At 43.0% G+C, this 144,179-nt stretch overlaps 3 protein-coding genes across 3 annotated transcripts; 2 read left to right on the forward strand and 1 right to left on the reverse strand.

Annotated features, from left to right (window-relative positions):
• Positions 1 to 10,880: 10,880 nt before the first annotated feature.
• LOC106587480 (transcription factor PU.1) lies at positions 10,881 to 20,207 on the forward strand. The gene is made up of 5 exons (XM_014175897.3): positions 10,881 to 11,235; positions 11,800 to 11,890; positions 13,108 to 13,295; positions 17,202 to 17,361; positions 17,522 to 20,207. The coding sequence occupies exons 1-5, from the start codon at positions 11,188 to 11,190 to the stop codon at positions 17,842 to 17,844; spliced, it is 810 nt and encodes a 269-aa protein (XP_014031372.3). The 5' UTR covers positions 10,881 to 11,187; the 3' UTR covers positions 17,845 to 20,207.
• A 5,642-nt stretch (positions 20,208 to 25,849) lies between these two features.
• LOC106587482 (myosin-binding protein C, cardiac-type) lies at positions 25,850 to 61,509 on the forward strand. The gene is made up of 31 exons (XM_082969939.1): positions 25,850 to 26,034; positions 29,552 to 29,884; positions 32,424 to 32,597; positions 32,913 to 32,990; positions 33,168 to 33,316; positions 33,521 to 33,638; positions 33,823 to 33,871; positions 35,970 to 36,029; positions 37,070 to 37,342; positions 37,622 to 37,791; positions 38,235 to 38,367; positions 38,591 to 38,593; positions 38,945 to 39,069; positions 39,300 to 39,405; positions 40,534 to 40,700; positions 43,723 to 43,888; positions 43,980 to 44,086; positions 44,180 to 44,209; positions 44,335 to 44,474; positions 45,950 to 46,109; positions 46,519 to 46,623; positions 46,923 to 47,111; positions 52,184 to 52,318; positions 52,875 to 53,042; positions 55,341 to 55,429; positions 56,273 to 56,468; positions 56,780 to 56,919; positions 57,947 to 58,106; positions 58,316 to 58,452; positions 58,729 to 58,915; positions 61,064 to 61,509. Exons 1-31 carry the CDS (start codon positions 26,010 to 26,012, stop codon positions 61,111 to 61,113), a joined length of 4,122 nt encoding a protein of 1,373 aa, XP_082826065.1. The 5' UTR covers positions 25,850 to 26,009; the 3' UTR covers positions 61,114 to 61,509.
• On the reverse strand, positions 61,279 to 94,846 carry LOC106587483 (leucine-rich repeat-containing G-protein coupled receptor 4). Its single transcript, XM_014175906.3, has 18 exons — positions 94,038 to 94,846; positions 84,366 to 84,437; positions 81,013 to 81,084; positions 76,591 to 76,662; positions 74,611 to 74,826; positions 73,181 to 73,252; positions 72,481 to 72,549; positions 71,361 to 71,432; positions 69,275 to 69,346; positions 68,950 to 69,018; positions 68,698 to 68,769; positions 68,524 to 68,589; positions 68,324 to 68,395; positions 68,046 to 68,117; positions 66,256 to 66,381; positions 65,991 to 66,088; positions 65,820 to 65,873; positions 61,279 to 65,722 (listed from the first exon to the last, which is right to left on the reverse strand). Exons 1-18 carry the CDS (start codon positions 94,298 to 94,300, stop codon positions 64,374 to 64,376), a joined length of 2,958 nt encoding a protein of 985 aa, XP_014031381.2. The 5' UTR covers positions 94,301 to 94,846; the 3' UTR covers positions 61,279 to 64,373.
• Positions 94,847 to 144,179: the final 49,333 nt, after the last annotated feature.

Raw genomic sequence — 144,179 nt, forward strand, 5'->3', positions numbered from 1 at the left:
TTACTGGAACAACGCGCTAACCACTAGACTACCTGCCACCCCACGCTGTAATGATCACACCCCAGATTTGGCATTTGCCTGCAATGTAATGCTTCTGTTTCATGTGAATGTTTGTGGAAAGAGTACTTAAATGAAAGTTCACTATAGTAGAAGTACAATTAATGACTTTGAAAAATACTCAAAAAAGTACAAGTACAGTAACGAGAGTATATTTGTAATTAGTTACTTTACACCTCTGCTTTAAGTAGTAGCCTATATGGTCATCTCAAAATATTTTATTTTTTTATTTAACTAGGCAAGTCAGTTAAGAACAAATTATGATTTATAATGACAGCCTACCCCGGGCCAAACTCAGACGATGTTGGGCGCCGCCATATGGGACTCCCAATCATGGCCGGATGTGATACAGCCTGGATTCAACCAGGGTGTCTGTAGTGACACCTCAAGCACTGAGATGCAGTGCCTTCGACCGCTACAGTACTCTTTTATTCTATTATTTGGTGGGGGTAGATAATTCCACCAGGGCAATGAAACAATGTTGATAAAGAAATCATAGCGAATATGATTATAAATCCATATTGTGCTTTCAAAATAGGAGAGCATATTTAAATGCAGCCTAAATGGAACAGAAACGGTGCCTTCAGGGCATCAAGGCATCAAAAAATGTTCAAGGCTTGTCTTGTTGTATTCACTGGAAGGTGATGAATGGTGAAAGAAATATTGGGAACCCAGGCATTATGATTCATGATGCAGTTAACGCCATGATCAATGGAATACAAATTCACTCCCGACGAATTTGTCAGGCGGCCTACACTGTATCATCATGCCTTTCTAGTTCGACCACCAGATGGTGCATTTGACAGATACAGTACAGAAAGTTCTAGATATTCTAAGGTATGGCACTCAGTAATCTCGTCCACCAGCCGGCACTCTCCCTTGAGCCTGGGGATGAGGTTGGATTCCCATAAATACTCTGTTGATACAGACGATTTCCTCTATAATGATAACTCTTCCTTAAGATTATTTGTGAGATCCATACTGATTGACACACCAATGAAGTGCGTGCGTGCATGTGTGGGCACAGGTTTCGGTGTGATTTGGCGCCTCTGTTCTTTGACCATTAGGTGCTGCTGTAAACCTGACTCTGGTCACTCCAGAGAAGGCCATCGAACTAGCTGCCAATGGCTTCTTTAGACAGCACCTGTCCAAGGATGGGTGAGTAGTGCTCAGAGGCCTCTTTCAAATACCTGCCTGAGTGTGTGTTCAGAATAAAACATTGTATCAAGAAAAAGTATGACATTAATCACTGTTTCTACTCTTTTATTCTATTATTTTTTATGATGCAGACATGTTTTTAGGGGGTAGATCAGCTTTGATATTGCAGATAGATTGTGGCTTCTATCAATGTAATTGACTGCATCATTTCCAATTCCCCATATTTTTGTGGTAAATATACTGTATATTAAAAAATCTTGCTTATCTTAATTTATTTCCACAAAATTACAAATAATATGAGTAATAATTTTGGCAGTTCATACAAAGGATTGTTAACTATAACCAGGATTGGCATTACAAAAATATCATTTTTGGCAAGTATTTATTATTTTGACAAACAATTATTGTGATTCATCCTGTATTGTCCCTAACATCATTGCAACAGACATGGGAGACACACACACACACACACACACACACACACACACACACACACACACATATACAATTGTAGCTGTTTGGGAAGGCATGCAAAATTGAGCAAGAATGGGGAGATATGATTCACCAATATCAAGTCCTAGCTGATGGCGCTCAGATACACCCCCCTTCCCTGAAACACACAAACACTGGTCCCCCGTTGTGAACATTTTCCCAAGCATCTCTGTGCAGTCAGACCTTTTCATTATTTTGTGCCACACGGGCCACAATAATTTGTCCTGATTGCTCTGATTGTCCAAGTATGACCCCCTCCCCATGGGTTACTGCAGCTAGTGTTGCCAGCACTGCCACTACCTGGGTGGGAGCACTCCACCGTAATCCCCACCGACTAGGTACAAGGTCATCAAGGTTCTCATTAGCAGCTTTGAGAAATTCCTTGTATATTATGCTCAGCCATCCGGGGGCTTTGGCTTTATTGGACCAACCCTGCTAGGCAGGCTCAGACACTTGAGGGGGCAGTGCTGCTTTAGTGGGTCACTGACCACCTTTATTTTTCTGTCTTGGCTGCATATAGGCTACTTGCAGTACGCTTATAAAACAGATAAGGATTTCTCCTTACTGTGTGGGTCGCGCAGGTGGGTGTCTAGGGTACAGGGTTGGGGACCGCTTCATCATGATCAGACAATATTTATAATTTATTTTAAAATGTATATCCCATATCTGCACAAAATTGATAACTCTCTCTGTCATAACTCCTGCTTGCAGACACACATGGGCTCTGGCATTTGCAACCATTTCCCTTTTTTACTCAGTTAACTCGACTTTTCCAAACACAAACATACACACCCCACCTTCCACCACAATACACCCGCACATACCCATATACTGTGCCTTCTATGTCCTCTGTTCGCTGCTTTTATCCCTACCATCTTGCAACACAATGGACACACGAGGGCCTTGAGAACACATGCAGATTGTTTGTGAGAGGTTAAGATAACAGAAAACATGAATAATGTCCGCACTATGAGTCATCCCTGGCTGACTTGAGCAATGCATATAGAAAGAGGAACTTATGGTTGGTGGGACAAGGGCCCATGAAGCAGAGTTTATGGAAAACATAGTGTGTGCGTATGCGTGCACACGCGTGTGTGTGTGCTTGTCAATGGGCCATGTGATTTAACTTTGTCTTCTATCCAAGCCTTGTCTGATGGTTGGATCTTGTAAAGCTGAGTGCATTGGGGAAAATGAGGAATCGGGAATAAGAAGTGAGAAATCTGGATGTCCCCTTGCACGCCTGTCAGGGGCGGCTCCATGTCATTGTGAAAGAGATGACGGCCAACGAAACTGCTGGTGTCAGTCAGGCAGGAAACCAGGGTCAGGGTCCTCTCTGCAGCCTGTCTATCCAGGCCATGCCCTCAAAACCATAATTTTCCTGACAGTTGCTCGCTTTTTTTGAGAATGTTTTTTGGGGATCTGATATTCTGATTATCCTCCAACACATATGCATACAACCAGTTCTTTATTATCTGGGTAGACAGTAGACAAAACAAATAACTACGACTTACATTTGAATAACCCACACCCATAGCAGTGTGTGTCCACTCCGTTCAATTATTGTCACACCCTGATCTGTTTCACCTGTCCTTGTGATTGTCTCCACCCCCTCCAGGTGTCACCCATCTTCCCCATTATCCCCTGTATATTTATACCTGTGTTCTCTGTTTGTCCGTTGCCTGTTTGTCAAGTCAACCAGCGGTTTTGTTTGCATCGCCTGCTTTTCCCAGTCGATCTTTTTCTCGCCCTCCTGGTTTTGACCCTTGCCTGTCCTGACTCTGAGCCCGCTTGCCTTACCACTCTGCCTGAGCCTGCCTGCCGACCTGTACCTTTGCCCCACCTCTGGATTGTTTGACCTCTGCCTGCCTGATGTTCGGTACCGTTGCCCCACCTCTGGTTTACTGACCCCTGCCTGCCTTGACCTGTCTATTGCCTGCCCCTGTTGGATTATTAAACCATTGTTAATTCGATGTGTCTGCATCTGGGTCTTACCTTGATTCGTGATAATTATAAACAACTCTCTGATATACATCCAAATCAATAAGGGCCCGTGGTGTTCAGGTCATCATATGGTAATCTAATGGAGTCTATGGCATACTACTGAATTGCACCTGCAGTATAAGGCCTGGAAGGAGCAAGTGGCTCCACAGAGGGAGCAGAAATCAGATCACAGATGACTACCTCGACCACTACCTCTAATCAAGCTTTGCTTTGTGACAAGCTGTTTATTTACCATCTGGTTTAAGGAAGAAGGAGAAGGAGAAGAAAATCTTTTGAGTTCCAGGTTAAATTGGTAAAATTTAAGGAAGTTTTTAGTTCCCTAGTTAAGTTATAGAAATCTCAGATTTCTTGCTCTCTGTGGCAATTTGCTTTAACCGACTCAGTGAGATTCTCCTACATTCACAGAGAGCGTACTACTATCCATGCTGCTCCTGGAAGACTTATGAGAGGGACGGTAAGAGTGAGGCTGGCTGGACTGAGAGAGATGAGGCGTTTCTTCCCATGAGCATCCTTTCATACAGATTGTAATGTTATGAAATATGTTTTTCTGCTGGTTTCAGCTCAGAGATATATCTGTATTATTTGTATTGGTATTCTTGCTACTTTTTATTGAACGAAGTAAAGAGACAATTTGACCTTTGTAGATCACTAGGTTATAGTTTGCATTATATCCTTATCCATTATTTGATTTGATAGTCTTGCATTATAAGTTGTTGAAAAATAAATGCTAATTTACCCTTGTTGATCGTTAATAGTATATTTTATCTTTGACTGAGAGTCAATGGGTTACATCAAGAATAAAAATGTACCTTTAAAAGTTATCTTTAGCTAACATCTAGGCAGTAGACCTATGAACATCACTGGCAGCTAATACTTTGTATCCACATTGGTTTTAATTTGGTTCTTCTAAATGTAATTACTTGTTTTAGAATATGTTGTCAGCACATCAAAACTAATAACAGTACTCTTTAAATAATAACTAGAATGAAGAATGTTTGGTAACACTATTTGGGTAGTCCATCTGTAGATGCTTTACAGACACTATCAGTAACATTTCAACTAACTATTTACTAACCTTAGCTCTAATTCTAACCATTTTCCTAACCCTAACCATAACCTTAGCAAGCAGTTGCTTATCAACATAGTCCGGATTTTCCAACTCACTATCCAAATTAAGTGTTATCGAATGTTTTACTGGGCTATAACATGTTTCCAACTATTCAAGCTAAATTACACTAGTTGTTCAAGAGAGTTTGTCAGAGGATGATTACATAAATGCTGTCAAAACCAGCACAGTGTGGTCATTGATCTGGAGAAATGTTGGTCAAACAATAGACAAAGAGTGCAACATTTCCTGTTGCGACGGTCTCTGTATCCTGTTTTCCACAGTCAGTGGTCTTGCATGTCATCTCCTTGTGAGAGGGTCTGTGGGTACGTTCTCGTGACCCGAAAGTGTGAGGCCACAGAGGTCTAGTAGAGGCTCTCTGTCTGTCCGAATTAAACTAACAGATTATGACATGAGTAATCAAAGGTATCAGTTTAAAGCCAGATATAGTCCTGACTAGAAATGTAGTCCTGCATTGTGACGATTTTGCAATCCTTAAGAATAGTCTTTTGCCACTTATAGCCTGTAAAAATGTTTTTTTACTCAAATTGGTTTAAACCACCTTTGATGGAGATGGGGGCCACAAAAAAATCTGAACTCGGTCTGCATATCCATATCCACATCCATACCCACATATGCAGTCAGTTGCAAAAGACTCTAGGCTTTTGGGGGCACTAAGCAAAAACATTTTGTGGTGGGGGGGTGCCACCTTACAGAGAAAAAAAAATGTAAGCTGCAATATGTTGCAACTTTTTGGGCAACCAGACCAAATGTACATAGAAATGTGAGTTATAGATATGTCAGTCTTGTGCGCTATTTCTATGCTTCCAGTTCTTACGTTTTGTTTTTGCGACTTTTACCTTTGGTTTTGTACACCAGCTTCAAACAGCTAAAAATACAATATTTTTGGTTATTGAAAATACTGCTTGTTTTGTCACATAAACTGAAATTTGGCCAACTATTAGAATTTTAGCAACCAGGAAATGGCGGAGCAATTTCTGCATATTGCATTTTTACATTTTCGAGTACATTGTACACATTTTGCCATGGGGCATAAAGAAAATACTGCAGTTTTAAAGAAAGTTTTTTTCAATTTTACACATTTTGCCATGAGGGGGAAAGAAGGTTTTGCAGTTTTAACAGCTAATTTCCTGCAATTCTAAAAAAAAGTTGCCATTGGGTGGAGAGTAATGTTTGCAATTTTATAAGTAATTTCATGCAATTCTACTAATTTTGCCATAGGGTGGAGATAAATGTTTGCAGTTTTTAATATGATATTTGAGTGAGAGTGACAATAAAATCAATGGTGCTCCCCGGTTGGTAATTGGACAATGATTACTAGAAGTTTAGATACAGTAGCTAGACTAACTTAACAATCCAAAAAATATTTAGCTGACAGGGGCTAATTGACTGGCAGTCAGTAACTGATATAACAAGAGAAAAACTGCTGATGCACAACCACATTTCGAAATTGCACCTTGTGTTTTCTACTGTTCTAACTCAAAACAGTAAGTTGAGACCCTGACTGAGTCCCCCTCCAGTGTATTTTCTGTATTGCTAAATGAGTACTAATGTCACACTGTGGCCCTGAGAACTCAGGGTATTAAAGACATAGGGGTCTGTGAAGTAAGAGGTGTCAATGTGACTGCTTGCTTATAAGGATGCTTTAGCCATCTGAGATATGCATCTTGTGAACATAACTGCATTCAGACATCTCAAGTTGTCGAGTACTCAGTCACTCGCTTTCGTAGCCTAAAACCAAAGCGTCCACGGGTGCAAGTGATACAGTAAACACAACAGCATCCGTGTGCCTGTAGCATAGTTACACACTGAACTTCTGGGCTGGTTTCCCAGACCTAGTCTTGTATTAAAAAGCATGTTTTATGAAGTATTGCCATTAATTAAGTATTTATATTCCAGTAAAAGGCTTTGTGTCCAGGAGCTTTGTCCACAAGTCATTGCTGGAAACCAAACACAGTAGACATTTTATCTACTATGTTTTACCAAAGAAAGAAGCTGGTCTGATCTAGCAGGGACTGATAAGATACGATACGTATTATGTTTCCTTACTGTATGAAAAGGCCCAACGTGATCAGACAAGACAATCACTGAAATACCCTTATAGATTTATATTTTAAGTTTTGCGGCCTAGATCATACTGAAGTTTAGACACACAAATGGAGTCATTCATAGCAACCCCCCCCATAAGGAACTGAATCTAAAAGAGAATTTCCCAGTTCCTCTTTTACATAGTGCGTGTGTGGGGGGGGGTGTGAGTGTGTGTGTGCATGTGTGATGCTGAAAATGATGATGGTCAAGACTGAAGTTGACTAACAGTAGAAATGTAAAACCAAATTATAGGCCTGATTCTGTTGGAATGTTATCTGCCTATTTCCTGTAGATTTTTACATTGTAAGAAACACACATTTACTGTATTGAGCCATTCATTCAAACACAGAACTGAAAGTGTGTTCTTGTCTTTCCCAAAATGGGATGAGCACAATGACGCCTGTTTAACTTTCATCTTGTTTCTTAGCTGTCGAAGGCCTAGTAATCTGAAGCCTTATGTAGTATGTAGTAGACCTGTATGTGGATGTACTCTGTAAAGCAAAGTACAGGGGAACAGAAATTACAGTATATCATACTCATCAAACTAACTATAGTGCTGTCCATGAGGCTGAGGGTCTGACCTCTTACGGAGATGTCCACCAATCTCCACCTAATAGTTCATTTTAAACAGATCTGGGAAACCTGAATGATTTATGACAAAACAGCATATTTTTGTGTTTGAGAAAAAACGATATATTCAAAAAGAGAGTCGTTTGTGTGCTCTGAAAATAGCCGTGGTGAAAATAGCGTGCTGGGCTTGCTGTAACGTACATAGTGTATTAATACTAAATGTCATCAGTTTTGCTCAGACAGCTGTGATTAACATGGGGGCCATGGACAGGCTGTGTGGTTTCAGCAGACCTACAAGTGGTAGAAGGATGCAGGGGACTCAAATTATAACCCCAGACCATGCAAGCAAGGCAAACTGAAAAGCCACGTAAACCAAAATCCAACAAAGTCCACCAACATCAAATGTACAGGCCTACCAAATGAAGATAGTTATACCGCACCCAGCAAGTCAAACTGATTGTTTGCCTTTGTTAATGTTGATTATTAAACAAAGAACGCACTGTATTTGGTGCTACTTAGCACATACACATATTATCAGATAAGGTTATAACAATTCACAGAAAATTCAACATAGTCTTTGATAGAGATGAAGTAGAGGAAAAACAATAGAATACATGGACATCCATAATAGAGCAAATCTGACTACAGGGTTTTTGGTTGTGTGTTATATTAAGCTTTGAACAACCAAGGGAATATAATAATCATTCCGAAGTTATCCTCAGTGCGATTTGGATCTTACTGTCTACAGTATTTCAAGTATCTGGTCATTATCAGACTGATGCACTCTTCCTCTGTCCAAATCTACACAAGCCTGTCAGTTGGAGGCTAGGCTTGTGACCTCACTTCTCTTCAAGTTAAAACAGAGATGTTGTGTCAGTGAGAGATACCTGAGACAGATAGGGCTGGTTTCCCAGACACTGCCTAGTCCTGGATAAAAAAGCATACTCATACTGTGTCCTGTAAACCAGACCATATTGTCAGGAGAGAGGGTCATCTGAGTCTAGTAGCAGAGCTACTGTACACTGTATTCATTGTGAGGAAGAATGGTGAATGGTGAGAAAAACACATTTGGTCAGAAAATAGAATAAAACATTTGTGATTTCTCAAGAATCCCCCCACCAACACTACTATTGTCTCAGGAGGTATTTTATCTCCTCTCCCTTAATCTCCACAGCTGTTGCAGGATTGCAAAAAGGAAGTGGCATGATTTTATCTGTCCAGCTAATCTACACACAGATGAAACCATTGTCTGGATAGAAAGATAGCAGAATTCATCGATGTATGTGAGTCATTATTTCATTGATACGGCTAGAACTCAAGCTACTGGTTTGTTTTTTAATTGACATATTTACACCACTAAGTTTATTTGAAGGGATAGCATAATATAGGGAATAACAGGGGTCCAAGTGCCGAACCTTGCTGAACACCAAATGCAATGTACACACTGATACTGGTCTGATAAGTAGGAATTAAACCAGTTTAAAATGTGAGATGACAATGTTTAGGTATCTGGCATTGAAACATGGTAAAAAAAATTCATATTAGATTTGTAATATTCATATAGATTTCAATAGTGTATGCAAGGTATATGAATATGGATACCTGTACTTTAGCCAGGGGTGGAAATCCCGGGGGGGACGGGGGGACACGACCCCCCCATCCTGGGAAAAATATGATTTGTCCCCCCCAATATATCACTGAAACATAACTATGTAATTTAAATAATATTAATAATACGCAATGAAAGCAATTGTGCTGATTATAGACACTTAATAGCACGTTTTTAAGTTTCAAAAGATTGCGACCCCCCCACCCTTTGCCTCACAATGGTTTGATCCACTGCCAGTTCCTTAGTTGGCAAGGTAACAGAGGGGTCGTGTCTACTGTCTGAAAGGCACTCAATGAACGTAACTGACGTGAGGTTAATCCAGTCAATCGCGCCCACACACTAGCTGAATATGCAGAGCTAGCGCGCAAATATTAACTATTAAGCTAGCTAGTACCTATTCCATTTATGTGGCCTCGTCAAAGATGGAATCTTTGTTATCGTCAATTTATTCCAAGATCAGCATGCAGATGATGTAAATTAGTGCTTCAAAGTCCCTGTGATAAGGTTAGCGATAAACTGAAGTCCAAACTGAACAGAACTACACTCTCTTCTACCATTGTCTTAAATATATTTAATGGTCTCGGTACAAAAGCTAAATTGTCGCAAGGGAACTTTTATTTATTTATTTTATTTCACCTTTATTTAACCCGGGTAGCAAAGATTATAGCAAACACCACTGAAACGGAATTGGTGCTCGCTAGCTTTGCAAATTCAGCTATTGTTGGAAGCCAGCCAATATGAAACAAACTATTAAAATTACAAAAGGTTGCAGCATATGTTGTGTAAATGGTGAACTCATACAGCTGTCAACTCTTGTCATTTTAATCCGTTTCACATTTGCTAGCTACCTTTTAGATCGAAGCCCAAATAGAATGATAAAAGATAAGATGATAGAAGCCCATCTCCTACTGTAAATAACCTACACACTGTGTGTGTGTGTGTGTAGCCAGCCAGCCAGGTAGAAAAATGGCAGAAAAATAAAAGACAGACATCAGAGCATTTTTCAGTACACCAAAACACAAAGTAAGAACCCTAGTAGCCTAATATCTGAAAGACTAGTTGATAAAATGTTCATAAGAAAGAAATGAAATTTTAATGGAAATGTTTCACAATGATGTCATTAGGCAGAGCAGGCAACAGATGGCACACAGACAGCAGAGTTGGGGACAGATATGCAGGGACAGACTGGCAGAGACAGGGAGTCTCAGGTAAGTTTGTTGAGTCTTTGTTTGGCAACATTATGAAAAGTTCTCCATTTTTTTAACTTGTAAAATAGGAACATAATTGGAAAATGCCATGGATACCCCCACTCTCAACTTAAACTGGTGACTGAACTAAGATTTGTTAAAGGCAATGGTATTGCTGTTGTGATTAGTTGTGTAGTTTTGGGTACCGGTAGTTAGGAGTACGGCAAACACCTTATTTCTTTGGTTCCTCAATATACATTTACCATATTACAATGTAGGCTATGTGTTACAGCACTACTTTTGGTGTCCCCCTCAGGAATTGCTCTTGAGAAAATTTCATGTAATTGTCCCCTCCAAAGTTGATATCAGATTTTCGCCCCTGACTTTAGCCACACAAAAAAAAACATTTAATTTGGTTGGCAAAATGGTCACAATGACATGCAAAGATACTATCCACTGACAGATGATGCTATGCTAGAAGACTGACAGTTAAGACAGGCCTTGAAATGATTGGCTGGTTTGGGAGGCGACGCAATTGAGCCTTAATAAATGTGAGATGTTAGAATCTCCCCCTGACAAATCACCAATGACCAGGAACCACACTGAGATGTGTACACCTACAAAGATATACAGAAGTCAAAATAACAGGTTCCCTTTTAATTTTCGGTCACTGAGTAGGGCTAATTTCTTTTATTTTCTTAGACAAAATTTGAGTCCCAGAGAATAGCTTGGCTTACAAGTGGATAAAGTTGTGTAGGCAGAAGGAGACATTTTGGGTTTCGTTTGGTGAGAGGAAATTTGGTAAACATTGTGCAATGGTGCGGGAAAAGTTTTGAAAGAGTGTGAGAAACAATTGCAAACTAAGTGCCTGAAGTAGGTCAGTTCAAGAAGAAGCCTTCATGTTGCATCCATACAGAATGGAGGGGTACCTCATCTCACCTGGTCCTGTAAGTACACAATGAGTCAAACAATTTGTGTTAATTCAGTTATAGGCCCAAGTATATACAGGTATGTGGTTATTTGTTGAGTTTATGTACTTGTTTATATACCACAGGATGTACTTATACAGAAAATGCATCTCAAGCATCGTAAACTCACTGAATTCAAGTTTGAAATTCATATTAACATTTCATTTTTCAAATTATGATAATTAATTAAAATATGTTAATAGATTACTGTAACATTATTCATTTCCAAACTCTTAAACTGGTACACAATGTTGGTACTTTTGTGGTCTACATTTTCTGACATAATAGTTTGTTTCACAACAATCAATTTTGTAAGGTTATGACCAACCATGAAAAAAACCCAGCAAAAGAATTATAGTAAATGTCAATGAAGTTTAAAAAGCTCAAAATGTTGTTCAGCAATGTCCTTATCAATAAACATTATCAAGGGCAGAAAGCAATTTGTATATAGATGTTGAGTGTCAGTTCCTTGGAAACAATAGTAAAACTTTATGTGAAGTTTTGTTATGATTTCAGTTGAGGATATTCTTTTTGTTTTGACAGGCGTCAGAAGACATGTACGAACCTGACATCTATAGACAACAGATGTCAGAATATTCATATCCGTATGTCATCGATGCAGAGAGTCAAGGAGGTGAGCTTTAAAACACTACAACATTTTCCCTAGTATTAATACCTCATGTATTATCTATTGATAATCTTGATAACTATGATACAATGATATACATTTCAAATTAATTTCCCTTTCTCTGATGAACTTACCATCACATAATTGTAGACGAAATAAACAATTTGAAAATCACTTATACGGAAGTGAATAGTGCCGGCCCAACTAGATATGTGTTTGACCAGGCCTGAGGAAATCACACACAGTAGCTATATTAAAGGCAATACTGTACATAAAAAGTATCAAGACACTGCAGCTGGAGCCAACCATGTTGCCCCCATGGAGTACAGGAAACAGATGCCATTTCTGTCAGGCACAACTTTCCCCCCTGGGGTTTATTGAAATGGAGAGGTTCGGTTGTATTTTCTCCTGTAATCAACTGATCCTACTGCAAGTATAAACTGGTATTTACTAGTAGGAGCTGTAGAATTATATATGCTCTGCTCCATTTAACAAACTAAATTATTACAGTATGCTTGATAAATATAAAATAATAAGAATGGCAAGTCTCTAAAACATGTTTACATGCGGAATGTTTTTAGAGTTTCTACACGTTTTAACACATTTGTGACATTCAGGCTAAAAAGAAAGAAAAAGACAACTGCCAAAGCAAAGATGTGTGAACAGGAAACTGCCTAAAACATTTTGCTGAACACTTTAAATGAATAGCAGTGTCATGTCCGTGTATGTAGGGGGCAGGGAAGTCAGGCGCAGCAGAAACCAAGTTGGTTAATATGGAGTATTTAATTAAAAAAACAACTCCAAAACCAAAGTACAAAATAAATGGGTAAAGTATACCCGTCGCACACCGATACACAAACCCACGTAACATAATATCACAAACAATCACCGACAAGGACATGAGGGGAAACAGAGGGTTAAATACACAACATGATTAATTGGATTGGAAACAGGTGTGTAGGAAGACAAGACAAAGCCAATGGAAAATGAAAAACTGATCGATGATGGCTAGAAGACCGGTGACGTCGACCGCCGAGCACCACCCGAGCAAGGAGGGGCATCAACTTCGGCAGAAGTCGTGACAAGCAGACATTGTGTATTTGGAATCTGTAGTCAAATAGGTTTTCTCTATTCTATGCCATCTGAACATTGCCATTTAGTGTACACTTCCTTCAGACCTACCTCTTACTCTATAAACAATTAAAATGTTTCTCTCTGTTCAGATCACTGGGACTATCACGCTACTCATCATGCTCATCCTCTGGACTTTGACAACCTCCCAGAGGGCCACTTCACTGAGCTCCAGAGTGTCCAGCAACTACATCTACCCAGTATGGCTCGTTACAGCGATATTGACACTCTCTCTCTGGACCCTGGCCTTGGGGGACACAACCATGCCCTACCCCCACCGGTGAGCCCACCCCCTGACCTCTGACCTCTCTTTTCCTCGAACACAGTCAGAGCGTTGGAGTTGATCATTCTTTTCAAGCAGATGTAGTGTACATGACTAATAGAGAATGTTCTGAATGTTCAGGACTAAAGCAAGTAGCAGAATTCCTTTACATGTCCCCTCTAGTGGTGTAACCGATGTGAAATGGCTAGCTAGTTAGCGGGGTGCGAGCTAATAGCGTTTCAATCGGTGACATTACTCGCTCTGAGACCTTGAAGTAGTTGTTCCCCTTGCTCTGCAAGGGCTGCAGCTTTTGTGGCGTGATGGGTAACGATGCTTCATGGGTGTCAGTTGTTGATGTGTGCAGAGGGTCCCTGGTTCGAGCCCAGGTAGGGGCGAGGAGAGGGACGGAAGCAATACGGTTAGTGGCAATAGCAATGCTTCAGAAATGCTTAATAACAGATAAACATAAAATCAACCATCTGGCTTCAGATAAAGAAATGAGTATGAAAGCATATCTGGGCTACTATTTGTTACTGGTGAGCTATGTTGCGTGGAGGATGTAGGGTGCGCCTACACACAGATGGTTTGACATTGGGGCCTTTTCCTAACTGGGGCCTGCTGGTGTTGCTACAGAACTATAATCTGCCAACTCACTAACGGCTGATGAACAAATAATTCTTTTTTTAACCAGAAGTGGCCTCTCCAACATTATGACACACACACACACACACACACACACACACACACACACACACACCACACACACACACGCACACACACACACACACTCACACACACACACACACACACACACACACACACAGAGAGAGAACATTGTCTGTCTTCCTAGTGTAAAATCTTACATTTTAAATATTACACTTTAAACAGAGAGCATTAATTAATGAGCGTGGATGAGAATATCCTTAAAGATGCCTTTTCGATTTTTAAATGGAACTGACATACAGCCTCAGAGCAGAAACAGTGGGTTTTTAGAACTGTGTGCTGAATGTTTTGCCAGGATTTTGCACGGCCAAACAGTCAAACTGCAATAACAGCAACCACACATCACACCTCATGCAGCGGGGTGGTGCCCTATAATCTTTGCGACCGCTGGGCTAATTTGAGATGATTATATTGTCAAGAACAGGTCAATGGGCAGAGTTTAACAGATATACTACTCTTAAAAACATGGCGAATGTTTGAACTGAGAATCATGTAAATAGAATTTTGAGTTACAAGTTGTTATTTTGAGTAGTCAGACAAATGTGACGATACCTCTAAAATACAAATGGTCTCCTGACTTGAAACAGAGTCAAATGTAGCAAGCTAGCAGTGACATGCTAAGCTAATCAGAGCAAGCTAGTTAGCTAAGCATTTAGCAACCTCTTAGCTACTCATGTTGAATTAATAAATATAACTACTATAGCTAACTAGGTGTCAAATATACAAATAAGTCAGGTAACATTTGCTTTATTGAAATGTTAAGTTGAATAAGCTTTATGACAAAAACAACAGGGATGGAAAGTTATGCTGCTCCAGGGGCATCAATATAAAATGCTAAGCAAAACAGAACTAGTTGGCTAGCAGATAGCTATCTTTTACTAATGTTGAGTCAAAGAACAGAGCTAACTAGCTAGGTCTCAAATATGTCAGTAAATGTTCGTTTGGGTGAAGATAACCATAGCATTTAGAAAAGGGCAATTCCACGACTCAGATTTTTCACTTAAAATGTATGTCAAACAAAAAACTATTTATTTTAAAGTTTAACAAACCATACAGTGCACAAGGGCTACGTTTAACAATTTACACAGAAAATGTAACAAAACCACATTTACTGGTGGAACTGTGCAGATTCAAAGTTTGGTAACAGAATTTCTGTAAAATTTCAGAATTAGGATTCAACAATGTCTGCAGAAAGAATGGGGTGTCAGCTATGACATGATACCTTGACTTTGAAAAAAATCTATTTTGTTATGGAACTACAATCGGTGAAGTGGATTTACACTGGGTAAATTAATTGCGGTAACAGAATTTCATCATGGGTCCCTGATCTGTACTACACAGAAATGCATAATTATGGATATGAATGTTATTCTCTTCATGCGGATCTATCCTAAATAGGTACACAAAGGTATACGTATGCAATATCCTCCTTTGCATATTTTGGAGATTATTCTACACAACGGCTATTACTTTAATGAGCTCTGCCCCCAAACAAAACCAAATTTGATTGGTCCGAAACAAACTAAATCTGAACCAGTCATAGACGTCTATGTTTCATAAATTTGGACATCAAAGTACAGCACATTAGAGTTCAGTAGAGTACAGTACAGCAGAGCACAGAACAGTAGAGTACAATCGAGTACAGTAGAGTACAGTAAAGTAGAGCACAGTTCAGTACTTTACAATACAGTACTGCACTGTACTTTTCTTTACTGTACTGAACTCTACTCTACTTTTATTTACTGTACTGTATAGTACTGTGCTGTCCAAACTTGTGAACCCAACTGTGGTTTGTGACTACTATGATTTCCCGACGTAGCCAATTAAATTGCAGAAATTCCATTACCGATTTTTGGGAAATTCCGTTACCAATTTGGATACAGAATTTAGAGTTTTAATCATTTAATAATTTATTATCAAAATTGATATCAGTAAAAACACTATAATAATTGATAGGTGTACTTGTTACTTCTGTGAACTTTCATTATCCTCCCTCCTCATGAGGGAGAGAAATTAGAAAATATCTTAAAGATATGTGGGGTTTTGGTAACCCGGGGAAGCATTTAAACAATGCATTCCAGTTTGCTTAAAGTCTGCCCTTAGGGCACCAAGTGATCTTGACCCAAACTAACATTTCTGCCCCCAGGGTAGCATAAACAGTCTGTTCCATTTTTTTGTTGTTGATATCGCTTATTCAACTAAACTTTTAATAAAACAAATATTAACTGACCTATTGGCAGAATTGAGACCTAACTTGCTAGCTATTTTTATTTTATAATTCATCATTAGTAGGAGGTAGGTTTCTGCTCAGCTAAGCTACATTTAGCTTAGCATTTTACTTTTCTTCCCCCAGAAGTTTATATAGCTTATTTAACTAAATATTTTTGATAAAGTAAATGGGAGCCGATTTACAGGTATATTTGAGACCTAGCTAGTTCTATTCTATGACTCAATATTCTATTTATTAATTCCACATGAGTAGCTAAGAGGTTACTAAATGCTTAGCTAACTTTCTTGCTCTGATTAGCTTAGCATAAGGCTGCTAGTTTGCTACATTTTACTCTTTGATTCAAGTCAGGAGACCAGTTGTGTCTTAGAGATACTGCCACATTTGTTTGACTACTGTAACACAAAAATCATTTTAAAACATTACAACTTGTAACTCAATGTTATTTCCAAGATTCAGAGTTAGAAACCAATCGGATTGATTCTGCCCTAAACCAGTCAGATTATTTTTGCCCTTAGGACAAAGTTGACTACACTTTAAGTAAATCTGCGTTGAAGCTCTTTTTCTCCCACATAAGTATTCATTCAACTCTACTGTCACTTGATAAATTCAAGGGAGTGGGTATTCACAAGAGGGTGTTGAGGGGAGGACAGCTCATAATAATGGCTTGAATGGAGTGTTTGATACCATTCCATTTATTCCGTTCCAGCCATTACTATGTGCCAGTCCTCCCTAATTAAGGTGCTACCAGCCACCTGTGGTGGGGATAAATGATTGGGGGAGTAAAAACGGTTGCCTTCATTAATAACACTTGCGCCTCACTGTGTATATAACATGATCAGCATGGTATCTAATTTGTTTAGCTGTAATTTGTCAGTGAATACTGCTCCAAAATAATGTATTGTAATTGGTTGTAATTGTAATGGTTTTGTATTGTAATGACTACATGGTTATTGTTGTTTGTTGTGTCCAAGGTGCCATATTACCCTCGTGCCATGGGCTACTTGCACCCCTCTCCTCAGACAATGAGGAGCTCAGACGACGAGGAGCAAGGAGGCCGCAGCCCTCCACTAGAAGTGTCTGATGAAGAGTGTCTGAGGGACCACATTGCCCACGTAACAAGGGGAGAATTGGGTAGGGAATTCTTTCATAAATGCATACCTAACATCTCACATGTTTGATTTAGCTTTTGAGGTCACAATAATCCTACCCCATGTAGGTCATAGGTAGGGAACCTCCTCAACTGATTCATTGCATGTTTAACCATTTTGTCACTTTGTCAACATTAATATAGGCAACAAGAAGAAGATCCGTCTGTACCAGTTCCTGCTGGATCTGCTGAGGAATGGGGACATGAAGGACAGTATCTGGTGGGTGGACAGGGACAAGGGCACCTTCCAGTTCTCCTCGAAACACAAGGAGGCCCTGGCACATCGGTGGGGCGTACAGAAGGGCAACCGCAAGAAAATGACCTACCAGAAGATGGCACGGGCTCTTCGCAACTATGGCAAGACAGGCGAGGTCAAAAAGGTCAAGAAGAAGCTGACTTATCAGTTCAGTGGTGAAGTGCTAGGTGGGAGGTCTCACTTGGAGAGGAGGCCATATTCCCATTTGTAGAGGGAGAAACATAGTGGAAGTCCTGAAGAAGGGTAGAGTGAGAGAGAGAGAGAGAGAGATAGTTAACTGTATATAGTATGCAAGATGGTTATCAATGTAATAACTATTGATTGTGTTCAAATTAACAATAACTGTTTTTGCTGCTCTTGTAAAAAGCATTTATGTGAACGTCAAAGCCAATGTCTTAGTGGAATCTTGACAATTAGCAAGTTTTGCTCCAACAACTCAATGATTGCACAATCACATCTGGACCTTTTAGATTCTATAGCACGTAGAAACAGGACCGTTTCAAATGATACTGTCAATAATTATCACCAGAATGCTTGCAGGAGTGGTAATACAGATGACCACTAGAAGTCCTCAGAGATCTCCTTTCTTAAAGCTGGCTGTATTCACTGACTTCTACGCACTGTTGGACTCACTGACCATTGTGCACATTTGACATCGATTAGACTTGGATGCAGAATAAGCAAACAAAAAGACTGCGATAAAGAACTCTTTAGCATTAATGAAATTGATTTGACACTCTGAGATGCACTGACTTGGAATACGCAATTCCTGTTGCTTAACCTTTGGTGTAGCAGCACACAAACACAACATATTATACATTAGCTTTTGCTAATCAGAACTGAGTATTCAGCCAAGCCGTGGTATAAAGCTTGTATATTTGATTGATGGTATTACATGTGTATTACATACTAACTCATGTTAGCGCAAGACTTTTGGAAGTAAACCCTTCTGAACATTGGGAGGTTTAACCTGCAAACTTTTTGGACTGTCCCCTTGACCATTACTTCCCTGTCACAACCCACTGACTTGTTCCTGAAATGGGAGAGGGTGAAGAGGCTTGTCACCCAGCCCTTAACATCTGCTAGTGTTCTGAGATATAGCACAGACCCTTGCCTCCTCCGAGCTACAGTGCAATCTATTCCTAGCCTAGGAATACCAACACAGGGATATTTCTCCCATACTCTCAATCATAGACCCTTGTTTGATCTGTATAATAGTGTATATGACCATTTGTTTTTCCGTACTCTATGTGCTCTCTGTTGGCATGTTTGTATGTTGGCATGACTCAGTTACATATCTGCACGTGATGAACTCGAAAGCATTTCTATTTCTCACGCGTCATGTGGTTTTAGTCGACTCATCCTCACATTGTTCCAGCACATCACAGACTGGCTTTAGCAAATCCTCTGGGAATCACAGCCATGTACGCAGAACCCCAGTGGCTGAGCCAGAAAGTATATAGACATGTGGGCAGCTGTGGAAACATTACTGGGCCCACTGGCAGCATACAAAGCCACCCCATCCCCCACCATCCACCCACCCCCAGCCCAGTTATGTGGCAGCCGAAGCATCTAGGTGTAAATAATTCTGGGTGCTGACACAGCTCTATGATGGGAGCACAGGGCACAGTCTGCAGTGAAAAGTGATGCAAAGTGAGGTATCCAGGGAGGGCACCATCAAGAGACAGATAATAGTTTTAAGTGTATTTTCCCTCCAGCACCATAAAGCAATGAATAAATACAACTGAAAAGGAGACATAAAGGACAGGGATATAGTTAGAATAATTCAATTTAATAATGCAAAATCGTAGAAACAGTGAGGATTGAGTGGCCCGACTGCCAGAGTGGCCCGACTGCCCGGAGCTGCCAGAGTGGCCCGACTGCCCGGAGCTGCCAGAGTGGCCCAACTGCCCGGAGCTGCCAGAGTGGCCCGACTGCCCGGAGCTGCCAGAACCAGAGCCACCTCCAGATATAGGTGGGTTGGGGAGGGGGGGTGTAGCACAGTGCCGTCGTTGACGGCAGCCACCCTCCCTTCCCTCCCTTTAGTAGGGGGATTTTTTTTATTATTATATTTTATTTTTTATTTAAATTGTTTATTTTTTTGTGTGGGGTTGTTGTTTTCTTAAGGTGCTTCCGGGGTTAGCACCTTTAGGGGGAGGGGTACTGTCACGTCCTGGCCAGTATAAGGGTTAATTGGTATTGTAGTTTGGTCAGGACGTGGCAGAGAGTATTTGTTTTATGTGGTTCGGGGTGGTGTGTTAGTTAGGAGGTTGTTTGATTGATTATTTCCGGGTTTTGAGTTGTGGTCTATTTCTATGTTGAGTCTGGTTTATGTATGTCTATGTTTGGTTAATTGGGGTTGGGACTCTCAGTTGAAGGCAGGTGTTGTCTATTTGCCTTTGATTGAGAGTCCCATATATGTGGGTGTGTTTGTGTTTGTCGGTGGTGGGGAATTGTTCTTGCACTGCGTTTGCATAGCCTGTAAGACTGTCCATGTTGTGAGTATCATTTATTGTTTTGTTTTCCGGTGGATGCTTTGCCTTTTACCATTAAAAGAAATATGAGTATTCACAATCCCGCTGCGCCTTGGTCCTTCTCTCTCCCATGCGACATATTCGCCGAAGAGTACGACATATTCTGTGACAGAATTCCCCACCAAACCAGGACCAAGCAGCGGAAGAAGTCTGGCGAGGACTGGGGAACACGACGGGTAAGGGAGACCGAGAGGCACCCCCAAGATTTGTTTAGGGAGGGGCACAAGGGCTGTTTGACGGGGCAAGACTGGAGTGCCAGTCAACAGTTACCAGAGCTGTCCGCCAGTCAACAGTCACCAGAGCTGCCCGCCAGTCAACAGTCACCAGAGCTGCCCGCCAGTCAACAGTCGCCAGAGCTGCCCGCCAGTCAACAGTCGCCAGAGCTGCCCGCCAGTCAACAGTCGCCAGAGCTGCCCGCCAGTCAACAGTCGCCAGAGCTGCCCGCCAGTCAACAGTCGCCAGAGCTGCCCGCCAGTCGTAAGTCGCCAGAGCTGCCCGCCAGTCGTAAGTCGCCAGAGCTGCCCGCCAGTCGTAAGTCGCCAGAGCTGCCCGCCAGTCGTAAGTCGCCAGAGCTGCCCGCCAGTCGTAAGTCGCCAGAGCTGCCCGCCAGTCGTAAGTCGCCAGAGCTGCCCGCCAGTCGTAAGTCGCCAGAGCTGCCCGCCAGTCAGGAGTCGCCAGAGCCGCCTGCTAGTCAGGAGCCGCCAGAGCCGCTCGCTAGTCAGGAGCCGCCAGAGCCGCCTGCTAGTCAGGAGCCGCCAGAGCCGCCCGCTAGTCAGGAGCCGCCAGAGCCGCCCGCTAGTCAGGAGCCGCCAGAGTGGCCCGACTGCCAGGAGATGCCAGAGTGGCCCGAATGCCAGGAGATGCCAGAGTAGCCCGACTGCCAGGAGATGCCAGAGTGGCCCGACTGCCAGGAGATGCCAGAGTGGCCCGACTGCCAGGAGATGCCAGAGTGGCCCGACTGCCAGGAGATGCCAGAGTGGCCCGACTGCCCGGAACTGCCAGAGTGGCCCGACTGCCCGGAACTGCCAGAGTGGCCCGACTGCCCGGAACTGCCAGAGTGGCCCGACTGCCCGGAGCTGCCAGAGTGGCCCGACTGCCCGGAGCTGCCAGAACCGGAGCCACCTCGAGATATAGGTGGGTTGGGGAGGGGGGGGGGGTGTAGCACAGTGCCGTCGTTGACGGCAGCCACCCTCCCTTCCCTCCCTTTAGTAGGGGGATTTTTTTTATTTATTTTAAACATTTTAATTAAAAAAATTAAAAAATTGTGTGGGGTTGTTGTTTTCTTAAGGTGCTTCCGGGGTTAGCACCTTTAGGGGCGGGGTACTGTCACGTCCTGGCCAGTATAAGGGTTAATTGGTATTGTAGTTTGGTCAGGACGTGGCAGAGGGTATTTGTTTTGTGGTTCGGGGTGGTGTGTTAGTTAGGAGGTCGTTTGATTGATTATTTCCGGGTTTTGAGTTGTGGTCTATTTCTATGTTGAGTCTGGTTTATGTATGTCTATGTTTGGTTAATTGGGGTTGGGACTCTCAATTGAAGGCAGGTGTTGTCTATTTGCCTTTGATTGAGAGTCCCATATATGTGGGTGTGTTTGTGTTTGTCGGTGGTGGGAAATTGTTCTTGCACTGCGTTTGCATAGCCTGTAAGACTGTCCATGTTGTGAGTATCATTTATTGTTTTGTTTTCCGGTGGATGCTTTGCCTTTTACCATTAAAAGAAATATGAGTATTCACATACCTGCTGCGCCTTGGTCCATTTCTGAAGACAGCCGTTACAATGACACAATTCATATTTCCAACAATTGTTTACAGACAGATTATTTCACAATTCCAGTGGGTCAGAAGTTTACATACACTAAGTTGACTGTGCCTTTAAACAGCCTGGAAAATTCCAGAAAATGATGTCATGGCTTTAGAAGCTTCTGATAGGCTAATTGACATAATTTGAGTCAATTGGAGGTGTACCTGTGTGGATGTATTTCAAGGCCTACCTTCAAAATCAGTTTCTCTTTGCTTGACATCATGGGAAAATCAAAAGAAATCAGCCAAGACCTCAGAAAAAAAATTGTAGACCTCCATAAGTCTGGTTTATCCTTGGGAGCAATTTCCAAATGCCTGAAGGTACCACGTTCATCTTTACAAATAATAGAACGCAAGTATAAACACCATGGGACCACGCAGCCGTCATACCGCTCAGGAAAGAGACGCGTTCTGCCTCCTAGAGATGAACGTACTTTGGTGCGAAAAGTGCAAATCAATCCTAGAACAACAGCAAAGGACATTGTGAAGATGCTGGAGGAAACAGGTACAAAGGTATCAATATCCACAGTAAACGAGTCCTATATCGACATAACCTGAAAGGCCGCTCAGCAAGGAAGAAGCCACTGCTCTAAAACCACCATAAAAAAAGCCAGACTACAGTTTGCAACTGCACATGGGGACAAAGATCATACTTTTTTGGAGAAATGTCCTCTGGTCTGATGAAACAAAAATTGAACTGTTTGGCCATAATGACCATCGTTATGTGGTGAGGAACAAGGGGATGCTTGCAAGCCGAAGAACACCATGCCAACCATGAAGCACGGGGGTGGCAGCATTATGTTGTGGGGGTGATTTGCTGCAGGAGGGACTGGTGCACTTCACAAAATAGATGGTATCATGAGGCAGGAAAATTATGTGGATATATTGAAGCAACATCTCAAGACATTAGTCAGGAATTTAAAGCTTGGTCGCAAATGGGTCTTCCAAATGGACAATGACCCCAAGCATACTTCCAATGTTGTGGCAAAATGGATAACAAAGTCAAGGTGTTGGAGTGGCCATCACAAAGCCCGGACCCCAACCCTATAGAAAATGTGTGGACAGAACTGAAAAAGTGTGTGCGAGCAAGGAGGTCTACAAATCTGATTCAGTTACACCAGCACTGTCAGGAGGAAGGGGCCACAATTCCCCTAACTTATTGTGGAAAGCTGGTGGAAGGCTACCTGAAATGTTTGACCCAAGTTAAACAATTTAAAGGCAATGCTACCAAATACTAATTCAGTGTATGTAAACTTCTGACCCACTGGGAATGTGATGAAAGAAATAAAAGCTGAAATAAATCATTCTCTCTACTATTATTCTGACATTTCACATTCTTAAAATAAAGTGGTGATCCTATCTGACTTAAGACAGGGAATTTTTACTCTGATTAAATGTCAGGAATAGGGAAAAACTGAGTTTAGATGTATTTGGCTAAGGTGTATGTAAACTTCCGACTTCAACTGTATACAGTACCAGTAAAAAGTTTGGATACACCTACTCATTCAAGGGTTTTTCTTTATTTTTACTATTTCCTACATTGTAGAAACTATGAATCAACACATATGGAATCATTTAGTAACCCCCAAAAAGTTTAATAAATCTAAATATATTTTAGATTCTTCAAAGTAGCCACCCTTTCCCTTGATGACAGCTTTGCACACTCTTGGCATTCTCTCAACCTTCTTCACCTAGAATTATTTTCCAAAAGTCTTGAACGAGTTCCCACATATGCTGAGCACTTGTTGACTGCTTTTCCTTCACTCTGCGGTCCAACTCATCCCAAACCATCTCAGTTGGGTTGAGGTCAGGTGATTAAGGAGGCCAGGTCGTCTGATGCAGCACTCCATCAATCTCCTTCTTGGTCAAATATCCCTTACACAGCCTGGTGTGTTTTGGGTCATTGTCCTGTTGGAAAATAAATGATAGTCCCACTAAGCGCAAACCAGACGGGATGGCGTATCACTGAAGAATGCTGTGGTAGCCATGCTGGTTAAGTGTGCCTTGAATTCTAAATAAATCACTGACAGTATCACCAGCAAAGCACTCCCACACCATCACACCTCCTCCACCATGCTTCACGGTGGGAACCACACATGCGGAGATCATCCATTCACCTACTCTGCGTCTCACAAAGATACAGAGGTTATCAGACCAAAGGACAGATTTCCACTGGTCTAATGTCTTTTGCTCGTGTTTCTTGGCCCAAGCAAGTTTGTTCTTATTATTGGTGTCCTTAAATAGTGGTTTCTTTGCAGCAATTTGACCATGAAGGCCTGATTCACGCAGTCTCCTCTGAACAGTTGATTTTGAGATGTGTTTAGATCTTGAACTCTGAAGCCTTTATTTGGGCTGCAATATGAGGTGCAGTTAACTCTAATGAACTTATCCTCTGCAGCAGAGGTAACTCTGGATCTTCCTTTCCTGTGGCAGTCCTCATGAGAGCCAGTTTCATCATAGCGCTTGATGGTTTTTGTGACTGCACTTGAAGAAACTTTCAAAGTTCTTGATATTTTCCGAATTGACTGACCTTCATGTCTTAAAGTAATGATGGACTGTCATTTCTCTTTGCTTATTTGAGCTGTTCATGCTATAATATGGACTCGGTCTTTTACCAAATAGGGCTATCTTCTGTATAACACCCCTACCTTGTCACAACACAAGTGATTGGCTTAAACACATTAAGAAGGAAAGAAATTACACTATTTAACTTTTAACAAGGTACACCTGTTAATTGAAATGCATTCCAGGTGACTACCTCATGAAGCTGGTTGAGAGAATGCCAAGAGTGTGCAAAGCTGCCGTCAAGGCAAAGGGTGTCTACTTTGAAGACTCTCAAATGTAAAACATATTTCTATTTGTTTAACACTTTTTTGGTTACAACTGTTATTTCATAGTTTTGATGTCTTCACTATTATTCTACAATGTAGAAAATAGTAAAAATAAAGAAAAATCCTGGAATGAGTATGTGTGTCCAAAATTTTGACTGGTACTGTAGTTTACGATAATTACTGGGACACTTGAGAAAACTGGGCAGACACAAGGCCAAGGTAAAACACAAAAAGAAAAATGATAAAATCAGGATGTAGTGTTCAGGATCAGGGTCAGACATGCCTTATTATCCCAAAATGTTGTTCGCCCGCCTCCACACTCCATAATATTTTACTCCAGTCAGTCTGTCAGTCTGTCATGTCCTCGCTATGCCACCAAGCCGAGGCTTCAGACGGTAGGCCCCTACTAATAAGATGCTAAGCTCCAGTGTGTCAGGCAACATTGTATGATTCAACCAGAATAGGATTTCTTTAGAGAGGGTAAAGGTCCCACATATATGTGTATTACTTCCTTAGGAAATTAGGTTCTGATGTAAAATTGTCTGCCATTTGGAATGCTTGTTTTACATGAAAAAGTATTGTTACATTACGAACATAAGGAAAAATGTTTTGCTGTTTACAGTGCTGCCTGTTCAGAAAATGAATGTTAAATTAACCAGATGGATGATGGAAAGCTGTGCATATGGCCATGGAAGGATTCCTGGAAGTCCTTGTTCACCAGGGGAAAAGCACACACATTCCTGCCAACAGATAAAAGGATTGCTCTTGTCTCCTGTCTGCTGTTTTCTGAAGCGGCTACTACTTTTTACAAGGCCAGGCAGCGGCACAAATCTAGAAAGAGCAGGAGACCTCGCTGGACTCAGGTTCTATATTTAACCCTCCACCTCCCATTCCCTCCCTCCCTCCCTCGCTTTGCCTGTCATGCAGCTCAGGTGTTGGGAGAAGAGATGGTTGAAATAAGGTCTGCAGGAGGTCAGAGGGGTCTGGGGTTGTGTGAGTGTGGGGTGGAGGGATAGGGAGGGATGAGGTGCACGTCTATTATCTCATTGCCGGACAGAAAGGGGATTGGGTCTAGACATCGTGACAAAAGAGGGTGGGTTAGTACTGTTGTGAAGGGGGGTTGCTCAGGAGCCCCACTATTAAACGCAAGTGGTGAGCTAGGAAGGAGTGTGTTATTTATTGTTGATTACTTTCTGGAAGACACATTCAATCAGGATGCCAGAGCCGGTCAAAAAAACAGGTAAGTGTACCTGATCAGATTCCATCTCGTTTTACTTCAGCATCATTGTATCTCCAGTTGCTATCTTAAGACGTCGCTGGATTTTTTACCTCCTCTCCCCGTTTCCCTCTGTAATAACAAATCCCTCCCAACCTGTGGGACTGGTGGGACTTTTGATCACTGATCATCTCATGTCATAGTTTCTTGTCTTCACAGTTGCGTTTCAGAGAGGTTACGTTTGAAAGTTGTTGCTGTTACAAGGGGGAACTTTGCCAATGCCTGCCTCTTCAGCTTCATATTAGCTATGCATGTCTTCTGTGCAGTTTTTCTCTCTATTTGATCCATTGAAACTGTAAAGGGAGTGTACAGTGCATTCGGAAAATATTCAGACCCCTTCACTTTTTCCCATTTTGTTATGTTACAGCCGTCTTCTAAAATGGATCAAATTGTTTCCCCCCCCATCAATCTTCACACAATACCCCATAATTACAAAGCAAAAACAGGTTTTTAGAAAGATTTTCAGATATATAAAAAAATATCACATTTATATAAGTATTCAGACCCTTTACTCAGTACTTTGTTGAAGCACCTTTGGCAGCGATTACAGCCTCCAGTCTTCTTGGGTATGACGTTTCAAGCTTGGCACACCTGTATTTCGGGAGTTTCTCCCATTCTTCTCTGCAGATCCTCTCAAGCTCTGTCAGGTTGAATGGGGAGCATCACTGTACAGCAATTTTCAGGTCTCTCCAGAGATGTTAGATTGGATTCAAGACTGGGCTCTGGCTGGGCCACTCAAGGACATTCAGAGATTTTTCTTGAAGCCATCCACTGTGGAAAAAGCAACTCAACAGATCAGATGACAGTGCAGCCTCCTCCCAGTATCAGTTACTCAGATACAATATGTCTGCTAAGACATCTAGCGTTCAAGATCTCCTAAAGTATAACAGTCATGGGCTGTTTGAGTAATTTAGCATTAACATCAAGACCCTGCTATCAACAGATAATTATTCTGTAAATCTGTTTTTTGTTGAAGTGTCTTTTAAATGTAGAATGAGTCTCTCTACTGATACAAACATGCTTTGCACTGCATCTGCAAAGGGGTTTTGAATTCCCCAACTGATGAAGAAATAGTTTGTGGTGAACTATTTGGACTGAAATAAAACAAGAACTAGAAGATACAGGTGAACTATATAAGTTAATTGGGTAAACACTTACTGGTCCTAATGCTAGCTAACTGCTTTGTTTGCTTGTCAACAATAACGATTGTTAGTTCAAATTATGTTTCAACCCTCATATTATATTTTTTCTCATTTACTTTACTTTATATGGAGGAATTGAAGTGAAATGTAATATAAATAGGCCCAATAAATACACCGCTGAGGTTAAGGAAGAGATACCAGTCATCACTAGCCTGAAAAGGGAGCACACTTGGAAGCCCAGAACAGGCGTAACATTCTTTCTATGCTCGCTGCGCAACTAAAATAGTGTCTCACTAATCCCTCTACTGTGCTACCTGTGCCCCTGTCACTGGGGTTGCCTGCTGAGTGCATTTATTAGTGGGCCACATACGCATTCTATATTTAAACCCATAGGGTCGTCTTGCTCCATGTGGAGGTCATTTAATTTGTGATGTAATGAGCTGATTGGAAACCATTCCCTGGTTAGAGGGTAATAAACCACCTGATACGACTCACAGAGAGGAGAAATGTATTAGACAATAAAAACCTCTCATTAACAACACATTGGAGAGCTCTGATATCAACACACTGCAATGCAGATGATTGCAATGATAAGATCAGCCTTTTCAGCATTTATCAATTTCAATTGATTAATTCAACTGAATTCAAGATAGGGGTACAATTAAGGTCATATACAGTGCATTCGGAAAGTATTCAGACCCCTTGACTTTTTCCACATTTTGTTACATTACAGCCTTATTGCAAAATTGATAAAATAGTTTTTTTGCCCCTCATCAATCTATACACAATATCCCACAATGACAATGCAAAAACATGTTTTTTGAATTTTTTGTAAATTTATAAACATTTAAAACCGGAAATATCACATTTTCATAAGTATTCAGACCCTTTACTCAGTATTTTGTTGAAGCACCGTGGCAGTGATTACAGCCTTGAGTCTTCTTGGGTATGATGCTACAAGCTTGTATTTTGGGAGTTACTTCCATTCTTCTCTGCAGATCCTCTCAAGCTCTGTCATGTTGGATGGGGAGCGTCACTGCACAGCTATTTTCAGGTCTCTCCAGACATGTTCGATCGGGTTCAAGTCCGGGCTCTGGCAGGGCCACTCAACGACATTCAGAGACTTGTCCCGAAGTCACTCCTACATTTTCTTGGCTGTGTGCTTAGGGTTGTTTTCCTGTTAGAAGGTTAACCTTCGCCCCATTCTGAGGTCCTGAGTGCTCTGGAGCAGGTTTTCATCAAGGATCTCTCTGTACTTTACTCCATTCATCTGTCACTCAATCCTGACTAGTCTCCCAGTCCCTGCTGCTGAAAAACATTCCCACAGCATGATGCTGCCAGCCCCATGGTGCCAGTTTTCCTTCAGACGTGATTGTTGGCATTCAGGCCAAAGAGTTCAATCTTGGTTTCATCAGACCAGATAATCTTGTTTCTCATGGTCTGAGAGTCCTTTAGATGCCTTTTGGCAAACTCCAAATGGGTTGTCATGTGCCTTCCTGGAGTGGCCAGACGGAATGGCTTCCGTCTGGCCACTCTACTATAAAGGCCTGATTAGTGGATTGCTGCAGAGATGGTTGTCCTTCTGGAAGGTTCTTCCATCTCCACAGAGGAACTCTGGAGCTCTGTCAGAGTGAACATCGGGTTCTTGGCTACCTCCCTGACCAAGGCCCTTCTCCCCCAATTGCTCAGTTTGGACGGGTGGCCAGCTCTAAGAAGAGTCTTGGGGGTTCCAAACTTCTTCCATTTAAGAATGATAGAGGCCACTGTGTTCTTGGGGACCTTTAATGCTGCAGAAATGTTTTGGTATCCTTCCCCAGATCTGTGCCTTGACACAATCCTGTCTCGGAGCTCTACGGACAATTCCTTCGACCTCATGGCTTGGTTTTTGCTCTGACATATGCGGTCAACTGTGGGACTTTATATAGACAGGTGTGTGCCTTTCCAGACAATGTCCAATCAGTTAAATTATGTAAATAAGGTATTCCAGCTATTTAAAAAAAAAAAATGTGCAAACATTTCGAAAAACCTGTTTTTGCTTTGTCATTATGGGGTATTGTGTGTAGATTGATGAGGGAAACAATTTATTGAAACCATTTTAGAATAAGGCTGTAACGTAACAAAATGCGGAAAAAGGAAAGGGGTCTGAATACTTTCTGAATGCACTGCATAACCTTATTTGTTATTTTTCAGAAGTGCTTCCTTTTTGATAATATAACTACTATGGTGTATCATCATAGTGCACTTCAACGGTTTTACATCACAATTTACTGCAAAAATCCATGACAAACTGGGCATCTTAAAGGGAATAATTTCATTCTGACCCATCCTCCCCTCTCCAGTCTCAGCATTTGCCAAGAAACCAAAGACTCAGGTGGCAGAGGAGGGTGCAACAGTGGTTTTTGAGACAGAGACAGAGAAGCCTGATGCGAAGGTGAGATGGCAGTGCAACACAAAGGACCTTGTCTCTGACGACAAGTATGTGATCAAGGCAGATGGAAACAAGCACTCACTTACCATCCAAGCAGTCACCAAGGAGGACGGCACTGCCTATGCAGTGATTGCCGGAGGGTCAAAAGTCAAGTTTGACCTAAAGGTGAAGGAGAAAGAAGTCATGGAGGAAGTCAAATTGGAATTGAAGGAGAAAGTGAAGGAGGAAGTGAAGGAGAAGCAAGGTGAGAGTCTATTAGGCTGTAGACCTGTGTCCAGAGCCATACTCATCTATGAGCACAGTGTGAGGAGCACCGAGCACAGAGGCCACCAAACACCATAAACATGTTTGTTGAACACTGAGCACTGTTTGTTGCACTGCTGGCTGTTATCACCTCAATCACACTCTGTTTTAGACAATCATTCAGTATGTTTCATTTCATCAAGCACAGAGCACAGTGTGTACTGTAACATTACCTACATAGTTGATCACACAGCAACATGTCCTCTTTCAGCCTGGCAGTAGGTACTGTGTGTGGTTTGATAAGATGGAAACATGTCTGGGGTCAGAGAAAGAGAGTGGCTGTGGAGAGCTCAGACTTGGAGCAGCTCCAGCCTGTCCAGTGCTGCTGTGATTCACATCAAACCCTCCCTGATGACCTTCACCCTGGCCTGACACAAACAGATTGTTTCCTCATGAGTAACCACAGCAGCAAGTGCTCAGGATAGATAGTCACAAGAGGCATCTGACAGGAGATAACACAGTGCACATGGAAACTTGATCCGTTCAAAGTTGATAAATGGAAATATTTGCAAGATAAGCATAGACAAATGTGTAAAATAGGGACCTTGTAGCAGTGGTAAGGGCAGGAATGTTACAAGAGGCAGGCAGGTTCAGGTGCAGAAGTTGTGCTTTTATTTATGTCAATGGTGATCCAGACATTAAATTGACAATATTGACAAAGTAATAAAAAATAGTTATTTCCAAACTTCTAATAACACTTATCATGAAAAAGAAAATGCCTAGAGGCAGGCAAATCTGTCTACTCCAGACTCAGGTTGGGGTATAACAGGCTCACATCAGCCTCCTAAAAATGACCGAAACAGGCAATTATATTCTTTTAGCTCCCCCCTGGGACATACCTCTGTCAAAATGACAGTTAACCCATAACTGGTAATGTAAAATGCATATTCATTCCAAAATCCTTCATTACTCTTCAATGTGGAATACTAGTCTAAAGCAGACATAATAATCATCAGAACTTATTTAATTCACAATTCACAGTCGAGTCATTCATAATACTGGCACCCTCACAGTAAGGCCACCTACAACTATTAGAAAGCGCCTGCGCACGAATACATTACAGATAGGCCCACTCAGAGCCATCTAGCAAAAGATTGTCTATTATATTGACAAGATAGTCGATTGACCGCTCCAACAATGGAAATACATGTCCTTTAAAGATGGAAGGCAGGCAGGCAGGCAGGAACAGGTGAGATCAGGTGGGACCATTCTAGCTAATGAGAGGAAAGATACTTGTATGAACAACAGGCTATAGAGATATACTGTATATCTGTGCCATTATAGCATCTGTGACTACCTGGGCAGCGCCATTGAGGCTGTCTCCATTTTAAAGTAAGCAATTTTCTTCTTCTTCATTGGCTGATTGCTCCCAACTAATAGGAATTCCCACCCAGTTGACTACTTTAAAATGGTGGAATCCTCAATGGCAATGTCCATGTTAAAACGGGTTATATCCATGATGAGTCCTCTATCTATCTCTATGACAACAGGCACAACTCTGATATAAAGTAGTTTTTTTCAAAGTTGCCGAAATGCCACGTGTATTCACTTATATCAGTGCATTCGTAACAACCTAACCATTACGGAACTTCTATTCAATCAAATAAGCCTCACGTAGCAAATTAGCAATTCCATTTTTTGTTGACCAAATTCAACACTCTCTCATTGACTACTGCACATTTGAAACAGATGGGGAGCGCCATGGACAAACAGCAAACAAACAATATTTATGGAAATCTCTTGCCTTGTGAGTCTTGCAAAAGTCCATGTGCATTATAAACATTGTGCCCACTCAGAGGAGAGGAAATAGTCAATGAAATGCAACAACATATCATAGGCCTACCAAACATGAATAAAAATGTGTAGAATGTTGCAAAAAAACGGTAAGGGAATGACATTTTGTAAACCTAGCAATTACTGGACGTTCATATGTAACATAGATTTAACAAACATGTTGATCAATTTGAGAAAACAACATCAAACAATAGGCCTACAGAAACAAAGCACTCTCAAATGTTAAGACATTTTATGAGTTAAGAGAGAGCATGCGCATAGGCTAAGTTTCGCCACAAAATGTAACCCCTCGAGCATCCCATTGGTTCCTGCATGATGCCCCTCCTCGATCATCTCATTAGTTCCTGCATGAACCCCCCCCAAGCATGCAATCTTCCTGCTTGTGTGACACTTTTGATATTGTGGATTTCCCAGGATTGTCTATGCAATTAAAATGTGGGTCAAAAGGGAATTAAAGTATTATCTGAGTTTTTCTTTGGTCCACCACCAAAGAACATCCAGCCAACTTGTCACAACTGTGGGAAGCATTGGAGTCAACATGGGCCTGGGGGGTGTGCAACTCAATATTAGGAAGGTGTTCCTAACGTTCTGTAGACTCAGTGTATATGGCCTACAGTCCAAGGTACACTTAGTCTACTAACTAGAGAAACATTCAGTTCTATGAGTCTCTCATTGTTTGTTACCAGAGGAAGCCCAGAGTGGAGCAGGGGACCCAGCCGCTCCAGATCCAGCTGCTACATATACTGTAGCTCCAGCGGAGGCCCCAACCCCAGCAGAGACCCCTGCATCAGCGGACACTACACCAGCAGCACCTCAGCCAGGTGCCAATATACAGGCACATGACACTCCAGGATTTGATGGTTAGACCAATGTTTACAGATTGTTTCCACCGATCCTTTGAGCTACAGGATACACGCTTGTGGTGATGTTGTAGGGTCACAATGCATGACAATGGAGACATTATAATATACTTCACTGAAAAACTTGTGCACTGCGCTTACCAGTATCACAATTTAGCTTTGTATCAGCCTCACAATCTTCCACAGAGCTCTGAGCTTTCTGTGAAGAAAAAAACACACAAAAAAAACAGATGGTATAACAATCCTCGGTAGTTTACTTGCTCCCAGCTTCTCCCTAGCTCTGTCCTGTTTAACGTTTTCATGTTCCTTTCCCAGAAAGTCAAGCCCCTGACACGAAGACAGACCTCACTGGCCTGTTTACAGAGAAACCCCAGAGTGGGGAGGTCACTGTGGGTGAGTGACACCATTAAATTTTAGTCATTTAGCAGACTCTCCTCCAGAGCGACTTAGTTAGACACCAGACATGGTAGCATTAGGGAACAGCACCCCAGAGATCATAACCATTCATGCAAGCCATTCATAAAGATGTTATGGGCATGTCAAGGCATGTTTCTCTACTGTTGTGTCCAGGTGAGAACATCAATTTTGTGGCTAAAGTGAATGCTGCTTCACTGCTGAAGAAGCCCACCATCAAGTGGTTTAAGGGGAAGTGGATGGACCTGGCTAGCAAGTCTGGAAAGAACCTGCAGCTCAAGGAGCTTTATGATCGTAACTCTAAGGTTAGACTTTTTTCCCATCCATGGGCATGTTACATACTGTTGTCACCAATGTACAGTTCTGAACATCATGATAGGTTGGACACTGCAATGAGCTGTTAAAGTTGTTCAGGAAAGTCCTAGAGGTCACCTTGCAAAAGACTTCAGAGGTTTTATGGTTTTGGCTGACATTATTATTACCATGAATTTTTTGGCCTTTGATTTCAGGTCTACACCTTTGAGATGCAGATCATTGAAGCCAAGCCCAGCTTCGCTGGAGCTTACAGGTGTGAGGTGTCATCCCGGGACAAGTTTGACAGCTGCAACTTTGACCTAACTGTGCATGGTGGGTGCCCTCTCACACAGTACAATTACTAGGGGCAGATTAACAGAAATTACAATTGTTCTTATTTTCTACTTAGTGCCTTTCCTTGCTAAAGCATACAGTAAATATCAGTTATTTTTATAGTACTTATGGTATAAAAATCAATGATAGAGAAGAGATAACTGATTATTCTATCATGTTTCAGAGGCCCGGGCTGTGGAAGGGTTTGACATCAGGGCAGCTTTCAGGCGAACGTAAGCTCAAACATTTCTTTCTTTCTGTGTGTGTGTGTGTGTGTGTGTGTGTGTGTGTGTGTGTGTGTGTGTGCGTGCGTGTGTGTGTGTGTGTGTGCGTGTGTGTGTGTGTGTGTGTGTGTGTGTGTGTGTGTGTGTGTGTGTGTGTGTGTGTGTGTGTGTGCGTGTGTGTGTGTGTGTGTGTGTGTGTGTGTGTGTGTGTGTGTGTGTGTGTGTGTGTGTGTGTGTGTGTGTGTGTGTGTGTTTGTGTGTCACAGGAGGTTGGTGGCACCTTAATTGGGGAGAACGGGCTCAAGGTAATGGCTGGAGTGGAATAAATGGAATGGTATCAAATACATCAAACACATGGTTTGATGCCATTCCATTCTCTCCGTTCCAGCCATTATTATGAGCCATCCTCCCCTCAGCCTCTACTTGTGTGTGTGTGTGTGTGTGTGTGTGTGCAAAAGTTAAAAGTATATCAAGTTGTTATTTAGCAAGCTGTATCAACAAAACAACACAAATGAACTTTGTACAATGGTATTAACAAAAGCATTTTTCGACAGCCCCAACTAACAGTCTGCATATTGTTGGCCGGTTATTTGAATGCTTCTCTTTTTTTGTATACAGTATGTGCCAATACACAATAAGTAAATGGGGTGTAATAGTATCTATACAGTCCTTTGGATTTGTGAGAGAAATAACTATCTGGCAATGCCAACTTGTCAGGAGTGGAGCTGCTAAGAAGAGAAGTGGACCATCAGGAAGGTCGTGGCGGGAGGGGTGTTTGCTGCAACATTGGGGGTTCATATTCAAACACTGGGACCTCTGATTACCAAAAAGACTTCAGGGAAAGGTTTTCAGTCCCTCTTTTTCTCTGCTTTCCTTTTTGGTCAAACAGAGCCAGTTTCTGGGAATATTTAACTTCCTCGCTGGAATTTGAGAAGACAACCTTGGTGTGAAAGAGACAGGGTTTGACCTAACTAATCTTTTAAAGACACCACCTTAGATGTTAAATCCACTGGGTCATCCTTTAGCTTGATAGCTTGAACACTGTCAACTTTGACAGAACCAGCTTCTGGTCTGGAGGTGAGAGAGTACAATAGGCTGAGTTAACAAGCAGCTTAACAGCACACCAACTTTATATGTCACTCAAACTCTCTCTCTGATCTACCACGGGGTCTTTATCAAAACAGCGGAGCCAGCTGCACAAACAGTGAGCCGACGTAGTGAGTTTTGGTCTTGCCCCTGGTTCGATGGTATTGAAAGTGGCAGGACGTGTTAAGACACACAGGCTTTTCTGTGGCACTGGTTCTCCAGGGCTGTCGGATGAGAGATATCACTGGAGGAAGTCACCGCCGTGTGTTGTAATTCTACCACATAAACCACCAGGCCCTTGTTTAATCCTGATCGCTTCAGAGATCAGAGGGAGGAGATAAACACTTCCATCCACATTTAAAACTGCTGTTCTCTCCCTGAGATCCCTCATCACATTGATCAGTGTGGAATACAGATTCCATGGGGATTTTGACCAGGTGCTGGCATTCACTTTGTGTGGTTTGTTTTTTGTTTGGAAGATTGTTGCTTCTCATGGTTACGCTAGTACAGGGTAAGCATGCCAGAAAAGACAGTCTGTCTGTCTCTATCCCTCTATATTATACTATATTTACAGTGCGTCCCAAAGTTCTCTTTGTTTCTTACCCCTTCAAATATGTACCAGCTCCCTGCGTTCCACCTTGAAAAAATGTCAAGACCCTTTCTGCTACTGTCTGTAATTGTCCCCCATTATGAAATCGGGGAGGGGATGTGGATTTGTCTCTGTCCGTTCCTTCGTACGTTAGTCACACGCGATATCTCAGACAGTACTGGCCTGATTTTTTAAAAACGTGGGTGAATGATACATCTTGCCACAGAGATCCGGCATTTACAAAATTACACTGATTCGTCCAAGGCAGGAGCTATAGTAATTAACTGAACATCATTCGTGGGGGACGACATGTTTACTGTTGTTTTCTAGGGTGCTGCTCATCTCTTATGGTGATGATGATAACTACACTGTAAGAATACATTGCTTTGATAGGGTACTGACATTGTGTTATTGGCGCTGATATTTCTACAGCAGTATGGATGGAAGCGAGGAAGCAGGAGAGTTGGACTTCAGTGCCTTGTTGAAGAAAAGGTGAGTGTGAATTATCTCAGAACAAGAAGTTGAGTAACATCATTATTTTCCAAATCAGTAAGCTTCTTTCTCTTGGGCATGTTATCTCATTGTGTCCATCTCTCTTTGTCACCCCCCCCCCCCCCCCACCCCCTCCGTTTCTTCACTGGATTTCACTATACAGAGAGTAAGTGTCTACTAATAGTTTACCCAACAGATTGGATTAATGGACATGATTTCCCAGCTACTTTATCACTAACCTGACTTCAGGTCTGTCTTGCTGCCTACTCACAATGCATCTTGAGTCCTCCTGCTAATCTCATACTGGTCCCAGACTACTTCTGCCTAGCACACTCACACCCCTCATGCCCTGCAGAAGACTGTCACTTCTACCAAACAAGCTAGAACACATAGAGCAGTACACTATTAGAAAAAAAGGTTCCAAAACGGTTCTTTGGCTGTCCCCATAGGAGAACCCTTTTTGAGTCCAGGTAAAACCCTTTTGGATTCCATGTAGAACCCTCTGTGGAAAGGGTTATACACGGAACCCAAAAGGGTTCTCCCTGGAACCAAATAGGGTTCTTAAAACTGTTCTCTTATGGGGACAGCCAAAGGACCCTTTTAGGTTCTAGATAGCACTTTTTTTCTGAGAGTGCAGGAGATTTAGCACACTTCTGAATGCACTAGAAGCTTTCACAACACTTTGTGGTCTGCACCTGTTTCTTCCCTATGAGTGTCACTGCATCATCACAATGAGTCATCACTGACTCTCAAGACCTACCTTCCATATCAAGTCACGACTCCACCTGTTTTAAAAGCAATGGTTTATTTCCGCCCCCATCACACACAAACATTGTTCCATCTCACTCAATCCCTTTATGTCAAACCCATCTCCTAGTCTAGTGGATTTCATGCCCTGGCATTTACCTTGATGTCATGTATTGACCTATACGGGCAAACACATTGTTTTAGGATTTCTTGTTTGTTGAAAATGTGAATGTCTTTTTCAAAATTCATAATGCAGTAAAAATGATTCTGATTTGATGTTCTGTATAATTCAGATTAATCGGAATTCATTTTCAATATTTTACAATAGCTATGGCACTTTTCTGTATGTCTGCAGACCACTGCAGCAGAAATGATATTTGTTGTAGGTGTTGTGCTTGTTTGCGGTCTTCATGGGTGGGTTCTAGGGTCCTAGAATTCGATTTTGGGTACTGCAATGTATATTTGATGTGTGTATTAATCCGTTTGGTTTGTCTTGTCATGCATGTCGCTTGGGTTCTGCTTCGGAATGAGTGCAGCAGTTGTTTTAAAGGTTCACCAGGTCATCGGTAAGAAAGAATTGTTGTCCATGTAATAATATGTTATCTGATTGTTATGTGAAGACTGCAATGAGTTTTGAGTGAAACCTGAATGCAAATTTGACTTATAAAATTGTAATGGAAAATTGAAGAAAATGTATAATGAAGAAAATGTATAAGTAGGCCTACTGAGCATGAGTAGACCTAACTGTTACTGTGCATGGTCAGTAATGTAGCCTAATAATAATGCTAAGTGATGGCTTCAGACAGTGGCTTACCTTGTCCCCTTGTGTCATCTTTCTGTGCCAGTGCCTCTAAGTCCCAGGTCAAAAGTGAGCCTGATGAGGATGTATGGGAAATCCTCCAGAAGGCTAAAGCCAGTGAGTATGAGAAGATTGCCTTCCAGTATGGCATCACAGACCTGCGTGGGATGTTGAAGAGGCTGAAGAAGATGAAGAAGGAGGAAAAGAAGAGTGAAGGTTGGTATCTCTATCTTTGTGAAACCAACACTTATCCTTCAGCTACTACATTATGCATCCTGAGACTGAACCGACCTAAAATGGACACCGCAAACACCCATTTAGGTACTCATCCCTTCAGTCATCCCTCCATGGAAGCCTCCATTGTAGAAGCTAGCTACTGTATCTGTATTTACAGCTAAATGTTACCTCTGCAGCACAGGAGGCTGCTGAGGGGAGGACGGCTCATAATAATGGCCGGAACGGAGTGAATTGAATGGCATCAAGCATGGAAGCTATGTGTTAGATATAGTTGATACCATTCCACTCACTCCGCTCCAGCCATTACCACAAGCCCGTCCTCCCCAATTAAATCACCACCAACCTCCTGTGCTCTGCAGATCAGTATTGTTAACTATAGGAAAAGTAATTGCTCTCCATGTGTCTGTGTCTCCAAACTCCAGTTTTCCTAAAGAAGCTGGACCCTGCCTACCAGGTAGAAAAGGGGCATAAAATGAAACTATGCATTGAGGTGGCCAATGAAGACGTAGATGTAAAATGGTTGAAGAATGGGCAAGAGATTCAATCAACTGGAAGGTAGACATCAGCGGAAAGGGTTTTCTGAGCTGGCATTCAATTAGAATGAATTACTGATGTACCATCTCTTACAAATGTGTGTACAACACATGCTTATTCAGCAACTCAACAATACAATTAGCTATCTCTCAGATTGCTATATTATGTCAGGCTAACGTTTCTCTTCCTTCCCCCCACAACACATGGATGGACTGTGCTGATCTTGCTGACATTTCATGAACAGCAAGTAAGTGCTTTCGTCATTTCAAGCAGCACATCTGAAATTGTTTTGCTAGGTACCAACAGTACCAAAGGGCTGAAATAAGCTACACAGGAATACAACTTTGTCAACCATTGTAAATATGGAAGCTTTTTGGGGTCTCCACACTGCTGTCTACTCTGAAAACATGATGATGACTGATGTAAAACTGTTATGCTATCAACCAATTTACCAACTATCTATACAATGTATCATCAACAAGAATACAGTGTTACGCAGAAGGCTATTGTGGTTTGAATGTTGTCTATGTCTGTCAAAAAGAAAGGACAATTGAGTGAATCATTGAGTGGATAATGAAGGATCTTGTTCATCTACCAGGTACATCTTTGAGAGTGTTGGCAACAAGCGATACCTCACCATCAACCACTGCTCACTGTCAGACGATGCCACATACACTTGTGTGGTCGGAGATGAGAAGTGCACCACAGAGCTCTTTGTCAAAGGTACATGTGAGACAACTGAAAGTGTACAATCAACGGTCCAACATCAATGTTTCATTTGTACACTAGTTTGAATGCATTTCACACTGACATTTTATTTGTGCCTGCGTGATGTTTAACATGGCATCATGACATAACAAGGGAAACTCACAACAAGGGAAATAGGATTATTTGCTAAAGTACCTGGTGGTATAATGGTGGTTCTTATTGTTTCTTTCTCTGTGTGTCTGCAGAGCCTCCTGTCACTATTACAAGTAATCTGGAGGACCAGATGGTCATGAAGGGTGAGCGGGTGGAGTTAGAGTGTGAGGTGTCAGAAGAAGGGGCTACGGTCAAATGGTAAAACGTTTCCTCAACCCACAAATCAAACTCAAACACCATAACTTCCATACCATAGAAGGTGTGAGGAGGTCAACAATGGGTGCCATTCCAGACAGGGTCTTAAGATTTACAAAGTGCCAAGTCCCTGACCCAAGTCCCTGTTCACATTACGTCACTTCACAACAACTCAGACAGACACAACAGATGGCTGTAATAACTAATATGGTGACATAGTGGTACAGTAGGAAATAGCTATATTTTGTGTTTCCCTTGTTAGAAGTAATCCACATATCAGATCTTGGTTTGAGGATAACATTACTCTGGTTGTAAGGATTGAAACAGATGTAGTTTTAAAGTCTGCGCTGCATGGTGCACATTCCTCCCATGTCCGGTAGATGGCATTTGTGTCGCTCATGGCTTTAACGTGTTAGTCACCCCGAGGCTGTGACTTCTCTGATTGACAGATAGATGCTGACCTGCCTGCCACGGTGTCTCTGCCACGGTGTCTCTGCCACGGTGTCTCTGCCACGGTGTCTCTGCCACGGTGTCCCTGCCACGGTGTCTCTGCCACGGTGTCTCTGCCACAGTGTCTCTGCCACAGTGTCTCTGCCACAGGGCTAGGCTGGATATCATAACATGCAGTAAATTATCAGCCACATAAAAGGTCACACAGGGCTGTTAGCACCTCCCCTGTCCTTTAGCGGAACGAGAAAGTAATTGTGAATTCTGGTCACCCATCTAAAATACAACAGGGTGATGTTCCTGGAATTGGGCCTAACCATGGGCACAGAAATAAATATCTATCTGCCAGTTTGTTTCTTTGGGCAAACATACAGTATCAGATTGCCATGATACCACTGTTAATACCTGTGCAACAGTGCCTTCATTGGTGAAAATGAAATAGTTGTGGTAAAGTGATGACCATTCAGAAAAGCGACATGTTGAGAACATTTGTAATGCAAAATGGCTGACTGTGTTACATGGACAACTCCGTATCACATTCACTAGATACTGTCTAACAGAACCTCAAATCAAAGCTGTTATAGTGACACCTCTGACTGTTTTGTAGAAATGTAGATTCAATGAATCAGACAATAATGGAGAATTTGAGACTGCTGGTGCTCATGTGGTTCTCTGTCTATGCAGGGAGAAAGATGGTGTGGAGCTGACAAGGGATGAGTCCTTCAAGTACCGCTTCAAGAAAGATGGCCGCAAGCACGTCCTCATCATTAATGAGGCAACTAAGGAGGACTGTGGCCACTACACAGTTAAAACCAATGGCGGTGAATCTATGGCTGAACTCATGGTGTCGGGTAAGTGCTCACATCAGACAACAGAACAGAATGAAATACATCTCTGCTCAACAATGTTGAATATGATAGCTAGTATCCCGGGGTCCAACTACCTGCAGTCCATAAAGCATGTCCAGTTTAAAGACAGACAAAGTAATCTTTGAACTAGAGTACTGGGCTGAAGATACAAAAAACATTCTGAATCCTCTTCCTCACCCTTCACCGAGACCCAGCCTACTCTTGTGTTCCTGTCACTCCAAGCAAGCCCCTGTTCTGCCTAACCTTGAAACATGGCTGCCCATGCCATCAACCATGTCACTATGTCAAGGTTACAGCACAGACACAAGTCTGTTCAAATGCCAGCTAAAGTTAGAAGACATGGCCCATATATTTTATCTGAAGGGTACAGGCTGGCACAGGTGACCCTCAATTGTCTATCTGTGTCTTTGTCTGTCTCTCTCTCTCTCTCTCTCTCTGTCTCTCTCTATCTCTCTCTGTATGTGTTCTTTCTCTCTCTCTGTTCTCTCGCTCTGTGTTCTCTCTCTCTCTCTCTCTCTCTCTCTCTCTCTCTCTCTCTCTCTATTCTGTCCTGTCCTGTCCTGTTGTACTGCATGTTTAATTTGTTCTGTATATCTAATTTGTGCCAATAGGTGTATATTTATAGGGATATTCCAAAAAGGTATTCAGGGAACACAGCAAACTAAAAATGTTGTCCTATTCCAGCGAGTATAGAGAATCAAACCACAGGCGACGTGGTAGAGACGTTGGATGATGACCATTCAATGGAAACGAACGTAGGAGAAAATCGAAACGAACGTAGGACAAAAATTAAATAACATTCATTTTGATTGAACAACAACCATCAATTAACAACGTCACTTCAGCATTTTCAACTGTCACAGAACCTTAGGCGTGTCATTATGACATCTAAAAACACCCATTCTCCACCATCTCGTAACTAAACATCAGTTTATCACCGTTTTACAATCCTAACATGACCATAAGTGCCCTGTGATTGATACCAAGAGCTGCAGTATGAAGACATTGGTTTTGCTGTCTTTAAGTTAGACCTGCATTTTTTTGGGAACATTTTGGATGTAGATGTACAGTACCAGTCAAAAGTTTGGACACACCTACTCATTCATGGATTATTTATTTATTTATTTATTTTTACAATTGTAGAATAATAGTGAAGACATCAAAACTATGAAATAACACATATGGAATCATATGGAAATATATTTTATATTTGAGATTCTTCAAAGTAGCCACCCTTTGCCTTACCACACTCTTGGCATTCTCTCAACCAGCTTCACCTGGAATGCTTTTCCAACAGTCTTGAAGGAGTTCCCACATATGCTGAGCACTTGTTGGCTGCTTTTCCTTCACTCTGTGGTCCAACTCATCCCAAACCATCTCAATTGGGTTGAGGTCAGGTGATTGTGGAGGCCAGGTCATCTGATGCAGCACTCCATCACTCTCCTTCTTGGTCAAATAGCCTTTTTTGGCCACTACATAATTCCATATGCGTTATTTCATAGTTTTTATTTCTTCACTATTATTCTACAATGTAGAAAATAGTAAAAATAAAGAAAAACCCTTGAATGTGTAGGTGTGTCCAACTTTGGACTGGTACTGTATATAAACAGACATGTATGTTTGTATATATACAGTTATCAAACCAAATCAAAATCGAATCACATTTTATTTTTCACATGGGCCAAATACAAATACAACCTTATCATGAAATGCTTACTTACGAACCCTTAACCAACAATGCAGAGTTTAACAAAAATTAAGTAAGTAAGAATTTTTCTGCTAAATGGACTAAAGGAAAAATAGTAACACAATAAAATAACAATAATGAGGCTAAATACAAGGGGTACAGGTACTGAGTAAATGTGCAGGAGTACGGGTTAGTCGCGTAATTGAGGTAATATATACTGTACATGTAGGTAGGGGTAAAGTGACTACGCATAGATAATAAACAGAGAGTAGCAGCAGCGTATGTGAGGAGTGTGATGGAATATTAATGTATGTATGTGTGTGGCGTCAATATGAATCTGGTGTGTGTGTGTTTTGTGTGTGTCCGTGTGTGTATTGCAGTGTCAGTGTAGTATGTGCGAGTGTGTGGTTAGAGTCCAGTAAGTGTACATCGAACCTGTGCAAGAGAGTCAGTGCAACAAAAAAATAGGGGGGGCCAGTGCCCGTGACAACAATTTTGGACCCCCTTGTGGTCCCCCGAAATGTGGAGTATGAAATAATTTTTACATAACTAATTTTTGCTATCGTTCTTTTTTTACATCCGTTATTATTAGACAGTGGCAACGATGATGATTATGAACATGGTCTTTTGCCTGTTAATGCCTGCAATGCAGTCAAGAAAACGATATGACAACAATAACGTCTAATGTAACTGCTGCTAAATGACTTAAATGTAATGTAATGTAATGTAACTGGCCCCTCTAACAGTACAACTGGCCCCAGCTTGGCCCCCCCAGTTGAAATGGTCTAGAACCGCCACTGCTCAGCGGTTGTTGCTCGTAGTTGAATTTAAAGATGATATCTGGCCCAGCTCGCAACTATAGTTTATCTGGGCCTCTAATCAAATTTAGCCATTGCCAAGAATTACCAGCTGCCAATCCCATTATGCTCTCGGTAGCAGCTTCTCATTGCTCCTGTCAGCTAACTTCATTCTGCTGTAACCTTCACTAGGAGTGGAGTAGTTTACATTGATCATTGCGGACACTACCTGTCCACTACCCTTAACTGTCTCATACTCTCTCTTATGTTGATAGACTTTGAGCTTGCAGCCTCCATTGATGTCTAAAAGTATTTGTTTCCTGTGTGGATCAGATGCCCTATCCTCTATGCATCTGGTGTTGTCATATACTGTACAAGTTATACAGTATATCCATGTCACTTAGGATCCCCTAGTAAAAGTCCCCCAGAAAAACCTTGGATCATAATGAACACACCCATACTCTGAAATACTTCATATACAACATACATTGTGAATCATCTCTGACCTCTGATCCTTTAGAGAAGGAACTGGAGGTGTACCAGAACATTGCTGACCTCACGGTGAAGGCAAAGGACGAGGCTGTGTTTAAGTGTGAAGTCTCAGATGAGACTGTGAAGGGTATCTGGTACAAGAACGGAGTGGAAGTGAAGGCCGATGCCAGGACCCATATTACACACATTGGCAGGTGAGAATGGTATCCATACTGTTGTACTGGGTAGGGTCAGAATGTTTGTTGAGTAGTTGGACAAATATTTGTGAAAATTGTCTCACTGAAGGATCCACAAACTCACTATCGATGATGTCAAACCTGAGGACCAGGGTGACTACACCTTTGTTCCAGAGGGATACGCATTCAACCTCTCAGCCAAACTCAACTTCCTGGGTATTTTTACAATTACACCATGTCATGTGCCCCTGCATTTCATAATGATCCTTTTCATTTTATGAATTAATTGCGTGTTTGTCTGCTTTTCAGAGGTCAAGATCGATTATGTGCCTCGCCAAGGTATACCATGGTTTATTCTTCATCCTCGCAGCCTCTTATTCAATTGAAAATATTATATATCTTGGATTGCTGGATTAAGAATACATTTACATATGTTGCATGTCCATCACTCTTTATTCCTGAAGATCCTCCAAAGATCCACCTTGATTGCATGGGTCACACGGCCGACTCCACCATAATGGTGGTGGCTGGGAACAAGCTGCGACTGGACGTGCCCATCACTGGAGACCCAGCGCCTACTGTGGTCTGGACAAAGGGAGAAAAGGTAAAGTTGCTGGTTTTCCTTATTAGCCACGCAGGCTAGCATTTAGCCTCTATTCCAATCTTGGTAGGCCAGAACCAAATCTTGTGTGAACGCTGGCCTCTGGCCAGTTGATGTTAAGGAGAGACTACCTCAGTTCCAATGACTGTACAGATGATCAGGTAAGGCTTGCTGTGAGAAGACTGAACCATGTTGTTTTGTCTGCCCCATTAGTAAGTCAGAAGCTGTCTGATACTTTGTATGTTCACTCATACAATTAACTCTTCCACTACCAGTGGCCACGTACTGTTGACTAGCTTAATTATTAATGTTTCTTTCCTTGTTTATTTCACTATCAACTATGGTGTTTACTTTGTTTTCCACTTTCAACTATGTGGTTTCCCATGTTCTCAATTGTCAAACTTTTTAATTTATGTCTTAGCTAATTGTCCCACTTTCAAGGTGAGAGGGTCCCTTCCTCACCCATCCCAACAGGTAGGAGGTCTGCAGGCGATCACATGACCTAAATCCCAGCAGGTGACTGGTTGATTGCTGGGAACGGGAGGTTAGTTGGTGAGAAGGGGAGGACAAGAGGGGAATACCCTCTGGCCTCCTCTTCAGCACCCTTACTGCTTTACTCTGCTCATGTAGGCTGGCTCTGAGGTGGCGGCAGAAACATGGAGCATCAAGGATGGGGATGTGAGTGTGGCCCTAAACATCAACGCTGAGGCTTGTGCATGTCTCTTTTCAATCTCTGTTACTATTTCTCTCCATAACACCTGGGTTCCAAAAAATGCATCTCTTTCCCCTGTATATTTGTGTTTGTGCATTTGTGTCAGTCTCATGCTGTCCTTTCTCTTCTGGCATCCCTGTTACTTTTTATTCCTCATGCTCTCACACACTGTTCATTTCAAACATCAAGGATTTTATTTTGTCTGTGCCAATAGAGGCCTGGGTGGCAACGTGTTGCCTGATAACTTAACACAGCATTCAATGCTAATTAAACAATGCATGCAGTTTCATACTTCCATGACGATCAGGTAAGAGCATGTTCAAAATCTTCTGCTGAAATAAAAGACATCGAAGGGGTGACACCAGGGCAGAACTGTAAGTATTATAGCTGCTTTTGCATGGCCATTTCAGCTGAGTCTATGAGTAAACCTCCCAGTGTGGTTGGTTTTCATGCCAAAAAGCATGACCAGGTAAATCCTTTCCAGCCAATGTGTCTTGGAAAGTGTATTTCATCCTTTTTTGGCTTTGACTATAAACAGTATCATCAAGGGTGTGTTCACTACAACAGACCGGAAGCAAGCAAGCCGAAACAAGGAAGGACCTACCTGAATTTGTCCATTAAGAAACTCTCGTTTGCAATGGTGTGCACTAATGAATACACCCCAGATCAGATGATATAAAAGGTTGCATTACGAATTGGAATTGATCCCTGAAGTTCAGCTGAATGAGAATGACTCCACTAATGAACTGCTGTCCTAATGAGTCAGGTGATGACAGAGGGAGATGGAAGGCTCCACGTGGAGAGCACCAAGGGACACTGTATCTTCACTATTGAGGGAGCGGATAAACAGGACGAGGGCGTCTACTCTGTGATTGTGCGGAACCCTGCTGGGGAGGACAAAGCTGACATTAATGTCAAAGTTGTTGGTAAGATAAAACCACCGTCCACAAGGATTTTGGTTGATACATTTTTCATTCTGTCATTAGTCAAAGAGATGAGACAAATTAGTTTAATCAGGTTGTGCCTTGCTTATCCTGTATTTTACACTATATTTCGAGAGCTTGGGACAAAGGTTCTATCTACATTTTTGTCCAAATGTAGTTATTGTCATAGCCTTGTTCTGTTCAATGTTCTCTGCCTATGTGGTACTCTAAATACTCCAATTCATTTTGTTAAGTTCAAAAGAATACTAGATAAAAATTGCAGACACCATTCAAACCAATGAGGGTTTGAAACTTTAACGCCAATTATCTCAGAATCAACTTCTTGCAGATAGAACCTTATAGTCCCAAGTCATCTTATTTGTGTTTTTTTATGGCCTTTTCTTTTCCTCAGATGCGCCAGACCCTCCCTCGGCCCCAAGGATCCTCAGTGTTGGAGAGGACTCCTGCGTTGTCCAGTGGGACCCCCCTAAGTCAGATGGTGGCAACCCGATCATTGGTGAGGATATACAGTAGCGTGCATAATCTCTTACCAGATCTTTTGTTCAGGCATACACAGTGCTCACTTGTTTACAGCGAACATGTACAGAGAAAAATATGAGTAGTTTGATTGTAGTATACTGATAGGTACAGTCACGTCTATCAGTGGAGGCTACCATAATAATGGCTGGAACGGAACTGAACGAATGGCATCAGACACATGGAAGCCATGTGTTTGATGTATTTGACACCATTCCACTAATTCCGCTGCAGCCATTAAGGTGCCACCAACCTCAATGTTTGACTTTTTCTTCCCAGGCTATGTGCTGGAGAGGAAGAAGAAGAAGAGCTACAGGTGGATGAGGCTGAACTTTGACCCCTACACTGATACTACCTATGAGGCCAAGAGGATGATAGAGGGTGTGGAATATGAGATGCGTGTCTATGCAGTGAACGCCATTGGCATGTCATGTCACAGCGCTGCCTCACAACCTTTCATCCCAGTGGGTGAGTTCCCCTCCTTGTGATTTTCCTTTATATACGTCTATGAAATGTAACTTCCCTGTTTGAGGAATGGGGAAATACATTTTGTTCCATGTAGCGCCTCGTACAATCAGGTCATTCAAAATGCAAACAGATAGGTGTCAGCTTTCAAAACTTGTTGGTGTAAACTTTGGGCGGTGGAAAGTGATTAATGGGATGGATGGTCATCGTATAGGCATGTGCTCTCCCTTGGGCGGTCACACTGGACAGTCAGACTAAGGGTCAGGTCAGCTAAAGATATCAGTCACTCGCCAGTCATTTGATTATGTTTACATGCACACTAATAATTCGATATTTAAACTGATTATGGCAATAGGCAGATTATGCAATAGTCATGCAAACACCTTACTCTGATTATCTTAATCGGCGTAAGGTCAAAATCGAAGTAAACATGCAGCAATTAAAACATCAGGTTTTCTAAGCAATCTTTTAAATTATTCGGACATGTGTAAACGGCTTAATCGGAGTCCCAGCAGTGCATTTGATCTGCACTTGTGCCAGCACCAGCAGCGCAAGCCTCCCTCTTATGCACGAGGGAAGTTACCACAAGAGGGCACAGTGGTCTGAAAGTATGTATTTTTACAATGCAATCATGTATTATGCCAAATCAATTAAATTAAACCATTACTTATGAGAAGCAATTCACCACACATACTGTAACCTAACACGTCACATACTGTAACCTAACACCTCACATATGGTAACCCAACACCTCACATACTGTAACCTGCTGTAACACAGTGTGAGCTAGCCCATCTAGATGAATAATGCAGAGAAGTAATGACCTGTGTCTGTGGAAAAACTGAAATCTTAGAAATAGTTTTCACATACAAGCTGTATATGTCTGAACTCAGAATCAAGTAGGCTTCCCAAGAACATGGTCGCTGTGGTAGAACGTTTACTTTGATTGGTGATTTTCTGCATTCATCAAAGCCTCATCAGTTACCCTGATTTCAGATGTGTCCATGTAAACAGGATTATTAGGAAAATCATTATTTTTGCATTGCATGTAAACGTTTTCATCAAACTATTATATTCATCTGATCATTCACAATAATCTTATTGAGGGGTGCATGTATTGTCACACTGTCACATAAACACAACTTTTGTCCTGGCAGAGATGACTGATGTCTGATTTACACTCACACTGACCTGCTGTGAGCTGACCACGGAACATAAACAGAGCATAAAAACAGACGAAACAACCCCATTGTTCTGACTGCAGCTACATACCTGTATTCTCTGAAGATAATGTTGATGTTACTTCCTTAATAATACAGTTGCGCTAATATGTCACAAAATTCCCAATTTGATGTGTCAAATTGAATGCATTTTTTTTTACATGATTTTAATTGAAAATGTACAAAACTGTTTTCATCTTAAAGTATTTGGATTACCCATATACATATTTTCAGTGGCAGTGTGTTTGATTGATGTCAGTGCTGTCTATCACTACAGTGAATTGTCTTGGGGGTTTGGCTACTGAGAGTTAAGTTTACATATCCCCTAAGCCATGTAAGGTCTGCTATGCAATCACAACGGGCACCTGTAACCACTCAACAACAACACATGGTCATCTTGACATTTGATTCCCATGGCATGCAGACTTGTGCTTGTAGGGAAAACATGTTAGGGTAGACACTGTCTAAAATAAGACTGGAGGAGGTGTCTTCAAGACAGAAATCAAAGTCTGGTGGAATTAAGGGGCTCTCTTTGCTGTGTCTCTTATTCTTTTACCTTGGGTCCCCCTCTACCTTCTCCTCCTTCTCGGGGATGTGAGTGTGAACATCGAGGTATCCGGACGGACCCATCTCTTGTAAGACAGCTGATTAGGAAACTATCCGCGGCATCCCCCTCTATAAATAATGGCATGTAAGCGCGCAGCAGGGCTGGGACCAGCTGCTTAGAACACAGGGGCTAGCTGCTACTGTTGAGGCTGCTCTGGGAGGACATTGACCCAGCTGAACTGCTGCTGTCGAGTGCTATCACTGAGGCAGAACAGAGAGAGAGAGAGAGAGAGAGAGGAGCAGCAGCAGAGTAGATTGAGGCGTGTGGGAGACAAGGAACAGGAGGAGTACGACAAGCTCACTTCGAACAGCACTATCTTAACCTTATTCAAGGATGACCAAGCCAATGCTGCCAAAGACGGCTGAGAAGAAGCCGCCAGCGGAGGAGGTTCCAGTGGATGGTGCAGCAAAGGCACCGACAGAGGGGGAGGCCAAGCCAGAGGCAGCAGTAGTACCTCCTCCAGAGGAACAAGGCCCAGATCTAGCACCAGAGGCCCCTGTTGAGCCAGCAGCACCCGCAGTAGAGCCTGTGCTAGCAGAAGGAGCCCCAGCTCCGACAACCCCAGCTGAGGATGGGGCCTCTCCGGCAGAAGGAGACCCACCAGCCGATAGAGCTCCCCCTGCAGAGGGTGCCCCAGGAGAGCCTGCCCCGGCACCAGAGCCCGTACCAGAGTCGGAACCTCCTAAGAGTAGGCATTGATCTATTTTCGTCTAAGCTGGGTCAACTATTAGGGGCATGGTTTGTGCTGTAATAAATACTGGGATTTCTTTAATGATGATGATAATAAGATAGAAGGTAAACCCTGGCTGTGGTTTCTGAGGGTCTGTTCTCCTTTTTACTGTTATTGTAAGGGGCAGTGTAAGTAGGAATGAACAGCGCCACCTTCATTGGTAAATCAGAGATGTTTGTTGTATATTTTGTCTCTCTGTATTAAAACTCACAGGCGCAAAAGAGAAGAAAAGTTTTCTACTAACAGACTTTCCTGTGTTGTTGTTTGTGTGTTGGCTAGTAAAATGAAAAGGATGTTTATCAAGGTATTATGTTAGCTGTGTTCCTGTACTGCCTGTAGCCGCCAGTTGGTCTTTCCCATTCAGTCTGACCCTTTAAACACAGACTGACCTCTGACCTCTTGTACATGCCTACATGGCCCCCCTGTCTGGTTAACCTGTGACATGGGACCATGGGATCAGGGCCCGGGGGAAAGGCAACTCTGTAACTCAGCCTCTGATGGCTGTCAGCTTGAGCTTATTTTAGGCTGCTTTTGCAGGATATCTCTATGTGCTATTATGTTGTTACATGCAAACTGTTAATGTGGTACAAATCAGCTATGACAAGACAAATTACAAATGACCTCAGTTCTCTCTCTTGATATTTGGAGGATTATTCATGAAATACATCTTTAGACTGTTGGATGTAAACAAAAAATGAGTGAGATACTCTATTTGTTTCTCCATTGTTATTTACCCATTTTCTAAGAAAAATGGTGGCATGAACATGACATTAAGATTTATAGGGACTGAATGGTTTCCATAGTAGCATTGATGCAGCTAGCCCAGTATTGCAGCCTGGTCTCATAGACTAGATGTAACATAGTAAAGGTAAATCCAGAACACTGATATTAGTATGATATGTTACGTTTGGTATGGTTACCACAGGAGGTTGGTGGCACCTTAATTGGGGAGGACGGGCTCGTGGTAATGGCTGGAGCGGAATAATTGGAATGGTATCAAACACATCAAACACGTGGTTTCCATGTGTTTGATGCCATTCCATTCACTCTGTTCTGGCCATTATTATGAGCCGGCCTCCCCTCAGCAGCCTCCACTGATGGTTACATAAGACAGATGGTTACTTAAGGGAAAATTAAACTAGGGTGGTTGGTCAGGGTAGAGGGGTAGACATATAACGCAAATATCTAGCAACCCAAAGGTTGTGAGTTTGAATCTCATTATGGAAAACTTCAACATTTTAGCAACTTTTCAACTACTTACTACTTTTGATCTACTTTGCAACTACTTAGCAAGTTAGCATAACGCAAACGGCTAACAACCCAAAGGTTGCGAGTTCGAATCTCATCATGGATAACTTTTGCATTTTATCAACTTTTTAAACACTTACTACTTTTGAGCTACTTTGCAACTACTTAGCATATTAGATAACCCTAACCACAACCTTAACCCCTTTAGCTAACCCTTGTACTGATCTAAAGCTTTAACCAAACTCATAAACTTAATCTTAACCCTAACCCCAAACCATAATCCCTTGCCTAGCTAAATTTAGCCAGGTAGCTAACGTTAACCCCCCAGCCACCTAGCTAGAATTTCTAACATATCATACCTTTTGCAAATTCGTAATATATTGTACGTGTCGCAAATTCGGAACACATTGTTCGTTTTAGAAATTCGTAACATATAATACGAATTGTAATTCGTAAACATGTTATACGAAAAGGGTAATGGACATCCACAAAGGAATACATACCATCCTAAATGGAGTGGCTCGGATTTGCATACAGAATAATACAAAATGCTCTAAGAACAGGTTGAGTATTGATGAAAGCTCTGTCATGCATTTTTTATTTAACCAGGAAAGTCAGTTAAGAACAGATTCTTATTTACAATGACAGCCTACACCAGCCAAACCTGGACGATGCTGGGCCAATTGTGTGCCACCCTATGGGACTCCCAATCACAGCCGGTTGTGATACAGCCTGGATTCAAACCAGGGTGTCTGTAGTGACACCTCAAGCACTGAGATGCAGTGCCTTAGACCACTGCGCCACTCGGGAGCCTGCAAGGTCCATACTTAATCTCCAATGTGCTAGCTCCATGTCAGCTAGCCTGCAGGGGAGCTTAACACATGGGTTGTGGTAAGGTTGGAGATACTGTATTTCAGGAAGTGATGCTTTTATTGGAAGACCCTAGTTTACATGGCTGTTACATGTAGCAACACTACACTTTATCTGCAGCTAAGTTAAGCTGCCTTGATGCTGAGGCATCAGTGACAGGTAGCAGTAAATCCACAATAAAAATATCCTGCATTGACACCTGCTGACACTGAAATGTTTCCTTCTCTATTTTGCAATATGTCTTCTTTACAGTCACATACTGTGACATCTGTGACATAACATGTGAAAATATTGATGTATTTTTTCTTGACATTATTCTAGTCTAAATAAGAAATCAATGTTTCTGAAATCCCTCTCTCTTCCTTTCTTGTCTCTCTCTCTCTCTCTCTCTCTCTCTAAGCTCCAACCAGCGAGCCCGTAGGCCTGTGCGTGGATGACATCAGTGACACTACCATCTCACTGAAGTGGAGAACTCCGGAGCATCTGGGTTCGTCTGAGCTGGATGGCTATGGGGTCGAGTACTGCAAGGAGGGCTGTGAGTACTGCATTCAATATTTTGATCCCTGACACACACACACACACACACACACACAATATCTGGGTAGATAAGGAGGAGGATGGCATGAAAGCTGTTGAAGAGAGTATTTCAGTTAGGAACACACTATTTGAAAACCAACCTAACAAAATAGAAAAACTGTCAAATAAATCCAAACAAATCCAAATGCAGCAACATTTCAGAGAGCATTGCCTGTTTTTTAAAATCTTGACCCTCTTAAATAAAACGACATCCTCTATCATGCTAGCTGTATCACACTTTCCATGACGAGCCATTATCTAAAAAGCTTTGGTTTTAGTCTGACAACACCAAAGGCCTAAGTTGTCAAGAGTGGTTTGAGCCAGGGACCATTAGCACAACGCTTATGTAATTAAAGCAATCCCTTCAGGGCTGGCTATGCTGGCCAGCTGCACGTCAATGTTCTAACTCAATCCATGCAGGCAGCCCTAGTTGTGATGACATATAGGGATGGGGCACTGAGCCTTCTTCAGATGTTGCGTTTTGACACCTCTGTCTGGCCGTCTCTTGCCCACAGCTGATGAATGGGTGCCAGCTTTCGAGGGTCTGACAGAGAGGACATCTGTGATCATCCGGGACCTGCCGACCGGGGAGAAGATGCAGTTCCGTGTCAGAGCCTACAACACAGCAGGGCCCAGTGCACCTACCTCCCTAGCACAGGCCGTCACTATCCGCGAGATCATGCGTAAGCATTCCCCCATGATTGCCTAAAACGAATCCCAATTTTTCAATTTTACCCTCCCTCCCATACAATGAGCATAAAGTACAAACATGTACAAGACATAAATAGATTTTTTACCAGGGAAGTTCCTAAAACACTTGCACTGTAAGTGTAAGACATCATCAGTTTATTCAAAACCCAAAGGTTGTAATGGAACGTGAGGTGTCCTGCTGTTGTCTCCTCTCTCCTATTTCTCTACAGTTTGAGATATTTAGCTGATGAGGCTTGAAGTTAGCCTCCACTACCCTACATGGATCTCAGGGCTCACAGATCATGTTTGGGAACACACATACATTGCCAAGGTCATCAGCTATTTCGCTCTCAGCACCTAACAGATTAGTTGTGAGGTGTATTTTGAGGTCTCAGATGCATGCTGAAGCCCCCGGCCTTTCCGCTTGCTGACAGGATGATACTATCACTAAGTGCTGATTGGCAGTAAGGAAATTCCACGGTAACAGAGTGACACTGAGACTCAGATTTTTCACTTTAACATGTATGTAAAACAAAAACCAATGATTGCAAAGGTAAACAAACCATACAACTCTATGCATAATGACTACGTTTAACATTTTCCATTGAAAGTGTTACAAAAACACATTTACTTGTAGAACAGTGCAGATGCAAAGTTTGGCAACAGAATGGTGGCACAAACTCTCATTCTGTTACCAAACTTTGCATCTGCACTGTTATTCAAGTAAATGTTTGTTTGTAACATTTTCTGTGGAAATTATTCAAAGTAGTTCCTGTGCATAGAGTTGTATGGTTTGTTTAATTCTCCAATTATTGTTTTTTGTTTGACATACATGTTAAAGTGAAAGTCTGTGTCACTGTTACCATGGAATTGCACTGAAAAGCACTTGATGTTGTCAACTCAGCTTACTACTACCTCATGCGCGGCTTGTCAATGTACATGAACAGTAACTCATTGGATCAGTAATGGTGCCATCAAGCTAAACGTGATAGTTGAAATGTATTGTGGTACTCCCAGTCTCAGGGAAAAGTCTGAGCCATGAACCACCTTCTAGGGTTGGGCGGTATGCAGATTTTCATACCTTCATACCATTCCTGTACCATACCGGGGTATACGGTATTACTGGCAGTGGACACAATGGCCGGTATTTTTTTCCCCAAAAAAATTCCCATAGCGGACACTAGCTAAATGCTAACAAGCGAACATAAACAAATTGACAACCCAGCTCATGAAGTTATATAACTACAGTATCTGAAAAGGCTAATCAGCTTGCTGCAGCACAAAGAAATGTTTGGCAGCCAGGATTTTTATCCAGGAGGGGATTTGATTGTTTCTGCCATAACCAAGAAGCTTGATCTTGCGAGCTAGCCACTAAGTTAGCAAGTTAGCAAACCAAATGCATAGCTGGAGATAATTTATTTGGCACATCTACGATAGTGAAAACGTATAGTTATAAGCAGTGATATAGCACACACCCCCGCGAGGCGGGTAGGCGCCGAGCTTTAGGGGACTGATGGCATTGGCATCATTTCAGGTAAACCGAGGGTAGGCTATAGCAAAGTGACTTTATTTATTCTATTTTCTGCATTCCTACACAATTAAAAAAAAAATCAAATGCTGTTCGGAGAACAGCAAAAACAAGCAATTGACAACAATTGACTCCAGCCATTATCACCTTGGCTGCTGTACCTTTATTCACCTCAGTTGATAAGGGACATAAATAACATTCTTCAGCAACATGTCTTACAGCAATTGGCTGCCACGCACTAGCCCAAAACCGGAATTCAAAACTCGAGTTTAGTTTCAAGTCAAAAAGCTGTTACCTAGTCAATTACAGCCATCTTCCACCTCTGCACTGTTTTGAGAAGAACGTCGGGCTGTTCACCGCAGTCACGCAAACAGCCTTCCCGCCCACTCTGAGGTGTCTTCCCTATGGCTCAGTTGGTAGAGCATGGTGTTTGCAACGCCAGCATGGTGTGTGCAATGCCAGGGTTGTGGGTTTGATTCCCACGGGGGCCAGTACAAAAAAAAAAAAAAAAGAATGCATGAAATGAAAATGAAATGTATGTATTCACTACTGTAAAGTCGCTCTGGATAAGAGCGTCTGCTAAATGACTAAAATGTAAATGTGTCTGCATGGTCCTAAAGCCAGCCCAAATTGACACCCCTGATTGACAGTATTGAAAATATGGTATACCGCCCAAGCCTACTACTTTCCCTGCACACGCACACCACAAAACTGTACCCAAACACTTTTATTCATTGACATCTTATGATATTTTTGTTAACAGAGAAACCCAAAATCTGGATTCCTAGAAATCTCCGCCAGACCCTCACCAAGAAAGTGGAGGAGACAATCAACCTTGTGATCCCTTTCCAGGTATGGGGTAGAGTACACCCTTCACACTCTATAGGATGAATGTACTGTATATATGCCGGTGCCCTTGCCCATAAGATAAATATGTTAAATGACACAGGAACTAGAAATTGCTATTTCCTTTTCTTTGGTGCATGTTGAGTTATGGAATGATGCTACCCACATGAACAAATATTACAGTCTACTTTAGAATACTAGTCCTACCTATCTACAGGTTTTGGAAAATTTGCTATTTTAGTATTTGTCCAGTATGTTTCCTCAAGGAGAAAGCTCCCATTTGTATGTCAAAGATAATAAAACAAAATGACTGCAAAAACACAACAGTAAATACTACAGTATACTACAGTCTGCAAAAATACTACAGTAAATCACGCTATGTCTCTTTATTCCTTTCTGATTTTCCCTCAAGACTATAAATACATACAGCTTCAGTTTTAAAACTGTATCCTAGTAACACATGCAATTGACAGACTGATAACTGATACAGATTATCTTAAGCAGCTCAGAATGAGTAACTGCTAAAAACCACAAGCCAAGGAGTCTGGGCCACTGCCAAATTTACCACCATCTACTGTATCTATTAGGCACACATATCTAGGTTCAAATCTGCCATAAAAATATCTGAACAATATCATATTTCAAATGTCTTGGTCTGGAGATGTACTGAAATCATCATCACCCCTGGAACTATAATGATTATTTAGTAAACGTAGGTTACTGAGGAAAACCAATATTTCACACATACTAACTTACTTGTATTGTAGTCCTCCAGAATCTGGTTTAGTCTTTCTAAAAAATATTTGAATGTTTATGTTAATTTCCAATCTCAATTCTTTTTTATATTAGGGCAAGCCTAGGCCTGTGATCACCTGGAGTAAAGATGGGGAGCCTCTGAACCCGAAGCAGGTCAGCGTCCGGAACAGTGACACCGACACAATCCTATTCATCCGCAAGTCAGAGAGGAAGGACTCTGGGAAGTACGAAGTCAAGCTGCAGATTGAGAATGTTGAGGACACAGCCAGCATCTCAATTCAAATAGTCGGTGAGGAATCCTCACAACTCTAATGGTTTTGAATAGAAATGGTTTATGATTGATCAGTGGCACTATCAGTTCCCTCAGAATGGGTTTATGCAGTATCTGAGTTAACTATGAAACTGACACGTCCCGCAAGCTGGTCCCATGATCGTTGGATATTGAAACAAAACCACACCTGTCCCTAAAATACAACGTAAACAATATTCTACGTGTACCCACCGTGTGGTTTACATTTCTCTGTGATTGATTGAATTGGAGTTTAAGGTAAAGTTATGGTACAGTATGTTGACTCGATAAATATTATTTCTTATCTTTAGATTTGCCTGGGTCTCCAGAGAAACTGAAGATCATGGATGTTTGGGGCTTTAACGTGGCTCTGGACTGGAAGCCACCCAAGGACAATGGAAATTGTGAAATAACCGGCTACATGGTTCAGAAGGCTGACAAGAAGACCATGGTGAGAGTCAATGTGCTGGGCAGTGTCTAACATGAAAATGTTCTCCTCATTAATTTGTGCAAGAGGTTCATATATGACAGAAAACTAGCAATTAATATTGGTCAGACAATATTGAATGAGTAAGGTTATACACTGCCCCTCCCATGGCAGGTTCCCGGAAAGCATTATCTATATTCTAAATGATGATTAGGCTAATATTTATTTTCTAACTGACACACAGAGGTCATCCCAGTGTGTGTGAGAGAGGGCGAGCTGCCTGATAATTATCTGTTAGTTCTCTGGCTGGGCTCAGAGTGAACTATGCCAAGCTCTGAGTGTTAGAACGTTGGGTTTAAAAACCATGCCATTGCCAAGGCAAGGTAGCTAAGCTCTCTGACACACGGCCATAATTGACTCATGTATGTACACTATGTGAGGGGAAGAATGCTACATGGTCACCGAGGGGTATTTTACCCTCCCTTGTGACACACAGTCAGCCACAGCTAGGCAGAGAGCCTTTGTGAGCAAGGAGAATTGCATTCTGGGCCTGTTTGTTTGAGCTCCAACTGCCACCTTCCACCACCCCAGGCAGCCACCCAGAGCACAGCAAGCCAAGCACACCCTGTTTTTAGCCCCCAGCCTTGGCCTCATACTGGACATGGCTTGTCTGTGTAGTGATGGAAACCCATTGTACTTCTGAGCTGCAAGGTTAGTGGCTAAATAAAAAGCTCCCTGTTCAGGTTTCACACAAGTCATTATTAGACCCAATTAATTTCCTCCATCTCACAATGGCAGGCTGTGAGATATGAGATTATCATGTTACAAAGAACAATATCTCATTTGGATATTGGAGATGCCCCATTGCTAAATATAGCACAGTTGGGCCCCTTTGTTTGGCAAACATTCATAGGAGTTGGCATGCATTCTCATTCTCTCAAGACACGTTACCCTGACATTGTGGTTTAGTTGTTCTGTACTATTTTGGTAGCCCTAAAATATGGTCTCACTTAAAAATGAAGAGTTTGACTAAAATATGGTTGGTTTTCAGGAATGGTACACTGTCTATGAGCTATATAGGCGAACTAACTGTGTGGTGGCTGATCTCATCATGGGGAATGAATACATCTTCCGTATCTACGCTGTGAACATGGTAGGCCTCAGCCTAGAGCCCTGCTTCTCAGCAGACAGTGCCTACATCCAGAAAACAGGTGGGCTCCCATACCTGGCGCACCGTTCATGACAGTAATACCACCATGACATCATAACTATAAACCAACAATAGTTATACATTTATGTATGAAGGAGCAGCATTCATATGAAATTCATAAAAAAAAAACATCCCCTACTGCCACCTGTGTAAAACCCATAAACTTTCTGAACAAAAGTTGAGCACTGCACCTGTTCATCTGTTTATCAGGTTTCGAATACAAGCCTCCAACCTACAAGGAGCATGACTTTTCCGAGGCGCCTAAGTTCACACACCCTCTAGTGAGCCGTTCAGTCATAGCAGGCTACAACGCCACCCTCAGCTGCTCTGTCAGAGGCATCCCCAAGGTGAGGTGTCCCTATACAAGCAAGAACGACAGAGACAAAGGCTATGCTGCTAACCATGAATGATATAGTGATTTATCACCATCAGAATGACCATCAAATCAGCACGACTATTACATTATCATCATGTCTGCTACTAGTACTGTAGGGGGACGACAAGCATGTCCTGACCAGTAAGAACTATGAGCCTTAGTTATAGCAGATAGACACTATTTCATTTTTTTGCCACATGCATTACTGTAGGCACATCTAGTTCACATTGTAACCTCTCTCTCTCAGCCCAAAGTGACATGGTACAAAAATAAGATGGACATCTCCAACGAGGCCAAGTACCGTATGTTCAGTAAGCTGGGCATACTCACCCTGGAGATCCGCAAGCCCTGCTTATTTGATGGGGGAGTGTACATGTGCAAAGCAGTCAACGCCAGTGGAGAAGATGTGGTGGAGTGCAAGCTAGAGATTCGCCGTAAGTATCCCTAACACTACTCACTTTTTCTCTGCTGGTGAGCTCCTTAACACACCTGGCCTGCAAACCAACTGCCAAATCCATTGTCAATCTTGTATGCTCAGTGGCTAGTTTATTAGGTACACCAGCCTGTTCACGAAAATGGTTCGCTCCTACAGACAATGAATCATGTGGCCGTGGCTTGCTATTTAAAGCAGGCAGACAGGCATCAAGGCATCCAGTTACTGTTTGATTGAACATAAGAATGGGCAAAATGAGTGAGCTAAGTGACTTTGAGCGTGATATGATCGTCGGTGCCAGGTGCGTTCCAGTATCTCAGAAATGGCCGGCCTCCTGGGCTTTTAACGCACGACAGTGTCTACGGGTTACCAAGAATAGTGCGACAAACAAAAAACATCCAGGCAACGGCAGTCCTGTGGGTGAAAACAGCTCATTGATGAGAGGTCGAAGGAGAATGGCAAGAATGGTGCAACCTAACAGGCGGGCCACAAACAAGCAAATAACGACGCAGTGGTGTGCAGAATGGCATCTAGAAATGAACAACTCGTTGGTCCTTGACACGGATGGGCCATTGCAGCAGATGACCGGGTTCCACTCCCATCAGCTAAACACAAGAAGTGGCTCCAGTGGGCACGCGATTACCAACACTGAACAATTAAGGAGTGGAAAAACATTGTCTGGTCCGACGAATCCTGGTTCCTGTTGTGTCATGCTGATAGCAGAGTCAGGATTTGGCGTAAGCAGCTTGAGTTTATAGCCCCATCCTGCCTGGTGTCAATGGTACAGGCTGGTGGCAGTGGTGTAATGGTGTGGTGAATGTTTTCCTAGCACACGTTAGGGCCCTTGATACCAATTCAGCAATGTTTCCATATCCCGAAGAATTCAGGCAAAGGGGGGACTGACCCGGTACTAGATGGGTGTACCTAATAAACTGGCCATTGAGTGTACATGGTGATTTTTACAGTTATGACCACCATAAATAGGGATGTAATTGTCAAGGTTTCCAACTTCCTATGTACTTCACTCTGTTTCCTGTCTGGAACAGGTACCCTTAGTACATATGTGTCCATCAAATATGAAGTCATATATGAATGTCTGAAAATGTCATAATATATGAATGCTCCCCAACTCATATTTGAAACATGTTTTGGGGTTTCCTTATGAAATAATACATTTGGACATCAAATCTGAGATGGAAGAATTATACTTGTACGTGTTAAATGGCATGTTCAAATCTAGAACATGTATCATGGTAATCATAGTATGTTCTAGAGGGCAAATACAGTAAATCTATTCTTCCTATTTGAGATCTCATGTTAACATATACAGACATATCATTATGTCTTCATAAGGGTATATTAACTCCCTGACGGACCTTTGGAATGTACACTGGAATACATGTAAAGGTTCTAAATGGATCCTGCCACCATTACATGATCCATCTCCTCTGACGTGTCTCTCCTTCTGTCTGTAACCCCACCATGCTGTGTCCTGTCATGCTTCTACCCTTTTTATTCCCAGCACCTGGCACTTTCCCCCAAGGTAAGCCCCCACACTCAGTAATAACTGAGGTCAATCCCATTATTATAGAACTGTTTCATTTGTGTTAATTAGAGAAGAATAAAAGGTGTGCCAAAATACTTAACCCTAATTGCTTCTGGAAATCGCTCTGCATAAGACCGTCTGCTAAATGACTAAGATGTAAATGTACTATACATTGCAGTATGTAACAATGTGCATTGTCCATCTCACTTAATTTAAGGTTCCGAGAAGGTAAAATATGTTATATGTTACAAAATATTGGATAATGTGAAAGGATAAGACATGTTTTACCTCATCTGTACACTATAGATTTCTGGAAAAATCTATCTTGATATTAACAAATTGAACTGGAGATGTTATTCTAATCCCAATGTTATTGAAGTAAAAGTCATTTCCTCAGTGGTAAGAATGTATCAAATGGTACGGATATTATAAATAATATATTTATATAGTCTAGAAATAAAATGTAAAAAGACAATAATTAGATTGAATAGTCTAAAATAGTGAAGTATTATCAGTCCTACATTGATCACCAACTGTAAGTTCTAGTATGTTTGATTTTTGAATTGGAAATATGATTCACGAATTAGACTAATTGCCTTGCAGCTCAAATCACCAAAGAGGAGAAGGATAAGCAGATGAACAAGGCCGATTAGGTGTAAAGAAGCCGGTTGAAGATAGGGTGGATGTCCTGTCTCATCCTACACAGACCTCCACTGGGACCCTGGCCAGACTACAGCTCAATGTGACGAGACCAGAGATAATCCATTAGCTTTCATTTCCCTGTGTCCCACTACCACCCCGTTACGTGCACATGTCAATCTTCCCCGTTCCCTGTTGTGAAATCATCTAACATAGGTCATCCAAGACATTACATTCATCCACATTGGGTTATTGTACCTTTATTTATTCCATGGAATAATTTGAGTAGCAAAGGACTGCATTGTTTGATTCACTCTGGCATCCTTTGTAGAAAAAGGTAATTGAGTATTAGTGGCAAAGATAATTTGTTTTATGTATGATAAATAAATGCAAAGCTTTGTCAACGGGCAGTGGGCACCCCTTTTGTTCTCACTTATTCAAATGCATGTCTATCCCAGGTTTCTAGGGTGCCCAATCATACTCATATTCCCAGCTGTAAACTGGTTATAATGCAAATTCGGTAAACCACTACCCCTGGTGTGGCCTGTTCGCTAGTGGGGCCTTATAAAACCCCACCATTGTTTAACATGGGAAACAGACAGTGGACAGGGGTTAACACTGAGATGAATACACAGGTGGAGCAGCACTCGTGTGCCTCATGCTGCCCTACCCACAGAACATGATCACTATGAGGTCAACAAACAGTTGACGCTCTGGCGCTTGAATGCCAGTGGGAATGAACAAAAGCTGCTGGGTATTAATGTAACAAAGCCTAATTAAGGCCAAAAGAGGATACAGCAATATGCTTAATGTGTTTGGCCCAGTGGGAGGTGTGGGGAGGGTTGGAATCGCTGGAATGTCCCATTCCCCCTGTGGCTGCATCGCTGGGAGGTGAAATGTTTGGCCAAGCCAAGCCACGTCCATTGCCAAACAGGGTGTGAGAGGTAAGGCTGCTCCTGTTGGTTTCTGAGGTCCACTGCCAACCACCTACCTTCATCCACATGACACATTTTTTACCCATAATGCAGTCAAACCTTTCCACACACCGGTCAGAGGAGCCAATTGGGAGAGGTGCCAGTGCCCTGTGGACCATTTATAGCCCTGATGATTTCAACAGCACCCTTGAGTGGCACTATGGTCAGTCAGTCAGATAGAACCTAACACTGTAGGCAAAGAAAAACCCTCCTGATAAGTCCTGATGAGGTCAAAAATCAGGCCAACTCAACTGTGTGTCACTGTGGGGCAAATCAATTATACGAATGAGTGAGAATGTGTGTCAGAAATCTTGTACATAAAACATAGTTTTTTTTTAAGCAACTGGTTTTATATATTTTGGTTCACAAAAATCACAGTATACAGTACATACTGTACATTCCTCCCACAATTGGTATCAACTAAAGGCGTGACTTAAATTCAGTGATACTGTACAACCAGATGTATTTACAAACAAAGCCTACAGTTCAAACCAAAATAACAAAATATCAATAGCATAAGAACACACACCTTACAAAGCACCGCTGGTAGCCACTAAAGTTGAAGAGGTAGCTTCCGTGGTTAGACAATGCATCCCATTCTTGATTATTGGTTTTTCTATCAAAAATAATTGACATATGGATAAACAGACAGCAATACACACCGATTTGGAATTTGCACGTAAGGGCTTCATACATCTCCAATACAATCTGGACAGTTGGTTGATGTTAAAATTACACTCAGTCAAAACATTGACAAATCCATACAAAAATAAGAAACTTTGTGATATAATTTCAAAAGCCAATGAGCTTCATAATGTGGACACATTAACAAAATGTTGAGGGGAGTCTAGGCTTCCCTACATTGCCTAATTTCCTGAGCGCTCACATGAATTACACATGTGGATACAAGCTCCTAGGGCGTGGTGGGGTGTAGGCACCATACGAAGTCATGCTTGTGCACATCAAACAGATATTCCCCTACAGTCACACATGATCCAATAAAATGTTTCATAGTGAAACATTATATGTTGTTATTATATCATAATATATACCATGATATCCATTACACCTGCTACACTGCTGAGCTGTGGGATTGTATGCGTCTTGATCAAAATGAATGGGTTGTGAGCACCAATGATGTCTATATATATATGTGTTGCTACAATGCGATCTGTCTCAGAGAACAATCCAGAAATGAAGGCCTTTGTGTGGCATCAACATTCAGCGCCAGAGGCTTAGCTTGCACTTGGTACATGCTGCATTCACCTTTCAAAGCCAACTTCCTGACACCTGAAATAACCTTGTCCATGGCCCAGACATTCTGCTCCTCTTTAAGCAATAAATTAGAACGATCCTGGGGGTAAAGCACAGTTCAACAAAATGATTTTCAGTCCAAGAGACAAAACAAAAAGTCATAAAAGCCTCCACAACAACTGGGAAGAGTGTTGTTAAAACAGTGCTCTCTCCCATTCCCACGTGACATCCAAGACTTTATCACTCATAGCGAGGAAGAATTGTTGACACTTATTGTCAAAGATAATAAACATTTAAGTCATTGTCTTGTAACTCTTGAGGAATGAATACAGGTCATGTGAAGATACATGAACAGATTCAGTTGGCTCACATTGGGAGGGCTGAAAATGCAGCTTTCAGATTATATTTAATTAACATTGTCAGTACCCCTTAATTTAAAGCCGCTGCCATACAATTCTCCTTTCAGTTACTTTACATTCTCATATGAAAAACAACCCTAGAATGAGGATTATGATTACATTTGCTACATATACAAATGAATAGCGATTATGGCAAGGCTTTAAAATCGACAGACCAGGGAATGACAAGCTACAGGTAGAACCTACAAAAGGATGGCACATAGATCCTTGCCTTAGCAAGAGACGTGACAGATTCATTCAGGCTTGTAACATCTTGATAATGAGTTCGCTCTAAACCAAGAAGCAGGCACTGGTGGCAAGGTTTCCTCTTTTGTTACATATTTGACAGCCAGTTTTGTGTTATCACACAGGAATCAGTTCTAAATCCTGAAGGGCAAAACAAGTGTTGGCCAAAAGTCTCAGGTCTCAGAGAAGTCTAATTTAATGCCAGATTCCCTTTTTGTGACGGTTGAGTCTGGTTCACACAGTGATTAAAGAAGTGCTTCCTGAATGATTTGTGTGCACGGACCCTGCACATGTTTTGTTGTGTATCACAAACCTTTCTTTTTGTTATAGTGTCCAACACACACACACACACACGCACACGCACAAACAAACACAGATGCACACACACATCTGAAGAGTTTCTCAGTCTTTGATGCGAGGTATGTTGTATGCGTAGTGGACCAGAGGGAGTCCTCGGCTCTGGCAGAAGCAGGCTCGTCCACAGGCCTGCACCTGGTCGGAACTGTCGGACACAAATGAGTCCCCCTCGTCAGCGTACTCTGACTGGGCAGAGAGGGCGCCGCTGTCTGCCCAGTAGCCCTCCGTACGCTGGCCCGCTGCCGCACCAGCCGAGAGGGTAGGGCAGCTGTGGGACTTCACCAAGTGTCTGCAGACTGATGATGAGGAGGAAGAGGTCCTGGCGTGTAGAGCCGCCTCGCAGCGCTCACACATGACTGTCTCCCCACAGAGCTGGGAGTACACCCCACAGTCATAGCCCAGCCGTGTGGAGGAGTCCCCGTCCCCATCCACGACCCCAGAGCCCCCCGCACACTGCCCAGCCTTCACCCCCCGGGCCACAGCTCCATGGCCCCGCAGCCGCAGCCAGTCCTCCCGGAAGGCGGGGCTGAAGAAAACGTAGAGCACGGGGTTAAGGCATGCCGGTAGGGGGAAGAAGATGAGCGTGACGGACTTGGCGATCTCAGGGCCCCCCGCGGTGCCAGACCTGGCCAGTAGAGGGGCGAAGGAGAAGGCTGCAACAGGGCAGAAGAAGATGCAGTTGGTGAATATGAGCCATGCCACGTGGCGTACGGCCCCTGCCTGCTCCTGGTCTGCCAGCTCCACCCTGCCCAAGCCACAGTAGAGCTGGGTGTACACTGCTGCTGTGAACAGGTAGGCCAGAGCGTTGAGCAGCACCAGGGCCACAGTGACCCCCAGCGCAGGGCCCTCACCGCCAGAGAAGGGTAAACAGAGAGGGGAGGCTGAAGGGTCGCTGGTACTGAAGAGGGGCAGGCAGGCTGCTGCAGCCGCCAGGAGTCCCAGAAGAGCAGCAGCCAGGGCGAAGCGTCTGTCCCCGAACCCCCTCTCGCTGCTCCTCCTGGGCGAGATGGCCTTCCCCAGGAGCCCCCTCACCGCCACGCTGCGCTCCACAGCCGCCAGGGGCAACAGCAGAACCGCCCACTCGGAGGAGAACACCGCCAGGGCCCCTGTCGCCCGGCAGCCCACCCCCGTCTCCCACCAGACCCCAAACTCAGCGAAGGAGCCCCAGGTGGCAGCATCCAGGACAGTGAGCACCCCCACATAGACCCCAGTTAGCAGGTTGGTGAGGGCCAGGAGGCCAACCAGCAGCCTGGCAGGGGAAAGGGCCAAGGCCCGGCGGGAGAAGGTGGCTGCCAGCACCAGAGTGTTGAAGATCAGGGCCACCAGGCAGATGAACCACACAGTCAGACGGATCATCCAGCTGCCCAGGAGGTGCTCACAGGGCTTGAAGGCTCCTGGAGGAGAGAGACAGAGTCATCCTTCAGTTAGTAAAATATGTGATGATGTACACAATTCAATGCTGTAGATGACAATAAAGTGACTGTGGTTTACCTGGAGAGGGAGAGCAGTGCATTACCATCGATATCCTCTCCATTTCTTCTCCACCTAGAACACAAAGATTCATTAGCTAATCAATTTCAATAAACTTTTTATCTCTCCTCTGAATCATACTTGTTTATGTCAAGAGTGGTCTAATGACCAGTCATGACTGACATCATTTACCTGTAACCTTCTTGATGTCCTCCTCATCAGTGGAAGATGTTGAAGAATCACATCCCACAAATGCACAGCACTGGTAAGCATAGGGAACTGATACTGACCTGTAGACCACAATAGGACCATTATCATTCAAAGTGTTGCATGACCCCAACCTCACAGTTGGACTTAGGTTTAGTTACTGTAAGTGAATTGGGTTTGGCACTACAGTGAGTTCACATCTAGTTCAGGACAGTGTGAGGTCATTTGGATGAATTACTAGGATTCTGACCTGAGTTTGGGGAGGCTCTTTGCAGTAAATACATTTTTCATCTGCAGGTTTCCTGTGAGTTTCAATTGGTTCAGGGAACTCAGTCCAGTTGTTGGAATGCTGGTCAGCGAGTTTAAACTCAGGTCTCTGAAACAAACAGGACATATTAGCATACATACATTCCTGGAACACACTACTAACATATGTACACATATGTTTAAACAGTAATGTAATAATCTTATTAAATACTTTTTTCTTTACATAGTTGAATGTGCTGACAACAAATTCACACAAAAATAATCAATGGAAATCCAATTTATCAACCCATGGAGGTCTGGATTTGGAGTCACACTCAAAATTAAAGTGGAAAACCACACGACAGGCTGATCCAACTTTGATGTAAAGTCCTTAAAACAAGTCAAAATGAGGCTCAGTAGTGTGTGTGGCCTCCACGTGCCTGTATGACCTCCCTACAACACCTGGGCATGCTCCTGATGAGGTGGCGGATGGTCTCCTGAGGGATCTCCTCCCAGACCTGGACTAAAGCATCCGCCAACTCCTGGACAGTCTGTGGTGCAACGTGGCGTTGGTGGATGGAGCGAGACATGATGTCCCAGATGTGCTCAATTGGATTCAGGTCTGGGGAACGGGCGGGCCAGTCCATAGCATCAATGCCTTCCTCTTGCAGGAACTGCTGACACACTCCAGCCACATGAGGTCTAGCATTGTCTTGCATTAGGAGGAACCCAGGGCCAACGGCACCAGCATATGGTCTCACAAGGGGTCTGAGGATCTCATCTCGGTACCTAATGGCAGTCAGGCTACCGCTGTCGAGCACATGGAGGGCTGTGCGGCCCCCCAAAGAAATGCCACCCCACACCATGACTGACCCACCGCCAAACCGGTCATGCTGGAGGATGTTGCAGGCAGCAGAACGTTCTCCACAGCGTCTCCAGACTCTGTCACGTCTGTCACGTGCTCAGTGTGAACCTGCTTTCATCTGTGAAGAGCACAGGGCGTCAGTGGCGAATTTGCCAATCTTGGTGTTCTCTGGCAAATGCCAAACGTCCTGCACGGTGTTGGGCTGTAAGCACAACCCCCACCTGTGGACGTCGGACCCTCATACCACCCTCATGGAGTCTGTTTCTGACCGTTTGAGCAGACACATGCACATTTGTGGCCTGCTGGAGGTCATTTTGCAGGGCTCTGGCAGTGCTCCTCCTGCTCCTCCTTGCACAAAGGCGGAGGTAGCGGTCCTGCTGCTGGGTTGTTGCCCTCCTATGGCCTCCTCCACGTCTCCTGATGTACTGGCCTGTCTCCTGGTAGCGCCTCCATGCTCTGGACACTACGCTGACAGACACAGCAAACCTTCTTGCCACAGCTCGCATTGATGTGCCATCCTGGATGAGCTGCACTACCTGAGCCACTTGTGTGGGTTGTAGACTCCGTCTCATGCTACCACTAGAGTGAAAGCACCGCCAGTATTCAAAAGTGACCAAAACATCAGCCAGGAAGCATAGGAATTGAGAAGTGGTCTGTGGTCACCACCTGCTGAACCACTCCTTTATTGGGGGTGTCTTGCTTATTGCCTATAATTTCCACCTGTTGTCTATTCCATTTGCACAACAGCTTGTGTATTGTCAATCAGTGTTGCTTCCTAAGTGGACAGTTTGATTTCACAGAAGTGTGATTGACTTGGAGTTACATTGTGTTGTTTAAGTGTTCCCTTTATTTTTTTGAGCAGTATATTTGTTATCATGACTTGTATGAGAACGGATTTAGTTTTTACCACAGTATAGTGTCCTACTCACAGGTTTGTTAGCACCGTCAAATAGAGGAAAGCATCTCTGTGGATGGTTTTCATTTCATTTCTACTCAGGTCCCTGCAGGAAAGAAAATTACTTAAAGATGTGTTCAGAATGAGGGCAGCAAATTAAGCATGCTTTTTTAAATGAGCCTCTGGCATGAGCTAGTGATGAGTTCAACTGAGTTCATTTCCAATGAGATCTACTTTGGCCTTTACCTTTAAGCCTCAAGGTACTATAGGCTGTGTGTGTGTGTGTGTGTGTGTGTGTGTGTGTGTACTCACAGCAAGCGCAGGGCAGACAGACCCTGGAATGTGTCCCTGTCGATTTGCTGGATGTGGTTGTGCTGCAGGCTTCTATAATTAGGACAGAACACAGAATATACACTCAGAAAAAGGTAGAAGGTGGGGGTCATCTTGAGTGTAATGTTTAAAAATGTGTTTGTGCTCTTGCTCACATTCCCAACAATATATACCATACTCACATTTCCTGCAGCTTTAGACAGCCCTGGAAGGAAGGCAGCTCCTCAATCTCATTGTAGGACAGGTCTCTGATGAGCAAAAGGATGAAATAATGTAATCTGGAATGTCACCAGCATTTATGTGAACTAGATTAATAAGGTAGGATAAGGGTGAGAGGTGAGGTTGGGGATACTAACAGAGTCCGCAGCACCTTGAGATCCTCACAGAGCTCAACCGGTATGGCAGAAATCTTTGTGCCTGTCAAAGTGCTGAGAAAGAAACACTCTGATTTAATTACCACTGACAAACTGTCTCACTTAACCTCAAACAAGGCAGAAAAAAAGCCAATCACTCACAATCTGTCTAACACAAACACATTCATTCTAACATTGTCGGTCTGTGTCAGTTGTGTATGTTGATGTAAAGCGTCTGCTGTATTGTGTACTCACAGACTCTCCAGGTTGTTAGTCCCAGTGAGACAGGGAAACTCCTGCATCATACTGGCTCCACGTAGCATCCTGAAACACATACCTCACAGGGTTAGAATACAATAGGTATGACACACCAGAGACTAACTTTAGTCTGAATAACTGTCCACTTGTAACATTACATCATGGTATGAAATAAGCACCAGCGATATTCAGTGTATTGTATCACATGGTGATTAATACACTTTTATTGTAAATCAGTTAATTCAGAGATCCTTACCACACTATGAACATAATGTTCAGAGTACCAGACTTGGTTTTCTAACAGATATGGACAGGGACTTACAGGGAGTGCAGGTCAGACAGGTTCTGGAAGGCTGAAGTTCCCACAAAGGACAGGGGGTTGTCATACAGGTGGCTGGGGAGGATAAGAGAAGAGGACACTCACAGTAAACTCATTTACTATGAGAGAATGGCACCATCTTCTGGACAAGTATCTTCTAGGGCCCATGGTCAGTCATTATATTACCAGCGTGGTGCTGTCTGTCAGTCATTATATTACCAGCGTGGTGCTGTCTGTCAGTCACTATATTACCAGCTTGGTGCTGTCAGTCAGTCACTATATTACCAGCATGGTGCTGTCAGTCAGTCACTATATTACCAGCATGGTGCTGTCAGTCAGTCACTATATTACCAGCTTGGTGCTGTCAGTCAGTCACTATATTACCAGCATGGTGCTGTCAGTCAGTCACTATATTACCAGCATGGTGCTGTCAGTCAGTCACTATATTACCAGCATGGTGCTGTCAGTCAGTCACTATATTACCAGCGTGGTGCTGTCAGTCAGTCACTATATTACCAGCGTGGTGCTGTCAGTCAGTCACTATATTACCAGCGTGGTGCTGTCAGTCAGTCACTATAGTACCAGCTTGGTGCTGTCAGTCAGTCACTATATTACCAGCGTGGTGCTGTCAGTCAGTCACTATATTAACAGCGTGGTGCTGTCAGTCAGTCACTATATTACCAGCGTAGTGCTGTCAGTCAGTCACTATATTACCAGCGTGGTGCTGTCAGTCAGTCACTATATTACCAGCGTGGTGCTGTCAGTCAGTCACTATATTACCAGCGTGGTGCTGTCAGTCAGTCACTATAGTACCAGCTTGGTGCTGTCAGTCAGTCACTATATTACCAGCGTGGTGCTGTCAGTCAGTCACTATATTAACAGCGTGGTGCTGTCAGTCAGTCACTATATTACCAGCGTAGTGCTGTCAGTCAGTCACTATATTACCAGCGTGGTGCTGTCAGTCAGTCACTATATTACCAGCGTGGTGCTGTCAGTCAGTCACTATATTACCAGCGTGGTGCTGTCAGTCAGTCACTATATTACCAGCGTGGTGCTGTCAGTCAGTCACTATATTACCAGCTTGGTGCTGTCAGTCAGTCACTATATTACCAGCGTGGTGCTGTCAGTCAGTCACTATATTACCAGCGTAGTGCTGTCAGTCAGTCACTATATTACCAGCGTGGTGCTGTCAGTCAGTCACTATATTACCAGCGTGGTGCTGTCAGTCAGTCACTATATTACCAGCTTGGTGCTGTCAGTCACTATATTACCAGCTTGGTGCTGTCAGTCAGTCACTATATTACAAGCGTGGTGGTGTCAGTCAGTCACTATAGTACCAGCTTGGTGCTGTCAGTCACTATATTACCAGCTTGGTGCTGTCAGTCACTATATTACCAGCTTGGTGCTGTCAGTCACTATATTACCAGCTTGGTGCTGTCAGTCAGTCACTATAGTACCAGCTTGGTGCTGTCAGTCACTATATTACCAGCTTGGTGCTGTCAGTCAGTCACTATATTACCAGCGTGGTGCTGTCAGTCAGTCACTATATTACCAGCGTGGTGCTGTCAGTCAGTCACTATATTACCAGCTTGGTGCTGTCAGTCACTATATTACCAGCTTGGTGCTGTCAGTCAGTCACTATATTACCAGCTTGGTGCTGTCAGTCAGTCACTATATTACCAGCTTGGTGCTGTCAGTCACTATATTACCAGCTTGGTGCTGTCAGTCAATCACTATATTACCAGCGTGGTGCTGTCAGTCATGTGCATGTCAGTCATGTGTGTAAATATGATAAACTGTACATGCTAGTACAGTGTTTCTCAACTCCAGTCCTGGACTACCCCCAACAGCACACATATTTTGTAGCCCCGGACAAGCAGACCTGATTCAACTGGTCAACTAATCATCAAGCACTCAATGAGTTGAATCAGGTGAGCTTGTCTGGAGCTACAACCAAAATGTGTACAGTTGGAGGTACTGGAGGACTGGAGTTGGGGAACACTGTGCTAGTACATGAATGTGTGAAGGCTCAAGGTTCTATTCTATAGTATTTGTTGACAGTAGGACTGGCTTTGAAGTATAGCCTTACATGGTGCGGAGCAAAGGGTTCTTGTGGAAGGCTCCCTCAGGTATGGCTGCTATGTCATTGCTGTGAAATCCACTGGAGGAAAATAAAAATATACACAGTGAATATTATTCTAACCACAATCTTTGGAATGAAGGTGGAATATTAAATGTGCAACGATACAGTTGCAAGAGCTGAACGAGAAGAACAAGATACAAATTGTGATTAGAAAAACAGATGGGTCCAAATTAAGTAAACTGTTATAGTTGCCAATATGTAAATGACGACTAATTCTGTACACGTGTGCTACAGCTTCCTGATTTCTGCACTTAATGTGGCTAATTCCAGTTTTCACCATTAGATGGCATCTTTCAATCTAATGTGTGTCAATTATTTGACTGAAGGTTTAATTGCTAATTAATCTATACTGCTGTCATAAAACATGGTAAATTCCATATCTGTTCAATATTGTTTTTCCATCAGAAATATGAAAGGACACCATCTGGAGAACAGTTGTGACTGTCCACATGAAACGTGAAGTCAAGATCTATTGTTCAAGATGTCCCAGTGAGACTGTGAAAACAAAGGCAGGTAATGTACCTAATGTGCCTGCATCTTTTATCTAGTAGACATGTCCCTTATATCCATCACAAGTTCAAGGGATCAATAAACCATTGTACAGGAACATTAAGACAGCCTCTCTCTCTACTACAGCTCTGACAGACAGGAGAGGAGAGCAACAAAGGTAAGGAAAACAGACAGAGGAGTGTATTCTTGGGGGCACTATTCAGACCCCATCATTCATCTCTCAGCTCCCCCTGCCAAGGTTCACAGTTCCACCGAGACACATCAACAGCTCACATTTCTACAAAAACACAGCAGCCTGCACGCAACCAGAAAATGATATCACCTCTAGGCCACATGTCGCTTACTGACTAAACAACCTAATCCCTCAAAGTTGACGTTTCAGATTTTAAAAATCTCACTAAGGGAATCTGTGTACGCATGTGCATCACTGTGTGTGTGTGTGTGTGTGTCGGTATCGGTGTGTATGTGCTTCCATTTGTGACTGTGTGTGTGTGTGTGTGTGTGTGTGTGTGTGTGTGTGTGTGTGTGCATGTGTTTGTCATGGGACAGTACTCACAGCTCCTTCAGTTTGGGTAGTGCCTGGATTGCTTCTGGGAAGGTCATCAGGTTGTTGAAGTTAAGATCCCTGAGGGGCCAAAAGGAGCAGGGAGTTTCATAATCATTACACCACACACCACAGCACACTCAATCATACCGCAACCATTCACTAGCAGTGCTGTGCAAACATACAGTCACCTTAACGATAGTAAAGTATTGATCTTCCAGTTTCAGGCACTACACTATAAAACATTATCTTGAAGGGATATCCAGCGTTCACGAATAGCCAAGTGTACTGTAGTTCCCATGACAGACTGGAGTGCTCACATATAAGCTAGGCTCCTATGGTAAGTAAGAGAAATATTTTTCTGTTTTATCAGTGTCAACGTTGTGAGTGAGTGTGACACTCATGGTACATCTAATATGGCTGCTGTTAAACCATAGGTCAGAATGTCTCTGTCCTCTCCGGACTAAATAGGTTGTGTCACTGTTCAGGCTGGCGACGCAGGAGGAAGCGAACAATGGGAGGGTAGTGCAGATAGCCATCATGGACTCCGCTCCATTTATCCTGGAGCAATTACAGGAGGAAGTGGACACACTGACGTCCCAGCCGCTCTGGGTGTGTGTGTGTGTCTGTGTGTGTGTGTGTGTGTGTGGGGGGGGGGGGGGGGGAGGGGCTCATACACACTGTTAATGAGTTTGTATTCAAATGTACTTACAGCGTCTCTAGGTTCTCTAGCCCCGTGAAGCAGCTCTCCCCAATCTCCTTAATTCTGTTATTATGCAGATGCCTGGAAGATAAAGGATATATTTATATTCCATTCCCAGCTCAAAATAGACTTCACTGTTGCAGACGAGCCAAAACGGACATTGAACAACAGAAGGAACATGTATAGGATATCTAGTCTATGTGATTGAACATGCAGGGAGGTTTTAATAGGGGTCTGTCTGGGTTTTTAAGCAGGATATAATACAGCTATTCTTTGTGACATACAACACACATAAAACAAAATGCTCAATCTGCCACATGGCATCTCATCCTTTGTGGATGAACAACACAGCACTTTTCACATCTCCCACACTCCCTGCCTGATAGTAAGACCCAATTCAATCTATTCATAAGGTAAATGACCTCTGCAGCTATCACCAGAGACCACAGTGATTGGTAAGTCAGGTATCATTGTGAGTGCTGGTGTGTCGAAGCCTCATGGATTCAAGGTATTTTCTTCCTGTTTATTCTTGCCAGCCACTAGGGACACAGCTCTGTCCTATTTCCCTCCAACTGGGCCCTGCAGCAATAGCATTTTTATTGTGTGTGTGTGCGTGCATGCGTTTGTGTGCGTGTACATGTGTGCATGCGTGCATTTGTGTTTGAAGTGATGGCTTCATACAGTGTGTTGATATATTTATCTAAAAATTTCATTTGACTTGGAGTGGAATGGATTTGAACATCTGCAATATTTGAATGGTAGAGAAGTGTAATCTGATGGCTTGTTCCTTTGACACTGTTTAAAAATAACTGTCTTTCATAATAAAAGTGGAGATTGTTCTATTACCCATGATTCCATGATTCTACATTTTCTTCTTCCAACAGATGTAAATTGGGGTGGCAGGGTAGCCTAGTGGTTAGAGCGGTGGACTAGTAACTGAAAGGTTGCAAGTTCAAATCCCTGAGCTGACAAGGTACAAATCTGTCGTTCTGCCCCTGAACAGGCAGTTAACCCACTGTTCCTAGGCCGTCATTGAAAATAAGAATTTGTTCCTAACTGACTGAAGGTTAAAACATTATTATTTTGAAATAATAATTTATAGAAAAAAAAGAAGAAAAAATCTCCACCAAAAACAGCTCAGATCTGTGCTATATCTGAATCTACAGTATACTATCAATGAGTTGAACGCCCCAAACTCTCCCCTAAGGGAAGGAGCACAGAACAGATCCAGAACAGCACCAAGATCACACATGGGTTTAAATACTATCTTGAGATTACTGAGCTTGCCTGACACAATGGAACCAATAGAATAATCACAAGGAGTCCAAACCCTGCCCCTCTTGCACTCCAGAGAGACTAGAGAAAACGCTAAACCTATTTGAAAGATTTCAAATAGTATTTGAACCCAGGTCTGGAATAGATAGATCTGCAGCACTCACAGCACCACCAGACTGGAGAGGTTGGCAAAGGCATTGTTGGGGATGTGGGTGATGCGGTTGAGTGCCAGGGTGAGAGCCTGCAGGTTAGCCTGGTGTCTCATGGGGCCCACTGGGACCTCAGTCAGGCTGTTGTCATCCAGCCAGAGGTGGCGGAGCTGCTGCAGGCCCTCAAAGCTATCCTCAGGCACCGTCGTGATGTGGTTGGCATCCAGACGTCTGCAGAGGGAGGGGGGGAAAGAGATTTTAGAAACCTTTATCTTACTAGTTATGTCACACCAATGTGTGAATTCTGTCATACATTCACCACCATGGACATTCTCACGTTGAGGACATCTCATATTGATACAGCACATAACGAGAGAGAGAGAGAGAGAGAGAGACAGAGAGAGAGAGAGAGAATCAAGGGCCATGTAAGGAATGGTATTTATGAGGTATTTCTATTGCCTCAGTAGAAAAACATTACACTATGGTCTTCCATTTTTAACAGCTTTCCATTGGCCTTACTCTTGTCAACTGCAAATATTTGAATGAGCCATTGGATAGCCTACTACATTATAACATATGTATAGTAAGTATGGTGTTACTATAAAAATGTGCATTTTATTCTTCTTCTAAATATTCTGCATTTATTTCTAACTATTTAGACTGTTCTGGTGAGAACTATAAACAGAAGGTTATAAATAGCTTTGTTCTACAATCAAGGTTTCTACTAGTTTTGTATTTGGCTGGTGCTGCACATTCTGTTCCTCATTCATGAAACCTGCTCCTTAATGTGTTATCACAACATTCACTCTCTCTTGCAACAAAAGCTCTGTCCCTTTGTTATTCCAGTCTTCCCTTCACAGACTCCCTCTAAGTTTCACTCTCCTCTTCCCTCGCTCTCTTTCCACCTCCATGACTCCATATCTCTCTCTCCCTCTAAATTCCCTACGAGTCTGTGTTGGAAGTAGAAAGGCACGATGATTGACATCTAACTCTCAAAGGCATTATACAAACCTAGCTAGGCTCTGCCAAAACATATTACTTCAGCTACAGACCTTAACCCCTAAGAGAGAAAAGACTTGTGCAAAAAAGAGAAGGAAAAAAGAAGGGGAAAACGTGGGACTGAGGGAAAGGAACTGGAGGTGATAAATGGCAGAAAGCTGGATTTTCAGCACGTCCCGGACCAGGCTTCCAGCTGGATCTCATCCTACACTATTCACAGTCAGAGTCAAAAGAGGCACAGGGAAACAAAGATGGTGTAATGCTCAGTCATAGTCCCTCAGAGAGTGACATGCAGTAGTCACAGAGAGTCACTAAGTTAAAGTCAAAGGAAAGAGACGCTGAGGAGCTGGGGATTTGGAAACCAGTGCAGGGCTCTACGCGGACCATTTTTACAAGGAGCACATGTGCGCGCCTAAGTTGAAAAATGTAGACATATAGGAGCACAATGAAAAATATTTGAGGTATTAAAGCTAGAATCCTTCATTTTTCTAGGCACATTGGTGACTAAATTCATATTCCAGGTCGCACAGCAATAACTAAAATGGCCGCACTGTAGAGCCCTGCAGTGTCTGGGAAACATAACAACCCACACACATCCCTTTCAAACCTATACAGGCAAAAACCAATCACATAAATAAATAGATGATGTCTCACTGTTGGTAAATGCAATGTGGTGGGGGGTAAAGACAGCATGGTAACCAGATGGTTATGTGTGAGCTGTGTAAAGGTTAGTGCAATGATGCAGACCAGTCTAGAGGAAGCTAATAGGTCAATTGGATTGTAGAGTGAATGCTTCCCATTGTAAATGTCATGATTATGCTTACGATGTCCATTTGAGGAGTTTTGCCATTTCAAGTCTCTAAAAGGTAGGTGTGTGTGTGTGTGTGTGTGTGTGTGTGTGTGTGTGTGTGTGTGTGTGTGTGTGTGTGTGTGTGTGTGTGTGTGTGTGTGCACAGTCGTGTAATTCCAGATGGGTGAAGAGATAGGGGGACTCACAGAGACTGTAGAGAGTAGAGGTTTTTTATAGCTGTACTTGGAACAGTCTTCAGCTGGTTATTCTGCAGCATCCTGAGGGAGAGAACAGTTTTATAACCTGAACTGTGGTCGCACCAACATGACTCCTCATTACAATTTCTGCACAACCAAATCAAATCACATTTTATTGGTCACATACACATATTTAGCAGATGTTATTGCGGGTGTAGTGAAATTATTGTGTTCCTAGCTCCAACAGTACAGTAATATCTAACAATTCACAACAATACACAAATCTAAAAGTAAAAGAATAGAATTAAGAAATATATAAATATTAGGATGAGCAATGTCGGAGTGGCATTGACTAAAATACAGAAAGAATAGAATACAGTATTTACATATGAAATGAGTAAAGCAGTATGTAAACATTATTAAAGTGACTAGTGTTCCATTACTAAAGTGACCAGTGATTCCATGTCTATGTATATAGGGCAGCAGCCTCTAAGGTGCAGGTTGAGTAACCCGGTGGTAGCCGGCTAGTGATGCAACCAGCAGTCATGTGGTGCGTACGAGAATGAGAAGATCAGCTCTGTAACAAGTTAAAGTGTGAACACAGTATGAAAATGTATGCACTAACTACTGTAAGTCGCTCTGGATAAGAGCATCTGCTAAATGACTAAAATGTAAATGAACACAAAAGGATTACAAAGTGTTGCAGCCTCAGCCTCTTATCTCTGTAAAGAGTCAAAGTCATTGACTCTAACTAGCACCTCAGGCTTTGTTTCATAAGCTTGTGTATGGGTTCGGGGTGAAGTAGAGTGTACAGCATGCATTACAGTATACTTGACTGTGGGGAGGATGTGTGTGTCTCTGAGCACACACATTTGTGTATGCATGCATATCCCATATGAAAAAAGAATATAGTGTATACTATGGTAGGAATAGTATAGTATTCACTGTAGTGTTTTTGCGAACTTTACTCACTGTATTGTTTTTGCAGACTGAAGTCCGCAAAAACACTACATTGAACTGTAGTATTTACAGTTTACTGTAGTATACATACTGTAGTAAAAAAATAATAGTATATACTATAGTAATTACTGTAGTGTTTTTGCGGACTGTAGGATACTGTAGTATTTACTGTAGTGTTTTTGCGGTCATTACTGTAGTATTTACTAAAGTGTTTTTGTTTTATTATCTATTAGAGGTCGACCGATTATGATTTTTCTACGCCGATACCGATACCGATTATTGGAGGGCCAAAAAAAATCCGCTACCGATTAATCGGCCGATTTATATATATATATATATATATATATATATATATATATTTGTAATAATGACAATTACAACAATACTGAATGAACACTTATTTTATCTTAATATAATACATCAATAAAATCAATTTAGACTCAAATAAATAATGAAACATGTTCAATTTGGTTTAAATAATGCAAAAACATAGCGTTGGAGAAGAAAGTAAAAGTGCAATGTGTGCCATGTAAAAAAGCTAACGTTTAAGTTCCTTGCTCAGAACATATGAAAGCTGGTGGTTCCTTTTAACATGAGTCTTCAATATTCCCAGGTGAGAAGTTTTAGGTTGTAGTTATTATAGGACTATTTCTCTCTATACCATTTGTATTTCATATACCTTTGACTATTGGATGTTCTAATAGGTAAATTAGTATTGCCAGCCAAATCTCGGGAGTTGATAGGCTTGAAGTCATATGTTTTACTTGCTATATTGTATTTACTTCGCCACCATGGCCTTTTTTTGCCTTTACCTCCCTTATCTCACCTCATTTGCTCACATTGTATATAGACTTATTTTTCTACTGTATTATTGACTGTATGTTTGTTTTACTCCATGTGTAACTCTGTGTTGCTGTATGTGTCGAACTGCTTTGCTTTATCTTGACCAGGTAGCAATTGTAAATGAGAACTTGTTCTCAACTTGCCTACCTGGTTAAATAAAGGTGAATTTCTTTTTTTTTCTTTTTTATAAACAGCGCAATGCTTGAAGCACAGAGAAGAGCTACTGGAAAATGCACGAAAGTGCTGTTTGAATGAATGCTTACGAGCCTGCTGCTGCCTACCACCACTCAGTCAGACTGCTCTATCAAATCATAGACTTAATTATAATATAATAACACACAGAAATACGAGCCTTAGGTCATTAATATGGTCAAATCCGGAAACGATCATTTCAAAAACAAAACATTTATTCTTTCAGTGAAATACACGGAACCGTTCTGTATTTTAATCTAACGGGTGACATCCATAAGTCTAAATATTGCTGTTACATTGCACAACCTTCAATATTATGTCATAATTATGTAAAATTCTGGAATATTAATTACGGTCTTTGTTAGGAAGAATTGGTCTTCACACAGTTCGCAACGAGCCAGGCGGCCCAAACTGCTGCATATACCCTGACTCTGCTTGCACAGGATGCAAGAAAAGTGACACAATTTCCCTAGTTAAAAGAAATTCAAGTTAGCAGGAAATATTAACTAAATACGCAGGTTTAAAAATATATACTTGTGTATTGATTTTAAGAAAGGCATTGATGTTTATGATTAGGTACACATTGGTGCAGCGACAGTGCTTTTTTCGCTAATGCGCTTGTTAAATCACCCGTTTGGCGAAGTAGGCTGTGATTCAATGACAAATTAACAGCCACCGCATCGATTATATGCAACGCAGGACAAGCTAGATGAACTAGTAATATCATCAACCATGTGTAGTTAACTAGTGATTATGTTAAGATTGATTGTTTTTTATAAGATAAGTTTAATGCTAGCTAGCACCTTACCTTGGCTCCTTGCTGCACTAGCATAACAGGTAGTCAGCCTGCCACGCAGTCTCCTCGTGGAGTACAATGTAATCGGCGTCCAAAAATGCCGATTACCGATTGTTATGAAAACTTGAAATCGGCCCTAATTAATCGGCCATTCCGATGAATCGGTCGACCTCTATTATCTATGACATAGAAGTGGGGGGGCTTTCTCTTGACAAAACGTAATAGACAAATACTAAAAGAGCAAATTTGCCATAACCTGTAGGTAGGAAGGACTGGGGTCTGAACGGAAGGTTCAGAGCTTCTGCTCATTTCTATAACCAGAGGGAATAAAATACACTTAGTGTACAATGCATTATGAACACCTTCCTAATATTGACTTGCACCCCCTTTTGCCCTCAGAACAGACACAATTTGTCAAGGCATGGATGCTACAAGGTGTCGAAAGCGTTACACAGAGATGCTGACTCCAATGCTTCTCACAGTTGTGTCAAGTTGGCTGGATGTCCTTCGAGTTGTGGACCATTCTTGATACACACGGAAACTATTGAGTGTGAAAAACCCAGCAGCATTGCAGTTCTTGAAACACCCAAACCAGTGTGCCTGGCACCTACTACCATTACCAGTTCAAAATACACTTAAAATCTTTTGTCTTGCCCATTCACCCTCTGAATAGCTCACATACACGATCCATGTCTCAATTGTCTCAAGGCTTAAAAATCATTATTTAACCTGTCTCCCCTCCACTTCATCTACACTGATTGAAGTGGATTTAACAAGTGACATCTATAAAGAATCCTAACTTTTACCTGGATTTACCTGGTCAGTCTATGTCATGGAAATGTTTTGTCCACTCAATGTAAACGGTCTATCCTTGACATGTATGTTTCTCACTTACAGGTGGCACAAATTGGGATATGGGGAGGGGAATGGGCAGGGTATATGCAAATTAAATACTGTAATATTTACTATAGTAAAAACAAGTTTGGGCGGACTGACATTTCATCAGTATTTACTAGTGTTTTTTGTGGATAATTCTGTAGTATTCTACAAAATTATATACTACTAGTACTACACATGATCAAGAGATACTACAATGTGTAGTATAGAATTCTACAGTATACTACAGAATTATATAGTAAGTACTGTAGTATTCCATAGTAAAATAGTATTTTTTTATGTGGGATGTGAGTACTTGACCATGTAATGATGAGCGTTAGTATCTGTCTGTGGATCCTAGTATCTACTAGATACAAATGTGGTTATGGTGACTATCTCCCTTCCTCTCTACTATCAGTAGTCTCTGTCGTCAAAGCAGGCTAGGGCCCAGGGGAACAGGCCCTCTGGTTTCCTGCCTCTTCACACACGTCACATGGCCACCGCTCGTTGGGAAGGAAGTGAACACCTCTGTTTATTCTGTTATTTCATTCACCTGTATTTCATTCACCAGTTTTATTTACAGGTGTGTGCGTGTGAATGGCTGTGTGTTTGGTTTGTGTGGGTTGTGCCCGAGCACTCACCAGTACTGGACTTTGAACCCTTGGCTCAATGTACAGTCACAGAACATACAGGTATTATATGAGTGTTTGTCTGTGTGTGCGTGTTGTAAGTGTGTGTGTAGGACCAATGAGCGGCACACTTACAGGACTTTGAGCTGATGTAGTCCAGACAGAGCGTCAGGGTGGATGAATGAGAGGTCATTTCCTGCCAGTCGTCTGAGGTAGAGAGAGACGAAGAGAGAGAAAGAGGGAGAGAAAAAGATGGTGATCAATTCATAATTGCATCGAAAGCTAAACGAGGATTCGTACAGTAATCTATATGTTGTTGGTACAACTTTTAATGCTCTCAATTTAACAGCTTCACTTTGAAATGTTAATACATACAAGATTGAAAGTCATCGACCCTAAAAAAACAAATGAAAACACCTCACAGGCTCCAGTTTGCGTTATCAGGCATAGCATAACATAACATAGCATAACATAACGCCTGGGGTGCCAGAGAGACGTGTCAGTGCGACGGCATGTTGTCAATTCACCAGACACTCTGGGGAGAGAGTGGACACATTAGGACTAGGCCTGGGTTTCCCCTCCTGGGCCTGGTCTACCTCCCCTTCCAGCCAGGATATCAGGAAGAACTGGCAGTGTGAATAATCATGTGGGGGCGGGCTGTCAGGGACTCATAGTTCCACCAAATCTGGCCTGGGAGATTAGCACCACATTTATCACCCTCTGCAACTTGAGTCGAGTGGCATTAGATTCCACTGCAGCCAATAGCTGCTGGGTGTGAGCCTGAGAGCCTGGGGAATCTGAGTAACAACTCCCACCATGCCCTAATACAACCCCACAACACACCCCCTTACTGGGGCCTACTGGGGGACACACTTCCAGGGATGTCAAATACTGTTGGTCCATCATATAACAACCAGCCAGCATCATATGACAGGGTCTCTAGTCTAAACACACAAACGCTAGTGGCAGACTTCCACTGTGATCCAATGGCAGACCATGTTTAAAATCACATATTTGTTGTGGTTGACAAACATGGTTAGGATTTGGAAGGCTATATAATGGTACATGCTCTACAACTTGACTTGGCTCTGGCTCAAACCAAATGATTGCCTTCCAGTGGTGGATTCCACAGGACACGCTTCACCATCAAACACCCAAATCAATTTGGCTTCTCATGTGTCTTTATCAACTATTCATTGACTGAATTGTTTCCTTTGTCAGCATTTTCATTGTTTCCCAGCAGTAAATGAACTGTTGAAGTACTTGTAGTCAAATGGGCCAGTTTCATGCACATAAATCAAGCCTACTCCTTGACTCTATTGCGGCAACTACAATCCCAACTACTGACAATTATTTATTATTAATCTAGGACTCAAGTAACACAGCTTCAGGTTTGAAAGCAGAGTAGGATTTATGTGCAAATTGGTTAGTGTGTCTGCCAGATTTATAAGGTACTGTAAACTTTACGTCCACAGCCTTGGAACTGGTCAACGCCCACATGTCTATGGCCCAGCCACCACACGCAGGCCTGCTAACAAATTGCTAGGACATCCTTCACATTTCAGGGTGAAGAACCTCCCCACTGATTCCGTTTCTCTCAACAAATTCAGAACACATCTCCCTAGGCTTTGATGAAGGCAGAAGAATGTGCTAAGCCTTGTTGAGGAAAGACTAAATCCTTCCCTTCTGTAGCACCACTCCCACAACCATTCTATTTCACTAAGAAACTCACTGGTAGACAACATACACTTTAACATCAGAAGGTGAAGAGATTTGGAACACACACTCAGGGAGACAAATGTGTGCAGAGACACACAGACAAATAAACAAGCACTCAAACACAAATTGAGGGGGAAGACTCCCCTACATCTCTTTATCTGTCAGGATGGTAGCTAGGCTGTGTTGTGCTTTGTTCAGGGTGGGAGGTGTGTATGAAGGAGGGTTGCGTGACTATCAGAGAGGGAATGTACCTCTCTGGGCATGTCCCCCTCTCTCTCAGTCAGCCCTCAGGGCTGGAGCTGTGGTTAAGTGACACAACACCACCCCGGGCTACAGAGCCATCCGCTCTGTTCACTCAATGAAACATTATGATTTGTTTCAAGGATAAGGCTAAACAAACACAAATTAAAAACTATAGACAGCTGTCAACAAAAAAAGCATTCCGAAGCACGAATATAACTGCTAGGCCCTACAGTGCTGCTCAGTAGGGTTGGGCGGTATCCCGATTTTCATACCGAGATACCGTTTCTGTACCATACCGGGGTATACGGTATTACCGGCAGTGCACACATTGGGAGCTAATTCAAACAAAACAAAATTAGTTTTTTTGGGGCACAGAACAATTTAAGCAACAAGGATCCTGATCCAGGAGGGAATTGAATGTCTCTGCTGTAACCAAGAAGCTTGATCTTGACATCTAGCCACTTAGCTAGCAAGTTAGCAAAACAAACGCGTAGCTAGAGCCCTCAGCCGGATATAATTGATTTTGACACATCTTAGATTTCTTATAGTTATACTTAACTTATAGTTAAAAGCAGTGGCGTAGCACACACTGTATGTATTGAAAATGACACTGTAAGTATTTTGAAAAATACCCCGGTATACGGTATCTCCCAAGCCTACTGCTCAGCTCCAGAGCAGGATGGAACCTAGAGAACAGGTTTCACTAAGTATATATGACACTGGGCAGAGACCCCTGTCCCTGCCTGAAAGGTAATGTTGAGTGGTAGAGTGCAGCAAGGGTGCGTTTTTAGCCAGGTTGTCATGGAAACCATTGTTTTGCCTTCTTCCTTCCTGCCTGGCATTCCTCCACTTACAATGCGATGAAAAGTAAATTGCCCTTTGACAAAGCAGATGAAGTAGGCCTAGTGTTCGGAAAAGAAGGGAGTGAAGACTGGTTCGAGATGATAGACACACACAGGCTAAAATAACATGGGCACAGAAGCAGCACTGGGTGCAGAATAATGTTAGCTGGTAATTTTGCATTCTCAGGGTTACATGTTACCTGATATCAGGTAGACAGATCTTATCTTTACTTCCAGCTCTGAACCAGACAGAGGGGTATTTCAAGAGTAAAAAAAGACACACACACTCTAAGATTAGATATGCTCATTGAATGGGTCCCAGAACTGAGACATGCAAATTCTCCACGAAAACACAATGAAATTCTCCACGAAAACACAATGAAAGAAAGAATGTGATGCATCTCACATACATGTTCTCTGGAATCATACGTAGCCTATAGTCATGGTACTTTTTGATAGCTACCATGGTATAACTTGCCCTTTCTAAAAACACTGCAACTTAGCCGACTACAATGGCATGACTCTTTGGTGTAAGAGAAACTACAGGGTTCTTTATATCTTGTTGAGCAACTTGATGATCAAACACATAATACAACAGGTCTGTTGTGGTTGAAAACCACTGATTATCATATGCATGTGACATAAACTGTAGTGGGTAATGTACTAGAAAAGATTCATACTCACAGTTCTTCTAGATAGGGGAAGTTCTTGAAGACAAACGCCGGGAGCTCTGTGATGTTGTTCATGCTGATGTCACTGTGGAACCAAACAACAAGTGTCATGAGTGGATCAGTATTTCTCTCAGGTTAGAAAAAGAACACAGCCATGATTCCAATTAAAATCTCAAACAATCAAGCTGGATTTATACTCCTAAAGATGCAACAACATAGAATTGCAGAAATAGTACATAATGTTTGATGCCATGGTAGTGTGTAATAAATGTATCTTTTTGGAGGCATAACTAGTAAGTAACTGCTCAGAAGCATGCTTTCAATACGGTTACGTTGGTTTTCAAGTACTGTCATCTTCCCCAGCAGCATAATGATTCATTTGGGCCAAAACAGGTCCCCAGCAATACTGTAAACCCTTGAAGAAACGCTCCTCGTATTGCCTAGGGGACGTTCACTTTTCCAACTCACTGCAGAGAAAGACAGGCATGTAGCAGCACGACAGCTATGCAGACAGCACTCACGTTTCTTCCCCACCTGACTAATTCAGTATGTGACTTACATACAGTTGAAGTTGGAAGTTTACATACACTTAGGTTGGAGTCATTAAAACTCGTTTTTCAACCACTCCACAAATTTCTTGTTAGAAAACTATAGTTTGGCAAGTTGGTTAGGACATCTACTTTGTGCATGACACAAGAAATGTTTCAAACAATTGTTTACAGACAGATTATTTCACTGTATCACAATTCCAGTGGGTCAGAAGTTTACACAAACTAAGTTTACTGTGCCTTTAAACAACTTGGAAAATTCCAGAAAATTATGTCATGGCTTTAGAAGCTTCGGGTAGGCTAATTGACATCATTTGAGTCAATTGGAGGTGTACCTGTGGATGTATTTCAAGCCCTACCTTCAAACTCAGTGCCTCTTTGCTTGACATCATGGGAAAATCAAAAGAAATCAGCCAAGACGTCAGAAAAAATGGTAGACCTCCACAAGTCTGGTTCATCCTTGGGAGCAATTTTCAAATGCCTGAATGTACCACGTTCATCTGTACAATAGTATGCAAGTATAAACACCATGGGACCACGCAGCCGTCATACCGCTCAGGAAGGAGACATGTTCTGTCTCCTAGAGATGAATGCACTTTGGTGCGAAAAGTGCAAATCAATCCCAGAACAACAGCAAAGGACCTTGTGAAGATGCTGGAGGAAACAGGTACAAAAGTATCTATATCCACAGTAAAACGAGTCTTATATCGACATAACCTGAAAGGCCACTCAGCAAGGAAGAAGCCACTGCTCCAAAACCACCATAAAAAAGCTAGATTACGGTTTGCAACTGCACATGGGGACAAAGATTGTACTTTTTGGAGAAATGTCCTCTGGTCTGATGAAACAAAAATAGAACTGTTTGGCCATAATGATCATCGTTATGTTTGGAGGAAAAAGGGGGACGCTTGCAAACCGAAGAACACCATCCCAACCGTCAAGCACAGGGGTGGCAGAATCATGTTGTGGGGGTGCTTTGCTGCAGGAGGGACTGGTGCACTTCACAAAATAGATGGCATCATGAGGCAGGAAAATTATGTGGATATATTGAAGCAACATCTCAAGACATCAGTCAGGAAGTTAAAGCTTGGTCACAAATGGGTCTTCTAAATGGACAATGACCCCAAGCATACTTCCAAAGTTGTGGCAAAATGGCTTAAGGACAACAAAGTCAAGGTATTGGAGTGGCCATCACAAAGCCCTGACCTCAATCCTATAGAAAATGTGTGGGCAGAATTGAAAAAGCGTGTGCGAGCAAGGAGGCCTACAAACCTGACTCAGTTACACCAGCTCTGTCAGGAGGAATGGGCCAAAATTCACCCAACTTATTGTGGGAAGCTGTGGAAGGCTACCCGAAATGTTTGACCCAAGTTAAACAATTTAAAGGCAATTCTACCAAATACTAATTGAGTGTATGTAAACTTCTAACCCACTGGGAATGTGATGAAAGAAATAAAAGCTGAAATAAATCATTCTCTCTACTATTATTCTGACATTTCACATTCTTAAAATAAAGTGGTGATCCTAACTGACCTAAGACAGGGAATTGTTACTTGGATTAAATGTAAATTATTGTGAAAAACTGAGTTTAAATGTATTTGGCTAAGGTGTATGTAAACTTTTGACTTATACTGTATGTAATACATAGAGAGTAACCATGGGCAAAATTGTCATCGAATCCAACTGAAGTTCTAGGAATTGAGAGATTGTTATATAGGCAGGTTTAGTAAAGATTGTAAACTGATTTTAGAAGGATCCTAAAGCAGCCTACAGATTAATGCACATCCAACTTCCAATAAAAATTACACAGGCTATAGCATAAAAAGACTGGTATGGTATGACACTATAAAAATGGTATGACACCATAGCCATTCCCTTGTGTTCAACAACTCAACAGAGAGTACCTTTTAACTTTGGACCACTCGCATCTTGATTCAAAATCCTTTCATTGGTTTAAAAGAGGAGCCCATAGACACCAGATGTTAGAGTTGAAGCACAACAGGACTGAAAAAACATCCTGCTTTTGATAATGAAGCGAACCCCCCTAAAAAGGGTCCATCTTGAATTTCACTACCAGCCGTACCAAAGTCTTGCATGTGTGTGCATGTAGGACTGTGGATCCTTAAAGGATAATATCGGCCGCCACACTCCCACCCCCCATGTTTCTAACTACAAAGGCCCCCAACAGAAGCCCTCATCATCCCTGCCATCTATCTTTCCCATCTCCAGGTTACCTAGCTTATCCAATTTCCTTCTAGGCTCTGTACAATGGAGCTTCCACCTTGATCCCCCCCACAGACTCTCCTTGGGGCGTTGTGTGGCCACTATTTGGAAGGCTTTCCCGGTGGTCCCTCCTTTGGATACATTCTGTCTTGCTGACAGCACCCCTACACCTGCACCCTGTAACCATCTTTCACAGGCTGTAGACTGCCATGGTCAAGAGTGCAGGCAGCCACAGGGACAGGATGAAAGGGTGGTCTGTGAATGCTGTCCCTCCCAGCTGCTTTAGTCATCAGGGGACCTGCCTATCCTACATAGAAATACAGCTGTGATACATATAGAAAAAACAGCACACTTTCTGAAGCAAAACAGTTACATGCCCACTGTTTTGAGGGTATGAAATGTCACCATGACATCAAATAATACAAAGGTGTCACTTTGGGCTCATAGCAGCCTTGGTGGGAAACCGAATGAATCACATTTCCAGCAAGAGTTGCCAAAGGTTTCACTTTTCAAGCGAGATTTCCCTACATAAAAAAAAGAGATCGGTGACAAAGACATCCTTCAAAACACTAATCACATCCAACAGAGGAAAGTATGGGGAGCAGGCAGCAGAGGCTGTTGTCAAGTCTCAACAGAGCACCTTTAAAACTCCCTGGGATTTCACTGCCAATCCAAGTAAATAGAGACATACAGATCATCTTTACTCAGAAATAAATGTCAGCTAAAAGACACAAGATACTTTTCCTAAATCACTTTTGGGGTCAAAGACAAAATCTACACCTTTTACACAATTAAAAAAATAAGCAATAATTCATCATCTCTGCTATGATGCAAGATGAGAATAAATATATTATCTCAGCATTATCTCAAAGCCAACCACAACCTCTCCATGGTAAGAGGGTCAAAAAGAGGTCCACCCTGTTCAAGTCTCTGGCAAGTGAGAAATTATACTTGTTATTTAGTGGCTTATTGTGTGGTCTCTGATGGTTGGTGCATGGTTTTAGAAAGGTTTGTGGTCATAAGCACATCCTTAAAGACTTTGGTGCTGGGCTAATACAGAAGGCCTGCACACGGTTTATGCTCCCAATTCACTGATTTATTGACAACGTTTGGATCCGAAACGGATCTTGGTCAGAATGATTTTAACCTGAGCTCAGCATTAGCTTCCCCCTCACAATTACACAGGCCACTGGTGTTTGTCCACAGACCAGACAAGGACCTCAGCAAAGCCACACAACAACCACAGAGCTCCACATTACAGACAGAGAAATATACATGGAAAGATTGCCAAGCAGTGCAAAGGCAGACCAAAAAGAGATTAAACTTAAAGCGACTCCAAAACCAAGGCGTGTATATGTGGTATGTGTGTGGGCGGATCAGACACTGGCTGGCATGGAGCCATGAGAGGGAGGGGAAGCTACCGTGCCAAGAACAGCAAGGATTGACAGACAGGACAACGGCAGATAAGTAAGATAGAGATTTGGGGGAAAAAGGTTACTATGTCCTTCCTTTGAAGATCTCTGGGCGCAGAAGGTGGCAAGTGTAAAAAGTATCTGATGTTGTCTTTGCAAGGGCCTTGCTTCAAGGAGGCATAGCCTTAGTTCAGATGCACCATGAATCCCAAGGTGATCTTCAAAAGGAGGACAACTTCACTTCTTCAATACCTTTTGGCAGTGTTTATTTAGCCGGCTAATGTAATCTAAATGAAAATCGATATCTGCCGGTAGATCATTTGTTGAGGTAGAGAAGCCAAACCGGGCACCAACCCAACCACCTGCTTGCTGCTAACATTGACTACCTCAGAAGTAAAGCAAACTCAGTAATGCTTTTGCTTTTTAGCCCCCTGGTCCCATGACAGCAGAGTTGTGGGGAAAAATGCAGGTAACGGGTAACTATTTTCTCAGCTGGCTGTTTCTTATTGATTAGAGAGGAGGTAAAGGTGGTGAGAATTGAGGAAGATGGCTGAGGTTCCCTGACTGCCATACTGGAAAGGAACAAGGGCACTTTGTATACACAGACGGGCAGAGTGTTCCACCATGGGAGTGCAGAGAAGGTCAAGCATTTACCACATGGGTCCTAGGGGAGACTGATTCGCTGTAGCTAGAGTGCAAACTACCAGCATGCAAGGCAAACATGTCAGTCCTAAAGCGGTGAGAGACAGAGAGGAGAGAAGTGATTGATATTGGTATGGGAGTTGTTGTCATTGTAAATGTATTGTTATTTTGCTATTCAAATGTATGTGTTTTATACCAATTTACAACATTGAATTGAACCAAGAGAATGAGATTGACAGAGAATGTGATGATGAGAGAGTTGGAGAGGACTATGGAAAAAATAGGATGAAAATTAGGAAGATAAGTGATCAGAAGTAAAAGAGAGTGTGAGTTGTGTGAGGGAGAGAGAGAAAGAGATAGATAGAACAAGAGGGGGAAGGGAGAGAGAGAGGGCAGAGAGAGAGAGAGGTAAACATTCTACCATCTAGCAGTCATCCTGTTTGGGAGCGGGAACCAGTGACTAGCTCCTTTCACCTCTGCTGACCATGAACAAAAGTATCATTCAGCTTAAGATGGATAGAGGGCACCAATGGCGAGTGAGCTGGCTGGACCAGTGAGTGAAAGGGCATTAGTCCCCCTATCCCCTCCCTCCCCTAAACTTGTGCTTGTTCACACTATGAAAGGACTTCAATTGAGATGAGATGTGAGAAGTGACCCCCTCCTACCCCAAACCCTCATGCCCCCTGCATGCACACATGAGAGCGAGAGTGCACACACAGTCACCAAGCTCTCAAGAGACTGAGATGTTCTTTTGTCACTCGTATCTGCAGAGATGCAGCAGGCATGCACTGTCAGAGGGGAAATTGGTGTACAGGGTGAGGGGGGTTCCAGAACTTATTTCTCTTTCTCCCCACCTGTTTTCCTCAGGCAGGAGAGTCTCAATTTCAGCTGCCAATAAAAACCGTAATGTACACACCAACATGCTGCAGGCAGCTCCACCCCCCAGCCCACCTCTCCAACCTTCCCCTGGGCTGCTGGCTGGTGCCAACCCAACACTCTGATTTATGGACTGATAAAACAAAGGGCAGGCCAATTCCCATCTGTGTCAAATTCCGTAAGATTATGCAAATCAACAGATGCATAAATGTTAAATATTGTAGGATATTGCCAACGAAAGTGGCAATGTACAGTACTGTATATTATTTTGTGACTAAGTAAATGGGTTACTAACTTTAAAGAATGACAACACATGAAATAAAAACTTGAAGTAACGCTCTCTAAATAACTACAAATGCAGGACAAGAGCAGGTCTAGTCATACCTCTGTCTGAAACTATTCCAATTTAAGAGGACATTCCAGAATTCCAAGGCCAGAAATTCAACAAAAAACCTGACTGTCAAAAGATGGAGTTAATGTCTGTGGCCCTATTTATTTTAGTTATCTTCATAACAGAACTGCTGCCCTCCATTCTCCTCTCTGCTTCTATGTCCAACAGTTTCAGTACATTCATGGGGTGGCAGATTGTACTGGATGGAGTCACAGCAGGAGGAAAATCACAAACAAAGCCAACCTTCTGGGAAACCATTCTCCCACCTCTGGGGACAGCAGGGCCTGCAATGTGCCTCTTGTAAGACTGCTGGACCTGTCTGCTTCTGTCATTATTTGTGTGTGTGTGTGTGTGTGTGTGTGTGTGTGTGTGTGTGTCTATCTATTTCTCTGTCTCTTTCTGTCCATTAATCTCTCCCTTCAGTAATTTTCCATATCTCAATTTATCAAGCTCTTCACTATTTGCCTGTCTTGTTGATCCCTGTCTGTCTCTGCTGTTTGAGCAGAAAAGCTTATAATTGCCACTAAACGTCACAGCAGATGATGTGTACCCCAATTAATAGATGAAGTTGTTTGTTTGCCGACACACTAATGTAAAGTGTTACCAAAATATATTTCTAGTAGAGTACTAAGGATGTAATTCCACTTTTGATGAGTGCTAAATGGGATTAAATTAACATTATGGAGGTGAATATTTTGTTTAGTTCTTTAAACAAACATTAGCTCACTTCCGGTAAGGAGCATTACCAGCTCAGCACAGCCTCCCTGTGCATTAACTCTGAAAAAAAGAGTCTTTCTACAGCTGTGATGTGTCGCACTAATCCATCATGACCCCTGCCCTCTCTACTCACCAAAACACAGAAGGAATGGAAAGAAGGGGAGTTTAAGAGACGGAGAAAAGACATTGAATGGAGAGAGGGAGAGAGAGAGAAATACAAAGAGAGAGAAAAAGAAAGAGACAGCTGCACTAAGGGTCAATTCCACAGTAACATACAAACATGTTTACTTTAAAATGTATTTCAAACAAAAACCAATGATTGACCACTTTTGACAACGTCCAGTGAACATTTACTTGAAGAATTGTCAGTGGAAATTGCTAAGTAGTCCCTGTGCATAGAGTTGTATCATTTGTTTGCAATCATTGTTTTTTGTTTGACATACATTTTAAAGTGAAAAATCACTCTGTTAGCGTGGAATTGCTCTAAGGCAACCCGTCAAATACTCTGAGGGCTTGAACTGAATATATCACATAGTTATGAGCTAAAAAGCTGTCACAAAGCATTTGGTTAACTCTTGCTCAGTGTAGGTGCACAAGAAGCCTTCACGCCCACACTTCCAATCGTAATATGTAGACTTGGCAATTGTAATACAATATTTGGGGATATGTTGGTAACTTACACGCAAGTCTGAAAAGATCGTGATGTTTGATAACAGCATACACTACACTGTGTCTTAGTTGACACATTGGTAAATACCACGGTTTCTCTTCATTTTACCTGACACAAAGCATCCCTACATTGGCAGTTTATTGGGTCAACTCTAAAGCATGTGTATTTCTACAACTCTGCTGGACATTAATGCACTCAGGAAGTCAATAAAATGTACTTACAGTCCATGTGGTGTAACGTTCAGGTACCTAGATGGAAATAAAGGTAAAATCCAACCCCTCAGCTTTTATGTTTAGTAAATAAAGGTGATGGTGATATTGTATATATTTACATTTCTCATTCAGTCTTGGATATGAAACTGTTCTGTATCAATACCCACCGGGTCCAGACGTCAATTCAACATCTATTTCACGTTGGTTCAACGTAATTTCATTGAAACGACATGGAAACAACTTTGATTCAACCAGTGTGTGCCCAGAGGGTAGTCTTCTCAAGGTCAGATCCTTCCTTCTTTTCCACATTAGGAAGCACATTTCCTTGGTCCACCTTCAATAAATAACACATAGACCCTTTGACGCCCTTGGGCGGCTGCTCTGTTTATCATTAACTAAGACATTGTGAAACCTTTAAGGCTAGTTAACCAGAAATGTATTAACTATGCAGACCCAGTCTCAGTTTCTCCTCAGTTAGTAATGCTCTTTCTCTCTAGTAAGGTAGTGCAGAGCAACTCGCTTTTTCTGGTACAGAGACAAAGACAGACATGAAGGCGGAATCACAGGGAATACAGAAAAGAAACAATGATCATTCCTTAAAAATAAACTATAGGCTAACTAAAAGAGCCATGTCATAGAGCTTTTGATTTAGTTGTTATTTTGTGTTGATCACAACAGCTTTTTCCTTTCGGCGGTTCCTGACCAAGATTCAGAACATATTTTATTTGTTAAAAATATAGTCTACAAATAATTTAACATTGCTCATTTTCCCCATGTTGATAAGTTGCTTGAGCCACATGTTTGCACCTTAGGAAACTTTGGAAGGAAAGTAAATACGACTTCATTATTACAGTAAAGTGTTACTGAACTGACAAATTCTGGGGTGAATTCTGGTGTATCCCTGTAAGATGAATTTGAATTTGCATTACTTTGTAAAGGACATGTAATGCATATGTAAAGGATATGTAATGCATATGTAAAGGATATGTAATGCAAATATCAGAATACCAACCACAACAACTGTCTCTGAGATGATGGGTAAGTGTGTCCACAGTGTTTTCTTTTAGGGATAGGCTTACACCTAATGTAACCTGGGACTTTCTCTGCCATGATGTGAGTTGGTGAGTGGAGCAGCATTCAGGTTAAACAGTCTCAGGCAGGTACAATCACCTTTCTGCCCGGGTATTTCTGGGATCTGTTTATGTCTGATCTCCAATATTATTCAAATCAAATTAAAGGTATACACCGAAGCATCATGAGGTTCCCTCTGTCAATGCCTGTTCTGGATCAAACCTCAGCCTTCTCATAGCAGCAGACACAAGATGTCTTCGTAGTTCTATTCCTTCATATCTCAACAAGGAGTCAGTCGAGACCACAGAGACAAGACAGGCCAAAGAATCAGCAAATGGAGACAGATCCACCTTCTTGCTTTACACAGATGATGGGCTACTATTCCACATGTCCCTAAATATAAGTGGCTGTAGTCTAAGAAAGTGAAAGTCCAGGTCCCAGGCCAAGGAATATGCTATAGCTTGTATGCTTTTCAGTATAGTAAAATACTAGGGTATAAGAGGGGTCATATCAAGGAAAGGTCAGCAAGTGAATGAGTTTGGACCAGCATGAAACATTTTGGCAACCATTGCATAAAAAAATAGCCTAGCCAATACTGTATATACTGTACCAACCTTTAATTTTAAGGCCTACTTTTCCTCTGGCTGTTTTTCATTCTTTGTGTTTGCTCTCACCACAATAATGTGTTTGTTATCAGTTGAATAACTGATCCACAGCCCAAAGTTGTAAAAACGCACTCGATTACTTGGCTTCATTGACAGCCATTGTGCAAAAGTTTGCTCCAGTACTGACGTGGAGAGGTGCCCCTCTCGAGTAAGTAGTGGCCGACCTTACCGTTACAAACACGTCCTAACCAGGGAGAGAGATTGATTCTAGGTTTAATCGTGTTTTATTACACAGTTTCAATATGTGTTGATACTTACAGATAGTAGGTGAAGGCGCTTAGACCAGTCGGGACAGTGGTCAGACCTTTCCCAGAGCAATCCGCGCCTCCGTCCTCGTCGCAGCTGCATGAGGACGAACAAATAGCCGGAGTGGATTGTCCTTGACCAGCCGCACCATCCCGTAGTGAAAACAACCGCAAAAATATCCAGATGACAAACACGCGCATGTTCTTCTTCTGTTCAGACTGAGCAAAAATGGCTTTACGTTTTTCTCTTATAAGGACATGTAGGCTACTTTTCATGTGACTGCTCTGTTGTGATGGCTTGTCCAAGAAGCTTGAATACGTATTCTTGTTGATAGGTAGTCGACCACTTCAAGGATATAACATGTTAATGCATCAGTCCCACCAAACATATATCCTTAACTACCCCTGTCAAATCTGGGACATTTTCTTTACTCAAACAATGCGGTTTACCTTGCACTAAGTGTCCTCCTATTCCTATTCATCCCGTGTGGAGTGTTGGTCCCATAAAAATAAGTAGCACCCGTCCACACAGACGAGAAAATTGGCACCTTTTGCTTTTTCCGTTTTCGTTGTCCCATTAAATCAGAAAACCAGGCGGATCCGTGCGTGGACAAAATAAGAAGCCTCAATACAATTCTGCAACCGAAATGGGAAACACTTGGTGACTTATTTTTGCTATCGTTTCCCTCTCCTGATTTGTTTCCTGTAGAAAAACACAGTCAGCTTTCAGCCATTCCTCACGTTTCCTTCCTTTGCTCTCTGCCACCAGCAGCCCGCTTTTTCTTGCTCACTCTGTAAGCACCCTGCCGGACAACCTGCCACACGATCTGCTGAATACAGTATGTTAATACTGACCTACATATTAATTATTTCACAACGTCACACTTTAGCTTTAGTAGGCAACATACTCCAATTAATACGTTTGTAATTGTGTAACAATTAATTGAAATGATCAGTTCATTTCCACCTCAGTCCTTTCATTGAGTGTGGTACCATCGCAGGTTAGTCCTTTGGTAGTAATTGATCAATATCTGAGATAATGATAGGTTAACCATTCTTGTTTTAGTGAATTCCAACTGACTGAAATGTAGTTATTATTAGATAGGCCTAATTGTCAGGTTATTATCATTTTACCATATGCTTTCTACCAATAATACTGTAGGCCTAAAATAAAGTGTAAACGGACAGTTTCTTCAACAACTACATGCTCCATGCCAGATGAAACGTGTTAGTTAGCCTTCTAAGGTCAAATGTTATTTGTTTGATTACATAATACTTTGTGTGGGTCCTGTGATTTGTTAAGTTGCAACTTGGGCCATGCACCCTTTTCTTTATCTTTTTTTAATTGAACTTTTATTTAACTAGGCAAGTCAGTTAAGAACAAATTCTTATTTACAATGACGGCCTACCCCGGCCAAACCCTCCTCTAACCCAGACGACACTGGGCCAATTGTGCGCCGCCCTATGGGACTCCTGATCATGGCCGGTTGTGATACAGCCCGGGATCAAACCCGGGTCTGTAGTGACGCCTTAGACTGCTGCGCCACTCAGGATTTCTGCTTGACTCCTGCCTCCAACAAGGGGGAATGTGAAAGTGTGACAACAATCCAGCTAGTAGAGAAGATACTTCTCTCTCAATGGTTTAAGAGTCGCTGTGCTAAATAGGACTCTAGCTTCACCAACCGGGTGGCGGGCAATGTACTTTGTTACTTGTCCATTGCTCCCTCCTCCAAGCGTTGCTCTTCTCTGTGGTTGGGCAGGCAATCCTCTGTGACTTGTGTCAAAGCCTCTGCCGCAGAGGTGACCAGTGCGAGTTCCCCAGAGGCATGAAGACCTACAGCGGGTGCTGTCCAAGGTGCCATTCAGCCTGTTCAACGTAAAAATATATGGATAGTGTATGATATCGAAGTGATTAGTGTATGATATCATTAAGAAACGTTGTAGAACCAGCCATCTCTCCAAACTGAGTAGCCAGAGAAGAAGGAAACTTCTTAAGGATGCCACCATCGGCTATACCAGCTTTGAAAGAGACACATCATGCTCTACACATCATGCTCTGAGCATCATGGAATCAGGGCTGTGTTCTGTTTCATACCTGAGAGAAATACTGATCAGCTCATTATGCTTGTTGTTTGGGTCCACAGTGACATCAGCATGAATAACATCACAGACCTCAGAGCATTCATTGTCAAGAACTTTGAACAGAGAGTATTCATCTTTTCTTGTACATTACTCACTACATCGTTTTTGTCATACCCATATGCTAATCAGTCATTTTAAAACACAACAGAGACATTTTTAGAAAACGTGTTTGATCAATATGTTGCTCAACACAATATTAAGAATTCTGTCTTTTCAATTGAAGTTTCTCTTACATCAAAGAGTCATGGTATTGTGGAGTCGGTTAATGTAGTGTTTTCAGAAAGCCATACATTTTTTCAAGCACCAAAATGATACTCACAAAAATGTCATCCAATAAGTTCTAACTGTTAGTAGTGCACATGATGGTGACATACTTATAACATACAACATACATTCCGCCACTGTGTGTGAACGCAACAGCAGCCAAGTTTGTTCAGTTGGAGAGGAAGATCCTGCAAGGTTGTCAGTTTTCATGTAAATTATATTTGCATAATTTTGCAAGTGAAAGGTGCAAAGGCACTTGTTATGATAGATTGTTTGAGAAGGAAATTGTCCAAACAGAAGCACATTAACAAAGCAAATATCTATGTAACATAGCAGGTTTATCAAAGCATTGGTGGACATACATAATGGGCAGAGGTTACAAATGTGTTTTTAAGTGACACATTTTACAAGTTTTGGATCCCTTGATGTTAAATGGAGTATGTAATACATTATTAGATTGTCACATTTAATGCACCCTACCTATGGACCTGTTATGTCACCTTTTATACAACCTTTATAGAGTATGACATAAGTTTTAAGATTAGTCAAAACCTTTTGCACGCTATATAAAGCCTTTATAAGGGGAGGGGGTGTAGATCAGCTTTAATATTCCAGATAGATTTGGCATTTATAATCCCCCTTATTTGTTTATTCCCCTCTCCCATCCCTACCACCCCTCCCCTGTTTGGGGTAAGCTAACAATACATCCTCTACTGCAACTTACAGTGATTATAACTGTAGTTAACTAATTATACAGTTGAAGTCAGAAGTTTACATACACCAAAGCCAAATACATTTAAACTCAGTTTTTCACAATAACTGACATTTAATCCTAGTAAAAAATCCCTGTTTTAGGTCAGTTAGGATCACCACTTTCTTTTAAGAATGTGAAATGTCAGAATAATAGTAGAGAGAATGATTTATTTCAGCTTTTATTTCTTTCATCACATTCCCAGTGGGTCAGAAGTGTACTTACACTCAATTAGTATTTGGTAGCATTGCCTTTAAATTGTTTAAATTGGGTCAAATGTTTCAGGTAGCCTTCCACAAGCTTCCCACAATAAGTTGGGTGAATGTTGGCCCATTCCTCCTGACAGAGCTGGTGTAACTGAGTCAGGTTTGTAGGCCTCCTTGCTCGCACACACTTTTTCAGTTCTGCCTACAAAGTTTCTATAGGTTTGAGGTCAGGGCTTTGTGATGGCCACTCCAATACCTTGACTTTGTTATCCTTAAGCCATATTGCCACAACTTTGGAAGTATGCCTGGGGTCATTGTCCATTTGGAAGACCCATTTGCGACTAAGCTTTAACTTCCTGACTGATGTCTTGAGATGTTGCTTCAATATATCCACATAATTTTCCTGCCTCATGATGCCATCTATTTTGTGAAGTGCACCAGTCCCTCCTGCAGCAAAGCACCCCCACAACATGATGCTGCCACCCCCGTGCTTGACGGTTGGGATGGTGTTCTTCGGCTTGCAAGCGTCCCTCTTTTTCCTCCAAACGTAACAATGGTCATTATGGCCAAACAGTTCTATTTTTGTTTCATCAGACCAGAGGACATTTCTCCAAAAAAGTACGATCTTTGTCCCTATATGCAGTTGCAAAACGTAGTCTGGCTTTTTTATGGAGGTTTTGGAGCAGTGGCTTCTTCCTTGCTGAGCGGCCTTTCAGATTATGTCGATATTGGACTCGTTTTACTGTGGATGTAAATACTTTGTACCTTTTTACTCCAGCATCTTCACAAGGTCCTTTGCTGTTGTTCTGGGATTGATTTGCACTTTTCGCACCAAAGTACATTCATCTCTATTAGACAGAATGCGTCTCCTTCCTGAGCGGTATGACGGCTGTGTGGTCGCATGATGTTTATACCTGCGTACTATTTTTTGTACAAATGAACATGGTACCTTCAGGCATTTGGAAATTGCTCCCAAGGATGAACCAGACTTGTGGAGGTCTTGGCTGATTTCTTTTGATTTTCCCATGATGTCAAGCAAAGAGGCACTGAGTTTGAAGGTAGGCCTTGAATTATATCCACGGGTACACCTCCAATTGACTCAAATGATGTCAATTAGCCTATCAGACGTTTCTAAAGCCATGACATCATTTTCTGGAATTTTCCAAGCTGTTTAAAGGCACAGTCAACTTTGTGTACGTAAACTTCTGACCCACTGGAATTGTGATACAGTGAATTATAAGTGAAATAATCTGTCTGTAAACAATTGTTGGAAAAATTACTTGTGTCATGCACAATGTAGATGTCCTAACCAACTTGCCAAAACTATAGTTTGTAAACAAGAAATTTGTGGAGTGGTTGAAAAACAAGTTTTAATGACTCCAACCTAAGTGTATGTAAACTTCCGACTTCAACTGTACATATATTCCTAATTTCCTCTTTCTGCAAGTGCTGGATTTTCACCAACAGTGGACAATCCACCATTCATTCTTATCTTAATTCCATCCCTCCGATGTCCACCGATTAACCCATCTTTCCCAGTATAACACCATTTTGTTATTTCCTTTTGCAATACATCCCTCCATTTTACTGTAATATCTTACGAGTGGCAGACAGACTAATTCTTACATTTCTTCTTTAAGTAATTGCCTCTTCCAATTTTGTGGCAGAGCTGCGATGAGTTGGTTATCATTTTGTATTGAGCATACACCTCCTTACACTGTTGTTAGTTGCTTGTGTGACAATTTTACTATCCTTGTTTACAATGTCCTTCCTTGTAAATTTTTTCAAATAATTGTTATTTTTTTCTATATGAGTACATTGGAGTTTTGCTGTAATATTTGATCTACCTTTTCTGGAGGATGACATTTAAATTGCAGCCAACTCTGTATGGCTTTATTTAAAAAGGAAGACACTTTAAATAGTATTACACTGTCAATCCACCAGAAATGTGCGGTTTTAATCTGCAAAAAGGCAAAGAGCCCCCTCTTAAACATATCATGTGCTTTTCTTAATAGCCTGCTGGAAAACCAGTTTGGATTGAGAGTTTCTGTATGTGCCTTAATATTAAAAACATTTAGCCCTCCACACTTATGCTCTTACAGTCACAACAGTGCCGTCAGAAAGTATTCACACCCCTTAACTTTTTCCACATTTTGTTGTGTTACAGCCTGAATTTAAAATGGATTCAATTGAGATTTTTTGTGTCACTGGCCTACAAACAATACCCCATAATGTCAAAGTGGAATTATGGTTTTAGACATTTATACAAATAAATACAAATGAAAAGCTGAAATGTCTTGAGTCAATAAGTTTTCAACCTCTTTGTTATGGTAAGCCTAAATAAGTTCAGGAATAAAACATTTTAATAACAAGTCACATAATAAGTTGCATTGACTCACTCTGTGTGCAATAATAGTGTTTATCATGATTTTTGAATAACTACCTAATTTCTGTAACCCACACATACAATTATCTATAAAGTCCTTCAGTCGAGCAGTGAATTTCAACAACAGATTCATCCACAAAGACCAGGGAGGTTTTCCAATGACTTGCAAAGAAGGGCACTTATTGGTAGATGGGTAAAAAGCAGAAATTGAATATCCCTTTGATCATGGTGAAGTTATTCATTAAACTTGGTGTATCAATACACCCAGTCACTACAAAGATGCAGGTGTCCTTCCTAACTCAGTTTCTGGAGAGGAAGGAAACCACGAGGCCAATGGTGACTTTAAAACAATTTAAATGGATCAACAACACTGTAGTTACTCCACAATACTAACCTAATTGACAGAGTGAAAAGAAGGAGGACTGTACAGAATAAAAATATCCCAAAACATGCATCCTGTTTGCAACAAAGCACTAAAGTAATATTGCCCAAAAAATTGTCAAAGCAATTCACTTTTTGTCCTGAATATAAAGTGTTATGTTTGGGGCAAATCCAATACAACACATTACTAGTACAACCATCCATATTTTCAAGCATAGTGGTGGCTGCATCATGTCATGACATGGCTTGTAGTCGTTAAGGACTGGGGAGTTTTTCAGGATAAAAAATTAACAAAATTAACAAAATGGAGCTAAGCACAGGCAAAATCCTAGAGGAAAACCTGATTCAGTCTGTCTTCCAACAGACACGGAGAGACTCCTGAGTGGCGCAGCGGTCTAAGGCACGGCATCTCAATGCCAGAGGCGTCACTAAAGACCCTTGTTCCAGGCTGTATAACAACCGGCCGTGATTGGGAGTCACATAGCACGATTAGCCCAGCGTCGTCCGAGTTAGGGTTTGGCTGGGGTAGGCTGTCATTGTAAATAAGAATTTGTTCTTAAGTGACTTGCCTAGTTAAATAAAAATAAAAATGTATCTTTCAGCATGACAACAACCTAAAACACAAGGCCAAATATACACTGGAGTAGCTTACCAAGACAACATTGAATGTCGTCGAGTTACAGTTTTGAAAATCTATGGCAAGACTTGAAAATGGTTGTCTAGCAATGATCAACAACCAATTTGACAGAGCTTGAAGAATTTTGAAAAGAATAATGGGCAAATGTTGTACAACCCAGATGTGCAAAGCTCTTAGAGACTTACCCAGAAAGACTCACAGCTGTAATCGCTGTCAAAGGTGATTCTAACATGTATTGACTCAGTGGTGTGAATACTTATGTAAATGACATCTTGTATTTAATTTTCAATAAATATGCAAATATGTCTAAAAACATGTTTTCACATTGTCTTATGGGGTATTGTGTGTAGAAGGGTGAGAAAAATAAATACATTTAATCCATTTTGAAGTCAGGCTGTAACACATCAAAATATGGAATAAGTCAAGGGGTATTAATACTTTCTGAAGGCACTGTACCTACTGCCAGTACACTATGGGTTGTTTCCTGATTGGTTCCAGAGAATAAGAAAAAAGGAGCTAAAATATGAGTTAATCATCAGAAATAAGCTTGAGTTAATCTGCCAAAATGGAGACAAAACGCTACGCAGACATAAAATGATTATGATGTAGAAGAACAACTTACATGCAGTTGTTGTCAGCAGCAACCAAAAGAGATCCTCTGCCTCTGATAGTTCTGGGTTACTGCCAGACTGAGAAAAACATAGATAGTGTGTTAAAAGTCATGTAATGATTAACTACGCTATTTAATTACCAAGACTTATTATACATAATTTCTTAGAAATAATGTAAACATACCTCCTCTTAGTCAGCAACAGTTTTCTAAACCTAAATTGACTCCACACTGAAATACTGAAATAAACATAACAATTAGCTAATTGCCCAGGCTGTCAGGCTGGGTCTCTATCTCTAATTTGCATATACCATAATAAAAATGTTTATTTGAAAGTGGAGAATTAAGGAAGCCCATTTTTTTCTGTTTAGCTAGCAATGTTAGCTAGCTAGCTTACAGTGCCTTGCAAAAGTATTCATCCCCCTTGGCTATTTCCTATTTTGTTGCATTACAACCTGTAATTTAAATTTATTTTTATTTGGATTTCATGTAATGGACATACACAAAATAGTCCAAATTGGTGAAGTGAAATGAAAAAAATGACTTGTTTCCAAAAATTAAAAAAAATATTAAAACGTAAAAGTGGTGCTTACATATTTATTCACCCCCTTTGCTATGAAGCCCCTGAATAAGATCTGGTGCAACCAATTACCTCCAGAAGTCACATTATTAGTTAAATAAAATCCACCTGTGTGCAGTCTAAGTGTCACATGATCTGTCACAGGATTTCATTATATATACTGTACACCTGTTCTGAAAGGCCCGCAAAGTCTGCAACACCACTAAGCAAGAGGCACCACCAAGCAAGCGGCACCATGAAGACCAAGGAGCTCTCCAAACGGGTCAGGGACAAATTTGTGCAGAAGTACAGATCAGGGTTGGATTATACAAAAATATCTGAAACTTTGAACATCCCACGGAGCACTATTAAATCAATGATAAAAAAATGGAAAGAATATGGCACCACAACAAAACTGCCAAGAGACTGCCACCCACCAAAACTCATGGACCAGGCAACAGACCAGGCATTAATCAGAGAGGCAACAAAGAGACCAAAGATAACCCTGAAGGAGCTGCAAAGCTCTACAGCGGAGATTGGAGAATCTGTCCATAGGACCTGGGATTTACTGAAGAGTGGCCAGAAAAAAGCCATTGCTTAAAGAAAAAAATAAGCAAACACATTTGGTGTTCGCCAAAAGGCATGTGGGAGACTCCCCAAACACATGGAAGAAGGTACTCTGGTCAGATAAGACTAAAATTTAGCTTTTTGGCCATCAAGGAAAACGCTATGTCTGGCGCAAACCCAACACCTCTCATCACCCTGAGAACAGCATCCCCACAGTGAAGCATGGTGGTGGCAGCATCATGCTGTGGGGATGTTTTTCATCTGCAGTGACTGGGAAACTGATCAGAATTGAAAGAATGATGGATGGAGGTAAATACAGGGAAATTCTTGAGGGAAACCTGTTTCAGTCTTCCAGAGATTTGACACTAGGACGGAGGTGTCACGCCCTGATCTGTTTCACCTGTTCCTGTTATTGTCTCCACCCCCTCCAGGTGTTGCTTATTTTCCCCAGTGTATTTATCCCTGTGTTTCCTGTCTCTCTGTGCCAGTTCGTCTTGTATGTTAGTCAAGTCAACCAGCGTGTTTTTCCCATACTCCTTTTGCTATTCTCTTTTTGCGATCATTTGGAGGAATTCATGGCAGAGGTGAGAAAAGTTTTTGAGTCTCCGGTATCTGGGAGAAAGGCGGCCAGCAAACTGCTTGACTTACGTCAAAACTCCCGTAGTGTGGCAGACTATGGAGAGGACTTTCGCACGTTGGCTGCTGAGAGTGCCTGGAATCCGGAGTCTCTTTTTGATACTTTTCTGCACGGATTATCTGAGGAGGTAAAGGATGAGCTAGCTACTCGGGAACTGCAGGTGAAACTCGACTCTCTTATCGCCTTAACCATTCAAATTGATGGATGCCTAAGGGAACGCAAAAGTGAAAGGAGGTCTGGTCTCGGGCACACTTGTGCACCCGATGTGGCGCGTTCCCGATATATGGAATCCGGAAGTTTCTGAAGGCAGCTCTTCCGAGAGGAGTTGAAGTCACCTGAGCTCTCTCGTGAATCTACGACTGTTTAGTTGGATACTCCTGAGCCTGTGCAGTTGTGAAGAACTAGGCTATCAGTTTGGGAGCGCTCACGGAGGATGAATAGTAACTGTTGTCAGTACTGTGGAGGGGCAGGACATTTTATAGCTACCTGCCCTATTAGGAAACCCTTGTCTCTAGTGGGTACCAGTACTATGGTGAGTCAGACTGAGAGTTCCCTAATTCCCATCACTCGCACACCCCTTTTTGCTCTTGTGCTCTCCGAGTGCTCATTGACTCTGGTGCTGATGAATGTCTTATGGATGCCACGATAGCTTCGGAGCTTGGTATTCCCACTCAGCCTCTGTCTGTCCCCATGGATGCTAGGGCACTGGACGGCCGCTCTATAGGGGAAGTTACCCATAGTACTGTGCCCGTTCAATTATGGGTTTCTGGTAACCACAGTGAGACAATACAGTTCCTCCTCATTGCATCTCCCCATGTTCCGGTTCTTTTGGGATTTTCCTGGCTCCAAAAGCACAATCACGTGATTGACTGGACCACAAGCTCCATCCTGGGTTGGAGCCCATTTTGCCATTCTCGCTGCCTTCAAGCAGCACAGCCTTCCTCTAATCGTCTTGCTCAGGAGGTTAGCAAGACGGTGGATGTCTCTCTTATCCCCACAGAATACCATGACCTCCTGGAAGTATTTAGCAAGGCACGTGCAAAACACTTGTTTAGCAATGGCACCATCCTTAGTGTTTAGCAATGGCACCGTCCTTATGATTGTGCCATTGATCTTCTCCCAGGCACTACACCACCTCGGGTCGGTTGTACTCTCTGTCCGGACCAGAGACCATTGCTATGGAGGAGTACATAGAAGAGTCTCTGGCCACTGGGGCCGTCTGTCCTTCTGCATCTCCTGCCAGCGCAGGGTTTTTCTTTGTGGAGAAGAAGGACAAGACCCTGCGCCCGTGCATTGACTACCGGGGACTTAACGATATCACTGTCAAGTATCGTTACCCCTTACCTCTCCTCTCCTCGGTGTTTGAACCTCTCCAGGGGGCTACCATGTTTTCCAAGTTGGACCTTCGGAATGCCTACCACCTGGTTCGGATACGCGAGGGGGATGAGTGGAAGACAGCCTTCAACACAGCCAGTGTACATTATGAGTACCAGGTCATGCCATTTGGACTCACCAACTCGCTGTCTTCCAGGCTTTGGTCAATGTTGTCCTTCGGGACATGCTAAACTGGTTTGTGTTTGTCTACCTGGACGAAATCCTGTTTTTTTCCCGATCTGCCCAAGAACATGTACTCCATGTCAAACAGGTCCTTCAGCGCCTCCTGGAGAACCAATTGTTTGTGAAAGCCGAGAAGTGTGAGTTCCACCGCTCTTCTATCACCTTTCTGGGATATGTCATTGTGGAGGGCAATGTTCAGATGGATCCTGGAAAGGTGAAAGCAGTGGTGGATTGACCTCAATCAAGATCCAGGGGTGCAGTTGCAACGGCTTCTTGGTTTTGCAAACTTCTACTGCCATTTCATTCGGGATTACAGCACCCTGGCGGCCCCCCTCTCGGCACTCACCTCCCCCAAGGTACCGTTCAAATGGTCTCCAGCTGTCGACAAAGCCTTTGTGGACCTGAAGCATCGGTTCACAACAGCACCCATCCTCATCTATCCAGACCCCTCGCGTCAATTTGTGGTGGAAGTGGATGCTTCGGGTGTTGGGATGGGGGCCATCCTGTCCCAGCGATCTGCCCAGGACCAGAAGCTTCATCCCTGTGCTTTCCTGTCCCATCGTCTCAATCCTGTTGAGAGGAACTACGATGTTGGCAACCGAGAACTCCTGGCGGTGAAGATGGCATTGGAGGAGTGGAGGCACTGGCTGGAAGGAGCAGAACAGCCATTCCTGGTCTGGACCGACCATAAAAACGTGGAATATCTCCTTTCAGCCAAGCGCCTCAACTCAAGGCAGGCCCAGTGGGCCCTCCTGTTTACCAGATTCAACTTTACCATTTCCTACCATCCTGGGTCTAAAAATGTGAAGCCTGATGCTCTCTCCCGCCTATACAGTACGTCGGCCAACCTGTCATCCAGATTCCATCCCCAAACTAACGGTCAGTCGGAGCCGAGCCAACCAAGGCCTCTTTAAGGTGCCTGGTCTCAACCAACCCCACTATCTGGAGCCATCAACTGGTCTGGGTGGAGTTTGCCCGGAACACTCTTCCCAGTTCTACCACGGGACTCTCCCCTTTCGAGTGCTCCATGGGGTATCAGCCTCCACTCTTCCCTGAATAAGAGCAGGAGGTCAGTGTACCCTCGGCCCAGATATTTGTCCGCCACTGTTGACGTACCTGGAGAAGAGCCAGGCGGCTATTCTCAAGACCAATTCCAGGTATTGTCGACAAGCGGACCGTCGCCGGACCCTAGCTCCCCGCTACCACATTGGGCAGAGGGTATGGCTTTCCACTTTGGATCTGCCCCTTCGAGTAGAGTCCCGCAAGCTGTCTCCCTAGTTCATTGGACCTTTTCCCATCTCCAGAGTCCTGAGTTCCCCTGCTGTCCGTCTTGTGTTACCCCATACCCTCCGTATTCATCCTACCTTCCATGTGTCTAGGATTAAGTGTCTCACTGTCCTTTGTCTTCTGTCTCCAGGCCCATCCCTCCCTCCGGGTTATCGGTGGCCAGCCAGCGTATATGATGAGACGCCTCCTGAAAGTTTGACCATGGGGCAGGGGTTTCCAGTACCTGGTTGACTGGGAGGGTGTAACGGCTGTCTTCTGAAATGAACCAAGGCGCAGCAGGTATGTGAATACTCATTTTTTAATTACCCAACAAAAGGAGTAAAGCATCCACAGGAAACAATAAACGTGACAGCAGCAACAGTTTGCAGGCTAAAAAACGCAGTGCAAAACAACCACCCACAACCCCAAAGAAAAACACACACACCTATATAGGACTTCCAATCAAAGTCAACTCAACGCACCTGCCTTCAATTGGAAGTCCCAATCAACAATACAAACATACCCAACACAAACATGCCACGTCCTGACCAAAACTAAAACACTAGCTCCATCTGCTGGTCAGGACGTGACAGAGGGTTATGGCCCGGAGGAGAGGTCTTTAGCAGGAACCCAGCACATCTTGGACCCGGCCCTCATGGCTGATTTCCACCGCCGGGTGAATACTTTCGCAAGCCACTGTACAAACGTAATCAAATTCTAATAACATTTCAACTTTATTTATCTAGCCTATAGTTTATCATATGACTTTGGCTTCATATATTTGAATTAAATAATCAACTTTGCTTACCTTAATACATTGAAAAAGAATGGGCTTATTGGTAGACTATTTGCAAGTTGGTTCATCCTCTTACATCATCATGCTGGAATGGCAGTTGGTTTTTGATACCGGAATGACAGTTCAATTTTTAATTGACCAAAAGTTTCTATATAAAACCCCTTTTTTTATTTGTTGCTAAGAGTGTATTTTATTAAACACATTTCCTCTTGCTTCTAGCTAGCATTTAGTTTACAACAGCAGAGGTTTGTATGAACCTTGCTGTTTGCCACTCAAACCTCGGCAACAAAACATGTTGCAAAATATGAATTAGATCTTCCCCATGCCATAGAGAGCTAACGTGTTGGACATCAGCTTGCCATTTTTCTGACCAGGCGAAATCATGCAGCAGCATCATTAATGTGGATATAAATATCAATGCAAAACAGCCTAAACAAATTAAAAGGGAACAATAGCTGTCATTTCAAAGTTTGATGTGACTGGTTTAGCTTTTGTTAGCTGTTGTTTTCTAAAATCTCCATTACACTCTGAGGTAGGGATAGAACCCTGAAGGTTCTTTGCCTTCACTGGGTATATACACTGAACAAAAATATAAATGCAACATCTAAAGTGTTGGTTCCATGTTTCATGAGCTAAAATTAAAGATCCCAGAAATGTTCTATACACACAAACAGCTTATTTCTCTCCAATTGTGTGCACAAATTTGTTTACATCCCTGTTAGTGAGCATTTCTCCAAGATAATCCATCCACCTGACAGGTGTGGCACAATCAACTCCTTTATTTTGCTGACATTGAGGGAGAGGTTGTTGTCCTGACACCACAATGCCAGTTCACTTACCTCCTCCCTATAGGCTGACTCGTCATTGTTAGTGATCAGGCCTACAACTGTGGTGTCATTAACAAACTTGATGATGGAGTTGGTGTTGTGCTTAGCCACACAGTCCTGGGTGAACAGGGAGTACAGCAGAGGGCTGAGGACACATCCCTGGGGGGGTCACTGTGTTAAGAGTCAATGTGGAGGAGATGTTGTTGCCAATTCTCACAGCCTGTGGCCTGCCCGTCAGGAAGTCCAGGATTCAGTTGCAGAGGGTGGTGTCTAGGCCCAGGGCCCTGATCTTGGTAACGAGCTTGGAGAGAACAATAGTATTGAATGCTGAACTGTAGTCAATGAACAGCATTCTCACATACACATAGGTGTTCTTCTTGTCAAGGTGTGTTAGGGACATGTGAATTTCGATGGAAATGGCATCTTCCATAGATCTGTTGGAGCAGTAGGCAAATTGGAGTGGGTCCAGTGTGTCGGGCATGCTGGCCTTGTTGTGGGCCTTGACCAGTCTCTCAAAGTACATCATGATGACAGGGGGGTGAGTGTGACGAGACGATAGTCATTTAGGCATGTCAACTTGGTTTTCTTGGCCACTGGAACGATGGTGGTCTCCTGGGACTACAGCCTGGTACAGGGACAGGTAGAATGTCAGATGTCAGAGAAGACACCTTCTAGCTGGTCAGTGCACACTCTCGAGGATGCACCTATCTCTGCCATCTTGTGAGTATTCACTCTTTTGAGAGATTTCCTCATGTCAGCCTCGGAGAGCGAAAGCACCTGCTCACCCGGAGCCGTGACAGCCCTCCTGGATGGCTCGGTGTTGTCTACCTCGAAGCGAGCAGAAATGTATTAAACTCGTCTAGGAGGAAGGATTCAGTGGGCGCCACACACCTGGATTTGCTTTTGTAGTTTGTGATAGCCTGTAGTCCTTGCCACATGCACCATGAGTCTGAGTTGTCGAACAATGATTCAAGTTTGAGTCTGTATTGTCTTTTTGCATCCCTAATGGTTTTCCAGAGCTAGTACCTGCTCGCCTTGTACACATTGTGTGCAACCGAGTCATCAGGGTTCATTTTGCTGACATTGAATGCTGCAGTACGGGCTCTCAGCATGGCACAGACTTCTTTATGGATGAGTCTTTGAACATGTTCCAATCAGTATTCTCAAAACAGTCCTGCAGCATTGAGTCCGCTTCCTCCGTACAGCGCCTCACTCTTCTCTGTTCTGGACGCTCCCTCTTGAGTTGCTGCTTGTAGCCAGAACAGAGAGACGTGATCGTATTGGCTGAAGTGGGGACAGGGGGTGGCTTTCTACGTGTCACCGATGTTTGTGCATATGTGGTCTAGCATGTTATTCCCTCTCGTGGTGCAGGAGACATATTGGTGATATTTTGGGAGAATTTGTTTTAAACTTGTTTGGTTAAAATCTTCTGCGACGATAAAACTGCTTACAAGTGAGAGGATTCTCGATGGCTAATGGTCTTGTACAGTTCACTGAGTGCTGCTGTGATGTTGGCTTTTGGCAGTATGTAAACAGCTGTGGGAGATAGTGGGGTCAGCATTTTAGCATCAAAATCGCCAGAATGGGTCAACAGGAGCTCGAGATGTTTTCAACTTCGGTACACCAGGAATTGTTAATGAGAAAGCATATACCTCCCCCCTACTCTTACCAGAAGCCACCGTTCAATGCATATGGAAAATTAAGAACCTGTCTGGCTGAATAGCAGAGTTCAGTGCATTGTTCATCAACCATGTTTCTGTGAAGACAAAGACAGCATTCCCTGATGTCCCTCTGCGATTAATGCCTTGCTCTGAGTTCACAAAGTTTATTATCCATTTATGTAAATGTTGAGCGGCTTCACTGCAGGTAGATTGTATGTTTTAAAATTCAATAAAAATGTTTTAATATTATTTATTTATTTATTTTATTATCCAGTGATTGGATATTAGCCATCACAATACTAGGAAGAGTAGGCTGTGTTGCATGTCTATTCAGCCTTGCTTGGAGTCTCCCTTTCCTTCCTCTTCGTTGCCCGTGTTGCCTTCTGAAAGATACTGTACGTTTGTCCAGAGGGTGGTTGTCGGTTGTAGGAAATTATTACACAAACATTCTGAGCAAACAAAGTAATAATTATTTAAAAAATGGCAAGACACACGCCCTACCCAGCGCCACCATGTTACATGTAGCCATCTTACACATAGGGTTGTGGTTGGGGGTGAGAGTTGAACTGGGATGTGGACATGACATTAGGGTTAGGGTTGGGGTTGAGGGTTAGGGTTGAAACAGGATTTGGACATGATGCTAGGGTTAGGCTTGTGGTTGAGGCTATAGGTTAAACCGAGATGTGTTATTAATAAAGGTTGATATGTATAATACTACAACATTCATTAAGGTGTCATGACTGGTTTCATAAAGGTGTTATGAATGCATTATACTCCCTTCAAGTGATGTGTTTACTGTAAAAACTGTCATAAAGACACTTCTCATGGTTATGACGTAGTTTTGTAGTCTTGCCAGATGTCCTCCTAACACTTTTTACTGTAGCCTAATTTTAGCCTAAGTGATGAGGCGACATTGACTGTTTTGTCAACATACAGTACCAGTCAAAGGTTTGGACACACCTACTCATTCAAGTTTTTTTTTTAAACTATTTTCTACATTGTAGAATAATAGTGAAGACATCAAGACTATGAAATAACACATATGGAATCATGTAGTAACCAAAAAAGTGTTAAACAAATCAAATATATTTTATATTTGAGATTCTTCAAAGTAGCCACCCTTTGCCTTGATGACAGCTTTGCACACTCTTGGCATTCTCTCAACCAGCTTCATGAGGAATGCTTTTCCAACAGTCTTGAAGGAGTTCCCACATGCTGAGCACTTATTAGCTGCTTTCTTTCACTCTGTGGTCCAACTCATCCCAAACCATCTCAGTTGGGTGGAGGTCGGGTGACTGTGGAGACCAGGTCATCTGATGCAGCACTCCATCACTCTCCTTCTTGGTCAAATAGCCCTTACACAGCCTGGAGGTGTGTTGGGTCATTGTCCTGTTCAAAAACTAATGATTGTCCCACTAAGCGCAAACCAGATGGGATGGCGTATCGCTGCAAAATGCTGTGGTAGCCAAGCTGGTTAAGTGTGCCTAAATAAATCACTGACAGTGTCACCAGCAAAGCATGGCCTACCATGCTTCACAGTAGGAACCACACATGCTATCACGTTCCAGGAGAAGACCCAGATGCAGACAGTGTCGATGTAACAAAAATGTATTACTAGAACAGGGTGCAGGCAAAATGACAGGGCAAGGGCAGGCATGCCCCTTTCAAAAAATGTAGAACTAAGAACAGATATAGCCCTTGGTTCACTCCAGACCTGACTGCCCTCGACCAGCACAAAAACATCCTGTGGCAGACTGCACTAGCATCAAATAGTCCCCGCGATATGCAACTGTTCAGGGAAGTCAGGAACCAATATACGTAGTCAGTCAGGAAAGCAAAGGCTAGCTTTTTCAAACAGAAATTTGCATCCTGTAACTCCAAAAAGTTTTGGGACACTGTAAAGTCCATTGAGAATAAGAGCACCTCCTCCCAGCTGCCCACTGCACTGAGGCTAGGAAACACAGTCACTACCGATAAATCTACGATAATCGACAATTTCAACAAGCATTTCTCTATGGCTGGCGATGCTTTCCTCCTGGCTACCCCAACCCCGGCCAACAGCTCCACACCCCCCGCAGCTACTTGCCCAAGCCTCCCCAGCTTCTCCTTCAGCCAAATCCAGATAGCAGATGTTCTGAAAGAGCATTTTTATTAACTTTTTTGCTCTTTTGCACAGCAGTATTTCTACTTGCACATCATCATCTGCACATCTATCACTCCAGTGTTAATTTGCTAAATTGTAATTACTTTGCTACTATGGCCTATTTATTGTCTTACCTCCTCACGCCATTTGCACACACTGTATATAGACTTTTTTGCTATTGTGTTATTGACTGTACGTTTGTTTATTCCATCTGTAACTCTGTGTTGTTGTTTGTGTCGCACTGCTTTGCTTTATCTTGGCCAGGTCGCAGTTGTAAATGAGAACTTGTTCTCAACTGGCCTACCTGGTTAAATAAAGGTTAAATTTAAAAAAATGAATTAAAAAAAGAAGTCAGTAATCTGGATCAGAGTCCATAAGGTACAGAACTACGAGTCTCGGGGTCAGGGCAGGCGGAGGTCAATAATCCAGGGTGGTGTGACAAGGTACAGAACGGCAGGCAGGCTCAGGGTCAGGGCGGGCAGAATGGTCAAAACCTGGAAAACGAGAAAACAGGAACTTGAAAAAGACAGGAGCAAGGGGAAAATGCCGGTAGGCTTGACGAACAAACAGGAGATAAAGATACAGGAGATAAAGGGCTGTGAGACATGGGTTTGATCGTAGACACATACGTGTACATGAAAAGTGGGATGTATACAGAGGGTACGGGGCAACAGAAGACGAACAGTAGAGGGGCTAATGACCTTGGAGATGGGGAAAGGGCCGATAAACCGGGGGGACCGTTTGTGGGACTCCACCCGGAGGGGCAGATCCCAGGTGGACAGTCATACCTTCTGCCCAAGATGATACCAGGGAGCCGAGGTGGTCTTGAGAAGGGCTGACCGGGTACTCTTCCAGGTACGACGACAGCGGTGGACAAAAATCTGGGCCGAAGGTATGCCAACCTCTTCCTCTTGCTCAGGGAAGAGCGGGGGCTAATAACCCAGGGAACATTCAAAGGGCGAGAGACCCATGTCAGAGCAAGGAAGGGTGTTGCGGGCGTATTCGACCCACACTAGTTGCTGGCTCCAGGTGGTGGGGTTGGCAGAGACCAGGTAAAAAGAGGTCTCCGGGTCTTGTTTGGGTCACTCCAACTGGCCGTTGGACTGGGGTGGAACCCAGAGGACAGGCTGGCCGATGACCCAATGAGAACATCATTAACCAGAGCCTGGAACACAGCTGGGGCGTTGATAAGGCCAAATGGCGTGACCAGACACTCGGAGTGACCGCTGGCCGTGTTGAAGGCAGTCTTCCACTCGTCCCCTTCCCGTATCTGCACCAGGTGGTAGGCTTTCCATAAGTCCAGCTTGGAGAACACGGTGGCCCCTTGGAGCGGCTCAAAGGGCGAGGAGATGAGTGGTAGCGGGTTGAAGGTCTTTATCATGATGTCGTTGAGGAACCAGTAGTCGATGCAGGGGCGCAGGCTTTTGTCCTTCTTCTCCACAAAGAAGAACCCTGCGCCAGTGGGGGAGGCAGAAGGACGGATGAACTCGGCAGCTAGGGAGTCCTCAATGTAGATCTCCATAGCCTTAGTCTCTGGACCCGGCAGAGAGTACAGTCATCCCCGGGGTGGAGTGGTAACTGGGAGAAGGTCAATCCTGCTGTCATAAAGTCGGTGCGGCGGAAGCGAAGTGGCCCAGGCCTTACTGAACACGTCCCGGAGGTCCTGGTACTGCGCGGGAATGGTGGAGAGGTCCGGGGCAACTTCCGAGCCCCCAGGAAGACGTCCCGGGGCAGACTGCATTGACTTCAGGCAATGAGTGTGGGCGATCGGGCTCCAGCCCATGATGGCACCAGCAGACCAGTCAATAAGGGGATTGTGTCGCTGGAGCCAAGAGAATCCCAATACCACAGGAACCTGAGAAGACTTAATGAGCAGGAATTGAATCATCTCACTGTGGTTCCCTGATACACGTAGGTTGATTGGGGTGGTATTGTGGGTGACTCGGCCTATAGAGTGCCCGTCCAGTGCTCTAACGTCCATGGGAATGGAGAGGGGCTGAGTGGGTTGCATCCATAAAGTCGATGAGTACCCGGAGAGATTTTGATTGCTTCCCCCACAGCAAAATGGAATGAAAAGGGGTGCGAGTAAGGGGAGTGGAAAAGTTCTCCGTATGGCCCACCAGAGTACTCGCTTCTACCGTTGAGCCTGGTCTTTTAGTGGACAGGTGGAGACGAAATAACCAGTAGTCCCGCAATACAGGCAAATCTTAGTGTGAAGCCAGTATAGCCGTTCGGCTGGAGACAGCCTAGCTCTGCCTAGTTGCATTAGCTCGGGAAGAGGTGAATCGGTATACTTCGGAGACTCTCGGGGGAGCTCGGGTAGCCTCGAGTTCTCTCGGCAACGGAGCCATCAGGGACTTCCAGGATGCCTCAAAGGCGAGGTGTACTCCTTGGGCGGGCGAGTGAAATCAAATCTCCCCTCCTTCCTTCGTTCCAGTAGTTGCCCATCGATCAGAATGGTCAAGGCGATGAGCGAATCGAGATCCGTTGGTTGTTCCCGGGCTGCAAGCTCGTCCTTTACTTCCTCCAAAACTCCGTGCAGGAACATGGTGAACAGTGCTTCCAGGTTCCAGACACTCTCAGCTGCCAACGTGCGGAAATCCAACGCATAGTCTGCCACACTGCGGGAGTCTTGCCGAAGCTGGAGTAACTTCCGGGCAGCCTCTCTCCCAGACAATGGAGCATCAAACTTTCTTTACCTCCACCACGAACTCCTCCAGACTGTTGTTCCCATACTGCCGTAGCCCAGCCGAGAGCCCTCCCGGACATTATTGTGATGAGGTACGCTATCTTAGAGTGGTCCGAGGGGAAAGAGGAGGGCTGCAGCTCGATGATGAGGGAACACTGAGCGAGAAACGCCCAACAGGTGCCCGACTCTCCATCGAAGCATTCCAGGGGAGGTAAGCAGGGTTCCCAGGGTGGCCGGGGAGGCGGCACTGCTAACAGCCGGGTTACTGAGGGGCTGGGAGGTTACCGCTGTGGTAGGCTGCCTAACAGACAACCCGCAGAATTGCTGCAGCAATGTGTTCAACGCTTGGTCATGGCGTTCGGCCAAGGTCTGGAACCCTTCCATAAGATCACGAAGCAACTCCTCGTGCCTTCCAATGGTTGCTCATTGCGTTGCGGAGCTGGTCCGAGTCTGCTGGGTCAGTCATGGGCAGTTCGTACTATCACATTTTAGGGAAGACCCAGATGCAGATAGTGTCGATATAGGCAAAACGACAGGTCAAGGGCAGGCAGAGGTCGGTAATTCAGATCAGAGTCCAAAAGATACAGAACGGCAGGTAGTCTCAGGGCAGGCAGAAGTGAATAATCCAGTGTGATGTGACAAGGTACAGAATGGCAGTCAGGGTCAGTGCAGGCAGAATGGTCAAAACCGTGAAAACTAGAAAACAGGAACAGACAGGAGCAAGGGGGAAACGCTTGTAGGCTAGACAAACAAAATGAACTGGCAACAGACAAACAGAGAACATAGCTATAAATACAAGACAAACAGAGAACACAGCTATAAACACACCGGGGATAATGGGGAAGATTGGCAACACATGGAGGGGGTGGAGACAAGCACAAAGACAGGTGAAACAGATCAGGCTATAACAGTTTCATAGTTTTGATGTCTTCACTATTATTCTAGAATTCCAAGATGGCGTAGCAGTCGGACGTGTGTTTTGTCTTGTCCCGCATAAATATCGTGTTTTTTTGCATATATTTTGAATATATTTTAATCTCACTTTCCATCTACGGACTGAATATACTCTCCTGCCTCACCCAATGTGGTATGAATCTGCTATTTTTATACTTTAGAATCGGAACTCCCATCAGAAGCTAGCCAGCTAAATAGCTACTAGCTAGTAGTCAGTTCGCCACTGCTAGCGGTCTTCACCGTTATCTCGGACACCAGCCAGCCTCAGCTCGGTTAATGTCTGCCAGTCTGCACAGTGCGATATCAACCCAGAGCATATCGGACTGCTTTTTCTCTACCACATCTCCGGATTCCTACCGCAAGCCCTTACACCAGATCATCGCAGCTAGCTATCCACAATCCGAGTGGCTACTACTGGCTAACGTCTCTGTCCCAAAGCAAGCACCAGTTAGCCTTGAGCTAGCCTCGAGCTAGGCCATCACCCGGCTAGCCAAAGAGGTCCACCAGCCAATTCTTGGGCTACAATACCTCTTTTGTCAATTGGCCTGGACCCTTTACTGCCAACACGGAACCCCACCGATCCATCACGACTGGTCTGCCGACGTAATCGTCCGAGGTGGTTTCAACAGGCTCTTCCATTGCGATGTCGCTGGTGGCCCATCTGCTATCCCCGGCCCGCTAGCTGTCTGAATCGCCGTGTCTCCAGCTCGCCTAGCGTAGTAGCGACTACTGAATCGGCTCCCTGACTCATCTATTGCTACTCATTGGACCCTGCAGCCCCCAGCACCACTCCCATTCCCCAGGCGCTTTCATTTGTTGACTTCTGTAACCGTAAAAGCCTTGGTTTCATGCGTGTTAACATTAGAAGCCACCTCCCTACGTTTGTTTTATTCACTGCTTTAGCACACTCCGCCAACCCTGATATCCTAGCCGTGTCTGAATCCTGGCTTAGGAAGGCCACCAAAAATCCTGAAATTGCCATCCCTAACTACAACATTTTCCGACAAGATAGAACTGCCAAAGGGGGCGGAGTTGCAATCTACTGCAGAGATAGCCTGCAGAGTTCTGTAATACTATTCAGGTCTGTGCCCAAACAATTCAAACTACTACTTTTAAAAATCCACCTTTCCAGAAACAAGTCTCTCAGCATTGGCGCTTGTTATAAACCCCCCTCAGCCCCCAGCTGTGCCCTGGATACCATATGTGAATTGATGGCCCCCCATCTATCTTCAGAGTTCGTACTGTTAGGTGACCTAAACTGGGAGATGCTTAACACCCCAGCCATCCTACAATCTAAGATAGATGCCCTCAATCTCACACAAATTATCAAGAAACCTACCAGGTACAGCCCTAAATCCATAACCATGGGCACCCTCTTAGATATCATCCTGACCAACTTGCCCTCTAAGTACACCTCTGCTGTCTTCAACTAGGATCTCAGCAATCACTGCCTCATTGCCTGCATCCGTAATGGGAACGCGGTCAAACGACCACCCCTCATCACTGTCAAACACTACCTAAAACACTTCAGCAAGTAAACCTTTCTAATCGACCTGGCCCGGGTATCCTGGAAGGATATTGACCTCATCCCGTCAGTAGAGGATGCCTGGTTGCTCTTTAAAAGTGCTTTCCTCACCATCTTAAATAAGCATGCCCCATTCAAAAAATTTAGAACTAAGAACAGATAAAGCCCTTGGTTCACTTCAGACTTGACTGCCCTTGACCAGCCCAAAACCATCCTGTGGCATTCTGCATTAGCATCGAATAGCCCCCGCTATATGCAACTTTTCAGGGAAGTCAGGAACCAATATACACAGTCAGTTAGGAAAGCTAAGGCTATCTTTTTCAAACAGAAATGTGCATCCTGTAGCACTAATTCCCAAAAGATTTGGGACACTGTAAAGTCCATGGAGAATAAGTGCACCTCCTCCCAGCTGCCCACTGCACTGGGGCTAGGTAACACTGTCACCACCGATAAATCTACGCTAATCGATAATTTCAATAAGCATTTTTCTACGGCTGGCCTTGCTTTCCACCTGGCTACCCCAGCCAACAGCTCTGCTCTGCATATCATAACCTCCATCGATAAAAGACGGTACTGTGCAGCCATCTTCATTGACCTGGCCAAGACTTTCGACTCTGTCAATCACCGCATTCTTATCAGCAGACTCAATAGCCTTGGTTTCTCAAATGACTGCCTAGCTTGGTTCACCAACTACTTCTCAGATAGAGTTCAGTGTGTCAAATCGGAGGGCCTGTTGTCCGGACCTAGGTAAAGCTAGGTAAAGCCCCGCCTTATCTCAGCTCACTGGTCACCATAGCAGCATCCACTCGTAGCACGCGCTCCAGCAGGCATATCTCACTGGTCACCCCCAAAGCCAATTCCTCCTTTGGTCGTCTTTCCTTCCAGTTCTCTGCAGCCAATGACTGGAACGAACTGCAAAAATCTCTGAAGCTGGAGACTCATATCTCCCTCACTAGCTTTAAGCACCAGCTGTCAGAGCAGCTCACAGATCACTGCACCTGTACATAGCCCATCTGTAAAAAGCCCATCTATCTACTTACCTCATCCCCATACTGTATTTATTTATTTATCTTGCTCCTTTGCACCCCAGTATCTCTACTTGCACATTCATCTTCTGCACATCTACCATTCCAATGTTTAATTGCTATATTGTAATTACTTCGCCACCAAGGCCTATTTATTGCCTTAACTTACCTCATTTGCACTCATTGTATATAGACTTTGTTTTCTTTTGTTCTACTGTATTATTGACTGTATGTTTGTTTATTCCATGTGTAACTCTGTGTTGTTGTATGTGTCGAATTTCTATGCTTTATCTTGGACAGGTCGCAGTTGCAGATGAGAACTTGTTCTCAACTAGCCTACCTGGTTAAATAAAGGTAAAATAAATAAATAAAATAAAAAACCTCTGGCGGTCTCTATGGGGGTGCCACAGGGTTAAATTCTCGGGCCGACTCTTTTCTCTGTATATATCAATGATGTCGCTCTTGCTCCTGGTGATTCTCTGATCCACCTCTACGCAGACGACACCATTCTGTATACATCTGGCACTTCTTTGGACACTGTGTTAACAACCCTCCAAACGAGCTTCAATGCCATACAATGCCTCCAACTGCTTTTAAATGCTAGTAAAACTAAATGCATGCTCTTCAACCGATTGCTGCCCGCACCCGCCCTCCTGACTAGCTTCACTACTCTGGACTGTTCTGACTTAGAATATGTGGACAACTACAAATACCTAGGTGCCTGGTTAGACTGTAAACTCTCCTTCCAGACTCACATTAAGCATCTCCAATCTAAAATTAAATCTCAAATCAGCTTCCTATTTTGCAACAAAGCATCCTTCACTCATGCTGCCAAACATACCCTCGTAAAACTGACTATCCTACCGATCCTCGACTTTGGCGATGTAATTTACAAAATACCCTCCAACACTCTACTCAGCAAACTGTATGTAGTCTATCACAGTGCCATCCGTTTTGTCACCAAAGCCCCATATACTACCCACCACTGTGACTTGTATGTTGGCTGGCCCTTGCTACTTATTCGTTGCCAAACCCACTGGCTCCAGGTCATCTATAAGTCTTTGCTAGGTAAAACCCTGCCTTATCTCAGCTCACTGGTCACCATAGTAACACCCACCCGTAGCACACGCTCCAGCAGGTATATTTCACTGGTCATCCTCAAAGCCAACACTTACTTTGGCCGCCTTTCCTTCCAGTTCTCTGCTGCCAATAACTGGAACGAATTGCAAAAATCACTGAAGCTGGAGTCTTATATCTCCCTCTAACTTTAAGCATCAGTTGTCAGAGCAGCTTACCGATCACTGTACCTGTAGACAGCCAATCTGTAAATAGCACACCCAACTACCTCATCCTCATATTGTTATTTATCTTGTTGCTCTTTTGCTCCCCAGTATCTCTACTTGCACATCATCATCTGCACATCTATCACTCCAGTGTTAATGCTAAATTGTAGTTATTTCGCCTCTATGCCCTATTTATTGCCTTACCTCCCTACTCTTCTACATTTGCACACACTGTACATATATTTTTCTATTGTGTTATTGACTGTACGTTTGTTTAAAAACAACAACTCTGTGTTTTTGTTTTTGTAGTACTTATTTGCTATATTTTGACCAGATTGCAGTTATGAATGAGAACTTGTTCTCAACTGGCCTACCTGGTTAAATAAAGGTGAAATAAACATTTTTAAAAATTATAAAAAATTCTACGGTGTATAAGAATAAAGACAAACCCTTGAATGAGTAGGTGTGTCCAAACTTTTGACTGGTACTGTATGTCATACACCTATCATAACTATTTCTAAATGAAAATGACACTGCCTTGATACATGCTATTCAGTGACACAAGATATCATGACATCTTTCGCACATTTAGTACCTTGTTTTCTCATATCATCACATCTTGTCCTGATGTGAGGAAACAGAGGGCTCAACACTTCTGTAGAGAAATAGTACCACTTAGTGGTGAGTATTTAAAAGTGCTCCTAAGATTTTTTCCTAGTCTCCCATGTAGGCCTACAGGAGAAGAAAGACAGGCTGGGAATCGTATCTGCACTGCAGAAATACATTGTTATTGCACAACACTCAAATGTATTTCATGTCAAATGATTAATTTAACTGAGTGAAATAAATATGTTATTTTGAGGAAGGTAGTTGATTATTGCATCTGTGCATGCTGGTTAACATCTTAAGCTGCTAAATTGGTCTCATTCCAAATGCTCCACTTGCTCTCCATATTGGAGGTGGACAGGCCAAAATGTCCATTTATCCTCACTGTGATGATCCAGTTTACACTAATGAGCCGTGCCCCACTCATGTTATCTCCACTCTGCTCTACAGACGTCCAGTCCTCACAGTCAACTCCAATAGGATTCTTTGTGTGGCAGAAAATGTGTCACCGACAACCATTTTCTCTTTTCTCCTTTCAGCCTTAGTTTTCAATAGGAAGCCAGTCCCCTTAGGGGCCTATGGAGTGTAAGACCTAAGATATTGGCAGCAGGGAGCAAAGGAAGGCATTAACACCAGATGACGCTGTCAGTCTGTCCTCAAAGAAGTGTCCATGATTATCACCTGATGAAAGGCCTGTGGATGGTCAATGATCACTGTCAGGCCATCATAAAGCAGTGGTTGTCTGTAGAATACAGCTGGCAGAAGAAGGACATCACAGACAAACAGGATGAGAGAACAAAACAGACACAAATTTGCTAATAAATTCACAATTATTCACTTATAAGGAAATGAATTTCTTTCAGAAAGCACAGATATTTGTCGTATTGCTCAGGCAACGTTACGTAAATAACTTTGGGGCATTGTCCGTTTTTGTAACCAGTCAATGGAGGCATTGAGGGTATGGTCGTTGCCAGTGCGTTGTTGCTCACATGATGTGTGTCTGCTGGACCAATTACATCACGATGTGTGTCTGCTGGACCAATTACATCATCCACTGGCCCCTCAGAGAGCTGTATTGACTGAGAACCTGTTGTCAGGGAACAAAACAGAGGATGAATTTGATTGGCCCGTTATAGAAATGGAATGGGGCTTGTGGTTTGGATAGCGATGGTAGTGAAACCGCAACTTTTACAAAGCAAGTATCTGTCATTGTCACCATAGAGATCAAAGAGACTTGACGGTCCATTTTACATGCATATGATGGTCGGCTAGTGTGGTCCTGTCATTCATTCTCTGAGCCTGGTATGACTGGGTATGACTGGGTATGAATGGCTGGTGTGTTGCTCGCCTCAAGTGATTTATATCATCAGACATTTACACCATCAACACAATAAATGCTGTTGTTTAACATGAGTTGATGACCTCAGCTATAAGCCTGGTCTGTCTCTTCATCTGTCTGTGTTGTAATGGGATGTATGGTGCAGATTGTCATCCGCAATAAGAATGTGCGGTGGAGTTACTAACTGGTTTGCAGTTATAACATAATGTTGTGAGAATTATTCTCTATAAAACATTTCTGGAATTGCAAAATACACAGGAATCTGGCCCAAATCATAAATTCATGACATACAGTACTCTATTAATGTGAACTCCTGGATAGAGGGCTTGCACCAAGATAGAAATATCAAATTAGTTGTCTATTTGTCTAACCTTTTTGTGGGAAACAGGCAGTTCAGTAAACAATACAATGGAACAACAGATAATTATATATTTTTGTTTTATTATGCAAAGTTTATTTGACAGAGAACATTTTCAGCTTGTGATAGCAGAGAGCAGTATTGAAAATATGTCTGACTCATACTGACTCATACTAACTCATACTGACTCATACTGACTCATACTCATACTAGTCTATATTCATATTCCATCACAATTCTAGGGGGTTTCCATTATACAGCACCAGTGTGTCACCAGTGATTATGTTAATGTTAGTTCTAGTGTTATTCCGTGGGAAATGTGTTTCTATAGCTAGGGCTGACACTGAAGAGCAGAATCAACAACTTCTGCATCATCAAGACAGTTGCTTTGTGAGAAGTTGTTAACCGTGGAAGGTGTTAATCCATGTTCCCAGTTAGCCATTGTTATGTAAATGGAGGCTGAAAAGTGCCAGTGGCCTGGTCTTGGCCCCAAGTCAGAGCAGGTCCACTGAGCAAGTCTGAGCCTTTTTGGTAAGACATTGGTCTACAGTTCAAATAATTTATCCTCTGAAAATAATGAACATTTTATGTTATGAAAATGAAAATTCCAAACACTTCCTGAATTGACAACTGAGATGCAATTGACCATAAACTTGGTGAGTTACTGTTTTACTGCAGCTTCAGCTCAAAAAAGAGATTCACAAATCGGTCACAGATCTACTCAGATGAAATGGCAAAGGGTGTGTGAAAAACATACCAGATTCATGTTAAATGCAAATGTGAGTCCCAGCAACCACAGAGAATGTGTCTGAGTTCATGTGTTCAAACTTACCCCCAATAGTCTGAACCATAATTCATTGAATAATAATTGAAACAGGCAAACCAAGGAGATGCAGAAACACATATCAAAGCCCATGTGTCCTTTAGCTCCAGGGTCTTTTTTGAAAGCACGCTGTCAGATTAATTTCCAACCTCTCAATCTGGTAGAAATGCTGATGGGTAGGTTTGGCTAATCCTGTCGGCTCATTGTGAAACAGCATTGGAAATGATGAAGCACCAGAAAACCATGCTGCTCCCCCTTTGTGTACCCACAAAGTGCACTGGCCGTAGACAATGAACTGAAACATTGGTGTAATTTTAACATGGCAATGAGCAGGGGGGTGGAATCAGTGCAGTGGATGCTAATTCACTTAAATGCCTACCCTCTTGATGGAAGATGGGAAATGCTTGGCCTAAAAAGAAAAGCCCTGGCGCAAAAATGTGTGGACAGAATCTTTTTCCATTTTTCTGTGTTGGCAAACGTACATGTCCAAACATACATTTTGTCAGCGGTAAAAAGGTGTATTTCTATGAGAAGCTTTGGAGGTGGAATAGCGGCTTTTTTTTAGGCCCAACGAAGAGAAATAAATTGTTTCATCTTCACACTGCAATTCATCACTAAGAGGTGTGAATCTTCTTAGGGCCACAGATCAGGTGAGTCAGATGCTTTGTAATGTTATTTTCATGGTCACAGACCCTGCAGAAATGAAATAACAGTGCCTGCAGATTGACGTCATCTCCTGGAGCTGCATAAAGCATTCTATGGGACTATTGAGTTTTAGAATGACTCACAATGGCCTATCAGACTATATTGTGATGCCATTTGGAGAAAGTGGTGGTTCTAATACAATCAAACAAACATGTTCTCTCTAACATACGTACATTATGTGAGATTTCAAAGATATATCTGAGGACTGCTGTATAGAAATACTTCTCTGGACCAAATGCCTCTAGAGAAAAGAAGCCAGACCCTTGAGTGGGGAGTGGAATCAGAGTACCATTGTAATCTAATTGAGTTGGCTATAAGAATATTACCACTGCTAGGATTGATGGAAACCAGTGGGCTGTCCAACACTTACATACTCATACAGAGACATACTGTCAGTGCCAGTTACACTCACTACTCAATAGCTTTCCCTCTGTTATTAATGATGATCACAGCTTATGAATGCTGTTGGATCAAGTACATCATTAGACCCTCACTGACTGCTCTCCTGACAGCTTACAGAACATTCATGCATTGTTTGCCCAACTCTCTCCAAATGTAGATTACAGTACTGTATGATCCTGAAAACTACCTGTATATGGTGTACCGTTATTTTGGAACTCTCAACACCCCGACACCACTCTCTCTCTCTCACACACACACACACACACACACACACACACACACACACACACACACACACACACACACACACACACACACACACACACACACACACACACACACACACATTTACCCTATACGACATCTCTTGCATCCCTCTAAAATCACCACCAGTATTCCTTTTTCTTTCAGAGAAAAAATCCACTCCCCACTGAGAGACAACGGAACGATTTCCTATCGGTTCCCAAGATCCAAACGGTGAGTGTGACTCATTGCCTTATGCAACATAAGTCTCATGGTTCTTCAAGCTTTCTCAGCTCTCTTTCGTTCTGCCTCTCTCTCTTCCTCAATGGTGCCGAGTCTCAAGGGTAGACTGAATGTCCTCTTCCATTCAGCTGCTATTTTGGTCTCCATGTCAACAAGATGTGAGTCACCACGCAAAAAAAACACCTATTTCATGGACACTCCCTGAAATGTGTCACTATACAGCACCCAAGTGAAATCGGTTTATTTCCTGGCTCATTACCTTGCAATCCCAATATGCACAATACCTCCCTATGCATACTGTAGAACACTTGTCATAATTATTTTAAAGCAGTATTGTTGTTACCAAGAATATTATCAGGATGTACACTTGATAGTGTATGTTAATGTGAAGGAGTATGCTGGCTGTTTTATAGAGTCATTTTGGGTGGGCTTCTCCCCTGAGTTTCAACACACCTAGAAGCCTATTTTCATAGGCAACACCTCAGCTCATCCATATTTCTTCAACAATTTCTGCAATTCTTGGAAAAAGATAGATCCTCGCGTTGAATTACTTTGACACCGAAAGGGATTTTGGGTATGAACCAAAAGAATGCTGTATTCATAGGCTACTTTTGTCAAAATGGGTGTTTCATCCCACTGCCATAGCGTTTGTTGTTGTGTGCAGCACTGTCATGTTAGTGACTCATGTAATGGCAGACAGCTCAGGGGGAAGAGCGTGAGAGAATAGGTTAACCTCATAAGTCGACAGCCGAGAAGAAAATATAATGGTAGCTGAGGGATTTGGTCCCCATTCACCATCATGAACAGAACGTTACCAGTGCAAAGAAAAGAGAAGCGATACGATATCTCTCTTAGTAGTGCTGACAGTTTTGGTTTGAAGCTACAGGTTGTTATCCATAATTCTTTGTTTATGTCCAGCTTCCATGGTTTGCAACCTGCATAAGTGTCTCCCAAGGCAGCGGAAGTCTTTGCCCCACAGCTCTCTGCATAAACAGAGCAGCCTCCCTGAACAGCCGCTGGGTGTAAGCAACAAGGCTGGCCATTGTGAGACCAACCGGACGACTGCTGCTTAATGACTGTTCATCAGGCAGACCAGTACATTCCTATCATCTTCACATATGTTCATACTTGTCCAATTTCTTTTGTATTAATATTGTTTTGTATTAATATGATTGAAGATATGAATGCACGCACATGTACACGCACATAAGCTAGGCATACACACAGATTCACATATAAGCATCAGATGTTTTGTAATAAACATATCTTCCCCTCTCTGCCAGTTTAGTCAGTAAGAGGAGAACTCCTTGCTCATCGTAGCCTCAAGCACAGCCTATATATCCAGCCTACCCTTCTTGTCTCCAACTAATGAATAATTTCTCAGTCAATGTGCTCCGCCAGAACACATCAGAGGGCCAGATCACGTCACTGGACCTCTCTTACGCACATCCCTGCCAATGCAGCTAAGCAAGGCTTTTCCCATAGACCTCTGGGAGTTGTTGTTTTTGTTTCGGTGTAATGGCTGGTGTTATTAGTTTGCCGTGAAGCGCAGAAATTCTGAGGGACTAAAAGAGATAAATATATCTGTTCTGGGAAATGATCTGCAATAAGAAAACATATTGTGGCTTTTGATTAAATCAAATCTAAATCTATCGGAGACCTCTATTATTCAAAGCCTTACACACACAAAGATAGAGATCTTTACCAAACACAGAGCTATCTCTCTCCCAACTCACTAAATGTACCCTGTTGTAAGGAAGGCAGCATCAGCAGCTGTTGGCGTAGGAGGAGCTTCTCTGCTCTGTCCTTTCTGTGGCTGAGAACCCCCTCATGGAGTAATTAAGAATCTCTCCCAGCTGAGGAGCTGTGCCTTCCTAAATCACTCATACACACACACACACACACACACACACAAACAATCCCTTTCCATCACCCACCCTCACCTGGGGAGGCTGTGTGCCAATGTGTGCAGAAATTCTGTATTATTCCATGTCATTTTAATATTTGTCTTTTTCCCTTTAGTGCAATCTCTACCTCTGGCCTGCCATCTCCCACACTCTGCCTCTCTCTCTCTCTCTCTCTCTCTCTCTCACACACACACACACACACACACACACACACACACACACACACACACACACACACACACACACACACACACACACACACACACACACACACACACACACACACACACACACACACACACACACACACACACACACACACACACAAAATTGAGTCATTGGCCCATAATGTTATGAGTCACTTAGATGGCAGGAGGGTCATTTAGAGTCATGGGCCCATTCGCTATGTCACTCAGACAGCAGGAGGGTCATTCCACCAATAGAGTGCCTTTTGGGTAGTGTAATTAGATTTTTAAAAAACATTTTTTTCACCTAATTTTAGCATTCTGTCATAAAGAGCACATGTTCAACCTTATATGAGTTTATATTAAGAAAAACGACTATAGTAAGTGCCAATTAAGGTAACAGGGTTGACGTAACATGGTTGAAGTTTTCATCAGTCATAAATCTCCTTGTGAGAAGGGAAATGGAAGCTTGTTGTGTGCAACAGCGAGGGGCAATTCAATGCAAGCGTCACAAAAATATTGAAATTGTTAAAACATTTCCAGCCTATCTATCTATGGGTTGAGGTGTAATGCTCGACCGGCTCAGTTTCCCGCCACAAAACACCAGAAAATGGCCAAGAAGAGCAGAACCAGCTCACCTACTTTTACACTATGATTTTACGATTGTATGTTCAATGTTTCTTTTGAAAAATATTTTATTTAAAAAGGAATAGTTTCACCATATTAAAACGAGAGTTCAGTTCACGTAACAGGGTTGACCTTAAAATGAGAGATAAACATAAATTAATCACTAATCACATGAAATAAGTAATAATCTTCAGAAATGATTTTTTTTCAAAGAATAACTAGGCCTTTATAATGATAGTGAAAACTTGGGTAAATATTTGGGTTAAGTGGGTCAAAATGTTCATAGAAGTCAGAGAAACATGAGGGACATGTCAAAATGCACATTTTTGGCACTTTAGCAAGTCTTTTATTCATATAAGAAATTAGATTTATTGAGATTTCCACGTGCTCTATATTAAAGAGCAATTTATTTAATATAACAGGCTTTTAAAATTCAATATTGGTGCACAATTTCTACTTAAAATATCAAAGGGATGCAAAAGGAACTCTTTGTGGAACGACCCAGAAACAATGCTATTTCTGTAGAGACTGGGTTCCAGGTGAATAGCACCTTTAATGAATTGTCTGCACAGTCATCTCTACACAATGATTTGAAAACATGCTGTACCTTACCATTCAGGGAAATGTAAGATCCTTGACTTTATTATCACCCCCCCCCCCCCCCCCCCCCCCCCCACACACACACACACACACACACACAAACATACACACACACACACACATCAACACAATATGACTAATCAGGTTTTCCCATTGAGGATTTGGAATTCTCGGCACTAGAAATGACTGACATGAACTTAATGAAGAAAGGGGATCACAGAAGTGCACTGCACAATGCTTCTAATTTGAAATATTCAATATACTGTAGGTCCTACATACTATAGTTGAAAAACATACAGATATGTATTGGGGATACAATAATCTGCTGCAATGTTGCAATGTACAGTATATGCATCCTATTACTGCTTAACCCTCCCAGACGAAATGCATCAGAATATTAGCCCTGTCCATATTTTAATTATATGACATCTAAGCCCTTGATGATGTCTTTTAGAATATTTAGATGACTCTTAGGCCTTTACAGTATCACACTGGGATGCCATGACAAGACAATTAGGTGTAAGAAATCCTGCAATCCTGCCTTATCCTATCATCAATAAAATAATGATTGCACTGGACTCCCAGAGATGCAGGTGCGTTATTGCAAAGATCAACACAGACAATTTGATGATCATTTCTCTGTGTATCTAATTAAAAAACAAGCTCTGGTTATAAACTAGCAGGTGGCGATATTTAGTGCAGAGCCAAGAAGGAACGAGACGTGTCTTTCTCATCGTATGACACACCAGGAATACTTTTTTGTTGTTGTGAATTACAGACAAATCGTTTTTGGCCTAGTGTCTTCAAAGCTTATACAATATCCCAATAGCATATGTAAAGGGTATATTTATAGAATGATACTTAGAATGATCATACATCAGATGATCTCCCTCTTCACTATCGTTCTCTGATTGTCACAGTTTTTTTCTTATGTTTGAATCTCTCTTTTCACTTCTGACCATATCTCTCTGTGTGCCTATCTCCGTCTCTCATTCACCAAGACTTACTATCTGCATCATCCTCCTTCTCCTCTCAAGGGAAGCTCACTTAAGCTTTCATTGGTTCAGTGAATCCATGTTGTGATGACATCTCACATCCTTAGCTTAAGTAAATACTGGGCTGTTCAGAATTTTTTTATTACGATTTCTCTCTGTGAGCTTAAATCAAATGTGTTTTTAAAAAAAAATTTATACATTTTTTGCATTTAATAAAATTATGGACTCTGAGCTTCAAAATGGTATATCATACACTGTAGTTGGAGGAAACAAAGAAAAGTTATGATAGACCTCTTGTGGTGTAAAGTACTTAAGTAAAAATACTTTAAAGTACTACTTAAGTAATTTTTGGGGGTATCTGTACTTTACTATTTATATTTTTGACAACTTTTACTTTTACTTCATACATTTTCCCTGACACCCAAAAGTACTCGTTACATTTTGACAGGAAAATGGTCCAATTCACTCACTTATCAAGAGAACATCCCTGGTCGTCCCTACTGCCTCTGATCTAGAGGACTCACTAAACAAAAATGCTTTGTTTGTAAATGAATATCTGATTGTCGGAGTGTGCCCCTGGTTTGCATCATATAAGTCATTTGAAATTTTACTTTTGATACGTAAGTATATTTTAGCAATTCCTTTTACTTTTGATACTTAAGTATATTTAAAACCAAATACTTTTAGACTTTTACTCAAGTAGTATTTTACTGCGTGACTATCACTTTTACTTGAGTTGTTTTCTATTAAGGTATCTTTAGTTTTACTCAAGTGTCAAGTACTTTTTCCACCAGTGCACTTAGGAGACAAGTAGAGGGAAGCCCTTGCTGAGATTTTCACACTTGCCAGAGAGCTCTTCTTTGTTTACGTCCATTCAGCATCGTTCACACCCTCTTAAGCCTTAGCCCCACCCATCTCTTTAAGAATTCACATGTAAACTCATGTGAGCCAGCATGGCATTGTCCTCCAGAAAGTAGTCTCTCTACTTAAACTTTCTCCTACTGAGCTTTGTCAATAGCCCCAGCTAAATTCAGGGCAGCAACGTTTTTTCAGAGCAGTAGCAACACTTTTGCAGTTATCGATAGCTGTGTCTTTCCCAACATCTGCAGAAGCAAAGATTATCAATGGCTAGCCCCAAGTCGTTGTCTATTCATTTTTTTATTGTGCATTTTGCTATTTTGCTATTTGCCTCATGACTACAGCATACTTTGTTGACTACGAACTTTCTTTACCCGACTGTGGGGCAGACTATGTTTGTTCCCACACTCGGTATTCTGACTCTCTATTGGTTACACAGACTTTTGGCCTCCAATCCAATTCTAACCACCTCTTGCCGGCTTTGTATTCATGTTACCTGATGAAATTGCTGTACAATATGATCTTGTTGCCATCTGATGCACATTCAGATGCCATAAATCAACACTGCAGAGCTCTCCCTGTACTATGCCGTGCCTTGATTGTATTAATGTTGATGATATCTGGAAATGTGCATGTACACCCTGGCCCACCTACTGCTGCTAGCCCCAATTCTTACTTGTGCTCTGATATCTGCTTCACTGATTTCTGCTCTTGTAAAAGCCTGGGTTTTCTGCATGTTAACACGAGAAGCTTATTACCTAAAACTGATCAATTGAAAGTGTGGGTTCACAGCTCCAATCCAGATGTGTTGGTCATTATTGAGACGTGGTTAAGAAAAAGCGTTTTGAATACTGATGTTAACCTTTCTGGTTATAACCTTTTCCGGGATATTCCAAAGGTGGGGTACTGGCAATCTTTACCATGGATCACCTTCAGTGCTCGGTTGTCTCTACCAAGTCTGTCCCCAAACAATTTGATTTGCTGGTTTTAAGTATTAAACTTTCAAAAAGCTCTTTGTTGACTGTTGTTGGGTGCTATCGTCCTCCATCAGCACCGGCCTGTACCCTAAATGCCCTAAGCTCTCTCCTGGCCCCTTACACTAAGTCTGAATTTGTCCTGCTAGGTGACCTAAACTGGGACATGCTTAAACCACCTGACCAAGTCCTAAAGCAATCCGACTCCCTAAATCTTTCTCAGATTATTACCAATCCCACAAGGTATGACTCCAAACACCAAGAAAAGGCTACTCTCCTCGATGATATCCTCACAATAATCCTGATTGGTATCAGTCTGGTGTTTTCTGTAATGACCTTAGTGATCACTGTTTTACAGCCTGTATTCGTAATGGCTGCTCAGTGAAACGACCTATCCTGATTAGTCATAGACACTTGCTAAAAAACTTGAATGAGCAAGCCTTCCTTCATGAACTGGCCTCTGTAAAATGGTATAGAATCATCTTGATCCCCTCTGTCGAAGACGCTTGGACGTTCTTTTTTGACATTTTCAGTGGTATTGTTAACAAACACGGCCCCATAAAGAAAATGAGAATTAAAAACAGGTTCAGTCCCTGGTTCGACTGTGATCTTGCAGAGTTACTCCACCTCAAGAACTGCATTTGGCAAAGGCTCGGCAAACGCATACTCAGGCTGACTGGCTATCGTTCAGGCAAATGAGAAATAAGTGCACTCAGGCTATCCGGAAGGCCATGCCTCCTTGCCCGTCCAACATTTCCTCATCTCCCACCCCTTCTAATGTGACTATCCCCAATGCTTCTCCCTCTTTTTCCCCTGCCCCGCTACAAAGTTTCTCCCTGCAGGCAGTCACTGAGTCCGAGGTGCTAAAGGAGCTCCTCAAACTTGACCCTCAAAAAACATCTGTGTCAGATGGTTTAGACCCTTTCTTCTTTAAGGTTGGTGCCCCTATCATCGCAAAGCCTATCTCCAACCTTTTTAACCTGTCTCTCCTTTCTGGGGAAGTTCTCATTGCTTGGAAGGCAGCCACAGTTCGTCCTTTATTTAAAGGGGGAGATCAAGCTGATCCTAACTGTTATAGTCCTATTTCTATTTTGCCCTGTTTATCAAAAGTGTTGGAAAACTTGTCAATAATCAACTGACTGGATTTCTTGATGTCTTTAGTATTCTCTCAGGTATGCAATCTGGTTTCTGCTCAGGTTATGGATGTTGCCCTTGATTCTAAGCAATATTGTGCTGCTATTTTTATTGACGGCCAAAGCTTTTGATACGGTAGACCATTCCATTCTCGTGGGCTGGCTAAGGAGTATTGGTGTCTCTGAGGGGTCTTTGGCCTGGTTTGCTAACTACCTCTCTCAAAGAGTGCAGTGTATAAAGTCAGAAAATCTGCTGTCTTAGCCACTGCCTGTCACCAAGGGAGTACCCAAGGCTCAATCCTAGGCCCATGCTCTTCTCAATTTACATCAACAACATAGCTCAGGCAGTAGGAAGCTCTCTCATCCATTTATATGCAGATGATACAGTCTTATACTCAGCTGGCCCCTCCCTGGATTTTGTGTTAAATGCTCTACAACAAAGCTTTGTTAGCGTCCAACAAGCTTTCTCTACCCTTAACCTTGTTCTGAACACCTCCAAAACAAAGGTCATGTGGAGTATGGCTAGAGGGTGCACTGTCCTTCTCTCAGCACATATCAAAGCTGCAGGCTAAAGTTAAATCTAGACTTGGTTTCCTCTATCGTAATTGCTCCTCTTTCACCCCAGCTGCCAAACTAACCCTGATTCAGATGACCAACCTACTCATGCTAGATTACAGAGACATAATTTATAGATCGGCAGGTAAGGGTGCTCTCGAGTGGCTAGATGTTCTTTACCATTCGGCCATCAGATTTGCCACCAATGCTCCTTATAGGACACATCACTGCACTCTATACTCCTCTGTAAACTGGTCATCTCTGTATACCTGTTGCAAGACCCACTGGTTGATGCTTATTTATAAAAACCCTCTTAGGCCTCACTCCCCCCTATCTGAGATATCTACTGCGGCCCTCATTCTCAACATACAACACCCGTTCTGCCAGTCACATCCTGTTAAAGGTCCCCAAAGCACACACATCCCTGGGTCGCTCTTCTTTTCAGTTCGCTGCAGCTAGCGACTGGAACGAGCTGCAACAAATACTCAAACTGGACAGTTTTATCTCAATCTCTTCATTCAAAGACTCAATCATGGACGCTCTTACTGACAGTTGTGGCTGCTTTGTATGATGTATTGTTGTCTCTACCTTCTTGCCCTTTGTGCTGTTGACTTTGCCCAATAATGTTTGTACCATGTTTTTGTGCTGCTACCATGTTGTGTTGCTACAATGTTGTTGTCATGTTGTGTTGCTACCATGCTGTGTTGTCATATGTTGCTGCCTTGTTATGTTGTTGTCTTAGGTCTCTCTTTATGCAGTGTTTGGCTCTCCTGTTGTGATATGTGTTTTTTAGTTTTTAGTTTTTTTAATCCCAGGCCCCCATCCCCACAGGAGGCCTTTTTCCTTTTGGTAGGCCATCATTGTAAATAAGAATTTGTTCTTAACTGACTTGCCTAGTTAAATAAAGATTAAATTAAAAAAAATCTAAGCCCCCCATTCTCTTATAGACAGAAGACTGTGACATGACAGACCAATCAGGACTCATCTCTTGGCATCACCAACCCCTCCATTATCTCAGCCAATCATGGCTAGCCAGGAAGGATCCTATCTTTCTCCCTATATTGCTTAGTGCTTTCTCCTTGGCTAAACTAGGCTCATAATATATTTTTTAATGAATATATACAGATCCAATACGAGTTTGTAATTAAGGCACATGAAAGTTCACATGTTCAAGAAGGCATTTCTGAAGAAAAAAGATAACAATAATAATATTCAGACACAGTTCACTGCCGGAACAGCACTTGGAAGTAAAGAACATGTAGCTACAGTAGTCACTCTATTCTCCTGACAGCTCCAGTTCTGAATGAGCAATCCTTTGGTCATTTGGACCCAACTGTTGCACTGCAAAAACTGTTCAAAATCTACCTGCAGCACATTTAGTCAAATCAACATCCAATAAAAAAAACGTATTTGAGCTTTCCCAGGTGAGACGAAGTAAAGTAACTTGAGGAAATTTTAACAAAATTGGCTTCTTATAATTTAACCAAACTGAATTCCACCTGGACTGGCTGACCTCAGAGCAAAAGATGAGCTTATGCCATGAATCCAAGAAAGGGGCAATGCCTAATTGCACCTGACACTGGATCAATGAATTTTGACTAAACAATAGCTTCCAATATTGATCCAGTAATATCCATCACTTTGGATTGATAAATGATCACTATCATCTCATTAGGAAAATGTTTGTCACTATCTCATTAATGGCTTAAAGCAACTATAGTCACAAACACTTTCAACACACATTTTAGGAGTAGTGTTTGTGTTCACGCACCATTTAACCAGCTCTGTTCCCTTTCAAATGTCCAGCTCTGTTTTGTTTAAAAGTTGGCCTGCCTGAACCCTTATTCATTCTCCCAGGGCTTTTATCAGCCTTTCCCTGCCATGGTAGGGGGTACGTCTTGGATCAATTCCAGTTGCATGATTAATCACTCCATTGAATAGCTTTGCCCAGGGCCCTGAACCTGAAACTCATTAAGCCACCGGCTCAGGTTGTCAATAGAAATAAGGTACAATTAAACGTCTCTGTTCCACGCCTCACACCAAACAGGAAGCCCACTAGTGGAGCACGGAGCAGGTGCCACTGTCCTATTCACAGAGGGTCACTGTGAAGTCAGGAGAGCGTGTCCGCCTATGGCATGGCAGCCACCGAACACAGACTGTGAAGTCTAGGAGATATTATCATAATAGTGAGTCACAGTCTGATTCCTCAGATACCTATCCTGAATTGGCATATGTTACTTGTAATGTCAACACAGTCATGTTTACAGAGAGGTGTTTATTTAATTACATTTGGAAAGGTCTTGGTTATTACAATCATCCTGTGCTTTATGAATGTATTTCTTCCTCACAGAGATAAGATGGAGGTCTACAATCATCATCAGCTTCTCCTATCATTTTCATACAAATGTTACTTAGTTTTGTCAAGATACAAATAATAGATGTACGGTATTTTCAACTAAAACTAAATTTCATTCATAACCTTATCCTCGGTTCCTCTGTATTCAAAGGATTGTTTCCCTATCCCCACAGAGGGTTACCATTCAGAGGGAGCCAGAGACCTGCCAATGCATCATTTTTATACCTCAGAAATCTGAGGGATCATGATTGATGCACTGTTTTGACGTCATTCCTTCAAAGGCTCAGCATCTTTGATTTGACAGCCGGCGGAGAGAGGAGAGTGAGGGGAGAGGCAATAGAGTGAGGGAGGGAGGTTTTCCAGATGACAATAAAATCAGCTAGCAGCTGCTGCTTGTTTTGAGTGCTCCTCCGCGACCCTTAAGACATCAGCCTGCTCCACGCTCATAATTACCTTACCACTCTCCAACACTGTGTCTCCGCTGTCCTCCTATGATGTGTGATTCTTTTATCAATGTGAGGTTTGTTTACATGATGTGACGTCCCTTTATTTTGTGTAACACTATATGGAGGGAATCATACACTGTACTGGTAGGTGTATGTCTTACCACGGACTAACATCTCTGTCTGTCTCTAGTGTCATACTGTAGGACCCTCTGACACTGTCTGCCTTATCCAAGCCTTGCTTAAGGTATTGTCTGGAAGTGAAACGCAGTTCCTCCCTCCATGACTGAGAGGTTCATGCTCTGTGTCTCTCTTCTCTGTCCTGCTGAGGCCTGGCTCAATCCAACAGCTCAGTGGGCTACTGCATTAAGCAGCACCCTGCATCCATCTTTCTCTCACTACATTCTTACCTTCTGTGGTTCATCACTACAATGCACCAGTCAAGTTCAGGATTACAAAAAAATGGTAATTGAGTGGATAAGGTTAAAACTTTTATGCAGAGTAATTTATTTGTCAGGTACAGACCACGGCCTTCATTTTGGAACCAACATGCATACAGTGTTGCTGTAGCACAACTAGTGTTAAAACAGCAAGTCAAACCCCAAAAGACACATAAATCACATCACTTTTAGTGTTTGGAAAAACAATTGAACCTATTAACCAAGCACAGGCATGGAAAGTTGTGTCATTGGCTTTAATTGTGATGGCATAGTTGGAATGCCTAAGTCTACTACCTCATCAATCAGGTGGACGGGTTATGGGATGCATGCATGTCTTATATGGTCAGATAATGAACATTGTTTACATCAATCATCATTTACAGTAATCCCTACAACATCAGTATGTTGATGATCTTCATTGAATGACCTTTTTCCCCAGTTGCATGGCTGTAAAGTGTTGGCTTATTCTTCAACATTCCTAATAAGGCTTTACCTCATAGTAGTTTTAGTAGTGACATTCTAGGGTTCTTAGTAATGAGTACAGTCACCCATTCCAAAGGCTGTTGGCTTTCCAATGATAACATTTACATAGCAAGGAAACAATGTCAATGAAAGGATTCAGGAGATAGGGGCCATGTCATATATTTATACCAACAAATTGGGGTTGTGCCAGCAACAGAAAAGTGTCTGTTAACTCAATGCAGATATTTCGGTTCTTTGCATTGCTTCCAACCCACTCTGTCTATTTGTTTTTCTCTCCATCTCTCTCCATTGGTTTCTCCCTGTTTCCCCCTTAGTGTAATTCTCACCTCCTGCAACCGCAGCCTGGCTGACTCATCGGCCCCATCATTAAGCTCTTGCCAAATCTCCCTGATTAAATGGTAAAGGATGAGAATAATGAGCTCTGTCGAGCACCCTTGGCCTCCCGCACGTTTTGGGACAAACATGAGGCAAATATTAGCCTCTGGAGGCCACACAGGTGGCCATAAAACAAAAAGGTGTATTTCTAAAGCTTCGCTCACATTTCTCAAGGCTGGGGCTATTTAAAGCTAGGAGGTAAGAGGTAGATTGGTGCATGGGGAGCAAGGGAGTTGGTGTGGTCGTCAGTGAGTGTGTTAGGGCACAACAGCTTACATCAAAGCTAAGTTTCATTAGTTCTCATGCCACCCTCCTCCTTTTCTCCACCTACAAATACATGACGTTTCCTCCATGTCATAAGGAGTGAAACTTTTGGAGGGGGAGTTAACCAGGCTGTGACGCTAACACCTGCATCAGTATCAGTAACCATGGAGATGATGACTTCCACAGTGAATTATCTTCTATCCATCGATATTAAGGTAACACATGCAAATGCTCATCACTGGCTTGTTATTTACATGTAGCTAACAAATCACTGCACCTTATATGAAACACTTACATCTGACAGACATGTTTGGTTATGAAATATAATTGTGTGCTTATGGATTGTTGGTTTGTTGCATGTGATGCCTTGTACTGCATGCTGGAGTGCATTGATGGCTGTGTCTCTCAGCTCACTGATCTAATTCATATCAGTGGTCTATCTCTCTGCATGACTTGCGGCTACAAGTGGCCCATATTGACACTTTGGGGGCACATATCAATACAATATTCTCAAACATCCTCCTGTATCTAGTGTGTACGTAAAACCTAAGGACTGCAACAGACTCCACAGAGCAACTCTTCAGATTTTTGGATGACGATACCGAAATTAATTGCCACTCATTGCTAGTCTTAGGGATTTTGATATTGCTTTTATCTGCTGCTTGATTTGAATGAAGAACACTGCACTCCACTGGAGAGGAAATCAAATGCACTAAAATAACTTCTCTCTATGTAGCTTCAGAGGAATTTATAGCACATTGAGTCAACCACCCCATCGCCTTCCTAGCTCAGAGACACACTAAACACGTTTTTCTGTGTAGCGCAATATAAAGAGTTTAATTCACCTCTTCATATCTGAAACTCATTATCATAACTATGTTTGAAGCATTTCAAAAGCAATTTGTCATTGATTTTGTTCCCCCTCTTTCTCTCTTTGTTTTTCCTATTTCGTTATAAGACATGTGCAATAAAATAATCAGTATCCTGTTGTCCGGCAATGGAGACAAAGTCCTCCTCTATGTGTGGAATAAGGCAGGGGGTGTAGGGGGATGAGTCATCCACAGGAGCGAGGCATGGAAATAAGGAATCTTGGAGACTGTGGCCTCTCGCTGAGATGAAAACATGAGACTTCTGAGCATTAGACACGATACTGCAGAACAAAGACAGCCAAAGTGATCGCTGTAACGACGTGTCGATACACACTCTTCATTTATTTTATATTGGTTGTGATAAATTACAATGATATATTTTACTTTATAACGACTGAATGCTAAATTAAGGCTACCTAGCTTGCTAGGACAGAACAGATCAGATCAATTAGCACTGAGGTGTGAAGTGAGAGGTGTCAAAGCCCTTGAGCCCAACAATGGTAGGAGAGTTTCACAGCCTCCCCCACCCAATTGCAGAGGCCTTTGAAGCCCCCTCCATCTGTGCAGAGGTCATTACAATACAGTACCACCTGGATTCATCTCTATTTTGAAATGATATGCAGCCAGGACACTTCAAATGTAAATTACCTCAATAAGAAAAAATATTGTTTCTTTGATCATATCAGAAGATATCCTCCTCGCAATCTCCAAAATACAACAGCCACAGGACAACTTTGTTTGGATGACGTAAAAGACCATTTACCGAAACTGAAGAGATATAACTAGATAACGACCTCCTTTTCCATGTGGAACAAAAACGGTGGACAGAGACTTGCTAGCTACGTTAGGTAGCTAACTGGGATTTTCTACAAGGAATCTGCCTCCCGAAAAAAGCTTCTCCCAAGTGGGTGTGACACCTAATTCCGTTGCCTGCTGCACTGCTGCTTGGATTCCGCCTTGCGATCTGTTCACCGTCTGTCCTGGCCTGTCTCCCCCTGTCTGGTACATGTACCGGTGGACAGAGACTTGCTAGCTACGTTAGGTAGCTAACATACTCCCCCCTCTCTCCCAAGCATTCACTCGCCTCCAGCACACACGCACTGTTGGGGCGAGTGACTCTGAACTTACAATGGCTAGCCCAAATTCGTTACATTTTTTTATTGTGCTTTATGCTATTTGCCTCATGACTCCTGCATGCTTTGTTGACTATGATCTTGCTTGTTGGTTCCCACACTCGGGACTCTAACTCTCTATTTGTTACACGGACTCTTGGCCTACGATCCTATTCTAACCACCTCTAGCCGGCTTTGTATTAATCTTACGTGATGAAATTGCTGTACAATATAACCTTGTTGCCATAAATCAACACTGCATCAATTGAAAGTGTGGGTTCACAGCTCCAATCCAGATATGTTGGTCATTACTGAGACGTGGGTTAAGAAAGAGTGTTTTGAACACTGATGTTAACCCGAGTGGCATAGCAGTCTAAGGCACTGCATCTCAGCGCAAGAGGCGTCACTACAGACGCCTCTGCCTAGTTAAATGAAGGTAAAAAAACAGATCGGCAAGACAGATCTTCCAAAGGTGGTTGAGTGGCAATCTTGACCAAGGAACACCTTCAGTGCTGAAGTCTGTCCACAAACAATTTGATTTGCTGGTTTTAGGCATTCAACTTTCAAATAGCTCTTTGTTGACTGTTGCTGGGTGTTATCGCCCAATTCTTACTTGTGCTCTGATATCTGATCAGCTCCAATCCAGATGTGTTGGTCATTATTGAGACGTGGTTAAGAAAAAGCGTTTTGAATACTGATGTTAACCTTTCTGGTTATAACCTTTTCCGGCATCTTCCAAAGGTGGGGTACTGGCAATCTTTACCATGGATCACCTTCAGTGCTCGGTTGTCTCTACCAAGTCTGTCCCCAAACAATTTGATTTGCTGGTTTTAAGCATTAAACTTTCAAAAAGCTCTTTGTTGACTGTTGCTGGGTGCTATCGTCCTCCATCAGCACCGGCCTGTATCCTAAATGCCCTAAGCTCTCTCTTGGCTCCTTACACTAAGTCTGAATTTGTCCTGCTAGGTGACCTAAACTGGGACATGCTTAAACTACCTGTCCAAGTCCTAAAGCAGTGGGACTCCCTAAATCTTTCTCAGATTATTACCAATCCCACAAGGTATGACTCCAAACACCAAGAAAAGGCTACTCTCCTCGATGATATCCTCACAAATAATCCTGATTGGTATCAGTCTGGTGTTTTCTGTAATGACCTTAGTGATCACTGTTTTACAGCCTGAGTTTGTAATGGCTGCTCAGTGAAATTACCTGTCCTGATTTGTCATAGACGCTTGCTAAAAAACTTGAATGAGCAAGCCTTCCTTCATGAACTGGCCTCTGTAAAATGGTATAGAATTATCTTGATCCCCTCTGTCGAAGACACTTGGACCTTCTTTTGTGATATTTTCAGTGGTTCACAAACACCCCCCATAAAGAAAACTATGTTAAAAACAGGTTCAGCCCCTGGTTCGACCGTGATCTGGCAGAGTTACTCCACCTCAAGTATTACATTTGGTGAAAGGCTCGGCACATGCATACTCAGGCTGACTGGCCCTAGTTCAGGCAAATGAGAAATAAGTGCACTCAGGCTATCCGGAAGGCCAAAGTTAGTTACTTTAAGGAGCAGTTCTCTCTCTGTGGGTCTAACCCCAAGAAGTTCTGGAAAACGGTTAAAGACCTGGAGAATAAACCATCCTCACAGCTGCCCATGTCACTTAATGTTGATGATGTGGTTGTTGTATGTAACGGCTGTCGGGAGAGAGAGTAGACCAAGGCGCAGCGGAGTTAGTGTTCATCATGATTTTAATTTAATAAAGAACACTACACAAAACAAAACTAGAAAACTGACAGCCAAACAGTCCTGTCAGGTGCAAAACACTTAACAGAAACAGAAACAATTACCCACAAAACTCCAACGGAAAAACAGGCACTTATGTGTGACTCCCAATCAGCAACAACACTCTACAGCTGTGCCTGATTGGAAGCCACACGGCCAAAATCAATGAAACAAACCAACATAGAAAAATGCACATAGAACGCCCACCCAATGTAACACCCTGGCCTAACCAAAATAAAGAACAAAAAACCCCTCTCTATGGCCAGGGCGTTACAGTACCCGCCCCCCCCCCCCCCCACCAAGGTGCGGACTCCGACCGCAAAACCTGACTCTGAAGGTGCGGGACGTGGCCTCTGCTCCACCCTCGGCGTCACCCTCTTAGGTGGCGCACCTGGCTGCGCCGAAGGTCTGGTGGGCGACCCTGACTGCGCCCGGCTGGCGGGCGGTGATAGCTGCGCCCGGCTGGCGGGCGGCGATGGCTGCGCCCGGCTGGCGGGCGGCGATGATTGCGCCCGGCTGGCGGGCGGCGATGACTGCGCCCGGCTGGCGGGCGGCGATGGCTGCGCCCAGCTGGCGGGCAACCCTGGTTGCGCCCGGCTGGCGGGCGTCCCTGGCTGCGCCCAGCTGGCGGGCATCCCTGGCGGCTTCGGCGGCACTGACCCAGGATTCACCAGGCTGAGGAGACATGTAAGAGGCGTGGCCCTAGGCGCAGGCACAGGACTCACCGGGCTGGCGGGCGGCTCTGACTGCTCCGGACAGGCGGGCGGCTCTGGCGGCTCCGGACAGGCGGGCGGCTCTGGCGGCTCCGGACAGGCGGGCGGCTCTGGCGGCTCCGGACAGGTGGGCGGCTCTGACGGCTCCGGACAGGCGGGCGGCTCTGGCGGCTCCTGACTGGCGGGCGGCTCTGGCGGCTCCTGACTGGCGGGCGGCTCTGATGGCTCCTGAGTGGCGGCAGGCTCTGGCGGCTCCTGACTGGCGGGCGGCTCTGGTCGGCTCCGGACTGGCGGGCGGCTCTGGCGGCTCCGGACTGGCGGGCAGCTCTGGCGGCTCCGGACTGGCGGGCAGCTCTGGACTGGCGAGACCCACTGGAGGCCTAGTCCTAGGAGGCGGCACAGGACGGACCAGGATGGGGAGACCCACTGGAGGCCTAGTCCTGGGAGGCGGCACAGGACAGACCAGGATGGGGAGACCCACTGGAGGCCTAGTCCTGGGAGGTGGCAAAGGACGGACCAGGCTGGAGAGGTCCACTGGAGGCCTGGTCCGAGGAGGAGGCACAGGATAAACCGGGCTGTGGGGGAGCACTGGAGTTCTAGACTTTACGCTCTTTACCCATACTCCAGGCTGAATGCCCACTTTGGCCCGGCACGGGCGGAGAGCAGGCACTGGGCGAACTGGACCCTCCCAGCGCCCTGGAGACACAGTGCGCAGAGCCGGTGCAGGATACCCTGGCCCGAAAAGGCGCACTGGAGACCAGACGCGCTGAGCTGGCACAACCCGTCCTGGCTTGATGCCTGCCCTCGCATGGCACTTGCGGGGGGCTGGCCTATAGTGCACCGGGCTATGCACACGTACTGGGGACACCGTGCGCTTCACAGCATAACACGGTGTCTGACCAGTACTGCGCTGCCTCCTGTAAGCACGAGGAGTTGGCCCAGAATTCCTTTCTGGTTCCGCCACACTCCCCGTGTGCCTGCCTCCCGTGTCCGTTGCGCTCCCTCTCTTCGTAGCAGCGCCTCTCAGCTCTCGACTCTTCTATTTCCCATTGCGGGCGGCGATAATCCCCCACTTGAGCCCATGGTCCTTTCCCATCCAACATTTCCTCCCAAGTCCACGACTCCAGGTAACTTCTCTCCTGGTTCTTAACCTTGCTCTGCTCCTTACTCCGCTGCTTGGTCTTCTTGTGGTGGGTAATTCTGTAACGGCTGTCGGGAGAGAGAGTAGACCAAGGCGCAGCGGAGTTAGTGTTCATCATGATTTTAATTTAATAAAGAACACTACACAAAACAAAACGAGAAAACTGGCAGCCAAACAGTCCTCTCAGGCGCAAAACACTCAACAGAAACAGAAACAATTACCCACAAAAACCCAACAGAAAAACAGGCACTTATGTGTGACTCCCAATCAGCAACAACACTCTACAGCTGTGCCTGATTGGAAGCCACACGGCCAAAATCAATGAAACAAACCAACATAGAAAAATGCACATAGAACGCCCACCCAATGTAACACCCTGGCCTAACCAAAATAAAGAACAAAAAAACCCTCTCTATGGCCAGGGCGTTACATTGTATTAGAAGCGGTGGGAGATGAGGAAATGTTGGACGGGCAAGTCAGGATTCCTATTTGACTCAGCCATGCCTCCTTGCTCGTCCAACATTTCCTCATCTCCCACCCCTTCTAATGCGACTAGCCCGGTTGCTCCTTCCTCTTTTTTGCCTGCCTCGCTACAAAGTTTCTCCCTGCAGGCGGTCACTGAGTCCGAGGTGCTAAAGGAGCTTCTTAAACTTTACCCCCAAAAAACATCTGGGTCAGATGGTTTAGACACTTTCTTCTTTAAGGTTGCCCTATCATTGCCAAGCCTATCTCTGAACTTTTTAACCTCTCTCCTCTCTGGGGAGGTCCCATTGCTTGGAATGCAGCCTCGATGCATCCCTTATTTAAAGGGGGAGATCAAGCGGACAGCGATCGGTTGAAGAGCATGCATTTAGTTGCAACTTTTCAGGGAAGTTAGGAACCAACATACACAGGCAGTTAGGAAAGCTAAGGCTAGCTTTTTCAAACAGAAATTTGCATCCTGTAGTACAAACTCTAAAAAAAAATTCTGGGACACTGTAAAGTCCATGGAGAATAAGAACACCTCCTCCCAGCTGCCCACTGTACTGAGGCTAGGAAACACTGTCACTACCGATAAATCCACAATAATTGAGAATTTCAATAAGCATTTTTCTACGGCTGGCCATGCTTTCCACCTGGCTACCCCTACCCCGGTCAACAGCCCTGCGCTCCCCACAGCAACTCGCCCAAATCTCCCCCACTTCTCCTTCACCCAAATCCAGATAGCTGATGTTCTGAAAGAGCTGCAAAATCTGGACCCCTCAAATCAGCCGGGCAAGACAATCTGGACCCTCTCTTTCTAAAATTATCAGCCGAAATTGTTGCAACCCCTATTACTAGTCTGTTCAACCTCTCTTTCGTATTGTCTGAGATTCCCATAGATTGTAAAGCTGCCGCGGTCATCCCCCTCTTCAAAGGGGGAGACACTCTAGACCCAAACTGCTACAGACCAATATCTATTCTACCCTGCCTTTCTAAGGTCTTTGAAAGCCAAGTTAACAAACAGATTACTGACCATTTCGAATCTCACCGTACCTTCTCCGCTATGCAATCTGGTTTCCGAGCTGGTCATGGGTGCACCTCAGCCACGCTCAAGGTCCTAAACGATCATAACCGCCATTGATAAGAGACATTACTGTGCAGCCGTATTCATCGACCTGGCTAAGGCTTTCGACTCTGTCAATCACAACCTTCTTATCGACTCAACAGCCTTGGTTTCTCAAATGATTGCCTCGCATGGTTCACCAACTACTTCTCCGATAGAGTTCAGTATGTCAAATCGGAGGGCCTGTTGTCCGGACCTCTGGCAGTCTCTATAGTGGTGCCACAGGGTTCAATTCTCGGGCAGACTCTTTTCTCTATATACATCAATGATGTCGCTCTCGCTGCTGATGATTCTTTGATCCACCTCTACGCAGACGACACCATTCTGTGTACCTCTGGCCCTTCGTTGGACACTGTGTTAACTAACCTCCAGATGAGCTTCAATGCCATACAACTCTCCTTCCGTGGCCTCCAACTGCTCTTAAATGCAAGTAACACTAAATGCATGCTCTTCAACCGATCGCTGCCCGCACCTGCCCGACCAACCAGCATCACTACTCTGGACAGTTCTGACTTAGAGTATGTGGACAACTACAAATACCTAGGTGTCCGGTTAAACTGTAAACTCTCCTTCCAGACTCACATTAAACATCTCCAATCCAAAATTAAATCTAGAATCGGCTTCCTATTTCGAAAACAAAGCATCCTTCACTCATGCTGCCAAGCATACCCTCGTAAAACTGACCATCCTACCGATCCTCAACTTCGGCGATGTCATTTATAAAATAGCCTCCAACACTCTACTCAACAAATTGGATGCAGTCTATCACAGTGCCATCCGTTTTGTCACCAAAGCCCCAAATACTACCCACCACTGTGACCTGTATGCTCTCGTTGGCTGGCCCTCGCTTCATACTCGTTGCCAAACCCACTGGCTCCAAGTCATCTACAAGTCTCTGCTAGGTAAAGCCCCGCCTTAACTCAGCTCACTGGTCACCATAGCAGCACCCACCCGTAGCATGCGCTCCAGCAGGTGTATCTCACTGGTCACCCCCAAATCCAATTCTTCCTTTGGCGGCCTCTCCTTCCAGTTCTCTGCTGCCAATGACTGGAACAAACTGCAAAAATCTCTGAAGATGGAGACTTATATCTCCCTCACTAGCTTTAAGCACCAGCTGTCAGAGCAGCTCAAAGATCACTGCACCTGTACATAGCTAATCTGTAAATAGCCCATCCAAT

The sequence above is a fragment of the Salmo salar genome, chromosome 26, assembly GCF_965601325.2.
Source record: "Salmo salar chromosome 26, fSalSal1, whole genome shotgun sequence".
Classification (NCBI taxonomy): domain Eukaryota; kingdom Metazoa; phylum Chordata; class Actinopteri; order Salmoniformes; family Salmonidae; genus Salmo; species Salmo salar.

Coding starts and splice junctions, on each gene's coding strand:
- LOC106587483 (XM_014175906.3), bottom strand. CDS start 94,300: ATGAAAAGTAGCCTACATGTCCTTATAAGAGAAAAACGTAAAGCCATT. Junction 69,347..71,360: donor AACCCTTTGCTCCGCACCAT/GTAAGGCTATAC, acceptor TATCCTCCCCAG/CCACCTGTATGACAACCCCC. Junction 69,019..69,274: donor CTGTCTGACCTGCACTCCCT/GTAAGTCCCTGT, acceptor TATGTGTTTCAG/GATGCTACGTGGAGCCAGTA.
- LOC106587480 (XM_014175897.3), top strand. CDS start 11,188: ATGTTGCATCCATACAGAATGGAGGGGTACCTCATCTCACCTGGTCCT. Junction 11,891..13,107: donor CGATGCAGAGAGTCAAGGAG/GTGAGCTTTAAA, acceptor CTCTCTGTTCAG/ATCACTGGGACTATCACGCT. Junction 17,362..17,521: donor CGTAACAAGGGGAGAATTGG/GTAGGGAATTCT, acceptor ACATTAATATAG/GCAACAAGAAGAAGATCCGT.
- LOC106587482 (XM_082969939.1), top strand. CDS start 26,010: ATGCCAGAGCCGGTCAAAAAAACAG. Junction 39,406..40,533: donor GAAGGGGCTACGGTCAAATG/GTAAAACGTTTC, acceptor CTGTCTATGCAG/GGAGAAAGATGGTGTGGAGC. Junction 58,453..58,728: donor CTGTCAGAGGCATCCCCAAG/GTGAGGTGTCCC, acceptor TCTCTCTCTCAG/CCCAAAGTGACATGGTACAA.